The sequence below is a fragment of the Styela clava genome, chromosome 9 (genome assembly GCF_964204865.1).
Source record: "Styela clava chromosome 9, kaStyClav1.hap1.2, whole genome shotgun sequence".
NCBI lineage: Eukaryota > Metazoa > Chordata > Ascidiacea > Stolidobranchia > Styelidae > Styela > Styela clava.
The window spans coordinates 3,297,552-3,441,730 of record NC_135258.1 but is presented as its reverse complement, the minus strand read 5'-3'; the positions used below and the strand labels follow the sequence as shown (position 1 = coordinate 3,441,730).

The 144,179-nt window shown below is 36.8% G+C and overlaps 6 protein-coding genes and 1 non-coding gene across 7 annotated transcripts; 5 read left to right on the top strand and 2 right to left on the bottom strand.

Annotated features, from left to right (window-relative positions):
• Window positions 1–2,251: 2,251 nt before the first annotated feature.
• LOC120339338 (catechol O-methyltransferase-like) lies at window positions 2,252–7,162 on the top strand. Its single transcript, XM_039407441.2, has 5 exons — window positions 2,252–2,400; window positions 4,127–4,276; window positions 5,308–5,501; window positions 5,970–6,159; window positions 6,620–7,162. Exons 1-5 carry the CDS (start codon window positions 2,379–2,381, stop codon window positions 6,742–6,744), a joined length of 681 nt encoding a protein of 226 aa, XP_039263375.2. The 5' UTR covers window positions 2,252–2,378; the 3' UTR covers window positions 6,745–7,162.
• A 5,621-nt stretch (window positions 7,163–12,783) lies between these two features.
• On the top strand, window positions 12,784–30,749 carry LOC120339194 (uncharacterized). The gene is made up of 13 exons (XM_039407277.2): window positions 12,784–12,970; window positions 15,537–15,845; window positions 16,494–16,664; window positions 17,546–17,742; window positions 19,162–19,239; window positions 22,418–22,529; window positions 23,483–23,607; window positions 24,157–24,254; window positions 24,713–24,810; window positions 25,459–25,509; window positions 26,035–26,152; window positions 26,980–27,464; window positions 28,217–30,749. The coding sequence occupies exons 1-12, from the start codon at window positions 12,925–12,927 to the stop codon at window positions 27,449–27,451; spliced, it is 1,875 nt and encodes a 624-aa protein (XP_039263211.2). The 5' UTR covers window positions 12,784–12,924; the 3' UTR covers window positions 27,452–27,464; window positions 28,217–30,749.
• Window positions 21,644–21,716, top strand: LOC120340258 (small nucleolar RNA SNORD61). The gene has a single exon (XR_005569307.1). It is a non-coding gene; the product is annotated as a small nucleolar RNA SNORD61 (small nucleolar RNA).
• A 23,029-nt stretch (window positions 30,750–53,778) lies between the features above and the next one.
• Window positions 53,779–67,683, top strand: LOC120338894 (F-box-like/WD repeat-containing protein TBL1XR1). Its single transcript, XM_039406880.2, has 13 exons — window positions 53,779–54,103; window positions 56,710–56,855; window positions 57,642–58,017; window positions 59,187–59,349; window positions 60,174–60,336; window positions 61,494–61,557; window positions 62,439–62,597; window positions 63,199–63,320; window positions 63,834–63,908; window positions 64,437–64,564; window positions 65,228–65,393; window positions 65,911–66,012; window positions 67,204–67,683. The coding sequence occupies exons 1-13, from the start codon at window positions 54,037–54,039 to the stop codon at window positions 67,228–67,230; spliced, it is 1,758 nt and encodes a 585-aa protein (XP_039262814.2). The 5' UTR covers window positions 53,779–54,036; the 3' UTR covers window positions 67,231–67,683.
• An 8,605-nt stretch (window positions 67,684–76,288) lies between these two features.
• LOC120338987 (ras association domain-containing protein 5-like) lies at window positions 76,289–101,599 on the top strand. The gene is made up of 11 exons (XM_039407015.2): window positions 76,289–76,512; window positions 78,005–78,094; window positions 90,191–90,394; window positions 92,111–92,361; window positions 93,391–93,558; window positions 93,984–94,114; window positions 94,931–95,041; window positions 96,080–96,214; window positions 97,276–97,414; window positions 97,756–97,874; window positions 98,704–101,599. The coding sequence occupies exons 1-11, from the start codon at window positions 76,331–76,333 to the stop codon at window positions 98,857–98,859; spliced, it is 1,686 nt and encodes a 561-aa protein (XP_039262949.2). The 5' UTR covers window positions 76,289–76,330; the 3' UTR covers window positions 98,860–101,599.
• A 1,648-nt stretch (window positions 101,600–103,247) lies between these two features.
• LOC120339175 (leukotriene A-4 hydrolase-like) lies at window positions 103,248–128,819 on the bottom strand. Its single transcript, XM_078115994.1, has 17 exons — window positions 128,550–128,819; window positions 125,659–125,792; window positions 123,439–123,559; window positions 122,012–122,080; window positions 113,272–113,370; window positions 112,849–112,974; window positions 112,400–112,540; window positions 111,728–111,751; window positions 111,368–111,438; window positions 110,815–110,900; window positions 110,325–110,350; window positions 108,574–108,718; window positions 107,409–107,512; window positions 106,429–106,554; window positions 106,095–106,184; window positions 105,272–105,459; window positions 103,248–104,133 (listed from the first exon to the last, which is right to left on the bottom strand). Exons 1-17 carry the CDS (start codon window positions 128,700–128,702, stop codon window positions 104,019–104,021), a joined length of 1,818 nt encoding a protein of 605 aa, XP_077972120.1. The 5' UTR covers window positions 128,703–128,819; the 3' UTR covers window positions 103,248–104,018.
• Window positions 128,820–134,522: 5,703 nt separating this feature from the next.
• Window positions 134,523–143,122, bottom strand: LOC120338832 (syntaxin-binding protein 5-like). The gene has a single exon (XM_039406796.2). The coding sequence runs from the start codon at window positions 142,967–142,969 to the stop codon at window positions 139,409–139,411; it is 3,561 nt and encodes a 1,186-aa protein (XP_039262730.2). The 5' UTR covers window positions 142,970–143,122; the 3' UTR covers window positions 134,523–139,408.
• Between the last annotated feature and the right edge of the window lie 1,057 nt (window positions 143,123–144,179).

Genomic DNA, 144,179 nt, shown 5'->3' with positions numbered 1-144,179 from the left:
GTGGCATCTGCCGATTCCCATGCATACTTAGTTAAGGGTGCTATTTGTGCTGATGTTCATGCATTATTATGTAACGTATACCAAGTTGAGTTAAAATATATTAGGTAAAACCATAATAAACACATCAAAATTTTTCATTGAATTTTGTAATTTGGGCAATGTATTGAAAGCATTTTTTTCGATATTTTTGTAACAATCTGTGTATAACAATCCAGGCATGATTATTTTTTTTAACTACCCGTATGTAATTTATAACTTTTGTATGGTTGTGGGTGCGTGTGAGCGTGTGTGAAATATTTCCATTATTTTAGGTGAGTGAACACGTACCACTTCATCTTGGCAAAAACTTCGATCTTGTATACATTCTGTACGTTTTAAACCTTATCTAAAGTTTTGTTTGCTCTCCTGATTTCATAATCAGTTTTTATTTGTTTATTTTACCAATCATTTTATTGTTATGCTGATTAAGGAGTCGAAATAAACCTATACTTATAATACATACTTGCGTAATGAAAAATTAAGAAAACCATCCTACACGCAACAAAAGCGTGATTTGGAATGTACAACACATGATACGCGGAAATATGTTCACATTACATAAATCAGTCAGGCTTCTAAGATATAGCTTCAGGCATTAAAATAGACAGTATGTGTTCTTGCGATATTCATAGTTTAAATCTGAAGGGGAAGAGGAGAGTTTATTAGACAAATGAGATAAGGTTTTGTAGTTTCGTACCTAACCTACTTCTAGTAGTCGTGGCATACCAATTTTTTCACGTGTCAATCCTAATCCCCACCTGACTACGCCATCTAAAAATTACGTCACTAAGACGTCACAGTGACGTAATATAGCCCTTCAAACTATATGAACTGTCATCCGAGACGCACAGACGAGAACCGAAATCGAACAGCTATTTCTCTCGTTTTCTCGTCGCGACGATCCCGATAGGAGAGAGATCGATGACGTTAGTCAGTTTTTTATCGTCGGCGCCGATGCCATTTCAGGCAATCGTACGTGTATTTGGCAAGCTCTATGACGTGATTGTGACGTCTCAGTGACGTAATTTTTGGATGGAGTAGTCAGGTGGGGATTAGAATTGACATGTGCAAAAATCGTTATGCTACGCCCATTAGAAGTATGTTAGCTACGAAAGTACACGAGACCCCTCTACATCAGAGGTGGGCAATTACTTTTCCGAGTGGGTCATTTACAGACAATAAGCTTGATTACTGAGCCGGACGCTCTAAACTCAATATGAAAAACTATAAATAAAAATAGTTTATTTACAACATCTAGTTCAGGGTGGTCCACACCCAGGCCCGCGGGCCACATGTGGCCCGCCGCTTCATTATCTGTGACCCGCGTCACATTCGGTGAGGAATCAAAATATCGCATGTCGTGTTGTTTCGTAATAAAATTAATCAGAAAAAAATTTGGACATATTGTTACATCACTAATTTTCACTGAATTGACTAGTGTTATGGCTAGCCGAGGCAACTAGCGAAGTTGGATGATGTGCTTGGCAGTCAAATCTTTATCTGGCTTTCTATCTTTTTGGTCGGGAATATATGCTAACAATATAGGCATCATAGAAAACTAAAAATCGAATATGGATTCTATTAGCCTTGGATGGCTATGTCTGATAACTATGTGTTTGCACAATAAAAGTGTTTGTTTTGTATTGCACTGTTTACCTATTCTTGGCACCGTTGTGGCCCGCGAACAATGCAAAAATAAATTTGTGGCCCGCGGAGCCCACAACCTTGGACCACCCTGATCTTGTTCAACAGCTAGGCTAACATTTATATAACAAGAGAGCTATGCTCAAATATATGGACACGTAGCGCCACCCAGTGGCAATAATTTTGATGACGTCCTAGCAAAAAAAAAAGTAATAGCCTTCTGGAGAAAACTTTTATCTTTAACCACTGAAAATATCAAAGCAATTGGTCCAGTATTCGAAGAGAAAAGCGATTTTTTAAAAATGGAGACGGAGACAAATAACAACAATAACAACAAAATTTTGAAACGATCGTTATGGCCACTAAACGTGTCCAATAAGAAGTAGCACTGTGGAACAATCGGGCCGTAATTTTCCCACCCCCGACATTATGAGACATGATGGCATCGAAAAAGTTTGGGAACCCCTGCTTTAGACTAAGTGGCCGATGTATTTAGCGATGTGCGTAAGCTCACGTTTAACGCATTATACATGCCGTGCACAGTTGAATTTCCGTTAGGAAACTACAGTTACTGATGGTTATATTACATTGCCATATGCGTACTAAAATCATCATATTTAATAAGTCCAAAATAAATTTTCTTATTTAGCTTAAACATTATTTTGGAAATTTAATTTCTAATCGTGAATGCGAAGATGGAAAATCAAAGAGCCGAAAGTGAGTATCGTTATTTTGTTTTACTCCGTGATAAATGAATGACGGTGTAGATTTTACTCGTTAGCTCGACACAAGACGTTCGTCGAGAAGTTTAAATTATACACTTGACTGTTTTGATGATATGATCGAATTTTAAGCGACCAATATATGTGCTGGGGGCTTACTGGTTATTTCGTTGGACCACCTAGATGGTCTTAGTTGGGGTAGAGATTCTACAGTTGGTCTAACTTGGAGTGGAAATTCTTCAGTCCGTCTAACTTGGGGTGGAAATTCTTCAGTTGATCCATCATGTTCTCTTTGAGGCAATGGGGATGGATTCCGACCCAGTATGCCCACTCTGTGACTAACAAGGCCTGACCCAAAGGTTAGATAATGGGGTCGAATTTTAGGCAAGCGGTACGTGAAGCTAATTACTTATCGATCTTGATTACCCGCCAGATCGATTGGCACGCCGCCAGATCGATAAGTCGGCGGTCTCTCATCGCTATCTCGTTAAAATATTCGTTATATTTGATCTTCCCCGCCTCATTTCGGCAAATTCAAAATGGAAATCCCGCATCCTCTCCAGTATTACGAAGCATTCAAAATCATACTGAAAACTTTTCATTTATTTCATTGTTTATGTTCTACTTCTATCCACGTATTTTCAATGTGTGTTTTGAATAACACATACTTTCGCCTTACTATCCTTTTTTGTAGCTCCTTGTTGGCTAGTTATTTTTGAGGGCGGGGTGCAAGAATTGACAAATTCTAAAAAGGCGACACGGCTTAAAAAGTGTGAGAAATACTGGTTTAGATACTGTCACTGCGATCACCAACTTCCAATTGTAGTCACTTTTACAGTTAACTTACAGCAGTGTCAATCGTCGAAATAATTTGTCGAGGACTATGACGTGACAAACACGGATAATGATGCCATAGCGCGTGATTATGAGTAATAATAATTTCGTACAGCTATCACGTGATGGAGAAAACTTTCGTCCGATTTTGTCAGACAGTTTTACTTCGATTCGATAGGATAGGATTTGCATATTTATCCCGGGAGATAGCAAAACCGATAAGACGGCTTAATCATAAAGCGAAGTACGGCATCTCGTCCGGTTACCAATCCATGTCGGATATGAGACTAGTTAGCCAGTTATTTGTTTTCGGAAGCATGGACTTGATGGTGGCCGAAGCCGTAACCGACCAACAGTTACGTAAACCATCCCACGGCGGCACATAACCATTACGCGTACGAGATTTGAACCTGCGAACCCACCCAAAGGTAATCAGAGGTGCGGTGGCGAGCGTATTCCTAACGCTCAGCACGATGCGCTACACCGCCGAGCCGGTACGAACTTTCGCTGATATTTATGGATAGGCTACAAAATGTACATATTGACCCTTCGTTATATTCCTATTATTGTTGGAATGATTGATTGGATCTTTTGTACGAAGCCTCCCAAAGCGCAAAATAGGAAAATTAGTAATTATCCTGTTTGGGTTTACTGGTCGCTTAAGGCTTCCTCGACCATCAAGACCATGCATCTGAAACAAATAACCGGCTGACTAATCTCTTACCTAACGAGAGGCCGTGGTTCGCCATATGATTAAGCTGTCTTATAGGCTTTCTTTTCCCTCGGGATAAATATGTAAATTCTATCCTTCTCGAAGGCCTTACCGGTACCGATGAGTGCTCTTATTGTCCATTATATAACTATGATCTATTTTAATATTTTCTCAGGTCCGACTGCTCACTATCATGAAGGACCTGAAGACGTGGTGGAATATGTTAAAGAGAAAGCAAAATCTGGCAACTCTGACGACATACTGAGAGTCACTGATGAATACGGATGGAATGTGAGAGGAATAATGAACGTTGGTGACGTAAAAGGTATGGAACAATTTGATTGGTTCTTGGCCCAGGGGCGTGTCTATAGAGAAAGGCGTAGATGCAGCAGCCAGTTATTGGGATGGGTTTATTGGTTAGTTTGATGATTTGAATAAAAATAATACAGATCATTCCTAATTGGGGGCTCCCGAAGTATGCGAACCAAGATGGCGGACATCGGAATGTAATATGTGTACTAGGTTAGGGTTAGGCCATAATTTTAGGTATAAATACTACGGGAGGCTCTTGGCTAGTCTTCGAACTAATAATAGGACTAAAATAAGGAGAATTGGAAAGAAATTATCGCCTAACCCTAACCTGTTACCCAAGTTACGTTCCGATGTCCGCCATCTTGGTTCGCATACTTCGGGAGCACCTTTAATTGACCTATAATTTATTTATTTCGTGTATAACAACATCTGCGATTTGTTTATCCCCCAAAGTTCTTTTTGAATTTAAGTATAACAAGGGGAATCATTATCAGGAACTCGCCCGAGCAACAGAATAGTTTGACACGCCCTTGTGCTTAGCGTGTCGTTTGTAGCGGTACCTAGGCCGGCGTCGCAGCTTCGAATCTCGAGCGAGAAAATTTCTGGGATTTTTTGTACAAAACCCCGCGACACTAAAGCAAAAATGGGACCTCCAGAAGTATGCGCAGCAAGATGGCGCACAACCTGAACATAGTATGGGTGTACCGGTTAGGATTCAGGTTGTGCGACATCTTGGAGCACCCAAAAATGTGAGATCTGGGAGAAACATCCCCGCCCCGTTTTAAAATACCAAATTAATAATAACCCAATCTACTCACACCCTAAATGCATAATAACTAAATTTCCTATTTTGAACTTCAGCGGGGGGCCTTGCACAAAATATCCCAGAAACCTTTTACATTGAGGTAAATATTTTTTAAGACCTCCTAGTATGCGCACCAAAATGGCGCACAACCAGAACTCAGGTTGTGTAACAGGTTAGGATTCAGGTTATGCGACCTTTTGGTGCGCATACTTCAGGAGTACCATTTTTTTATTTTCCAGGGAAAATACTCGACGAAATATTCCAGAAAGCCGACCCAACAATCGTCCTAGAGTTAGGATCATTCATTGGATACAGCGCCGTAAGAATGGCAAGGTTATTGAAGCCAGGCGGGAAGATTTACTCGATCGAAATTAATCCTCTTCATGCTAAGTTGACAGAGGAAATGGTAGAATTCGCTAGACTTTCAGATAAGGTACAGTAAGCTAGATCAGGGCTACCCAAACTTTTCAAGCTCGCGACCCTTTCCAATATATACCGCAACACCTGCCTGTTGAGTCAGCATTGTTACCAAAGCGCAGCTTCTCTAATCCTATGTATTCTCTCGAGATCGTGAGGTTTATGTTTTGCACTGGTTTTAATAATTGTATTTCGAATCAAAAGCCAAAAAAATTATAGTTAGTAATTTATTTGTTTCGGGAACATGGACTTTGTGGGGGAGGAAGCCGTAACCGATCAGCGGTTACGTGAACCACCCTACGGCGGCGAGGAGCTCAGCAATCCTCTTGCACATAACTATCCCGCATGGGATTTGAACTTGCGAACCCACGCGGGGTAATCAGAGGTGCGGTGGCGAGCGTATTCCTAACGCTTAGCACGATGCGCCACACCGCCGAAAAGTAATATTCCACGAGATGACAATCACAAACAATGTTTACCACAGGTAACCGTTTTTGTCGGCCCAACAGAAGAAGTAATACCGACACTAAAATCGAAACACAACATCGAACATCTAGACTTCGTTTTTATTGACCATCATAAACCTTTGTACAAACGAGACTTGATTAAACTGGTTGAAACCGGATTGCTCCGGAAAGGATCGGTTGTTGTCGCCGACAATATGCTTTATCCAGGTAACATTTTTGTAGCTACATTCAGTGGTGGGATTCAGCCGGTTCGCACCGGTTCTATAGAACGGTTTCACCGAAATTTATGAGATCAGCGAACCGGTTAGCATTACTGAAAAAACATTACGTTTTGTAACAAAACCGGCTGAAAAATATGTGATGGAACCGGCTGACAAAAAATTTGAATCCCACCACTGGCTACATTGTAGCAGACAAGTATTGTTTTGCATTAAAGCTAACTATAATAGTACTCCCGTAGTATGTGCACCAGGTTAGGTTTAGGCCATAATTTTATCCCGATTTTCTTCATTTTAGTACTATTATGAGTTCGTCTGTGTTAGCTTGATTGACAACTTGAGGTAAAGTCGGCGAACAAAATTAGTTACCTCCATATTGGTACACACACTCATGAAGCGCCGTTATCTTCTTGCCCTTATATTTCACCGTTTTTCTTTTATTTTTGCAGGAAACCCAGAGTACATGAAATTTATTCAAAATCATCCAAAATTCGAAAGCCAATTTTTCGAATCTCAATTAGAATATTCGACTGAAGTAGCCGACGGGATGATGAAGTCCGTATACCTGGGATGAATTAGCACGTTGCCATGACAACAGAGAGCTATGCATGACTGATTTGGTCAACCCACCGAATACGCGATTATGTGCCTTTACGTCGTATTGTTGTTATTGTTATTTATGTTAGTACAAACAACCGCCTTCTACCTTGGCTACCAGACTAGCCGATTTCAACTTATAAAGATGGAAGGGGTTGCTTGAAAACTACTGCTTTTAATATTATTATTCATCTCTGATTACCGTCAAAAAACAGTGAAAACCCACGATATTTTGCCGCTCTTTTATATTTCATGGGCACACATTCATATGACATTCGGTTAAACCATTAGCTGGAATTTTGCTGGCCGTATTGGTCATTTAAAATTTGTGTCCATAAACCATTATTGCTCTTTTTTAATTCTATGTATAAACACGTTGGATTTAAATCTTTCAACTCTTCTGTCTGTGCCGTTTCAATTTGAGGGATCATGACATTTTCGAACATATGATGATTTCAGAATCGAATCGAATATTTTTTTCGAATCTCGAGTACTTGAAAGATTTGTAGTCGTCAGGGGGGGTAGTTTTAAGGGTCGGAACAATCTTTCCCCCCCACCCCTCCCTCTTTTTTAAAATGTAAAAAATAAAAGCATCTTTCTGTGTCATACATAGCGATTTTTCGTAGCTTGAAACGCTTTTCATATCTTCAACGGCCTCAAGACTCATGAAAACACACGTTTTCCGACGTTTGGATAAAAAATAATACAGCAAAATTTTAGACGAAATATCAAATTTCATAGAATTCACGCAAAATTTTGAAATAAATAAAATTAATAGCCTTCTAGCGAAAAAATTAATCTTTAACCACTGAAAATTTCAAAGCAGTTGGTCCAGTATTCGAAGAGAAAAGCGACTTTTTGAAAACGTGTCAAAGAACAACAACAACATAATATTGAAACGATCGTTATGTCCACTACGTGTCCAAAAACGAGGGATTCATCTTCACTTGTTGTAAAAGGTGACCGTACATTTGAACCCACGTACATTTGAACCCATACATTTGCACCCGTATATCCGCGAGTTCAATCAATATGAGGGTGCTGAAATCCATGGGTTAGGGTTAGTATGGGTTAGTATCCGTAAAGAAAAAAATTCTATAGGTGCAATAGTATGCAGGTGCAATTGTCGTGGGTTCAAATGTACGTGGGTTAAAATGTAATGGAACCGTTGTAAAAATGCTCAAAGTTTTTATCAAGGCTTAAAATAAAGCGCGAAACTGTTATTAATAAATGTTATTGTGCTGGCCAAGTCTATGGGTGATCGCTAGAAAAACAGAAATTCGTCAAACAGCTATTCATTTTTGCAAAGAATAACTTTGACGAAGTTTTTTAAAGGCATAATATATTATATATATATTCATAAAATGTCGTCCATGCACTTCGGGGCATTGTCTTAACTAACCTATAGGTTCAATCTCGTGTAGCGTTTTGAAGTCTAATTTGTGGGATATCGTTTCAATTCAAAATATACCTATTACGTATTTTATTCGTGATCTCATCTGACTTTCAGATTTTCTGTTTTTCTAGCGACCGTCTTGGTAGTTTTAATCACTTTCTACTGACACCGACATCTCTATTGCAGGGATAAAGGTCATTGGTTGATTGTAACCGTTATATACTTAGTAATCGCAATTTACTTTTAGTATTCATTTTAGTATTAAAAATAATATATTTATCTGTTGATTAAGATGTGTTTATTCTTCAATAGAGAGAAAGCAAAAGTTCCTAGTCGGATAAGCTGATTAGCCCTTGTGATCTTCATATTTTTATTAGGATAGAGCATGATTTATATATTTATCTTGGGGGAGAGGAAAGCCGGTAAGACATCTTAATCATATGGTGAACCACGGTCTCTCGTCCATCGGGTATTGGATTAGTTAGCCAGTTATTTGTTTTCAGATGCATGGACTTGATGGTGCAAGAAGCCGTAACAGACCAGCCATTACGTGAACCACCCTACGGCGACAAGGAGCCTAGCCATTCTTCCGCATATTGTTATCCCCGCATGGGATCTAACCTGCGAATCCACATAGGATAATCAGATTTGCGGTGGCGAGCGTATTTCTAACGCTTAACGCGATGCGCCACACCATCCTATACCAGGCATTGACTGGTAACCGGACGATAGACCGTGGTTCTCCATATGATTGAGCCGTCTTATCGACTTTTTTCTCCCGAGATAAATATATAAATCCTATTCTTACAACCCATTTCAACCCAAATTCTACCAGTTAATCCAGGACCATACCTCTATATGACATTCGGTAAAATCCTACATGCAAAAAGATATTCTTCATAGTCTCGTAACTTGTCTGCTTGAATGATCGCCAATTAAAATTGAATCCTAACGGGTAGAAAAAAGTCGACTGCGTCTATGGCAAAGAAAGGATAAATGCAAAAATTAACAAATAAACATGGGGAAGTCAAGTCAAGTTCAATTTAGTGAACAAAAACCATGCAAAAAATTAAGAAAAATTAATATTTACGTTACTGCGGAAGGGTAAGCCGCGGGGATCCGGAACTGTTATCGAGCAGGTTCTGACATTTAAATCAACAGATTGGGGAGAAGAGTTTCAACATTACTGATATTAATGGTAAATACCATATGAATTTTGCAAAGTAACCAACTAACATCGATCATAACTATCAATAGAGGTGCGCTAGACTAACACCCAATCCTTTCTCAATGCCTTTGCGCTAGTGGATACGTATGCGTATGATGTAAGGATGCTGTAGCAGGAATAAAATACCATAATATGCAATTCAAGAGTTCTGCTACACACTAACACAATCGTATTTCTGTAATGTTTCGTCTGACCAAAATCAGACTTCTTCATACAAGCAGATTACAACAATGACAAGAAAAGAACAATAATGCGGTTCAGATACGACAATAAATACACGCGCGCGATCAGTCTATTTAGTGGTCGGTCGGTAAATCCAATTTTCCTTAACAAATCAAACTGCAGTAACCATTTTTGCTGAAATGCGCGGTACATCCAAATTCGATGGAAAAACTCAAAAACATTTTGTTAATTAAAGTTTGAAATCCGTATTCGGCAGATGTCGCTAGTAAGTAATAATTTTATTAGCGATAAACCTTTTTCCACCATGTGAGAAAACGTTGAATAAAAATGGCGACTTTGCCTGTTCGCTGTCTCGCGATATTCGTTGTATGAAAGAGAGTTTTTGTATAGCTTTATTTCGAATTAAAATTAGTTTAATTAACTGTAGTTGAAGCTAAATTTGTTGTATATAAACTACTTTTGCAGATGAAATGGGTATTTTTGTATTAACGAGTAGGTTAATTGAAAATCTCCATTTTCGCCCGCAGAAATACTACTTTTCGCAAAATAGCTTACGGGTTGTCGCCGTTTCGCTGCTTGTTTCATATTTAAATATGCAATTGACTTCAATTTTAAAAGTGACTTGATTTTAAGCAAAATTATAAAATGGATATGTACGTCAACAGACATATTTTTGAATGCGTTAGCGACCGTCGCAAATTCATAAGACAAGATTTTTGTTTTGAATTGAGCTGTCTGCGCTCGAGTTTGGCGCGGTTTGTTGAATAAATTCTGAGTTGCATCGCAGTTGTGTTATCTTGTTCAGTGCGGATGGTTTGCGGACCTGGTGAATGCTGCAATAGGACAAACGTGTGTTGCGTTTTTCAGTGAAATTATATAACCATATTACTTCTGTACTTATACAATTGTGCCAATATACAATTGTACTGAAGTAGGATTTCACCTTTATGTCAGTATCTAGTAGCCTTATATTTTTATGTTTATCACAAGAATAAGGTAAGCTGATAAGACAGCTTAAGCTTATGGCGAACCACGGCCTTTCGTCTGATTTTCAGTCCATGTCTGCATGTCGGGTACTAGTATGGGATTAGTTATTTGTGTCAGAGAAATGGAATTGTCATTTTTCATGCATTGATCAAAATAATGGTTAATGGCATTATGGAACATAACTATAATCGATGATGACACCAAATACAGAAATAGGATTTTCAATGGAAATGTTACAATGTGGATCTGCTATATATATTATTAATTATGAAATTGTTTATCCGTCTATAATGATTTTTATTTTAATTATTGTCAAAAAGTAATACAGTATTGGAATACTTTATTCAAATAAGGTATAGCCAATAAGCTTACCGCAATAGCCCAATTTCAAAATACGATTCAACTAACTGCTCAATAACTCCAATAACCCAAACATAGCTTTTCATATTTATACGCTTACATTGCTGCATTGTCAAAATTTCTTGATGCAATCATTACAGCACAGTGCTCCGATTCCAAGAATAGCTCTTTATTAGAAGAATCCCTTCCTTTATGAGATAGTCTAGGCCAGGGTGGTCCAAGGTTGTCGGCCTCGCGGGCCACACTATTATTACTTATCGATCTTAAGATCGGTAAGTATATTGATAGGTATTTGTATGTCTGTGTGTGTGTGTGTGTGTCTGTTAGATGAACGCGATATCTCACGAACGCGTGGTTGAATCTGCTCCAAATTTTGCATGTGCATGCACCTTACCTCGGACCAGACGCCTATCGATTTTGGGTTAATTATGTCGTATAATTAGCGAGTTATTAACTAATTACCGATCTAAGATCGATAAGTCTTCGGTCTCCGACCGATATTCTCGTTTTCATATTGTTCGCGACCACAATAGTGTCAAGAATAGGTAAACAGTGCAATACAAAACAAACTCTTTTCATTATTTGTCATTTATCAAGCTAAAACATGCAAAAACCCCACTAAAACTTGCAAAAAAATTATTTTTATGACGAAACAACATCAAATGCGTGTTTTTCACTCTCCCGCCAATGCGACTCGGACCACAGTTAATGTAGCGGCAGGCCACATGTGGCCCGCGGGCATGAGTTTGGACTACCCTGGTCTAGGCCTTCATTCCGACAAAAATCGGCAAACAGGCATTGTGCAACAAACTAAAAGAAAGCGCGATCTAAAAACGTCACCATTGGATTCTTCAAAAAAAATAATCAGATTTGTCGAAGGAAACAAAGCAGCATTTGAGAGTTTTTAGCAAAATAAAACGCAATTGTGGTCATGTGGCTACCGACGCATAGCGCGGTTGATATAGATTATTATTGAGACAAGCATGGCGCAATCTGACTCATCTGCTGTCGTGCCATACGCCCTCGTTTCAGAGACAAATTGAGTTTTTGTTTTATTGAACCGAATATTGGGACATTTTGGAAAAAGAGAACTGTGCCTTACTGTATATCAAATAGCACTGTTTTTGTTCTTCGATCACAGCGAAAATGTACGATACAAAATCAAATATTAGATTCGATTACCTTGCATTCCATCTATCACAGAGTTGTCCACACAATCACTGGTCGGTAATTGTGTCTGCTTACTCCATCATTAAGTCATTTGAAACGAAGACTTAGCAACCTAATTTCATATCTGTCAAAGGCTGCTGATCAGACGGAAGGCCCTGGTTCGTATTAGGATTAAGCCGTCGAAACCTTGACTTATTTCAATCAGACCCAAATAAACAACAGCTCTAACTTTACAAATGGAAAATCAGTCAAATTACTTTTCATTACTTATCGATTTTAATCGCTAAGTATGTCGATAGGTATTTGTCTGTCTGTCTGTTAGATGCACGCGATATCTCACGAAACGGAGATTGAATCTGCTCCAGATTTTGCATGTGCATTCATCATATGTCGGACCAGAAGCCTATTGATTTTGGATGAACTATATCGTATAATTAGCGAGTTATTAATTAATTAGTGATGGGACACAAGGTGTCACTATGGAGTAAGAGCGCTGTTTTGGGGGATCCCCTAACTTTCGATCGATAAGTCTTCGGTCTCTGACCGATATTCTCGTTTTAATTTCACTGCATTTCCAAATTCCAACTTGTCAAATAAACGTTGTCCTAATTTATTTCATATCCTGTTATATTATTCTGGAATGTATTCAAATAATAAATTAATTTGTCCTCTCTGTATTTTATATTTGGAATAATTTCAGAATGTATTTGAAATACTAAGATAGAGTAGGAAAAGATTTTGGACGTATCACAATATTAAAAATAAAAATAAATTGTATTATTGATATTTGTTGGATATATTCCTTATTCTGGATTATCTAATTCTCGAAAAGAATGGAAAATGTAACAGAGGGTGGAGATGCAGCACAACCAGTCACAGGTAAAATAATTTTTTTATAAAGTTTTCTCATGACAAAGCTCTCATGTGGTGAGGATTCAGATAATAGAGCTGCAACCAGTTTAATTAAGCTGTATATATTTTACTTTTAAACAAATTTAATTGAAGCTAGTTTCAAGCTAAATGCTCAATTGTTCATAAACTTAGGACAGGGGTGGGCAACTTTAGCTCGCGGTCCAGATTTGGCCACTGAAGTGCTTCATCCAACTCACTTGTGCCTGCCTATAGTTTTCGTAGATATAAATTGTCGTTGAAAATATCAGCGTAAATCACGTCATAATTAGAGCTCGACCGATATATTGGCCAACCGATATATCAGGCCGATAGTGCATGTTTGCCGATATATCATATCGGCCATACTCGGCAAGTGTCGGGCTGCGTGCTGCAACGGCTCTCGCCCCTGCGTAACTGGTTTCCCGATATATTCTCACGCTTTCATTTTGCGTTATAAAGGTGTCTTATGATTGGCCATTTCATGCATGGTCATAACTGAAAAGTTATTATCTGGAGTAACAATGACAGTTTAACAAAGTGACGTTTTTGAGAGAATACACAATGAGAAAAAGACAAATTTAGTAACAACATTAATCGGTGGTTCTATAAACAGAATCGATTGGAAGCTGGTGAGCTAGTGATCATAGAAACATGGTACAGGTAGCTCAAAGCAATAATGTCAGTTCCGAATTTGTGACTAGGGCTGTCCAAAATCGAATAATTTTTTGATTCGAATCGAATATTTTCGCCGAATCGAACCGAATAATCGAATATTATTGCGCAATAGTAAATCTGTCTCTATTATACAAGAAACGCCTGTCCTTCGATGTTGTGGTAACGTATGTGCAGTTACATCAAAGGAGATCACACGCTTGTATGAACTGGTCAAAAAAATTGGAGAACTCCAAAATTTGGGTCTCGAAAACTGTTGAGTGTTAAGAGTAAAAATTGCACTATTCAAAAATTGTAATCTCAATTTTGATGGATTCAGTTTTAGTAGGACATATGAAGCCTGTAGATGCTATTTTAATCCTATTCACTAGTCTTTATGTTTTTTTTTGTGTAAATTTCAGCAAAATAATAACAACCATCAATATAGATAAAACTGTTGCTCAAGTTCAAAATTGCATCCAAAAATTCCAAGCTAGTTTGATGACAATATTATTTGAGGACTATAATATTGTTAGTGTACAGCCATCAAAATGCAAGAGTGCAATTATTTGTCTTGGTATATAGATGGATAATACAGTAATGCCATCATGAGAAATTACAAATTCCATTTAAAGAAGGTATTGCCATCATAAGGATCCCAAAACACCTGTTTCAGCTTTGAGTCGCCTGTACCATGTTCCTATGATAACTAACTCAACAGCTTCAAATCGATTCTATTTATAGAACTATCGTTTTCTAAATTGTCTCCTTTTTCTCCTTGTTCTCTCTCAAAAACGTCACGATAGACTATACCTTGTTATGATGACCACTCATGAAATGGCTAATCACGTGCCACCGGGCGGGCATTAGTAATGACATGTTTATCACAAATTGAAGGCGAGAGAAATATCGGGAAACCAATTAAGCAAGCCGGGAGCGAGAGTGGTCTGAGCTCGGAGCGCCGCCGCTTGCCCGATGAAAAACATCCCGTAAAGGTGGTTTCCGCTTTATGTACCGGTACCTAATTTTAGCGATGCGAAAATTAGCCGAAAAACGATTCGAATAATTTGCGATTCGATTCGATTTCGAATATTTGGTTCGCTTGGACAGCCCTATTTGTGACCTCCCCAAAATCAATTTTAAATTTCTGGGGTAAGAGTTTTGTCGATCTTGATGGTTGTATATCATTTTGCTGAAAATTACAAAATAAAAACTTAATCCATTATTATTGACTAAATAAGGTATTGAGAGTATCTGGAAACAAAGTTATTAAAAATTTCACATGTAACTGCACATATGCTATCACGATATCGAAGGATCATTATCACATTTCACTTTAAAATATATCAATTTATAATTTTCCAATACCCTTAACATATGCCCATAGTTATATTTAAAAACGTCTGATTAACAATCCTTTTTCTTGGAAATATCTATACTGATATTGAAGTAGCAGGAAAAGTTACAGAATAACATTTGTTCAAGCATTCACTGAAGTTAGTTAAATAAAAGTTTTACTGCCATGATAACAAATATCAAAATGAAACTACAGACTCACAAAGTGCATCATAAAAGCGTAGCTCAAAATATGATTTATAATAATATCGGCATTGCGATATCGGTTATCGGCCACCAGTTGGCCGATCGGTATCGGCGTCAAAAAGTGATATCGGTCGAGCTCTAGTCAAAATTACCCCGATCGTTACTTTGTGCTTCTTATTATTATATAAACGTTAGCCTAGCTGTTGTAAATAAACTGTTTTTATTCTAGTATTGAGTTTTGAATCTCCGGCCCAGTAACCAAGTCTATGGTCTGTAACTGGCCCACTCAGATAAATAATTACCCTTAGAACCTCCAAATATAGAATAGGCGGATTTGTAATTGTTTTTGTACACTATCTAGAGCCAGAGAGTCGCAAATCCCAGATACGATCCGCGGATGTCGATGAAACCAACGATCCTACAATTCCTAAAAAAGTTCGAAGACTCACTGATGAAGAGCTCGCCGACCAGATAATAGAAGATGATGCTGAACTAGAAGCCAATGAGAGAGCAGAGGAGGCGGAGTTGAAAGGCCCTTCAGCCAATGAGGTCTTTCAAGGGGCGGAGCAAACCTTGATTCCAATTAATGAAGTCGATTCTGATGTAGATTTAGGAGAAGATAATTTTGAGGGAATGGACGGAAAAGATGTCGAAGGAGAGGAGGATGAAGGTAAAATCATAAGAGGGGAAACTGATTCAATTGAACAATGTTTTTATTTTTTTTTTTCAAACTTTTGTTTGAACAAAAATATGGACAAGCAACCATGTATTAGGAAGTGACCAAATAGGTTACACATCCAATCGACACTATACACTATGATTTTATAAATTTATTTATTTTAGCTAGGCTTCAGACTACCAGGCATTCAGACATGTCCCTTTCCTACGATATATTTTTTTAGTTACCCAGTAAAGTCATACTTTCAGTTTTTGCACTGCAATTGTACCATTGCCATCTGTTTCTAGTAGTTTGTTAGTGGAACAATATAGTTCAGTAGCTCTTCGTATGTCAGTGTCTGCCCACGATTTAACTCGGAGAAGACTTTCCTTCACGTTTTAGTGAGCGTAATTATGCATTTCAATAGTCTCTGTAACTCAGCTTAGATAAAAGTTTCTTTTACTTTTGAGTGAGTGCCTGTAGCTTTGTTCAGAAATAAGTTTTTGTACATCTAAGTGAGTGTGCATATTTTTTGCTATTTAAATGGCCCGTAATGTTTCAAAATCTCCTGAAAATCTCATGAATTTTGGATTTTGGGCCAATTCCAATCACTGCCTTCCAAAATTTGTAGTTCAAATAAAAAATTGATATTTGTCTTAGAGCAATTAGACCTGGAAGGAGATTATGCCGGGGAGTCGGACCAGCCTGCCGTGGAGGAGTTTGAAGACGGAGATTTTGACGAGGAGGGGGAAGGAGATATTTATGATGAAGAAGACGAGCTTGGAACAACGGCAGAGGAGACTGAGGATAATATACAAGAGGAAGCTGATTGTAAGTTGGAGGCCAGGAGTTTGAACCTTTTCAACGTATTTTTACACTATTGCCCCACTGTTTATTACCAGCGTTACCCCCTGTTTGAGAAAAACCTAGATGTGTACAAATATGGAGGTAACTAATTTTGTTTGCCTACTTTACATCAATTTGTGTAAAGGGACGGAAGCCTATGTACAGGGGGTATATTCACTTGGTTAACACAGACAGTCTCTGAACTCGTAATGGAACTAAAATAGGAAAAAACGGAATAAAATTATGCCCTAACCCTAACCTGGTACCCACACTACAGGTATATCGAATTTTGAACTTATTTGATAAAAACATGTAAAACGATTAGAAATTTGTCAAATTGAACTAGTTTTTGACTCGGATCAGGACAGAAATAGGGCTTCCATATTTTATTCAGACTGTCAAAGGCTGTCTTAATTAAGGGCGTGCGGTATAGCATAGCGTCATTGTTTTCTCTTTTTACCAGAGCAATGGAAGAAAAAGTCCGCACAATTCAGGGGATGAATTTCAATTTCAAAGTTTTTAAGCTGCACCCCCCTTTTTAGAATTTGTCTCGCGCCCCCACTCAAAAATAACTAGCTAACAAAAAGCTACAAATAACAGATAGTAAGACAAAAGTATGTTTTATTCCACAATCACATCAGAAATAAAGGGATGGAACGTAAATTATGAAAGAAATGAAAATTTTAAAAACAAATAAGACTGACAAGATCAGATCTAACAATTAGTTTTAATTGGCCTCACGCCCCCTTAAAAATGGTCCACAACCCCCCCTTGTGGCGCATGCCCCACAGTTTGAGAAAAACTGGAATAAAGGATAAGAATCTTTCCACAAAACTTCAATAAATATTTTTTTATTCTCATTCAAGCTTCAACAGAACTGCACGATTTTGTCCAAGCAAATCTTGCCTACATAGAAGATTGTCAATCTGATATCGACACTTTAAATCACAAAGCAAACGAAGAAATCCTCCTCGTCGAGCTGAAATACAACAGATTACGCCTTCCAGTTTATAAAAGAAGGAACACATATATTGAAAGAGTCCCACATTTCTGGGCAACTGTCGTATCCTTTTTAAAAGTTGTTAAATTTGCATAATAGATGGAGCAGTGGAGTTATAGGACATTTTAACCCAACTCTTGGTTCCAAACTCTAATTAATTCGAGAAATTGCTCTGACGCCCGACATTTGGTTGACGAAAATTTTGACTCTCTGGCTCTTGATGCTAAAAATGAAATTTTAACAGCTATACTTTTGCACCAGGAACGTAGTCCTGAATTTTTAAGCAAGGGGCTTCTGAAATTACCAATTCTCAAGTAAGGCCGTAACAGCTAGACAGTTTTTAGAGTCTTGAGGACTTAAAAATTGATATGAGCCATGATGGACCATTGTTACTTATCGATTTTAATCGGTAAGTATGTTATAGGTATTTGTTTGTCTGTAAGATGCACGCGATATCTCACGAAAGCGAGATTGAATCTGCTCCAGATTTTGCATGTGCATTCATCATATGTCGTACCAGAAGCCCATTGATTTTGGTTGAATTATGTTGTATAATTAGCGAGTTATTAATTAATTAGTGATGGGACACAAGGTGTCACTATGGAGTAATAGTGCTGTTTTGGGGATCCCCTTACTTTTAGATCGATAAGTCTTCGGTCTCTGACGGATATTCTCGTTTCCTAATGCACAATCTAATTTGGATCACAATATTCGTTTAAACTTTTTATTTAAAATTACGTTAAAATATTTCCGTTTTAATGTATTTTAGAAACATAAGTATGACGAAATTAAATCCTTGGTTCCACTGAACCTACATGATGAATTGTTGCATGTTTCATTATCACCACGCTTGCAGGAATACTTATACTTGCTTTGCAAATTGTTCCTGCATCTACAGCAGGATGGGTGCACTTGAAAATTCGATGAACGTCGTTCTCATTTGGATTATATCGACTTGAAGATGAATCATAATTTTGAGTCACGCAACTCCCACCCCCTTGATATGCCCCTGTTTCGCACATGCAGACCTCCCCTCCCGTCTATTGAGAATACCTCCATTGGAAATATTTATTTCCATCGCTAGCCTGACATTTGATTACAACTAATTACTAATGTGATTGTGAAATCTTAACGAGATAGTGATCAGAGGCCGGCGACTTATCGATCTTCCTCATCACTAATTAATTAATAACTCGATAATTATACGACATAATTTATCCAAAATCAGTAGGCTTCTGTTCCGAGATACGATGAATGCACATATAAAATTTGGAGCAGATTCAACCTCGCTTTCGTGAGATATCGCGTAACATACAAAAGTGACTAACAAGCACACAAACGGACAAATACCTATCAACATACTTACCAATCGAGATCGATATGTAATCAGGAAATTGACTATATCGAGAATAACTGATTTTGAATTAGTATCGGTAGCTGTTTCACATACAATTTTTCCTTAGCATAACTTTTTTTCACCAGTTTTCACAGCACAGGCAGTTACGGCAAGTCCTAACCAAAGAAGACCTGAAGTGTCTGAAATACGTCACAAAACTACAGGTAAGATTATTTATGTATATAGGTTAGAGCTCGACCGATATATTCGCCAACCGATATATCGGGCCGATATTGCGTGTTTGCCGATATATCATATCGGCCCAACCGGCCGATATATCTGGCCGATATATATCAGCGTTAGTCGCTTTTCCACGTTCTAAAAAATGAGTATTTTTCCCCGGGAAATATCTGCGGCCGAGCGTTTCCTTTTTTTTTCGCTTCTCTCATTTTGCCTTTCAATGAACAGAGAGTTCTCTTCTATATTTCTCTTTTATCTCTTCGTGCGGCGCAAAATCCTCGCCTTCTAATATCTTGCGTCCCCACTAGGCTTGCACGTAATTGACAAAAATCGATTCCGTAATTACGGAAAAATTGATTACGTAATGACCCCGTAATTGCGATATTTTTTCACACGTTTAAACCTATCATAAAAACCATTTGAATCCACTTCCTTTCCGAAAGGGACATCGAAGTTTGGTTTTCATAGTACCGACAGTACCACATGCCGGCGACAGGTGTTAAAGACAAATACCAAGGAGTGAATTCAAATTAAATTTATTCTGATTTTTATCTTGTTTTATTGTGTTGGCTTTGATTTTCCTTTATCACCTTCGCAAATTAACCGTCCCAATTTATGCGATCAATTTTATCATTACCGACACTGGTATACGGATATTTATGAAACGATAGTTGCCTTTTATAAAATCGACTTCCATATTGAATAAAAATTTCGGGTTTCTAAGTTATTAATCAACGACAAGCGTATTCCTTCGTTTGATTATACCTGCGCTTGCCTCGCGACGGAGACTTGTTATTGCTCCCTGATGTACATTATCCGACTTTGCTACCTAGTTAGCATTTTATATCAAATCATTTTGCGGCCTAAATGTTATAACATTATTTGCGATAAATTTAGATCAAATGTTAATTATTTAGCCGGCGATAAATTATTACCCGTAACTCGTTGTAAATTAATGCTAATAAATTCTATCTTGTTTTTTAATGCGCTCTGATTTGTATTAAAAAAAGTGATTGAGTCGGGAAAAGAAAGTAGCCTAGCCTTCTCTCCTTTTGAGCGCTTATAGCGGCGGTAAAATTCGTTTCATGTCTGTTTCACGGAGAGAAAGAAAATACGCCTTCCGGAATTACAATCAACTATCACACATTCTTATTTATCATTATCAGCGCCGAATAAAAAAGATACCAAATCGTGAAGACAAAAATGTCTGTCTGTGTTAATTGCGTTACGGTGATAACGCTTATAATAATATCGTTTTTACCGTGAAACCAAACGCTCAGACGGGGTGGCAACGCGTCATGCCGGCTCAAAACGGCTGCGAATACCGGAACTCTAACTTCTTCTACTTGGTAAACTTTCATTTTTTATAATCGACGGAATTGACTGCTTGGAAGAAGCACGTTTCAAACGCGAAAGTGCTGGACCAATAATTACGACTTTACGTAATTTGTAACTTCCCTTCCGTAACTCGAAATAATTCCGTAAATTACGTGCAAGCCTACTCCCACCTACTACTGTATGGATCAAAATGGACTTCTATAAGCTTTTTACTGACTGCCTTTTTTCTTTTGTGCATTAATGTGTGTTCTTATTATTTGCTGTGAAACTTTTATTAATGATGCAAGCACTGTGTAGGACTGCTTTATTTTTCAACATAAACTTTTGATTGACTGAAACTGAATGTTTTTTTCTATTCGTATTTACTGCGGGTTCAGGTTGTAGATATCGGTATGTCGATATCGGTTATCGGTCACTAGTTGGCCGATATATCGTTATCGGTATCGGTGCCAAAAAGTGATATCGGTCGAGCTCTAATATAGGTATATGTTTCATCAGAAATAGCAGGCCCTTGAATCATGAATTTAAAATATAAAATAACAGTAAATTTTGAATTTATTCAAATATCTGATTTTTTGATGGAAATTTTCACAGAACAAGAAGTTCCATCTGTTCTGTTTTGAACACCCAAGTTCGGCTATGAATTATATCGAACTATTTTTTTTTGCTTCCAGGCAAAAATCGTCATTTTCAATTATCTGACCAATCCATCTCAAACTTTAATTGTGGAAAGCCTTCCATATGCTACTTTTATATGCGTTCAATGTTCTCTGGGATCTTCGCAGTCCTAATTTTTGGCTCTCTCGAAGTATGTGCACCAAGATGGCGCACAACTTGAACCCTATCCTGGTACAACTACTACGTTCATGTTGTGTGCCATCTTGGTGCACATACTTCTAGAGGTCCCAATTTTTATACCTTATTTTATGTGCCACTGATTTTCGATCAATTAGTTTCGATCAATAGACAAGCCAAGACAAATAGTGCGATACAATTTCTTGTTTTTCAAATTCTCTGGATTCATTATGCACACTCTGCGCAAATCTACAAGCAATGATGACTTTCTCCTTACTCATCTGATTATTTCTGATGAGTAATTCAACCTCTAAGAAGTCCTGAGCTTGTGTGATTACTAACGTCGTGATTGGTTATTCGACTACTTTGCAGATATTAGATGAAGGCTTTGGGCATTTCATTTTCTGAAATGATCGCAGTCTCTTACTCATCTGATATTATTGGATGAGTTCTTCAAGCCTCTAAAAAAGTCTGGAGTTTGCGCATTTGATTTTTGGCAAAGTTCTTAATGCTCTTAGTGAGTCTCTGTACAAGAGGTCAATATATGGTTAATGAAGCTTGTTTAGTTTTTGGCATGTTTTCTAGGGAGTTTAGTCTCTGATGTGATATGTTGCTTTTCTTGGAGCATGGTCCTGTACAATTTGTGGAGCTCCCAAGATGACGCACAACCTGAACACAGTATGTGTACCAGATTAGGATTCAGGTTGTGCGCCATCTTGTACATATATTTCAGGGCCGCCTGCCCAATTTATTATTTAGACTGCTACCAGTCACAATCATGGATGTTAAAAACTTCAACGTGGATATAATATTCCAAATCGATCATATTCAGTACTCCAAGTCCTAGATTTTGGAATATTATAGAATAGTAGTTTTACTTGAAACTTGAACATTTGACGGTCATTGATTTGACTCTAAGAATGCCACGTGTTTTTCTTGGCCAACAAAGTTCGATTAGATCATTATTATAAGTTCATGGAATCGCAGCTTTTCTCATGCAATCCTCAATCAGCCATTTCTCATTCTCAGGTTGAAGACTTTGAAGAAAACAGGTCAGGTTACAGCATCCAATTTTACTTCAGTGAGAATCCTTGGTTCGAGAACAGAGCTATAACTAAGGAATATCATCTACCATGGCATGGTGAGTGTTTTTTTAAAAGAGGAGTGGGGATACGATATTGCCACTCCAAAATACATGAGAGTTGTACATTGTTTCTCATCATCCTCTGATTATATTTTTAGCACGACTTTACTCTAAGCAAGTAACTACCTACTGAAAGGAGTCTTTTTGGTCTATTGTTCCAATATATCTTATTTCATGACATAGTAACGTTGGACCTAGCTACGTTGTCATTGCGTTTTGTCAAAACTCATTCTCACTCCAAATAAGTCCAAAACGAGAATATCGGTTGGAAACCGAAGACTTATCGATCGGTAGTTAGGGGATCCCCCTAAACAGAAACTGCAGTTTCGATTCATCCGCTCTTCTAACTTGCGCACTGCGCATCGCACACACACACTCGGCGGGTTTCAAAATTCTCTCGCTTTACAAAAATCTAGATCACTATATCAATAATTGATTGATAACTCGCTAATTATACGACATAATTCGCCCAAAATCAATAGGCTTCTGGTCCGAGATAAGATGAATGCACATGCAAAATCTGGAGCAGATTCAATCTCGCTTTCGTGAGATATCGCGTGCATCTAACAGACACACAGACAGACAGACAAATACCTATCAATATACTTACCGATCTTAAGATCGATAAGTAATGAGCAGCTTTTTACATCAGTTGCTGCTTTTATAGAGCCTTGTTTGGTACTCCTGAAGTATGTGCACCAAGATGTCGCACAACCTGAACCCTAACCTTGTACAGAACCTGAGTTCAGGTTGTGCGCCATCTTGGTGCGCATACTTCAGGAGGTCCCCTTGTTTTGATAATGCCACATAAAAAATAGCACAATTTTCGAAAAAAGGGAAATACCAATTATTTTTTTTCTATTGAAGGCACTTTGACGTACTCGCGTCTCAACAGTTATGCTAAAGTGTTTTTCTACTGAATGTAAGTTCCATTTTCCATGCTTTTCCAGGTTCTCCCTCTTGTTCCTGTACTCCAATTCAATGGAAGAAAGGAATGAATTTACCGATGAAATCTTCCAGCTTTTTCAGCTGGTTTACCAGCCAGGAAGATGCATCAGCTGATGATATTGCAGAGGTAAGAAAAATTTAAACATAGCATTTTTCAAGTGCTTTCGGTATATAAAAGGCAAAATTTACTCAGATCATATGAAATATACAGGGTGTCTGTCCATAAAGTTCTTTTATGATTTCAGTTTTGTTATGAAGTCAGTTCTCAATATATCTTAACCAGGTTTGTTGTTTTTAATCAGTAATTGTTCAAGTATTTTTACTTCATTTAATACATCTGTGAGGGCTAAAACAATATATGGTATCGATAAATTTCCTTTGCAATTTTGAAAAATATCAAGACTTTATGGACACCCTATATATAACCCAATGCGATTACATTGCCTTGGAAAAAGTTTATAAGGTTAAACTTGTGTTACACAATATGGTACACCTCAGTTGCCGTGTAGAGCTTTGGAATCGAGAGTTTTACAATTTTTATGTTGCCATCCAATCCACAGCCAGCATTAGTTTTAAAACAGCTCTCAGCCAGGTATAAATTCCCTTTTCTGCAGCCTTGGTTTTGACTGCCTTTAGTGATGGAGACCCAAACTCTGAAGATCTAATACTTTTTCAGATTATCAAAGACGATTTATGGCCGAACCCACTCCAATGTTTCTTGATGAGCAACAAGCAAGCAGATGAATCTGAGTCAGATGATCCTGACGACAGCGGGTGAGTATTTATTGCCACTAGGTGTCTATATACTACCAATGATTTTGTCACATTTTGGTCTTCAGTCACCTTCCACCCCTCAGGCTTTGAGCATTTTTAGGGGAATCTCCAAGTTCAGTTTTTAGGTCAATAATCTCAAAGTTATCATTGTTGACCTCTTGACCTTGAAGTAACATCTTGTCATTGTCAAGGTCATCTTCGCTTTCCCAGTAATATTCTTCTTTTTCGTCAGATTCCAAATAATCATCATCAAAGTTGATTACTTCGCCTTTTGGCCTTTTGTTTAACAAAAATGGTCATTTTTACTAAAATTTGGTAAAAACATGAATAAAATTTATTTTCAACTAGCACAGTGGCCAACGGGGTACCAACGTACAGAGATTTGGGTAAATTGAAAAGCGTGTATAATGAATGTCGTAAATAGAAACTCTAAAACCACCTTTGAATTCTCATTCAAGGAACTTAAACAAAGACGATTCCGTTGTTCTTCTTGATGATAGTCGTGATGATGATGTTGAATACATCAGCAGTGATGAAGAGGAAGTGGAATGGCAAGGTTAGTGGTCAAAGGTTAAATGTCAAAAATATAGGAAGTAGATCTCTTTTGAAATTTTGACAGTTGGTGTATCGTACTCCTAGTCCTAGTAACAATTTTGTGCCACACAATGCTATGTGTGGTGAGTTACAACTTACGAGGTTCAGATCCTGTTGTATAGAACTATGTGTCATAGGATTGGTGGACTGGTCATTACAGGAGGAACATTACGCCGCACAAGGGCATAACCAAAAATTTTCAATTGTCGAATTGGACGGACAACCCTGTCCATCTGGGTTTCACCCATTACCCTGCATGGATTCTCTGGTTTGAATCATGTGGCAGATAATTATGTTTGAGAGGATTGCTGGACATCTCACTACTGGTCGGTTGTGGTTTCCTTTACCATCAAGTCCATGTATCTGAAAAAATAACTGGCTGAATAATCTCTTACCTGACATTGTCTGGTAATCGAATGAAAGTCAGACCATCTTATCAACTTTACTTTCCTGTAGGATAGACAGAAAAAATCATTTTCTATGAAATTTCAATTTTCAGCGGTAAATAAATAACAGAGTAGTTTCGATAGGAAAATTGAATCTCAATTGCTTATAGTTATGGATCGCCATATAATTGAGCCAGCTCACTGACACTGTTTTCTTTTTACAGGAGACAAGGGACAGACGTCATCAACACATTACTTAGTACAAGATGATGAAGGTCAGTTGAAGTACTTGAACATTCTAAAGGGTTATGAGCAGCTTAAACACTGGTCCTAATTCTTGAACTGTTGCGCAGAAGTTTTTACTTTCATTTGCATTTCCTCAGTTCCGCTCTTAGTGGAAACAAATATATAGTTACATTCCTATTGGCTGTGTTGAGCTGTCAACGAAAATGGGCTCTGTTTTTGTCGAACTTATCGAAAACATCATGAAAGAGCCCTGAATTCAAACCAAATAACCTCCATCCACAGTCTTCAACAGATAAGACGCCACCGACCCCAAAAACTCATCACAAAGTGATTCGTAATGTTGCCCATGGCCCCTAGGAAAACGCTTTGTGGTCCCCTGTGGGGCCAGGGGATAAACCCTGGGTTAAATGGAACCACAGATCACAAAGTGGCCCCTAATGTTGTCATTGGCTCTCTGGGAACCTCTTCATAGTCCCCATACTGTACCCAGGGGATAAACCCTGAATTAAATGGTTAATAATCCCCAAATCTGACTGATGAAAATCTTTCTTTAGAAGAAGAGCAAGACGATGATGAATACGATGAATTTGACGAGGAGGACGAAGAATTAGATGTTACGGGGACATCTGGTGGTATGGGAAGCCAACCAAGAAATATGCAATTACAAGACAGGTATGTAGTCGCGGGCTTTCTCTAAATGAGTATTTGTCAAGCCAGGGCTACTGGTCCCATCAGAGTCCATTCATGGTTTTTTCATGCCTGCCCAACTGCTGGGTATACATACCCCAGTCACGCTGGAAAGCCTTCATTACAGGATACCCAGTGGTGGATTCAAATTTTTTGTCAGCCGGTTCCATCACAAAAGTCATATTTTTCGACCGTTTCTGTTATATGTTTTTTTCAGTAATGCTAACCAGTTCGCTGATCTCATAAAATTCTGTGAGACGGTTCTATAGAACCGGTGCGAACCGGCTGAATCCCACCACTGAGTATACCTCTCTAGAGCACGGGTGGGCAAGGATTTTTAACCAAGCGCCAAAAATTTTGCCCACTTAGACTAACGGGACATGTGTAAGTGCGAAGTAGAGAATTACATTTTTGAACACTATTTTGGTTTTATACAAAGCAAAAGTAGAAAACTATAAACCTCTGCGAAACTGAATTTAACCACAATCTCAACAAATTCCTTGAGCTATTTTAGCTAAAACATCAAAATTTGATTTCAATTTGGTTGTGGCAGCATCAGGAGATGGAATTACTCAATGGGCCCGATTTGGCCCGGGGGCCGTACCTTGCCCATGTCTGGTCTAAAGCCTTGTCAGCAAATGCATGTAGAATTCCATTCCCTAAAAAGTAAAATCACTTCTTGGGAGGGAGCTGAGACCAGCTGCACTAGATAATCGTGCCATTCTTGCAAAAGAAGCATAAATTCCTTTTTATGGTCACTGGTCTACATTCTTGCTTTCAGCAAAAAAAAATAAACCTTTGTTTTCAAACAGAAGGCCTAAAGGCGAAGTAATCAACATCGACGACGATTATTTGGAATCTGACGAAGAAGAAGAATATTACCAGGAAAACGATGATGACCTTGGGGTCACAGATGACCCTGACAATGACAAAAGGTTACTTCAAGGTCAAGAGGCCAACGATGATGACTTTGAGATTATTGACCCAGAAGCTGAACTTGGGGATTCCCCTAAAAATGCTGAAAAACCTGGGGGAGGGGAGGCCACTGGAGTCCAAAATGTTGATTCCAATCACGACACTGGTACCAATGAGGACAGTCGCCATAGCAACGGAGTTGTGGGGTCGTCGACAAAAGATGGGGGTGAAGACGAAATTGGTACTGTTGAGACACCTAGTGTCAATGAAAACTCTAAAATTGCAGCAACTAAAATGCAGGAACAGTCCAAGGTCGTTTCTACGACAACAGCAGCAGGGGATGCAGATGTTACAGCAGGGGCAACCTGAATTGTCTAGAAAGGTTGGTGTTCTCTCTAACATTATTTGAACTATTGCTAACCTAATGGTTAGACCAGACATGAGCAAACTACAGCCGCAGGCCAGATCCGGCCCGTTGGGTAATTCAATCTGGCCCGCCTAATGCTGCCACAATCTAACTAAAACCAAATTTTGATGTATTAGGTAAAAATAACTCAAGAATTTGTTAAGATTGCGATTCAATTTAGTTTTGACATGAGGCTTATTGTTTTACACTTCTGCTTTTGTAACACTGCAAATATTGTTCATAAAATGTAATTTTACGTCACACTTACATGGCCCACCAGTCTAGTTGGGCAAAATTTTTGGCCCCTGGTTCAAAAACCTTACCTACTTAGGTTAGAAGGTTGGATGAGACCATGTTGGCATTCCAGTTTTTAAATGAGTTTAGCCAGGGGATGGTTCTGTGGGTCAGAACCCCCATCTTTTGAAATGTAAAAAAAAATGGTACTCCTGAAGTATGCCCACCAAGATGTCGCACAACCTGAAACCTAACCTGGTACACAACCTGAGTTCAGGTTGTGCGCCATCTTGGCACGCATACTTCAGGAGATCCAAAAAATTTTTGTATCACACAGAGCAATTTTTTGAAGCTTGAAATGCTTTTTAGATTTCCTTCCTCTCTCTGAATTAAATTCTAACTTTCTTGTAATTTCCACCATTCTATACTGTACCCTAGATAAAATGAGGAAATCTGATTCTCTTTCATTTCTCAAAAATACATTTTTATTTCAGGTATTACTAAAGAAATAACAAGAAGAAGTCGTACCGCACAGAACAGTGGTTCCTCCCGAATACGAAACTGACTTTTAACAATTCACACTTTTTTGCTCGTTTTCTTACACTTGTGACTAGCGGGACTTCCCCCTCCCCGGTTCCAAGTCTTTAGATATCAGTGGAAGTTCACAAAGAATAGGCTACCTTGTTTGGAGTGAACACATGAAAATATAGAAAGTAAGGACAAACCATAGCAAAGCCACATAGTGTTTCTTATTATGCCTGATACAGCGGGCGTTTTAGTTGAAAATCTGCAACTCATTCTGGTAGGATGATATGGTTCAGATCAGGGGCATAGCCAGTTGGGGTTAAAGGTCGGAACACTACCACCCTTCAAAATATAATAAAAGCATTTTTCTGTAGCAATTTTTCTTAGCTTGAGATGCTTTTTAAACCATCAATACTCATGAAAACCCACATTCTCCGGCTGTTTCAGTATAACTTGATAATTTGAGATCCCCTGCCCCCTTGAAAACTCCTGGTTCAGAGCCCCGAGTTAAATGAAGAATGCATGGATTCCAAGGCCTAGAATGAGAAAGGAAAATCGGGGTGGGCGGGGCAATGAAAAATCGGGGCTCCCGAAGTATGCGAACCAAGATAGCGGACATCTGAATGTAATATGTGTACTAGGTTAGGGTTAGGCCATAATTTTAGGTATAAATACTACGGGAGACTCTTGGCTAGTCTTCGAACTGATAATAGGACTAAAATAAGGAAAATTGGAAAAAAATTATCGCCTAACCCTAACCTGTTACCCATGTTACGTTCCGATGTCCGCCATCTTGGTTCGCATACTTCGGGAGCGCCGAAAAATCTTATTACATTTCGAATGACATCATGACTGGTTGTACATGTGATTTAAAGTAGGATGTTGACTTATGATGTCGATCTGTCAGTTGAATGAAGAGTGCATTGATTTGGTTCTGTCATATAGGGTGTCCATAAAGTCTTAACATTTTTTAAATTTGCAAAGGAAATTTATCGATAACATATATTGTTTTGGCCCTCACAGATGTATTAAATGAAGTAAAAATACTTAAACAATTACTGATTAAAAAAACAAACCTGGTTAAGATACATTGAGAACTGACTTCATAACAAAATTGGAAGTGTAAAGGGACGTTATGGACACCCTGTATATTTTGAAGGTTTGAATCATAGGTTCATACGTGGAGTAAATAATCATTTATAAATCGTATAAAAAGACAACTCAAAAACTTACTTTCGTACTAGCATAGGCTATTCATACAGGTAAAAAATTGAATGAATTTGGGCGGGGGATAGTAGCATGAGATTTCAAAATTCAATGTGTCGCAATCTAAAAAAAGAAATGATCCTTGAAATCTCAAGTAAAAACTAGAGCAGTGTTTCTCAAACTTTTTTGAATTTGTCAATTCTAGTTCCCCACCTCAAAATAACTACCATAGCTACTAATAACAGGTAGTAAGGCGAAAGTATTTGTCAACACGTCCCCTCAAAAAAGTTGTCTACACTCCTCTTGTGGGGCGCGCCATACAATTTGAGAAACACTGATCTAGAGCTTAGCATCTGTGTTTAATTTACAATGTTTTTTCATTTGTATGTTACCTTTTCTATTACTTTGGGAGTCTGATATTTTTTTGTAAAAATGTTGACATTGAATGTTTATTCTTCCTCTGCAAAGCAAATGCTTATCGTGATGATTTTTCAAACGAAACAATTCTGAAAATTTCCTCAAATCAAGAATCAAATTTTATACTTACCACCACCCATTGGGATTGAGCGAGACTAATTACTTTCCTTGCCTATGCGCGAGTGAATCCATTTAATGCGAGGATGCTTTAGTACAAGGATGTGCAACAGGTGTCCTGTGGGCCACAATCTGGCCCACCAAGCCAATTTGTGTGGCCCTTGTCAATACTTGTCGCTAATGTATTTCGTTGCTGCAGTATTTTATAACATTTGTTTAAAACATAGTGTGACGTAATAATCCCCTATCGTGGTTGCACTTTGTTGCGTACATGGAAAAACATTTTTTGTCTGTGGCCCTGGGAGATGTCTAAAGCTGGTTATATGGCCCACTGACAAATATTGTTGCACTACTCTAATGTAGTAAGAATTAAAGATAAAACATCAATGAAATACATTTGTGTAAGTGGGCAGTAAGACTTGAATTAAATCAAATATCAAGCCTAAATATTTTTGAATTTATTTGAATATTCCTGGTTGTTGTTTAAACTAAAATTTGAAATCATGACAATGTGCAGGAAATAGACCGACAGTTATCAAGTTGGTTAAAGTCCCTGAGTCGTGAATCAAGTCGGTCTGTGATAAAGTCCCAGTATATTTTAAGGCCCAGGTTGAAAATTGCACTCTCGTGTCACAAGTCTAGTTATGTTTAAAAATGGTTTTGTGTGGTCGTATAATACTGAAATATAAAGACATGACCATTTTTGCTATGTCAGTCTTTGCAACTTTTTGAGCTTTTTTTGTATTAAAAGATTAATTAATAGTTGTGTATGTTGATCAAGGGTAGAGAGATTGCAGTTTTTTAGTTTGCCTCAAAGTAATGAGACATCACCCAAAAGTGGGAACAGTGCAAATTGAGAGTTGCGAATAGCACCGATCGGGATCTAAGATGAATAATCCTAGGAGGCAGAGAGTGATTCCATTTCGATTTTTTGTCATAGCAAAACAAAGAACCGATGCAGGGCTGAACGAACAAATTTATGAAAAATGAACAATATTTGAAAAAATTTAAGACCTGCTGATGTGCGTGGCAACACACCCCAGACAACGCAAGTGAATGAAGCAGCCGAGCACCATATTATGCCGGTGTAAATATGAAATTTCTTAGGTTGTTTTGAGGTCAGATGAGACGACACACTTGGTGTCAGCCCAGTGTAGAACGCAATCATAGCTTGGGTTGATGAAGCGATGTTTTGAGATGAAATGATGGTTCTGGTTTTGAGGTATTATATTGCCAATTGATATGTGTTTACAAATATCCCTATGCAGCAGAATAGCCATATAGTGTTGTTTAGAGATGAAATTGGAACATCATGCTAAGCGTTAAAAGCACTTGCTTCGTTCCTATAAATCGACTTTGCTCCCCCGCGTAAAAACAGTATAATGGCGTAAATTAATCCATAAAGTTTCTTATCCAGTCCAATTTTTCGGATACTAATGCTATCGCATTTTAAGAGAACGCAAATTAATTAGAACTTACGCGATCATACCTTGAACTCGCTTCGTATGAAATATATATGCAAACATTTTAAATATTTCAAATCATGCGCTCTTGTTCATGAATAATTAAGGTATGAGGGACATCGGAAATTTACCGCGAGGTCGAGTAGAGAATGTGAGAGAAAAAAGCTGTTTAATAGAGAAGAAATAAAAAAAAAAACATGTGACTGTTTTGTCATAATCGACAGAGAAACGAGAGAGGGTCGCTCGCAGTAACGTCGTGGCCTGATCGAAAGGCGCGGGCCTACACGTTCGAGATATATATTGTTCAATTACATTCGGGCAATGTTCAAATATAAGTAACGAGAGGGTATTACATTGAGCATATGCCGTTTTTTGTACATGAGGTGGACAAAATTGATCTTTAAATATTCAATGGATTTTGCGGTAAAACAACGGAATGCAGAAAATTTGGAAATGTGAAGTTTAAGCCTTGTAGGAGACACTCCAGGATTCAACTACAAAATGAAACTGGTCTAGTTGTTATTAAAAAAAGGAGCGACTTTTGTCCAACATTAACATTAACACTCAATACAACGTGACCTAATTTGTTTCAAAAATTTCGAAACAGATTGAATTTTTTTCAGGGTTCAATATTTCCTTAAAATTAAATTTATACACACGGCATCGAAAAACGGAAACAATGAAACGTTTATTATAAATGCAATATGTAGAATATCCAATCATATAATCCCTCCTGTCCCGAGATATATAATCATGCCTACTCCCTTTTAGCAAGAACAATTGATTCAAATCATGCTCTGTGTTTCTGCTCATCTTACCCGATTGGCAATAAAATGAAGTTTAGTCGAAAAGCGCTTTATCGGGATAAATCACATGACCAATCACGGCCTCTAGTCCGTTTTGGTACGTAACAGTTGATCATAATACAGTATACTCGTTTGAGACGCGTGGTGGAGGAAATCGTGCTATCTCTATTAGCGTCGTGTTTATTAAGCTGAAGCGGTCTAAATTGAAACTCAAAATATGTCACATTTTGTAACAAGTTTACTTAAAGCAAGGTCTCGAGCGAAGCGATAGTGCTTACTGTTTGTTTAACTTGACATCGCTAAAAAGTTATCGCCGCACTTCGGTGTTTCTAGACATCATTGTTTGTAAGTGAATCATAGCTACAGAATTATCGTAAACAACATATATTTTTGCTTAAAGCGGCCATGACACTTCGCCTAAAATAAAGCCCTTCTAAAAATAACGAAAATTAACGCAATGTAAAGCTGCACGTAAGATGAGTGAATCGCGTACATTATTATCGGTCACAAGCGGTTAGGGCTCAAATATATAGACGTGAAGGTCGCGTAGTACCGGTACGTCATTAGTGCATCGAGATTGCCAAAAAGATCGTGACAAAATAAGCATGACGAAATAAAAATAAGGTGCTTTTCATAAAAATAAAACAGCGAAATTTTGCGTAAAATATAGGACCATATAGGAAATCCGAAACAAAAAATAAAAGTAATAGCCTTCTAGCGAATTGTTTTATCTTTTAAGTACTGCAAATTTGGAATTGATTGGACCATAACATGTAAAGAAAAGCGATTTTTTCCATCAACAACAACCGGAGCGATCCGTGTCCGATAACCGTTGGACCTTGGTTGCAAAACAGCAATTCACGAACTACACATCATCCGATATGTATTAACAAACAATACCTAGAATCACGGGGTTTCGACAAACTGGTTATTCCATTGTTACATTTTGTTGACGCGTTACTTCTTCGGTGATGTAATAAGTAATCTATTTACTTATTATTCTTGCGTAACAGATGACAAATAGTGATCTTATAAAGCAAATAATGATATCATGATACACATCATTGTCAACCGAATAATAAAAATGGTTCAATTGTTCATTCGCGAAAGAATGAATAGCGCTGAAAAGGCGTTACACGGTCTCTAAAAGGTGATAACAAATGTCCCTGCTTAACTGAAATGGAACCTCGTGAAAGGTATAGCGGTTGTGTCTGGGAAAACAGTTTTTTCATGGTATGTTGTCAGTTCATGGCGTGGTGTATTGCAAAATCCCCGTATTCGGTGCGCTTTACCCGTTTTGAAGTAGTATTCATTTCACCGCCATGCGAGAGGACAAAGGGTGGAAGAGAAATGAGCTAATGAACCGGTAAAAACGCCCAAACCGTGTCTATGAGCATGACCATCAAACGCAAGCTTTTCGTTTATGTGAAATGGGCGTATAAGATAAAGTCGTTCGTGTTTATCTACTTACATATTCCGACCTGGCAAGCATGCGAGAGGCCATAACACGCCATTTAAGCAAGCAGTCCTACAGGCTTCATTACTTGCCAAGCAGGAGTACCACGCCCTTTTGGGTATTATTTACCTTAATTCGTCAAGGGTAGACTAGCCTAGCCCAGTTCAAAATTAGTTAATATTCCCAACCGAACGAATATTCGTTTGTGAAAAGATCTACATCGCATTGTTAGAACTCCTTTAATTGCGAGCGACCAGTTTTGAAAAACGAATCAAAACAAATTTAAAATCTCACGACAGGTTATGCAAATGCTAACGTTACGAAAACCAGAAACTCGGCTTCGTGAAGGACGCGTCATCCCTGGTTGAAATCGTGTTTTATTTCGCCATAAAGAACGTTTGTTGATCTCATAATACGACAATGGATGAAACCATCGCAATTTAACAAGGTGAAACAATTTAGTGAAAAATAAATGTCACCTAGTTTATTCTATATTTACGTTTTTAAAATATTAAAAAGCAACCCCTGTGAAATGCAAAATGGTTTCATCCAATTGTAAATATGTATGTGCGGTGGTAACGCATGTGAATGAAAAATGAAACATTGCGGTTCTGCGCGTGTGAATAAATAAAAAAAGGAGTGTGCGAGACGCCCGCGGTCGTGCGATGTAAATACGTTTTTTCTTTCCTTCTGTAAACCGAGGAGGTGGTTCTTATCGCTCACGAAAATGTAATAAAGAGAATAAGCATTTCTATCTTTATTATATCCCACGGCGGTGGAGTCTTTTTTGTTTCTTTTTATTCATTCAGCAATGCCTTTAGTTTTGCCTTATATCGGCTATGGTGCCTGGTTTGCCTCTATGCCTCCCATCATAATAAGCTGGAATGGCCTGTCAAGGCATCAATGTGGACATATTTGACTTTATTGGACCTGTTTTATGGTATACAACCTTGGCTGAAGATCAAAATACAAAAATAAAGCAACAAAAAGCCAGAATTCCAGCTGAATACTGTTTAAAAAGTGTTCCCTACTAAATTATCTGCAATCTTTGAGAAAGGATATCAAACAAAATTGAAGATTTCAAGATACTGGATCTAATAAAGGATGGTAGCTATGACTTTTATACATATGTGTGCAAGTTTATTTTTATGTCTTTTATATTCTTGTGCCTTTTTTGATGAAATTTATGCGATTTTTCTGATGTAGCCTTGTCCTAAATTGCTTTATTTACAGGGATGTTGTGAGATTTTAATCATGATTACTATTGAACTAGTAAAGCAATAAAGCATTACCTGGCAGAATCATCCCAGCCTAAGTAAAGGGTGCTGATTCTGTCAGTCAAACTTTGTTGCTTTTCAGTTTGAGTAAAACCTTGCTATATATGTATAATAATGTTGTGAGATACTTTTGTGTTAGCTGATGTGTAAATTGGCAGAATAAAATTAACATTCACCATGCCCAATTTCCAGAGCCCAGACCTATTACCGGTAATTTGTTGTACCTGCTCCATTGATCATATTTAATTTAATACATCTAATTGATCTGCTTTCTCTGACATTTTAATGTGAAATTGATGGAACATGCATTTGTAACTATTTGAATGGGAACACTGCAATGTAGAACTATACTTATATATTGAATGTCTTTATTAGTAAGCAATAAACAAAACAAATTGGATTAGTAAAGTGTTCATGTGATATTTTAAACATTTTGCTCACTGGCTTGTTAGGTAATTTGAAATAGCGGTAAAACAAGTAAACAACAAGTATTTGTCAACTTTTTATTTTTTAATTTGTAATGTATTAATATCAGATATCAATTACTTGTGGAACTAGCTACTTATTTTTTAATTTCGTGTTGTTGAGGATTGCGCAAGAATGCTGTAGCAAGAATAAAGTTGGCTATTCTAAATAAATCAAATACCTCGAAATATCTGTTCAAATTTACATAAATTGTCAAGCGAAACCTTTTTGTAAGTCTGTCTGTTCTAATTTGTGATTATAGGCTATATCTTATTTTTGCAACTCTTCGTTATTTGAGCCTTGTTTAATGTATTTACTGACGGACTGTTATAATTTATTAACCTAATTCAGTTGATTTATATCAAGTGTATTTTTATTTATACCTTGTAAATCATGAATTATTACCTTACTTCAAATTGAACTTCTGATTTTGCTTTAATTTAGATTAAAATTGATTTTCAAATTAAACGAAAACCCAATTTCTAGAATACCTGTAATGGACATTCATAGTAAATCCTCTTGTGATAATCGTAGTATTTCGGTATGTTTTTTGCAACTGGGAACACTATTCTGTGCATACTTAGCCTTGAGGTGTTTTTACATAATCTCAGACTTCCTGTGTTGTCTGGCTATGGCTATAAAAATAGTGTTCACCTGTAATATTAATTTTTTTACATGTTTATGAACTTCACTAAATTATAATACTATAATAATTGATGTTTACGGTATATGGTGAACATTCCATTTTCCGCTGTTGTGGATTGCACTTAAAATATAGTTTGAAAAATTGAAACGAATTCACATTTGCCACAAATGAGACCATTAGTAAAGTAGTTAGTTGTGTAGTTGTTATTTAGCTTGACCAATTAGCATACACTAAATGGGGATCTGTTAACCATGGCCTAATGTTATTAAAACTAGTGTTATGTATATAAATATCTTTCTTGAGTTCACAACTTCAGGGAATTGAACCTGGCCAATATATCATTTGAAATCAGCATTTGCCTGTATCGTTCATGTTAAAATCTATATGGTTTCAGTATGTTGTCCTTACTGTGGTCACCCCCTAGCTTTGCTCAGATATGAGTCTTCTTTACTTCTGAGTAAGTGCCCCTGGCCTTGTTTTAAGCAACTTCTATGTCATATATTCTATGTCAATATTTCACCAAAATTTGATTATCATTTTATAAAACAGTGCATATCTGGAATTTTTATTCATTTAAATTACTTGAAGATATTCAGTATAATTGCCAATGTAAAATGCTATTTCTGCTCCTGTTGCCAAAATCAAGAGCCAAAGCAACCCTATCCTGTGTGATTTATATAATGGATAACACAATAAATCATTGTGGAATAGGATTTTTGTCGATGTCAAATTGAGCTAAGTAAATAATCATCTATGATGAATGGCGCATTCATCAATTAGGGCTGGTCGAAAACAATATTATTTTAACCAAATGTTGAATTACCTGCAATAATGAATTAAAAAATGTGGTACATTATTAAATCTTCTGAAAATTGCTTTAAGTTTTTGTTCAGGTATTTTTGTGGCTATCTGAATATTTGATTTTCTAGAATTCACCTAACAATTTTGAACATCAAATGATTTATTCGGTGAAAAATTTTTCTATGTAATTCATTGGCAGTGCTAACCACTGACACAATAAAAATTTGTACATAATTGAATTATATTTGTCTGAACAAATCTGAATTCTAAAATCATATAGTCTGATATGGTTTAGAAACAGGCCCAAGGAATTTAAGAGTCTTGCTGCACAATAACACAAATATATTCCTGTAACGTTTCATCGGATTAAAGTCAGACAATATTCAACTATCAACAAGGTCAAACGAACCATTACAGAAATATATTTATGCTGTGCAGTGAGACTCTTGAATCACGAAATGATCTAAAATATCAATAATATTGAACAATAATTCACTTTTGTAGACGTCGATGGCTTGATGCCCATTTTTAGTCTGATTGTGAAGTGTACCTTTGAATGACAATTTTCAAACAAAATTACTAAATTGTTCCTGAAATTACCGGTAAGAACATTTTTCGCCTCTCTTTTCCCAACCATCAATTGATTATGGAAATTCCTACTTCAGAAGCACGGCTGTCGGTGCTGACATAAATTGTCTGGCGGAATTGAAATGTTTAATTATTGAGGTGTGGTTGCTGTCCAATCTTCTAATGTATATTTAGATCCCATAGCAAACATACCGGTATGTTTTTTAGTCATAACTTTCTCTCAGAAATCAATTTCTTTTATTTCTGAGTCGGTTTGCGTTAACTTTTCTTGAATGAATTTCCTCAAAAAAAAATGTAATGAATTCAGCCCGCATATAAATGAAAAAAGAGATTGTTGAAAATATTTTTTAAATACCGGTGTTCCTAAAATCTTGAATTACCCTACCCGTTGATGCTTCCCATAGAATAGTCATAATCATTTGTGTGTGATGTGTTATTTAGTGTATTATTTCCATATAGTTCGACCTTTTCGCCTTTTTTGTTCACTAGTATTGGTTTTTCGCATCGCCCTTCACTCTGAAATGCCTTTTTGGCGCTCCAGAAATATGTGTAGTTGTGTACCAATATGGTGGTAACTACTTTTGTTCACCTACTTTATGTCAAGTTGTGTAAAGGGACTGAAACCTATGGGCAGGGGGTATATTCACTTGGCTAACACAGACAGTCCCCGAACTCGTAATAGACTTAAAATAAGGAGAATCTGAATAAAATTACGGCCTAACCCTAACCTAGTACACATACTATGGGAGTACCCAATATACTACTGCTTACTGATTATAAAAACAGCTTTATTTGACGCACCGTCATTTGCGTCATAGTTACATGCGATTCCCTTGGCTCGGGTCTTGATATTTGACCAAGGTGTAAATGTTTTCAGAAACCCATGAATCAGCAAAAAGTATATATATTTCATCAGACTAGCATATGAAGAAAATGCAATTCAACTTTTCCCAAGATTTTTTATTCATAATCCATCTTCATCAAACTTCCTAGATGTCCTGCTTTTCAAATTTTGCCGAAATATATCTATACCCAGAACTTTGAGAATCAAATTTTTATTACCAATTCAAAATTGTTATGTAACCAAGTTTTTAGACACCCATTTACTTTATATCCTATATAAATAATCCATTGCCCATATTATTCAGTACTTAAACATTCAGTAAATTTTACAAAGCCTCACCCTACAGAAAAATGTCTTTTTCAAATAAAGTATTGAAACATGTTTTAATGATTTCAATGAACCCATCCCAGTATCTGGCAACCCACAAAATAGCTTCAGCAATTCAGCATAAAAAGCAATATAAAAGCCCTTGAGTAGCATGGGAATATTCCCCTTGCATTATTAAAGGTTGAAAAGAGTTTGACTGGTGGTTTTAATAATATAAATTCGAATACCAAGCTTGAAACATCAATGCGTGGTATATGGAGACTCGTTCATCTTTGTCTGATATTTTATCTCGATAAAAGCGCGCTTAAATTGTATGTGCGGGTGTGTGTGCGGTAAAATGCGCACGGAACCATGTTTGTCTAGGTTTGCCTTTTTTCTTTTTCGGTATTTACTGTGGTAAATTTACTCTATTGATTTTCATGCACGGCCGTGTGGGGTAATACCATAAATAGGCCTGTTTCATACCTGTTCGATGCTAATTTATCACCGATCCATGCTTGGATGAGCGTGTTTTTAATTTTATTTCACTATAAACCTTATTATAGAAATTCAATATCTTTAGCTTTCTGTCTGTTAATGTTCCCAATTTGAAATTTTATTAGTGTTCACTTTTAAATTTTAAAAACTTGATGGATTTTTGTTAGAATCAACAGTTCAAAGTGCTAGTTAAGCAAGGATTGCTATGTTGTACTTTAATAATTCTTAGATTTATGCATTTAATATAATTTGGGATGTATTTTGACTAATTTAATTTTTTTGGGGATATTGATGGAGTGATTATGTATGAATTTGTATATACTTCATCATATAGGGTGTCCATGAAGTCATAAGATTTTTTAAAATTGCAAAGGAAATTTATCGGTACCATATATTGTTTTGGGACCTCACAAATGTATTAAATGAGATAAAAATACTTTAACAAGGAGTAATTAAAAAACAAAAACCTGGTTGAGATACACTGACTTTATAACAAAATTGTGAAGGGACTTTATGGACACCCTGTATATCACATTTGTGCTTCATGTATTGCGCTATTTATATTATTGTGTTTTATTTGTATATATTTATTATTTCATGCATGTTGTCTTATTATAAGTCACAGTCAGTCCTATACACTGCTGTTTTCTTGTGAATGGTTCATGTCGCACAACTGTGTCTTAGGCCAGTAAGGTCCTGTATATGTATCCTTCCCATCTCTAAATAATAATGTTCATTTATTGTGCTGATGTTGTTATATTTTGAGGTCGATAAATTTACTCTTTTCATGGTTTTGGATTATCTTATTACAATATAATATTGACTTTTTTATTATTAATAGAATTTAGATCCAATCTTGGTATAATTTGTGTGTTCGTAGTTTGGTTTTTCATCTTAAGAATTGTATTACCGGTATATCATATTTTATATGCCGTATCTATGTTCACAAATACCTGCCTTTATCTGAGTTCATACTCTGAGCCCAGATTTCTATCTAAATAAAGCCATAGCTGGCTAGTACTGATCCTTTCCAGAGGCTATAGATTGGTATTGTAGATATCTGTCTTAGATTAGTACAAAAACTATCTAATATTATGATTGCACTATAGTCACCATCAAATGCATGTCTCATCTAGTCAATGATTTTATTATAAAAAAAATTTGCATGTTTGAGAGGATGCCTGTAAAAAAAGACTAATTCAGATACATATTTTGAAATTTGTTGGTTTTCTTAGTTTAATTATTTTAATAGTAATTATATAGCCTACTTCCTAAGACCAACATGCCTATATGAATCTAATATATGTAGTTCTTATAACTATAAACTTCTATTATAAGTATTTAAAGTATGTATGTGTAAAGAATATGCTTGTGAGGGGCCCATAAACTATCCGCACACTATTTTCTGTACCAGTAGATATATCGGAATATGCTGTGAACTTTGTATGGGTTTAGTAGTTCATGCATTTTAGTGTACGCCTTTAACTTTTTCAGAGATGAGTCTATATTAGACCTGTGCGTGTTGACCCCTTGCTTTAAGCAAAATCTTTTAAAAAATTACTACCTGAAAGTTGTTTGATAACAAGTTCAGTCTAACATTTTAGATCAATAACATTAAGGGTACATTTAAACCCATGTGTATATCCGCGGGTTCAATCTATATGCGGGTGCTAAAACCCATAGGTTAGGGTTAGTATGGGTTTAACTATCCGCAAAACAAAAAAATTCCATAGGTGCAATATATGCAGGTGCAATTGTCGTGGGTTCAAATGTACGGGAACCAACATTAAGAGATGAATCTCCATCACTTATGAGTGTGAGACCTTGATTCGTTGGAGACTTTAAAAAAAATTATTTCTCAATGTGGTTAGGTCAACAAAAACAGTCTAAAGTTTGAATATATGACTAAAATCTAAATTTAATGCTTAAAACTTTACTCAGAGATGAGTCTTCTTTGATTTTCAGTGTGATCTTACTTTATTTAAACTGAAATTTTGCTTAGATGAATCTTATTTACTTTCCAGTATGTCCTTATATTCAAACCAAGTTTTTTATTTCTCAATGTGATAAAGTACAAACTATCTTTGTATTTCATTCAGTGGAAAACCGCTGATTCACTTATCTTAGTCAGCCCAGGATACCGCAGTCATTTCCTTTTGAACTAAATCGTGTGCTGGCTATCAACAAGTGTAGCGTGCTTAGGTCATAAATGCTGTGTGATGAGATTATGAATTTCACGAAGATTTAATTTCAATTCAACAAATGTACAGTGTACATTCTAATTTGCTATTTACATAGAAGATCAGTACAGCAAATTATTGAAATACCTATTAGGGCTGCTAACCTGCTGTCAATGTGGCAGTCCTGGACTTTAAGAAGGCTATTCAGATTGTGATGGGGATCATGAATCTTCCTTATTCCTAACCTGCTGTCCATGTGACAGTCCAATAGACCAGTGGTCGTCAAACTTTTTGAAACGCGACCTCATTTTAAAAATTATGACGTTTGATAAGCTTGTGACCCCAAGGTTTGACAAGGAAAAAAAAATTCAAACAACTAAAAACTAATCACAGTAAAATCTCATTCCCCAAATTTTTTTCACACGCTCTAGATTTTGTGTTAGAATTTAATTATTGCCGTCAAATAATAGCCTTATTATAAAAGATATCACTGTAATTCAGAATATCCAAACTTGCTATGTGGTGCTAGTTAGCTCAGTGTAAAATGCACGCAATAGAATAATGAAAAATAAAACAAGAATACAACGCGGGACATTCGGCGACCCCCGAAATATTCAAGGCGACCCAACTTGGGGTCGCGACCCACACTTTGGTGACCACTGCAATAGACTAAGTATGAGGCCATTCAAATAGCAATGATGACCATGCATCCATTCCTACTTCTGACGGGCAGTCTATGTAGCAGATCATTACCTCTACATGGAGGCCGTCGTTCAAATAGTGATAAGGGACATTATATCTATCCCTATTACTAACCTGCTTTCTATATGACAGTCCGATAGCCCTCTATTGAGGAGACCATTCAAATAGCAATGAGGGCCATCCAAGCCCTATTCTTAACCTACTGTATATGTAGCAGATCATGAGCTTTACATGGAGGCTGTCGTTCAAATAACGATAAGGGGCTTTATATCTATCCATATTACTAACCTGCTGTCTATGTGACAGTCCGATAGCCCTCTATTGAGGAGACCATTCAAATAGCAATGAGGGCCATCCAAGCCCTATTCTTAACCTACTGTATATGTAGCAGATCATGAGCTTTACATGGAGGCTGTCGTTCAGATAGCAATAAGGGGCATTATATCTATCCATATTACTAACCTGCTGTCTATGTGACAGTCCAATAGCCCTTTAGGGAGACCACTATTCAAACCATGATAACTACCTAGTTAGCGTATGTATCACACTTTTCATTACCTTTTAGGACCTTTGATACAGTCATGGCAAATTGAAAAACAAAAATTTGAAAGTAAATATTCTATACCGTGAATTTGATTTTAGTTTAATGAATTTCGTGTTTTATGTTGGGTTGTAGTAAAACCTAAGTAAAGCAGCCATTCCTGTGCATTTTGTTTACATTCAAAAGCTTATAATGGCTATGTGGTAAAATTTCTAGGAAATCCAAACAATACTATATTGAGTCAGAACATTATCATGAAACATTCAAATTTGAAATGAATGGACTAAAATAGCCTAGAGGGCAATTGTCTGTTAAATTACTGTGAGTGTTCCCTTTGGCAAATTTAGAATCAACTTTGTTTGTTACATATAATACGGTTATGAAATATTGATCTTAGCAATGTGAACACGTTATTATATAATTCAGCGCAGGTGGAATAAATGATATATTTTTGGATACTGATATATATAACTAGTTTATATCAATTTAGATAAATTATTTGGAATGATATTAAATTAAGTTCGATTTTTGCATACTTGGAAGATTTCTGGCTTGCTGGCTGAAAAAGATATCCTATGGCCTAATGAAACTAGGTATTGAAGTTACAGTTTTATAAATGGAAAATTGATATACTATACATCTGAATGTATTAAATTAATTTGAATTTGATAATTTGAAATAATAGAAATTTATTTCGGTTATAGAAAATAAGCAACATTTTTTATTTCCAATGCCATCACCAGACTGCTCTGGAAATTCAATTTTTCAATCATTCCCAACTCCAACTAGATAATTACTAATTTATTATTTAGGTAATAATGTGCCCTCCCCCCCCCTCCTATGTGTGTGTTTTTCTCAAATATCACATTTTGTCATTAGTGGTGGGGTCTTGTACAAAAGTTCCCATACTCGATATTAGTTTATTATTCAATCTATAGCTTACCATTAGTCAGTGATATGCAGAATTCACACTTGTATTTTCGAAGCTTTGAGTAGTTCATAATGTTTGCGTAACTATGTATCAAGCTCATGTAATTTCCCTCCTAACACAATAAAATTTCTACCGACAGAGGTAATATTCCCCAGTCTGGTTGAATTTTGCACTTGTTACCCCGGATCCCGCAAAGCTGTATTGATTTATCTTCATGAATGTGACTCAATTTAGGTTACATTCGATATTCTACAGTTCAAGAATTCATCATTGAAATAACATAGCATAGGTCACTTGTGATTTTGCCTATGATATGAGTCTTACTTAATTCTGAGTGCATGGAACTTCAGCAAATTTTCATAAAAAATTACAATCGAGGAGTTCCCAATCAAACTAAAAAATTTGAATTCAGCTAAATTTATTCAGATTACTGTATATAGAATATACATAGAGTGTAAATAAAGTCTCTTACAATTTCAATGTTGTCACAAAGTCAGTTCTCAATACATCTTAACCAGGTTTGTTGTTTTTTAATCAGAATTTGTTCAAGTATTTTTACTTCATTTAATACATGTATGAGGGCCAAAACAATATATGGTATCGATAAATTCCCCCTTTGGAATTTGCATTATTTTGAAGCTTTGTGGACTTCCTATACTTTTAATAATATTCAGAATAATTAAGACAAATGAATTTTTAGAATGACAAGACAAAATATAGTCTGATACCCTGCTGACTGACATTCTTTTTTTCTACAATAACACTAAACTAACAGTTTGATAACTGGCCAATCAAAGTTGCAGGGATGGTTAGGTGCGAGAGGATTGCTGGACTCCTCACTGTAACCAATTAAATCACTAACCGTATATCCTCTCATCAAAGCCGACCCCATGAAATCAACCCTAAAAAGCGAATTTATAAAAATTTGCATATAAGCTTACCGTACAAATTGTAACCTGCCATATCATAGCATATAATCCAAATTTTTAGTGTGATCAGAGTTATGCACATAATATGAGCCAACCCTTCAGTTTGACAACTTTTTTGAGCCTCAAACTGTGTTTATATGCTCGGCCTAGGATATATGGTATTAATCTTTATCTTTAAAATAATGTGTTTAAAGCAAGGTCGTGATTACTCACTCTGGAGTAAATAGAATCCATCGTTGAGCAAAGTGATTGGCTACAACTTCCATGCTGAAAGATACCGAAACTATTAAGTTATTCATGGTATTACTATTTGCATGTTATTCCCATCCATCATTAAAGAAATTTATTTTCATTTGGGAACACTATTTTACAAATATAATGGGGAACACGGATTTTAGTTGCACTTAACTCAACAACATGTTACCCTTGGGCTGAAATGGGATTGTGAAATATTTAATTATAATTATTTCAAGGATTAAATCGAAAATTGATTATACTCTTTAATCAGAGTTACCATGGTTATCAATAACAACTATTTGCTGAATTATACCTGATTTAGGCACGGCCGATAATTATTTTATTGGAGGGTTATAGATGCCCAGAGGCATTGCGAAAGTTGTTTGACATTTAAAGAAAAACAAATCTGTTTTTGAATGATTTTTAATTCAAATATGTAATCTGATTGGACGATTGTCTTTATGCATGAATAAGCATGATCATTAGATGGGATTGAAAAGTTCTGAAAGGCAACAGTGTCTAAAACTTTATGAAAAAAATTTTAAAAATGGAATATTAGCTTTAAACATTCTTTCATTACTGTGGAAATGGTCTAATTTATGAAATTGCAAATCGAAGTGAATTTATAAGCCAATTATGCAGAATATTTATAAGCCTGGATTATTTTCATATTTATCCGAGAGGTAGAGGCTTGCTGTTAATCATATTATGGTGAAACACCGTCTTGTCTGGTTACCAGGTCATGTCTGATATGGGATTAGTTAGCCAGTTGGGGCTCCCGAAGTATGCGAACCAAGATGGCGGACATAGGAATGTAATATGTGTACTAGGTTCGGGTTAGGCCATAATTTTAGGTATAAATACTACGGGAGGTTCTTGGCTAGTCTTCGAACTGATAATAGGACTAAAATAAGAAAAATTGGAAAAAAATTATGGCCTAACCCTAACCTGTTACCCATGTTACGTTCTGATGTCCGCCATCTTGGTTCGCATACTTCGGGAGCACCAGCCAGTTATTTGTTTCAGATACACAGACTTGATTGTGGTGTAAGCCGTTGCGCACCGGCAGGCATGTGAACCACCCTACATCGAGCCATGTAATACTGTTGCAGATAATTGACCCCTTCAAGATTCAGATTTGTAAAAATCAACGAGGTGATGGGTGATGGCGCAAGTGTGTACCGTACTTTCAAACGGATTCTAGAATGTATATTGTTTGGTATTGAAAGTATGTTGTAGGCTTAAGAGAAGATCTTTTAAATTATTTACAACGCTGCTCATTGCCAAGTCCCAATCCCTCCATAAGATAGGCTTAACCTTTCGCGGTCATGCTTGATTTCATTACAGAGCTCAAAGTAAACTTAGAAACATTTATGAGATGAAAAACCTTTTTCATTTATTGAAAAAAAACATCAACATTTTGGATTGAAATATCAACACCCATATGAATCTAGGAGGGAAATTTGAATTAAAATATATGCAATAGCCTATCTACTTTTTCGGTCTTCAAGTGTTGAAAAATTTAAATTCTATTGGTCTGTTAGAGTTTGGGGAGGCGGATGTCTTTTCTGACGTCAACAACAATGTAATAAAACGACCCATATCTACACTCGAAGGGAAATTTGAAATAAAATATATGTAATAGCCTTCTATCTGCTTATTCAATCTTCAGGTGCTGAAAATTTTAAATTCTATTGGTCTGTTAATTTGGGGAAGTGTCTCACAACAAAACGATACATATCTATAAACAGGGCACGTCTAACTTTGAAAAAAAACATGCAATAGACTTCTATTTGCTTCTTCAATATTTTTTTTTTCTGTTAGAGTTGGGGGGGAGTGTCTTTTCTAAGACAACAACAATTCAACAAAACAATCCATATCTACGTTCAGTGTCAAGTTTTTTCGAGTTGGGGAATTTTACAAAGCAGAACTTCATTAGGGGAACATTTTTGTGGCTTTGCTTTGTTGATTTTTGGGCTACTTCACAGTCATCATGAATTCTTTGTGTAACATTCGTTGAAGCATAAAATAAGGAATTTTCACATGCTTCACTGGTTTTTAACTCGTCAGCATATTGTCAATACAAGGTAGTTTTTATGCAGCTTGTTCCTAGTATGAAAATGTAATAGCTTCATGAAATCTACCTCAGAGATCCAAAATGAAATGATTTATTTTTCCGAATATTTTGAAATAATATTTTATTATACGGAATATAAAATATATTTTTATTGCGAGTGATCATTCTCCACATGAAATTTGTAAAATCATTTTAAATTGAGAGAAATTGAAATTGATAGAAATTTTATTTTGATCAAGTTTTTCACTTTCCTTCGCTCACATATTTCTGTTTTTTAGTTAATCTGTCATTCGCTGGTTTTACTTGCACTCTGAGTTTCGCGCAGTTTCCCAGTTGTGAATTAGACTCAAATTTGGACTCACAGCATAAGTTCGATAAGATAAGTTTTTTGTTTACTCCATAATCAGCATAAACGGCGATAAAAAGCTTGATAAAACAAATAAATAAAAACTGGATATAGGTACAGAATATAAGATGGAACGTTTTGCCAAAAAGAAGTGCTATGTGTAAACCATAGGGAAATAATGAACTTAGAAAAAAAGAGAGAAGCTTCAGATAAATTATATGGTAACCAGTTTTCCAGTTATGAGGTTTTCTCACACAGACTCATTATAGACCACAGTTCAGCTCATTATACTATGATAGGTAACTTCTTTAATTGATTACTCCTTATAGCTTAAAATCCTTAAAACTCCCAAAACAAACCTTTTATTTCGTTCTTAAATTGGTCATTAAATTCCAAATGATTCGCTAAACCTTATGTCATCTTTTGTGTAGAGTTCAATTTGACTTAAAAACATACGCAATACACCTGGATATTTTTCTGTCATTCTTTCTTTGTATCATGTATTATATCTACCAAAATTTATGTACACTCATTTTTCGGTACTCTAGAAGTATGTGCAGCGAGATGGCGGACACCGGAATGTAGTATGTGTACTAGGTTAGAGATAGGCCATAATTTCAGGTACAAATACTATGGGAGTCACTTGGCTAGTCCCCGAAATCGTAATAGACCTAAAAAAGGAAAAATGGGAATAAATTTATGGCCTAACCCCAACCTGTTACACATACTACATTTCGGTGTTCACTGCGAGAAATTTAAAGATAGTTTCACTATAACATGTGTCACTAAAATCTCATTATAATTACTGCCACGCATTTAGCCATAATATTGTGCATGAGCGGAGTCATTATCAAAAAGTAGGTGGGGATTATGAACATGAGGTTCCCGGCCCGGGAATATTCTTTCGCTTAAATTTTGGCCTCCGGACAATCAACTTTGGGAACTACTGTTCTAGAGGTAACATAACTTTTGCACAAAGCGTCCTAGAGCAGGTCTACTCAACTGGCGGTCCGGATCCGGACCTTTCGAGTATTGGATTTGGACCGCACCTAATTATTTATTTTGGATCATTAGCCCCACTTTTTGAATTTCCTATTATAAAATGACTTTCATAGTTTTGAATATATACGAAAAAAACTATAACACCATATTAAACAATTTTAATTGGCTACTAATCATTAGTCGGTCGAAGAAGTGCTCGTTTAAGGATGCCGAAATATAATTTCTGGAAAGACCGGACCCAAATAATTTTGAAGTTTTGTTTGCGGACCTTCGATAAAAATAGTTGTGTAGCCCTGTCCTAGAGTATTAAAATTTTCAGGTATGCTCATACACAATCAGAAGTGGTATTATTTTTTTCATTTTCATAGAAGTAATTTAGAAATATTTGGATTCTGTTTACCTTGGTCCATTCGGTATAATGGCTTTCAGGCGGATCTTGAAGAAATTGGCTATTCAATGTAGCCTTGCTGAATAAATTTCCGGTAGTGTATCCAAATTAAGAAAGGGAGTCATGCAATAACACAAGGATATTTGAATATGGTTTCTCTTTAATTAGAAGGATTCGGCATGAGAAAATTGGATGAATTTTCATTATGTTTATTAGGCTAGGGTATAAATATGGGAATTTTAAACAGTAAGTAAGTTTATTTCGAATCCATAATCCGCATAAAAGCAGTAACGACCTGATTTCACCCTGCTGTTAATAAGGGATTGGGTTACTTTAACAAGTGAGTGAAAAAGTCTGAGAGTCATTTGAGTTAGGAAGAATTAAAGTTTCAAACCAGTCCCTTGTACCAAAAGATTGACCTTTGTGGTATGATTGGTTACCATTCCAAGTCGGGTATGGGATTAATTTTACTGTATTGTTTGTTTTCGGAAGCCTGGACTTGGTGGTGGAGGAAGCCGTAACCGACCAGCGGTTACGTGAATCACCCAACGACGGCGAGGAGTCCAGCAATCCTCTCGCACATAACCATCCCTGCATGGGATTCGAACCTGCGAGCCCACGCAGAGTAATTAGAGGTGCGGTGGCGAGCGTATTCCTAACGCTTAGCCCGTTGAGCCACACCGCCGAGCCAATATAATAAGTAGTCATTCTACTTTTAGTCAGGGGGTTAGACTTTGCATTGACCAAACTTCTATCTTCACCTCAGAATTGGTTTTCAACTTGAGCAGAGAGAGAGAGAGAGATTTTATTATCACATACAATGTCAACTCTATGATAAATTTGAAGCAATACAGAAAATATATAATTTATCAATAATTGGTTGATCATTATTTGTGATGGTCAGTGCAAAGGAACAGTTAGGGCACAGAGGCTTCTGGCCTATGCTGTATACAAGTAATCATTCAGCAATGAAATGTGGATAAAATATAGCTGTATAAAAAATTATTATCAGCTGTATTTTTGTATTGAGCGGAAGTTAGTAACAATAGAGTTTAAGTAGACTAATATTAATTTCTTCTGTAGCTCTTGGCATTTCAGTAGTCACTGTGTAACTTTGTAGGCTTGCCATACGTCCCGATTTTGACAAGCTGTCCTTTCTGGAAGACTTGAATTTGTATAGCAGACTTATATCAGTAATCTTTGTAGTTTTAGATAAACTATTTGCTTTTCAACTTGAGCAGACTTGGGTACAAAATTATTATTGGCAGTATTTTCGTATCGAGGTAAAAAGTTAGTAACTGTAAGGTATTATTGGCTTTTAATATAGTTTCTGTAGCTTTTGACATTTCAGTTATTGCATTGTAACTCGGCCCAAGAGATTTGTGACCTTCACTTATGAGTGCATGACCTTGGTTTGAGCAAATTGAATTGAAAACATCAAGCTGCTAACGGCTTGCTGATAAAAGTATAAGTTTATTTTGATTCCATAACCAGCATAAAAGAAAATAAAAAAATTTTTTTTTTGCTTGGTTTGTGAGGTCCTTGATTTGATTAAACTTCTATAAAAGCTTACTATGGGTACTCTTTTCACCTTTAGATTAATTATTTTCGTCTTCAATTTTTACTAGAAATTCTTTATTTTAACAGTATTTTGTTATCTAAATGGAGTCTAGCAACCCCTTATGTCAACAAAATTCCATGAAATCGTCTATCTGTCCTTAAAGGGTTAATTTTCTACGGTTTGAGACGTTGTTTCGTCATTCGACGACCGAGAAAAAATATTCGATATTGAAAACATCGCTCATTGTTTTATAATAAAGAGAGAGGAAGATAGAAATAAGTCGTTGGTTACGACATAATGAGGTCTCGTATCGGAAAAGGGAGGAGTGACGCAGTAAGGGAAAATGAAGATAGAAAGAGGTGGACGAGTAGTAAAAGAGAGAGAGATAAAATGAGCGATAGAGGAAACAACAACACGATAGGAGAACGCGTTATTTGTCATCCGCAAAAAAGGGGGAGTTCATAATGGTTCAGTCCAAATTGTAAAAGAAATCTATTTTCATTCTTGGTTTGTTTATCAATGCGGTTTCAAAAACATCCCCTCTTGTCAGAATAATGGTTTCACCCGGTACGTGGCTCAGTTTTTTTGGCGGTAAAGGTCACAAGAGCTCTGTGAAGTCATAATGGCTTCTAGTTTCATTATGAAATCATTATTCGCTGACTTGCCAAAAACTGAGGACATTGCCAATGTTGTTGAATCCTCTCTGCCACCATGATCGATGAAATTTTTATGCATTTTGATGTAATAATCTTGCCTACAATATTAACATGATAAATTTAATTAAACTTGAGTTTGCGAAATTTGCTGTCGAAAACAAAATACATATGTAGACACTTGCCAAGAATTTTTATAATTTTGTCACCATTTTGAAAGCATTGTATCATTTAACCATCGTGTCATCAATCATTTTGATATCTTAGATTCAAATAAATTTGAGTTCATACATTGGAGACACAGCGATCTATTCTAAGTGCAGTTAATAAACTAATTAATCTAAAGACATAGACAATACTATTAAAGCATTTCTGCTGCCATATTCAATGAATTTATACCCGAATAAATAATTAAATAATTTTGCCAATTTTACTGTAATATTTTAATTAAATTTCAGTCCATATTGAGAAATAGCAGCACAATGGTCTGGTCTCCCAATCGCAGTTAAAATACAGATACATATTATGAATTACTGCCAAAGACTTTATGAATGTAATTCGTTCACCATTTTGATGGATTTGTGTCATATGATTGGTCATTTTTACTATAGGGTTATCGGCCATTTTAATATGTTGGGTTTAATACACACAATTTTAAAAAATGTGAGATGCATTGGTCTTTTATTTGCGGTTCATAATCAAAATACATATGCAAACACTGCCAAGAATATTTGGATGTAAATCTTTCTCCAATTTGATGGATTTGTATTAGATTATTGGCAATTTTTACTTCAGTGTTATCAGCAATTTTATTTTTCTAGGTCTAATTAAATTTGAGGTCACACAATTTTCAAAAACGGGGACAGAGTGACCTACTATTTGCAGTTCATAAACAAAATACACATGAAACCATTGCCAAGTCATTTCTGACGTAGTTCTTTCCATTTTGATGGATTTGTATTAGATTATTGGCCATTTTTACTACAGTGTTATCGGCCATTTTAATATCTGAATTTTAATTAAATTCGAGTTCACATAATTTTGAAAATGGTGAGACAGTGATCATTTATTTGTAGTTCAAAAATAATACACATATGGGAACACTGCCAAGAATTTATTGGAGCATAATTTTTTTACCATTTGATGAATTTGTATTAGGTTATTGGCAATTTTTACTATAGTGTTATCGGCCATTTTAATATCTGAATTTTAATTTATTTTGAATTTAACAATTTTGAAAATTGGACACAGTGATCAATTATTACTTATCGATTTTAATCGGTAAGTATGTTGATAGGTATTTGTCTGTGTTTGTCTGTCTGTCTGTTAGATGCACGCGATATCTCACGAAAGCGAGGTTGAATCTGCTCCAGATTTTGCATGTGCATTCATCATATGTTGGACCAGAAGTCAGTGATTTTGGATGTATCATGTGGTTTAATTAGCGTGTTATTAATATATTAGTGTCACTATGGGGTACCGTAAGAGTGCTGTTTTGGGGATCCCCTAACTTTCGATCGATAAGTCTTTGGTCTCTGAACAATATTCTCGTTTGTAGTTCAAAAATAATATACATATGAAAACACTGTCAAGAATTTTTTGAAAGTAGTTCTATTATCATTTTGATGGATACCGGTTCAGATCTGATATTCTTTCCAATTGTTTGCTATAAATCAACCATTTTCGTTACCATATTTTGTTGGTAGTACCTTACATTTTAATAATTAGTAAGTGGAAATTAACAATATTTTATAATGATCAGCTGACAGAAAATTTAAACATATATTTTTAATTAAAGATGATAATTCTCAAATGTTATTTATTTTGATATTATGACAATGAATGAAATATTTATACTAAATTTTTTGTTAGCAATTTTTCTATCTTTACTTCAAACAGGTTTTCAGATAAATATTCTGTGAAATGCAAAGAATCAGAATCTTCAAGGTTTTGAATAGCCTACCCACTTTACTATGCCCTTCAATCAATTAAATTTCATGTTGAGGAAATTTTACTATTATTTTGAAATAAATTGACCATTATTTGGAATAATTTTTTTGAAAGGAGTCACTAATTTTGAAAGAACTAAAATCTTCGGGAGATTATCATTGCCAACTCAGTTTATTATGTCCTTGTTATGTGTGCCTCATATACGTCACACACAGTAAGATTTCAAATTTGAACATTACGAAGTTGCAAATATGAATGAAATAATTGGGTATGCTTGGAATGATTTTCATGTTTTTTTGCACATTTTCACTTTAAAGGCTTTAGATACGGTAATTTATTACTAATATATAATCAAGTTTGGAATTACCGGAATTTTTTTCCTATTTGGCTTTGCCCACCTACCAGGTAGTTTACTACACCCTTGCTAGTATTGTAGTACGTCCTTAGTCACACTATAGAATTTCAAATTTGGTCTGTAGGGCGTTGCCTGATCCGGGAACAAATATTTGAACATTCCTTAGCAAAGTAGTTCAATATTGTTTCCTGCTTGTCAAAGAGTATTGTACCATGTTTGTTCCATGCTAATTTGAAGTAAAATATGACCATAAATCTTGGCTGGGGAAAACACAGCTCAATTGTAATTGTATTAAATTTAGGAACAAATAAAAGTAATATCTTTCTAGCAGAAAATACTAACTTCAACCACTGAAAATTTCAAAGCAATTGTTCCGGTAAATGAAAGAAGCGATTTTTTTTCAAAATGACAAATACCAACAAGAACAACAACATAATACCCAAATGACCTATAGGTCCACTTTGTGTCCAATAAACCGAAAAAACATCGCCTGGCACATACCGTCCCAAATTCTAACCGACTTTACCTGCATGTTGAAAATTTTGTAATTACTTACCAGATTATGGAAGTTTTCATTATACAGGTAGGTTGAGGGCCACCCAAAACTGTGATGTATGTTGCTCACGATGTCCTTGTCATACCAAATTTACTTATATTAACCACCTCCACTCACCTCTTCCCATTTCTTTATAGAGGTAGGATGAGAACTTTGAATTCTTTCAAAAAAATTTATATAAATTAAAATAATTATAAAATTTTGTCGGATTCTATATAATTCTAACCAACATTCTCTTCAAACAGATTTTTATATTACTAAACTAGCCTGGAACAGAAATTTCAACTCAAAGAATCACTACTAGGATATACAGTGTCAAATCATTGGAAATATTCTTCAGTTTTATCAAAAAGAAAATTGGATATATTTTGATTCAGAAGGAAAAAGCATGGATTACTAACTAACTTTTGGATATATACTATACAACGTCACAAATGATTGAAAAATCCTAATTTTTTTCATATAGACGTTGGAAAATCGCAATTTCTTCCATGTTAAATATGAGCATCACGTCGGATGAAGTAAACTTCCTGGTCTATAGGTACCTGGAGGAGTCAGGTGACGATTCTTTTTGATTCTTTTTTTCTACATTGTAAAAGCGAAAATACTTTTAGCAATGCTCATTTTCTCAGAAGGGCTGTTTGGTCTCGACCAGTGGTTCTTAAATATTTGCGCCCCCTTTCAGAATTTGTCAAGTCTCGAGCCACACCTCAGAAATAACTAGCTAACAATAAGCTACAAATAATAGATAATAAGGTGAAACTAATTCAAAAAACTTGTTGAAAATACCTGGATGAAAAGGATACATTTTACATACGTTTTAGCAGGGTTATTGGTGTTTTTAGACGGTTTTTTACTGTTTTTAAGCGTTGTAGCAGGGTTATTGGTGTTTTTAGACGGTTTTTCAATGATGTTAAGCGTTTTAGCAGGGTTATTGGTGTTTTTAGACGGTTTTCCACTGTTTTTAAGCGTTTTAGCAGGGTTATTGGTGTTTTTAGACTGTTTCTCACTGTTTTTAGGCGTTTTAGCAGGTTTATTTGTGTTTTTAGACGGTTTTTCACTGTTTTTAAAATAAAGATACAACAGCTCTCTGCAATCTCAAAACAATTAAGAAATGTAAATATCCAAAATATGGCGAGCAAGATCAAATCTGACAAATATACCTTTTTTTATAATCAGCTTCATGTTCCCCTCAAGAAATAATTTTCTACGCCCCTCTTATGGGAAGCACACCACTGGTCTGGACGAATTTGCATTCTAAACAAGACTCTTGAGCCATTTAAAATGCACTCTGGTATTGATTTAGTGAAAATATTTATTCTGTTCTCGGAAACAAAGTTGAAGGAAGTTCTGGCTCTAGTTGTGAAGTCAGAGAAAATTGAGATAATAGGATTTAATTAAAAACAAAAAAACATTGAAACTAAAAACTTAGAAATTTACTTAAAATATAATGATTTGATTCAAAAATCCAAATACGACAATTATGTTTGGCAGTGGAATTTATTTGGCACAAAAAGAGCCTGTAAAAACAAAATATTTTGATCACAAAAATTATTCGAGGCGTTTTTTATTGTCTGATGAGAATACCAACTTTTGATAGCATGAACCTTTTGAGCATTTGCAAGCATTATATAATTTTTTAAAAAGGAAAATAAATAGGCTAATAGGCTTAGATTTACAGTCGAAGATTTCCAATTATCACTATTAAAAATCAGAAATGCTGACTCCTGAGAAATTTCCACTTCCGTATACATTTCTGATCTGTGGAATTGGGCCGGGTTCCAATATCAGTAGATACATGCCAAAAGACGACTACATTCGCATAGATAATTAGAGTTTGATATCGCCCGGGTTGTCTCAATAGTAAGCTTCATAGATCATGGTAATTGGTAAATCTAAGCTAACCTAACACATATGAAAATTTTCACAGTAGATCTTGTACTTTTTATAATTTTCAGGAAGAGATATGGAGGAGTCTTTATTCATACTCTTGACATGATAATTTTTCAAATGAAATTATTCAATTTTGAATCAATTTGAATATTCAGTTAGTTTTAAACATTTCTGTCGTGCAGCCAAGGTTTTTATACTGCTGTCAATCTAGCAACAATGTTGGTAGTAGAGCAGTGGTTCTCGACCTTTTATGGCTCGTGGCTCCCTTGTTTTATCATTCCATTGGTATTTATAGTGTTATTTGTTAAAATGTTAAACAATTCATGCACAATAAAGTGTGCACAATATTTTTATCAAGCAATGAAACTAGGTTTGTAAAGAAAAATATAAAAAAAATTTTGTGTGTACCCCCTGCTCTGTGGCGCCCTTGGTGGTTGGGAACCGCTGCTTTAGGGCTTGTTTCGGAGAAAAAATATTTTAACCACTTACAAAACTACAGGACTGGTAGATTCCTAGTTTGCCAAAAGTCAGTGCACACTGATTGCTGAAATAATACAGGGTGTCCATAAAGTCCCTTTACAATATCAATTTTGTTATGAAGTCAGTTCTCAATATATCTTAACCAGGTTTGTTGATTTTTAATCAGTATTTTCTCTTCATTTAATACATCTGCGAGGGCCAAAACAATATATTGTATCGAATAATTCCCTTCTCAATATTTATAAAATTAAAGGTGGACACCCTATATTTTTGTGTCTGGATTTTTGAATGTATTCTAAAATGGGTCATTAATGTCCAGCAGGAAGCGTATAGGAGTCCATGTGTATACAATGAGTTTCACATAAAAATACGGGAAAATTTGATAAATAGTCTTTTGATTGGTCCTGTTTTCTATAAAACCATGGTAGGAGAAGCTTACCAAAATCGCTTTTCATACTTTCATGGGAAGTTATAGTTTCTGGAGGTGGGGAAGGATTATTTGTTTCAGAGGGAAAATTTAGGGCTGTAGAAGTGTGTGTGCCATATTGAGGTAACTAATATTGTTCGCCTACTTCAAGTTGTGTAAAGGGACTGGAACCTATAGGCAGGGGGTATATTCACTTGGCTAACACTGACAGTCCCCGAACTCATACTAGAATTAAAAGAAGGAAAATCGGAATGAAATTATGCCCTAACCCGGTACACACACTACGGGAGTACCAAAAAAGGAATGTAACAAAAAGGGTTTGGAACGCTGACCAAAACATTTATTCCCATTTCACTTTTTCCAGGTTTTCACCACAGTGCGTTTGTATTCGGTCTGGAGTCCCATATCAGTCAATCAAACATCAATGGCGGCCTCGTGCCATCAGCTGCTCTCATATCCATCATACAGAAAGGCCTACAATATGTTGAAGCAGAGATCAGCATTAATGAGGTACATAGTTTTTTTGTGTGACATTTCAAATTTATGTGATGAAAAAGGCTGTAGACAAGACTAATCTGAAAGGCAGGGACATACTCAGGGGCAGTGTTCCCTCTAAGATGTGCGCGTGTGCTGCGCCCACGCATAGATTTACTGCACACAGACGTATTTCGATGTAATGTAACAATGTGCTCGGTTGGCAGGTTGAGAAAGTTTGTTGTTGGCCCACTTATTACCCGGTTAGAAAGCCAAAATTTCTTCATTGGTTTTTGCACAAATATTAGTCATTTCCAAAAAAGTGCGCACACACCAAAATTTCTGCGCACACATACTACAAAAAATTAGAGGGAACATTGCTCAGGGGGCTCTGAGCCCTCCCTTTTGAAATGTAAAAAAGGTCATTTTTATGTATCATACAATCTTCATTTGCTGACACGTAAATCCATAGTTGGGGGCTCTTGGCATTTCAGTTAGTTGCTTGCAACTAAGAGATGAGCCTTCTTCACTTCCGAGTGAGTACGCGAACTTCGGTATTTCCATGGTAACTTTTCTTAGACCTTCTTGAGGTAGTAATGTCTTGAAAAGGATATTACCAAAACAATATGATAGTCCACCAGTATTGCTGATGTATATTTCCAATTAATTTTTTCAACTCCTGCTTTTTGTGGGATGGGATGTTAGGACTTTAAACTCTCAATATTTTTGCGGGATGTAATGATACAAATTTTTTTTATTTTCCCCATTTTTTTTCGAGATGGAATGTTATTATACATTTTTGAACCCCTACTATTTTTTCAGGATGGGATGATATTTGAAGGAAGATTCAGTGAAAGCCTATCATTAGTTGACGCAGTTATGCCTGATGTTGTTCTGGCAAGACAACAACAATTGAAAGAAAAAATGGCCGCTCAGAAACTACAACAAGAGCAGGAAAAAGCTCGAGCTCAGCAACAGAAAAACGCTGAAGAAACGAAAAACACTAACAATGTTGATATGGCGTTACAAGACGGTGGTGATGCGTCTGTTTCCACGACGACGAACATTCCTTTACAGTCGTCAGTTAATAATACTGATGCCATTATGACATCAACAGTAGTTACCGCGGCAACCTCAACAACCTCAATTAAACAAGAGCCTCAAGTTAACGGAGAGTCCAACAGCACAAATGGTCTAGGTAATTCACTACATATTTTATTTTCAACCAGCCGTGGTTAAATTTGAGTAATGTTTCACTGTTCCAAATAGATTCTGAAATAAGAGTTATGAATATGGAATAGTGAATATATCCTGAATAAGGGCATTTCCAATTGGAGAAAAACTAAATTCATAGTGTCGCAACATAGGCACGACATGACGTTTTTCCTCGTTGCTCACAACATATCAGAAGTCAGACAGGGCCCCGAATCCTTCCCAATGCATTTCTTGTGGAAATGGCGGATAATCAAAACGATGTTCAATTATATAGACATGAAAGTCCTGTATCTGATCTTTAGTGGTATGTTGCCTAGCTTTCCCAAGACATTAATAGACCTATGGATTATTTCTGTAAAAATGTTTTTGTTTTTTTTGGAACAAAAATTTTGTCTCCTGGTAGGCTATATCGATTATGTACAATTCTTATTCACTCATCTCTGAACAGAAGCAGAGAGCACCCACTGATATTTATGTATCCACCTTATATTATGTACCCAATTTATATTTTATGTATTTGGATATGAGGTTATTTGAACGTTTTGTTAAAATGGTATTTATATAGTTGTTGGGACAGCACTCTTCCCTTCAACTTTCCACTATCTCGCAAAAATTAAAAAAGGAAAAAGTGTATCCTAGGAAAGCTATTGCTTTCATATTTTTTCAAATTTCTTCGGGGTACCACAAGATTTGTTGTTTTTCGGTAAAATTTGTGCCACTTGATGCCCTGTGATTGTGTTATAAATTAACAGCGTTTTGTATGCTCTTCGTACTTTTTTTTTTTTTTTTCATACGGCTCCTCTCTTGTCTTCCGCTCTGAACAAGGCCCTGATATCTAGCGATAGGCGATACTGTTTGCATGGAAATCTTATACGAATACTCTTCATACACTCTGTTAAGGCTTCAGTACCCTGCTTTGAGTGAATAGAGCAATCAATATACCATTATATAGCATTACCATGTTTACAGCTAATAAGCAGATTTTTTGGCCTAATTTCTGTGGTCAGCTTATTTTTTGATGGGCCGGCTTATTATTAGCTTTGGACCAGAAATTGGGGTTATAACGTGCCATAACTGTCAGTTTTCTTGAATCGGTATTCGCTGGAAAATACTGCTAAATGTTTCAAAATTAACATTTGTTCATATCTACAGCAATAAATGAAGTTAACTCAATTCATAACACGGAACCGATGGAAGTCGAAACCAATTTTAATGACATAAAAATATCGGTGAATAAAGCCACGGTCTTACGAGGGCACGATTCTGAAGTTTTTATTTGTGCATGGAATCCAACTTGTGATCTTCTGGCTTCAGGGTATGTACAGACATTATTCAAGTGATGTAATTGTGGAAATTTCAAAAAAATTCAATCTGAAAAGCTGAAGTATAATTATAAGTTTCAAGCAATACTCACCAAAATCTGAGTTAAAAATCAAAAACATTCATTTTCCTCATTTTTTCAAAATAGCATTTTCAAGTTTTGCCCTTTTGAGTTAACACTCTTGATTTATCAGATTTGTATCATTTTTCACTCGGAATAAAGCTCTTTAAAAGCAGTACCTGTTATATGCTAATATTTCGAAGAGCTAGAATCTTCACAGTTTGATGTAGCCCACACAATTTATTGTCACTTTGTTGAAGTTGTGGGGTTCAACAGAGAGAGAGAGAGATTTATTATTTCATCGACAGGAAAAATGGGAATTACAATAATAATAAGACTGCGGTATAGACTGGGGGGAGCCATACGACCATACAGGGTCATCAGAGTCAGCTCCGCCCAAAATGAATGACAGTTTATTCTTATTTCAGTTTGTGTGTACTATGAATAGGCTGTTCAACCAAGGGTGTATGACAAAAGAGCCTTTTACTTTTGACATGCCTGAAATTATGTTTATTCAAGGCTTTTTTCACATCTTTCGCTCTAAGGCCCTATACCACTTTTATGTAACAATGTGCAAAAAGGTCTTATTAGGGACAGGAATCTATCCGATTCGACATTAACTACCCAATTTATTACACCCTCCCTGCCTGAGGTGGGGAAAATGGGATTTGAGAGCGAGATGTGTTATCTGCGGTTCCAACACAGTTAATCTAATGCCACTATTTCATTGCTGAATTTATAGGAAAATTCCATTCCAGGTCAGGAGACTCAACAGCAAGAATTTGGAATTTAAAAGAAGATATAGTAACGTCTAGCTCAACTGCGTCATCGAGTGCTCAACAGTTGGTTCTCAGACATTGTATAAAAGAAGGAAATCAAGAAGTTCCCAGTAATAAAGATGTCACTTCACTAGATTGGAATGTAAGATTATCTCTCCTTATCTTATTGGACACGAAGTGGACATAACGATCGTTTCAAAATTTTGTTGTTATTGTTATTTGTCTCCGTCTCCATTTTTAAAAAATCGCTTTTTTCTACGAATACTGGACCAATTGCTTTGAAATTTTCAGTGGTTAAAGATGAAATTTTTTCTCCAGAAGGCTATTACTTTTTTTTCGCTATGGCGTCATCAAAATTATTGCCATTGGGTGGCGCCACGTGTCCATATATTTGAGCATAGCTCTCTTGTTTTAATAACAACAACCTTGTGTGATCAGTGACTGCTGGTGAAAACCTTGCATGGACTAGGCTTTGAGATTCAGGGAAATTTATGATTAACTTCTCTAAGTTGAACAATTTTTCGACTCCGACTCAAGATTTCGAACAGCTTTGATCTTTTAGCATATTTTAATAACAAGCTCACTACATCATTACTGTCAGTGGCTGCTCCTACAGAGACATGCCTGGACCAGGGGATAAATTTTCTATCGATGTTGATATTCAACTCCAAAGTCTGAATAAAATGTCCACTCAAGCTTCCAGGTTGATGAAAATTTGGACTCGAACTACTGCAGAATCAAATTTCAATAGCTAATACTCGAGTGTATGCAAACCTTTTTAATAATAGACTCTATTTTTATTTGCAAGTGAAATTCGTCCAATAGGAACCCCTCGACTTAGCCCTTTAATTATGTTTTAATATGTGAGTTAAATGATGGGTCACAGTGCCCATAAGATTGTATTATCAATAATGCTAGAATGTTGATCGGCACATGGCTTGTTCACGTCTGAACTTGGCCTTGCACAATCATCTACCGATAAGTAAAAGTCTGTCATTCTTGGAAATACTAGGAAGTATTTCAACAGTGAATTCTCTTTAGTGCAATGGAACATGACTAGAATCCTTGACTCAGGCCTTTGATCATGTTTTATTGTGTGAGAGGAATAGGGAGTCACAGTGGCCATAATTAGATGGTCATTTTATGAGAAGTTAGCTTGCAGTGAATGGGGGCGTATTTTTGATTTCCTATGGGGCTCTTATTTGAAATTTTTACTCCAAACAAGGCCTGTACGGAGTTACTCTTTTTGAAGGTACTGTAATCTTTTTAACGGTACGACCTTTCCACCCTTTTTTTCAGTGCAATGGAACATTACTAGCTACTGGATCATATGATGGTTATGCAAGAATATGGGCTACAGATGGTAAGTGGTTTCCTAGGAAATACCAGATAAATCATTTCTATTACTCGCACTTAAGAACAGATCTGTCTAGGGATGACACAGGCAAACTACGACCTGCGGGCCAGATTCGTCCCGTTGGGTAATTCAGTCTGGCCCGCCTGATGCTGCCTCAACCAAACTAAAACCAAATTTTGATGTTTTAGATAAAAAAATGTCTCAAGGAATTTGTCGAGATTGCGATTAATTTTAGTTTTGGCACGAGGCTCATTGTTTTCCACTTTTGCTTTTCTAACACTGTAAATATTGTTTATAAAACATAACTTTTTAGGTCACACTTACATGGCCCGACAGTTAAGGTGGGCTAAATTTTTAACTGCAAGTCCATAAATCTTGTCAACCCCTGGTCTAGGTATTCAAACCAATGGATGTGAGAATAATCCATTTTTGATAATTATTGTAGCAGTAGTAGTAGCAGTACTCCAGATTGAAAAATAATTTTGACTGTTACTCCTGACTTCAGTGACTTTGTGAAAAATTCACAGCACACTCTAAACTCTAGAATGGAAAAATTTTGGCCTTAACTCCAGACTTAGTGTTGTAAAAATCTCGAAATATTGATCCCCTTTGTTGTGTGCCATGCCAACCCTCCATAGAATACAGAATTGCGACTCTGATCACAGTGAAAACATGCACTCCCTCTCGTCAGCTCTGTTCTGCCTTGGTGACCAGACAAGAGGATATTTCTTTGACCTTTTACCACTATAAAATTCGTCCTATATTTCACCATCGCAAATTTTTTGATACATTGATTGTATTTTTCACTGACTTACATGTTTAAAATCACCGTATATTTATAAAGATGCGAAAATTGTACATTTTCCCAAAACTATCTTTTTTTTCAGGTCATTTAGCAAACCTCCTAGGACAACATAAAGGACCTATATTTGCATTAAAATGGAATAAAATGGGAAATTATATTCTAAGTGCAGGGGTGGATAAAACTACAATTATTTGGGACGCACAATCAGGAGAATCAAAACAACAATTTCCGTTCCATCAAGGTGAGTTCAATGTCTTGCTATTTTTATTGCGAACAACCGCCGCCTTGCCAAATCATGTTTTCTGCAATGAATTAGGCAAAGTCATTACCAGGGATGGTGCAAACTAATCAAATATTTTGATACATTTGAATTTTTTATTGTATTTGATAAGAATTGGTGCGGTGAGGGTCGCCGTACAAGAGGGGCGTAGACAATTTTTTGAGGGGCCTGAAGCTAATTTAAAATACACAGAGAAACAATAAAATTTATATTTATGTCATTTTAGATATGGTAGTGATTTATGTAATTTTCCACATGAACTTGCCCCCACTTTAGAGTGTATTCGATAACTTTGCTCGAAGAATTTCTAAGTGACTTTGCCTTTAGAAAATATTCTAAAATAGACAATGTGTTATATGGGCTAACACAAAAAGGGATGAGGTTCTGGCAATAATGACGAAAACCGATAAAATAATCTTTGAAATGAAATTTTTCAAGATTGAGAATTGTAGATATTGACTATAACTAATTTTGAATCAATTCGGATTTGGTATTAGCGATAAAAATAGACTAAATGTAAATTAAAATTTAAAATATTATATCTACTATTTTTTCGTTACAGCACCAGCACTTGACGTTGACTGGCAGAATAATAATTGTTTCGCATCCTGTTCTACGGACATGAGCATCCATGTTTGTAGGCTCGGTTGCGATAAACCTGTGAAGACATTTAAAGGACACTCAGTAAGTTCTATTTTTTAGAGCAAGCATGTTCACTTTTAAAATCTCAAGGGCCATTGTGAAGTTGTATTTTATTTGAGTTTAAATGTTGAGGCAAGACCCGTTTGAAAAATTTTTTTTTTAAGTTTGAAACTGTTTGTAAAAACATTAAAAATCTGGACTACTGACTCCAGAGAATTTATAAGGATTCTTCACAGCTCTGCAAATATGTCATGCAAAAAAACCTATTATTGGATAATTGAAATTTTTTTCGCAACTTCTGCAAAACGACTCAATATAAAGAAATTCTGAGACATGGCGTTGTAATAGCCATGAAAACGTCCAATAAGACTGAATTTAGACTGTTAAATTTACAAGACATGTTCATCATCCCCTCCATTTATATCTCTCATCATTCTTGTAATCGTTATTCAAACACCATTTTATTCCGTTTAGGGAGTCAGGGGTTAATAGCCAATTCATCCATCGGAATTCATAATAAAAATACACGCATATAAAAATTTGTTCTGTTTTCAGAATGAAGTTAATGCAATCAAATGGGATCCATCAGGAAAGTTATTAGCATCTTGTTCAGACGATATGACGTTAAAGGTTTGAAAATGTTCACTTTTATCGGTTATAAGTTAGCTACTCAATTCAGATTTGAATTAACTCAAAGTGGATGATGTGCCTAAGTAGTGGCAGAGAGCAAAAATGTAAACAATCACCTTGGTAATCTCGATCCTCTAGGGCAGCAGTGTGCAACAGGTGGCCCACTGGGCACAACACTGCCCACCAATCCATTTAGTGGGGCCCTTTTCGACACTCCACATCAAGCATAAAATCCAAATTTTATAGTTTATGTTCAAAAAGACGCTCACATTGGTACCAAGTATAATTCGATACCCAATATTGACTGGTAACCGGATCAGATCGGTAACCAGATGTGGTACGCCATAGGACCAGTCTATCCTTACCTTTTCTTTCTCTGGGATAAATCTGGAAATTTTTATTTTTTTCGTATTTAATACTCCAAAAAACTGTCTGGCGTTATGTAAATTTTACACAAAATATTTATTCTGAAAACACCTTATGAGCCTTTGATTCAGTCTCATTTCTCACATTTTCAATGTTTTTCAGGTTTGGTCAATGAAAAGTGATAATTTTGTTCACGACCTCCGGGCACATAACAAAGAAATTTATACGATAAAATGGAGTCCAGCGGGACCGGGATCGCAAAATCCAAATCAAAATTTATTACTTGCCAGGTGAGTCTATCGTTATTGAGAGAATTCATTCAGAACAAAATTTGGTGCTCAGGAAGTATGTGTACCAATATGGAGGTGACTAATTTTGTTCGCCTACTTTACATCAAGTTGTGTAAAGGGACAGAAACCTATGGGCAGGGGGTATATTCACTTGGCTAACACAGACAGTCCCCTGAACTCGTAATAGAACTAAAATGAGTAAAATCGGAATAAAATTATGGCCCAACCCTAACCTGGTACACATACTACAAGAGTACCTATTCCCTCCCCCAAAAAATGAAAAGTCTTTTTGATAAATCCCCCTACCTATTTTAAAATTGTTGAATTGATGATTTTTTTTAAGTATAAAAAAAAATTAAATTTTTTGGGGGTAATTTTCATGGTAAATCCCCCTCCCTCACTACTTTGTGGACTAGAAATCTCCTCCCTTCAAAAAGTAAATTTTGGGTCAATCCCCCCCTCCAAAATACTCCAGTTCTCATTTTCAGTGCATATTTCAACTCCACTGTAAGGTTTTATAGCAAAATCAACCTCCATATTTTCAAAATCAGTTAATTAGTTACTTAGGAACATTTTTTTCTGGGTAGCAGAAGTCTCCCCCTTCCTGAAATATTTTTGGGAAATCCCCCTCCTCATTTCTAAAAAATACTCCATCATTTTCAGTGCATCTTTTGACTCCACTGTGAGGTTGTGGGAATCGGAACGAGGTGTTTGTCTGCATACGTTAACGAGGCATCAAGAACCTGTGTATTCTGTAGCGTTCAGTCCAGACGGACGGTTGCTAGCGAGCGGTTCATTTGATAAATGTGTTCACATATGGAACACACAGGTAAGGCGTAGTTTTATGTGAAAACTATTTGATGAAGTAACAGTAGTTTGTTGTTAATGTTTTTGAAAAAATTCACTTTAACAATTTGTCCAATGAGTGCGACATACTTCGGAGTCTAAGTTTAAGTCGTATTTCCTGACTTCTAATGATTATAAGCAGAATCCGACACAAACTCAAAAAATATAAAGTTATTTCAGCATTCTCAACAAACAATTGACTTAGAATTTGTTTTTTCTCAAGTATTCTGATACAGGGTGGGGGTGCCAACTTAGTTTAACTGAGAGAAAAAGTCAAAATTTATCGAACCACTGCGGTTTTGCAGATTTCACTCATCGAAATTATCTAATGTTATTAATGGGGTACATGAAGCCAATAAAATATTAAAAAAGGTGTACCGAATAGTAAATGGCTTGAGAACCCTGCTTCAAGGCACTGCAGGATCAATAATATGAGCATATTTTGTCTTGAACACTATTCGCTTTTCATTTTTATTCAACATGTATGTTCTTTCCTCCAGAGTGGTCAACTGGTGCGCAGTTACGAGGGCACGGGAGGAATATTTGAAGTTTGTTGGAATGCAGCAGGAACTAAAGTTGGGGCGAGTGCATCGGATGGAACGGTAAGTGATAACGACTAATATTTTGAAGAGGGTAATCCAAAATATCGAATCTGGAGGATTTTATAATTGGCTTTTCCATCTGTGCCTCTCAGGCGTCAATTTTGGTATTTTCATTGCTTTATCCATCAATCAGAGACCACTAGCTTTTTTCTCGCATCATGTGAACCAGTGACAAAAAAAAATAATTGATAAGATCTTAAATTGATAATATATTCCAGGGGTGTGTAACCTTTGATACAGGAGGGCCAGATAAAAATAACGGGTGAAATCGTGGGCCGTACCTCCATTTGGGCTTACTGGTAGTTACAGATTACTCATCTCATGACATGCGTTGTTCGCTTCGCACAAGATAGCTGTTAGGGCATTGTAACGTCATAAGCATAGATAATAAATTGGACTCGGACGCAAAGGTATTGAAATTACTCGTGCATACCAGATTAACGAAATTGTAAACTCGTTTTGCGGGACGCACACCATTCTAAATTGGCTATTCCCCGCTGGTTGGCCTGTTGGTCGCAGGTTGCACAACCCTGATATATTCAATACCTCAGACTTTTGATTTGCGAATAATTTCGAACAGGTAATTCACAGGGTGTTCATTTAATTTCTGAGAAAAACTGAAAACAGAATCAACCAAATAATTATTTATCACTTTTCTGCTCATTTCAAACTGGTTGAATTTGTTGAGATTTAAAGAAAAAAGTAGGAAACGAAATAAATCATTGTTCATCTTTTATTATTTTCCATTTTTGTTCTCTCCACGGGATAAAAATTCTAATGGCAGGATTTGAATTCCATATTTATCCAGAAACTCCCTGACAATGATATTTCGAATTCTCAATGTCAGGGATAATTTGGTACAGTAATAACACACATAGATATCCCTCAAGGGATCCAAACCCCCACTATCAAAAGTTGTAATAGCAAGCATATTCCTATAAGCATATTGGGGGAGTTTACTTTGATGATCTGGTCGCATCACTCCCTCCTGTCTATACCAAAACTCGTTTCGGGGGCTGCACACCAATTCAAAATGCAGGCCGCATGTTGCACACCCCTGCCCTAAGGTATTCACTCGTGTGATGTCAAACAAATCCCAAACACGCGGCACAATCTCCAATATTTCCAACAGAGTTAACTTAGTCTCAGTCCATGACTATCTGACACTCATTCAAACTCTTTTTTTTCCAGGTTTGTGTTCTTGATCTCAGGAAGTGAGTGTGACGAAAGTTTTGATTGGAATATATGAATAATCTACGCAATACGGGGAGAAACGTGCCCACTAGAGGCGCCAAAGTAATCGTGCCGGGTGACACGAAGATGCACTACGAACAATGAACTGAAAAACGCTTTTAAGAGCGAAAGAAACGCATGATCGCACATGTCTTGCACACCACACAGAGTTTAGAAAATGTTTCACAAGAATGTCAGCGCTGTTTATGCTTCAGTAAAAAGTTGACTCTGATCACCACACCAGAAACAGTTCTAGTTTTGATATAACGTTGGTAACCTAAGCCGTGTGAATCCCGTAAGATGCAATTTTTTTTGATTTAGCGCTGTTTACACTTCAGTGAAAAAAAGTTGACTCCAACCACCACACCACATACAGGTTTACAGAACCGGTATCTTAATAGTTTAGGCTTTTATGGATATCACCCTGAATAAAAATAGCCTGGAAAAATAAATAGAAAACAGCCCATTCTAATTTTGGTGTACATAACGTTGGTAACTTAAGTCGCTAGAATGCCGTAAGATGGATTTTTTTTATTGAGCGCTGTTTACGCTTCAGTAAAAAAAAAAAAGTTTTTCCTGGCTAAATATATATGGAATAGTTCAGCAATTAATTAGAAAACAATTAATTCCACTTTCAATGTGTATTGTTAGGGACCACAGCTTACTCGATGCTTGGTTAAAAAGACCAGACTATGTGGGGTTTTGTTTATTGCCTTCTCAAAATTTTAGTGAAAAACTAACTTTTTGAGTCCTTAATAACATACATTTTGATTCTGACTATTGGACCATACAGTAGGTGTTGATAAATTGTCCAAGTTTACTTAGAAATTACAAATTAAAACTGACTTTGAGGTTTTGAGATCAAAGAATTTTATCAAAATTTCAGATTTTGACTGTTTGTAAAAATCCTTGAATGTGATTTATCTGGCAATCAGATGTTTGATTTTGTGATGATTTAGGCTCAAATACCCAGGGACGTAGCCAGAAATATTCCAAGAGGGGGATTCTGAAATTTCCATTTGCCAAGTTAGATCAGGAAAGCTAACGGGTCCGACCAAACGCCGGAAAAAGTGTGTTTTCATGAATCTTAAGGTTCTAAAAAGCGTTTCCAGCTGCGAGAAATTATTTGTGAGAGAAAACAATAATTGCGCTGCTAAAACACTAAACGTTGCTATTCTGTGAGCATGCCATTTTCCTCTACTGAAGTAAGATTGCCGCACAGCTAAATAATAATCATACTACCAGCTGACAAATTTTTCCACTCTGACCACAGCCCTAAAAAACGTAATCTATCAAGGATTTTTTACTCCCATCACTAGCAGTCAAAATTTTTCGAATCTGACCACAATTTGACAAAAATATTAGACTCCAACCACAAATTGAGAAATATTCGACTCCGACACAATCTGATAAATATTAGACTCCAATCACAACTTGACTCCGGAGTCGAGAAATTGCTATGTATGATACAGAAAGATGCTTTAATTTTTTTACATTTCGAAAAGGGGGGTTTCGACCCCCAAAACCACACTGACTACACCCCTGCAGATACCACACTGAAGTTCAGGCTTCGCTTTTTGACTTACAAATATTTCCTGAAAATTCAGTAATTCTGTCCGAAGTCGCCTACGTTTCAAAGCAACTGGGCTATGAAATCATGCTTGTGATAACATACAACATACAGCGGCCTTTTTCATATTATAAAAGCCTGTCGCAAATGTAGTCTGAGAAGTGCTTAATGTCGATCGAGTAATTTTACCGGTTCTCGGTAGAATCGAATATTTTTGAAGTAGTGACATCAAAATGCGAATTTTTGTATGAATGAATTCTTGTTAGTTTTTTAGGAAATTCTACCTTTTTGTCTTTTTTTTTCTCTTTAGTGTTTCGCGTTTTTGCTTGGTTTTTACTCAAAATAGAAAACTTGGAAGTTTTCAGAATTTCCTAAAACGGGAGGGGGAAGTACCACAACAATTTAAACTCGTTTGTATGTTTTTTAATTAAGCAATGTCCAGGGATGACCAATTTGAAATAAAACCTCCCGGAACTACATAATACCCCTCGCTTGTTACTGGGACTTGTGTTTCTACCATAATTACTCTTTCCATTTTTAGTTAACATGTGGCAAACATGTACCAGGTTATAGAGCGCACTGTTTACAAGGCGCAACCAATATTGGTAACCGGTACTGGTTTTTGGGTGTAGGCAATAAAATCCAACTTATCCATATATTAGATGCGTCGTCTTATAAGGTGAACAATAAATTTTTGTGAAAAAAATTAATTTAAAAGGCGCCTTAGGTTCTGTAAAATACTGTATCATAAAAATCCGACACGCCCAGTGTTTCCATATTTAAATAGGAGCTCCAACTTTGAGCAAACTTACAAAAAAAGACCTATAGCAGCTTATATATTATAGGACATTACCCCCTCCCCAATCGTAATATTTAAATGGGGATTACCCTAATTTGCATATCTCTTATTATGGTAACATTACAGACTAGTGATTTGATAATTGTTTTTTTATATAAAAAAGGTGATTATATCTGATAATTAGTGACATAAGGTCTCATCAAAGGGGAATCCCCAGAAGAATAATCAATTTGGAATTTGCATTTTACCCCTACTTTCCTTACACTTTACAGACTAGCAACTTAATAAATTGTTTTTTATTAAAAAAAGGTGAATTTATCTGGAAATTAGTGACGCAAGGGATGTCTATTAATAAAGACTCATCAAAGAGGAGTAGTCTCAATTTTTTTGCTGTTTTGACAAAACTTTAGCATGAAATACTTTATTTTAAACTGTTGGCCCAGAATTATGAGGAAACACATACACCATTTTGTCTGAAAGTTCTGAATTTCTTGTAGTGCATTCTTACGCAGCTTAGTTGAAAATATGGTGCTCTAAAAGTGTTTGTACCAATATGGAGGTAACTAATTTTGTTTGCCCACTTTACATCAAGTTGTGTAATAGGACTGAAACCTATGGGCAGGGGATATATTCACTTGGATAACACAGACAGTCCTTGTAATAGAACTAAAAAAATAAGGAAAATCGGAATAAAATGGCCTAACCTTAACCTGGTACATACACTACCGGAGTACCGAAAAAAGTTCCACTTGATCGACTTCATATTTTGGGCCAATCAAATTTCAGACTTGTATAGACTATTCAATATTTGGCCCCCAAATAGTGTGACCCAAATAGTGTGATGTTTTTAATTGTAATAGGTGTAAGAATATATCATGTTTTTTGGTTTCCCTGGTAAGATTATATTTAATAATAAACTGTTTTAAATAAATAAGGTTGTTTACTAGGTAAAATGGATAAAAATGAAATTACTCCTTTTACTCAAATTTGTTGGAAATTCCCTCTTTTTCACTCCCTAACTCCCTGAAAAAATATCATTTTTCGCATCTAGTGAAGTCATATTTTTTTTTTGATGAATGCAAATTTAGGTAATTTTCAAAGTGAGAGTGAATAAATTGATAGTCTGTAACAGGTGATAGGATTTGCCGGGAATCCCCCTTTTACCCCCTCCCCCAACTAACTTTGGACATCCCTGGTCATGGAGTCGTTTTTTACAAGTTTCACAGAATTAATTTTGCAAAATTAAATAAAAGTTATTTCTTTGTTCTGCTTTTTCTGATTCTTCGAATAAATAAAATTGGCAGATCTTTTTTTTGTGCCAAAAGTATGCTTTTGTGCATGTTTTTCCAAGGACAAAGGGTCAGATGAGATGCCATATTGCATTGGTTTCCAAATTTTTATGTCTCGTGGCTCCCTCCCCGGAGTCTCTTTTACCATTCCTGTGGTATGTATAGTTGTAAAGTGATGTGTATGCACGCACAACTATATTGCTATTGCAGACTTTATTAAAATTCCAGAAATAAAACTTAAACAGTTATTTCACACAGTAACAGCTAACGAATGAATGTATATACGTACCCCGTACACGTGATAAGTACACGAACTTAAAAGTCTTCTTCTGACATGAACGCCCCCCCTCCATCTGCTGGGTCCACGGGCCCCAGGGTGTGAACCGCTGGACTACCGTTTTTTAGGAACGCTTCTTCAATCTTAACCCCGCCCTACGCGAGCAGTCGCTATTATATAGGAAGCTAGTGAGGCTATATGCACTATCTCCCTCATCCTACCTATCCTCGACTCCCTGCCGTATCTCCCAAGGCCCCCGTATCCCAACCCATTCCCCCTCCTTCGACACAACGCCCTAATGTCCCACCGTCCTTCACCCCAATCTCCCTCCTACACTCGACCCGCCCCTGCTCCTCTTAGCCCACTGGTTTTCAACCAAGGGCCATGGCCCACTGCTGGGCCACGGGAACATTTTCAGGTAGGCCACTTACCTATTGAAAATTGCTAGAGTTGTTGATAAATTCAGTTAAATTTGATGGTAGTAGCAATGGGTGATGCAGTTTTTTGTTGCAGGGTGGTAATTTTCACCTAATTATTATTAAAGTGTCTATTTTCGCAGAAAGAGTTCTATGTTTTTCTTGAAGTTTTTCCCTCGCATGAGAAAGTTAGTAGGCGACAGAATTTTTGTGCAACGAAAATGGGCCACGAAAGAAAAAAAGTTGAGAAGCGCTGTTTTAGCCTCTCTGGTTACCTCCGTCCGTCTCGAATCTATCTGCGCCTCACCAAAGTCTGGATCAATGGATCCTTCCTTCGTCGTTTGCGGTTTTGCAAACTTTCAGGATTTTTACGGTTCAACTATGTCAATCAGACTATGCACCGTCTTATTGACAATCATTTGCCAAGATAATTAATGTAGGCTTGGAAACCATACGATAATCGAACACCACAATTGGTAGCTCCAAAATTTGCTACTTTTATCTTGCTGGGGCCAAGGGCCGGCAACCAACTTGCCTAATGTAAAACAGGTTCATGGACGCCATCTTGTGCCATCTTGGGAAAACGCGAAACAATGGAGTCTTATGGGAAATTTTCGTCGTGTTGTTGTACCGAATCCAATAAGTCAGCTGTTATAAGGGCTAGAATGAAGCCGAAGGGTGGATTTTGAACTTTAAGCTATATGCTACTTAAATATATAACGCAATTAAAAATAAAAAACTATCTAATGCGTTAAATTTGGCCACAAACACAACGTAGAACCATTTTTGGTCATCTTTTTGGAAACTTTTAGAGTGATACGCCCATTTGACGGAGTATAATGCCACCGCAACAATCCTACAATGTCATTTGGTCTTCTAGCGCAGCTCGGAGCTGAGCAGGCGGGAATTATGGAGCTTGACAGGCGAGAAAATGTTGACCCGAAAATGGAAACGGCCATTGAAGCGAATTTGAGTCCCGAGGTAATTTCGACGAATAAATACAACTGTCCATCTGTGACATCACAAAGAACACTATTGTCAAATGGTCAATTATGACGATGAGAATGGCCAACTTACTTCGGAAGCAACTCGAAACCGGCATACTTGTATTTAAAGACAATTTAATGTACTATAAATGCAATTTAGCAAACATGAAAGTATATCATCATGTTCGCCTAAGCTTCTACTTCAAAATGCGACCTTCAAAATCTTTCTATCTAAAATATTAATGAAAATATTAGGTATGTTTCAATAATTGTGTGAGAACTTCCCATAAGGCGCCGTGTTATATGGCCGAGAACAATAGGCACAAGATGGCGTCCATTGTCAGAGCGTTGCCTCGCTTGTATTATATATACGCTTTGGCTGGGGCTAAGCTTACTGTGACGTATCTACTACTGGACAATATGAAGCACTCGCGGTACCCTAATGCCAGATATACAATCAAGATGAGCGTGGTGATCAATGGAAAAATAAATAAATAAATTGGTACATATAATATGAAATGAATGCAGGTCTCTGTATCAGTTTAGCAGCAGTTACGCCGGTTAATGGACTGATAATCCATTTGTAAATTTTTATCTATAAATATACCAAGTAATACCGTGTTTCCCCTAAAATAAGACTGGTCTTATTTCAATTTTCACCCGAAAAACAACACTAGGGCTTATTTTCGGGGGATGTCCTATATTTTCATTTATCAAAAACAAAATTGTAAAGTAGAGAATTACAAGATTTTCAAACACACCAAATTTGAAAAGCGATACTCATGGGCCATGACACGTTTTTAGTCAAAATAACTGCAAAACATGGATTATCAATCATTTAAAACATCTAGGATGTACTTCTTGTTATCGACTGAGTAAAAAAAAAAAAGTTCGCGCTATTTACTAGGTCTTATTTTAAGGGGAGGGCTTATATCAAAATCAATTTTAAAATTCGGGCTAGGTCTTATTTTCGGGGAAACACGGTGTTTCGTTTCTTATTTGCTATCTGCTCAGAATAGAAACTCGTATACAACCGAAATCCGTTTATTGAGAACAGCGGCACAACTTAAACAATACAACAAAACAGCGATTATAAACAAACGTCTACAGGTTAACACAACTGTATATTGACTGGTGAGCCAGGCGAATAGATGAGATGCATTGCGCCGCAACAATTAAGAGTTGTCGCGCTACTCATCATTTGAGTAATCCCATTACGTCACATCTTTCCGTCAAACAAGAAATAGCATATTAATACAAATAGCATCAATAAATATGCAATAACATAAAACATTATTAATCAATACCCATATCTATCAGGTCTTTTAACAGTACGTGTAGATCTGCGGAGAGGGGGGGGGGGGGTGATCTATGTTCTATTTGATCAGATACACTAGGATTAACTAAAACACTGCTATCGGGAATATTATCATTAACAATTGGGTCATGTTGTGTTTTCATATCACCATTATTATAGGAAGATGTGCCGAGGTTGGAGATCGAAGATAGAAAGGTTGATGTTGTAAAGAAGTGGATCGAGGGTAAAAACTTAGAGATGTATGTAACAGTGATCTTTTATAAGAAATTCTTCTGCTAGTACTTTTAGTTAAAAGAGTTAATGGCTCTGAGTAAACTTTCATGAAAACATGAAAATCTCATTCAACGTAAGGTCACGCATGAAGTAGGATGACGTCACGGAGTACAAGTTGCCAGAAAAGTTTGTTACAGCTGTATATTATCGTTTATGATTCATGCATAGTTTGTTGCATTTGTTAGAGTTGGAGAGTTTATCGTTATCCTGCATTAGAAAAAGGTGACTAGACGACTTAGTCAAATCGACGACCACTCGTCCGGTTACCAGTACCGCCTGTATCGGCGCTTAGGGCATTCCAGACGCATTCAGTTACCGTACAGCCGTATGGCAGTACCGGTATGGTGCCGGTACCGTACCGGATAGGATAGGATTTACATATTTATCCCGGGGGAGAGAAAAGCCGATAAGACGGCTTATCCATATGGCGAACCACGGCCTCTCGTCCGGTTACCATTCCAAGTCGGGTATGGGATTAGTTTTTACTGTATTGTTTGTTTTCGGAAGCATGGACTTGGTGGTGGAGGAAGCCGTAACCGACCAGCGGTTACGTGAACCACCCAACGACGGCGAGGAGTCCAGCAATCCTCTCGCACATAACCATCCCTACATGGGATTCGAACCTGCGAACCCACGCAGAGTAATTAGAGGTGCGGTGGCGAGCGTATTCCTAACGCTTAGCCCGTTGAGCCACACCGCCGCGCCACGATACGAGTACGCCACCGGTACGAGTTCACAGACACGGAGACAGGATCAGAAGTTTCGGAACCATTAGGCCGTTCTTGTACTCCCAGACAGCAGGTACCGGTACCATAGCAAAAAAAGTAATGCTGAATATCATATCATATAAATTGAACTAATCGAAAACGACAAAAGAACCCGATACCCCAATTCATGATTTGTCAGTTTGTGCATAGACTGCTATGGAACATTCAATCTATTTACCGAACTTGTTTTTTAGTAACAATTTTTTGTCACTGCCACTTTGGCGCGACGGTGTGGCTCAACGGGCTAAGCGTTAGGTATACGCTCGCCACCGCACCTCTAATTACTCTGCGTGGGTTCGCAGGTTCGAATCCCATGCAGGGATGGTTATGTGCGAGAGGATTGCTGGACTCCTCGCCGTCGTTGGGTGGTTCACGTAACCACGGTCGGTTACGGCTTCCTCCACCACCAAGTCCATGCTTCCGAAAAAACAAACAATATAACTAATCCCATACCCGACTTGGAATGGTAACCGGACGAGAGGCCGTGGTTCGCCATATGGATAAGCCGTCTTATCGGCTTTCCTCTCCCCCAGGATAAATATGTAAATCCTATTCTATCCACTGGTATTTTTGCAATGAAATTGAATTAGCCTACAGCATCACTATTTTACGTCAGCGAGTGTTTTTTATTCCATAGTTTTGTAGGAAAAACACTGTTGTGTTACACATACACGTCTCACATTTTGAAATTTATTTCAAAGTATTGCCCGATTTTATATCGTGTTTTTGTTTTATAGTGTTTTGACTGTTTTTGGTGGACGGGCACGTACTTGTACGTTTTACCTTTTTTTTATAAGTTGAGTTATGTCAGTACAGCACACTATCCAAATTCCAAGAATTTTGCTCCATTTGGCTCAATAAAACAAACACTCCATGTGTCTCACAAACGAGGGGCGTCTGGGACCATGTCAGATGCTTCATATCGCTCCATGCTTGTCTCAATAATAATCTAAATTAATCGCGGCTGCCTCATGACCAAAATTGCCGTTTTTTGCTAAAAACTCTCGAATGCTACGGTAAAATTTTTCTTCCTTTGGTAAATCGGTATATTTTTTCCCAAGGAATCCAATGATGATGTTACTAGATTGCGCTTTTTTGTAGTATTTTGCACAGTTTCATTATACTGTCTCATTACAGATATTGAGGGACAACAATGCCCAGACGTCTCCCGAAGGAGGGGTGTCTGATCATCTGTAAAATGAGTTTCTCTGAAACGGGACAATGTCACCCGATTTGTATAGTGTGTCATACTGCCCTCTGGATAAATATGTAAATCCCATCTTATATGTTTGTATGTAAATGTATTTTTGAAATGGTCTTACATGTATCACAACATTCACTGCCAATTTAATTACAAATTAGGTTTTAAATTAATTGGTAATGTGTTAATATGAGTAATAAACCATTCTCAACGATTGAAAAGAAACAATTACGGCGACGGACAGAAGAAATTGTTAAAAATGCTTCTGGTGCAAAGAAAGTAAACGAAAAACCAGTGGGGCGTGCAGTGCCTCAGCCAAGGCAAAGCAATGTCGTGTCGCCATATAGTGCATCAAAGAATGGGGATGTAAAGTAAGTATAATTTTGCTTAAAGATTGAAGATTATGTATAACAGTATTGCACAGTTCTCCGGGTCCAGGGTGTCTCAACATCCAGTTCAATGAAAAGAACACTCAAATTGTCTCTGAAACGAAGGCATCTGGCACGACAGCAGATGCGTCAGATAGCACCATGCTTGTCTCAATAATAATCCTAAATTAATTGCATCATGCCGTCGTCGACATGACAAAGACTGCATTTTTTGCTAAAAACTCTCGAATGCTATGGTAAATTGTATTTTCCTTCATCAAATTCGATTATTATTTTCTGTGGATCCAATGGTAACATTTTTAGGTTGCACTTTATTTTAGTTTGTTGCTCGATGCCGGTCGTCAATTTTTGCAGGAATGGAGGCTCAGACTGTCTTGTAAAATAAAGATTGCAATCACTGTTATAATTGATGTCTTTCAATATGGGAATATTCTTGGAATCAGACACCTGTGCCTCACCGTATATAATAGTTTGATCTACTTTAGTACCCTGTATTAGTACCCTGTATGCAGTATAGCATCTCTTCTTTGATGCAAGCAAGTCCTGATATATTATTATATGAAAACATACAGTACTCTTTGCTGAGCTGAATCAGATTATTTTTTCCTAGATAAATCCATTGGCGACTTTATGAAATTGCACTTTGTTTTCGTTTAACATACAGCCCCATTTTGTTGTTTTTGTATTAATATTTGTTGTCACTGTTGTGAACTGCTTGTCTGAGGGAGTCTGAATTTAGTCGGACGAAACGTTACAGAAATACATTTGCGTTAGTGTACAGCAGGACTCTCGAATTGCATAGTATGGTCTTGTTTATTCCTGCCACAGCATCCGCTAGTGCACACGGATCCACTAGCGCAAAAGCATTGAGGAAGAATTGGGAGTTAGTTTCCTCTAGTGCAGGGGTTCCCAAACCAGGGGTCGCGACCCCAAATTGGGTCGGAGTGGTAAGTAGATAGGGTCGCAAACAGGTTATGGGGTAGGTGGGGTCGCTGAGGTATGGTAGAGGATGGATGTACAAACCATCTAGGATTTGACAAACCATGTTAAATTTAGCAGTTTGTATCATGGCTTACTGTAAAACAGGCCCATAGGCATCGCTCTATGCTTATTGTGCTTATTGTGACATCACTGTTTTGTTGTAGCTTATTTTACTTAATACCACCACATGACCAAACTCAAAAGTCCAGTAAAAGAAGCTCTAAAGTTTCATGAAAAATATATACATTGACTTGGGGTCGCACTGGACACTTGAAAGTTGTGTTTGGGGTCGTCCTGAATAAAGCTTGGGAACCCCTGCTCTAGTGATAACTAAGAATGTTTGCATCGATCAGTATTTTTGTGTTCAATTTTTATTTAGAATCAAAAATCACTTTAATCCAGAGTTAAAAATCAAAATTTTTCGTGAACCAGTTACTCTATGTGCCAGGGAAAACAGCATTTGTGAAATAATTAATTTTCCAATAATTTTTAGGTCTCCTCCCTCCAGACCAACATCTGCAGCAAATTCGAAACCTCCAACACCATGGCAACGACCTAAAGTTACCCCTGCATCTTCAAACAAGTGAGTAGCATAGCAAATAAATTTAAATCTGTCCTTATTTGCCTTAGCTTGTGTGCTTGATCCTCATTCCCTCCAAAATCTTATTGTTTGTAGATTCAGTTGATTAGCACTTAGTAGTTCCCTCTCCTTAAATCAGTGATTCCCGAGGTTGATAGACCGAGCTAAAATTGGAACCGAAGGGGTATCCGTGGGCAGGAGAGAGGAGTGCCCGCAAGGGGGTATAATTAAGATATTCTTATAATTAAAATTGTTACGAATATACTTATGTTTAACTTTGATAATGACGTAACAATTGTCGGTATTTAGAACAAAAAAAAGCAGTTTAACTCAAGTTCTGCGGGCCATATTAAATTATTACGCGGGCCGTAATGCGCCCACTGGCCATGGTTTGGGAACCACCGCCTTAAATGAAATGTATTCTGCTTGTTGCAGAAATCTCTACACCAAAATATTCTTTAAAAACTTCTGTTATGTTAAATTGCCTTTCATCAAGCTTATTTACTGATAGTTGAAAGTAGAAATGCTTCGAGTTTCATGCCAAGACACTATTGTCAAAGTTAATAAGTCTAGTGCCAGTCAGCATTATAATACGCCATGGCAATTCTAGATAGTTGAACTATGTATGCCTGAGTAAATCTGACCCTGGTCTGACGAATCATTACAGAAATATATTTGTGTTAGTGTGCAGCAGGACTCTTGAATCACTTAGGATTGCTAAAATAATATTGTGAATTATTCGGTTTAGCCTATTCCTGTTGTTTCATATCTGTAAATATAATTTCAGAGTGTATGGGGAACAATAAATTATTTTGTTTTGGTTATCTCTAATGTTCGTTATTCTATAATCCAGCCGTTCTCAATCGGGGGATAATGGGCTCCAAAGGGGCCACAGAGCAGGCGCTAGGCGCGAAACTGTTTTAACTTTTCACTTCACAAAAAAACTCCCTGTTCTTCCTAGTTTCATTGCTCAATAAGGAAATTTCACAGGATGTTTTCACTTTGTTGAGCCATGAATTTTTTGAACATAACAGGATTTGTGATCTACCAGTCAAAATAACTATAAATACTGTTGGAATGATAAACAGGGGCCATGAGTGCTAAAAGCCTTCGGAAGGCATAAAAATTGGGCACCACTGTCATAATTGAAGATTAGAATGTACTTGTACTTTTTATTTTCAACAATATGTGGCATTTCACTATACTCTAATATTCAATTGAACATCAAGCTATGAGTCATTCGAAACATTTAGTCATTTCTAAGGTTGTGCTTTGTACTTTATTGAATGGAAAATTACTCATCAGAAAGTGTGGAGTTGCCTTTTTGTAATAAAAAAATCATTCAAACCATGTATAATATGAGTATATGTTCATATAGGATTTACATATTTATTTTGGAGGATAGGAAAGATGTTTATACAACTTGATTATAATTATGGCAAAGCTCGGCCTCTCGTTCAGTTACCTGTCCATGTTGGGTATGGGATTTGGTAGCCAGTTATTGTTTTCAGATGCATGGATGCATATTGTTAAGTTTGGCAATTTGGTGCTCCCGAAGTATGCGAACCAAGATGGCGGACATCGGAACGTAACATGGGTAACGGGTTAGGGTTAGGCGATAATTTTTTTCCAATTTTCCTTATTTTAGTCCTATTATCAGTTCGAAGACTAGCCAAGAGCCTCCCGTAGTATTTATACCTAAAATTATGACCTAACTCTAACCTAGTACACATATTACATTCCGATGTCCGCCATCTTGATTCGCATACTTCGGGAGCCCCGGCAATTTTATTTGAAATCTTGCACATTATTTTCTTTGAAGGCTTCCATATTTAACATACAAACATATATAATATCTTCTTGTTCATAATTGTACTTGTTTGGATGTTGAACCGGTTTGCATAGCCTATCTCATCTCTTATAGACAGACTGTATTTAACATATTATATGCAAAATATGTGTCCATATGAAACAACTTCAAAATTCAGTAATTCTTTAATTTATTTCCTTTTGAGTATACTGAATTCAGTACTCCCGTAGTGTGTGTACCAGGTTAGGGTTAGGCCATAATTTGATTCCTCAGTTCTATTACGAATTGGGGGACTGTCTGTGTTAGTCAAGTGAATACATCTTTCATAGACAAGGATTCTATTGATCTGGAACCCAAAATAAGTACGACTGGAAATATTTCTGCATTGTGAGCAGAAGTAGCTGGTTTTCCTATGGCCTCCAGGTTAATTTCACAATTACTGACGTCACAGTGTGTAAAGCAATCACCCTTCAAGCTTCGTTTAGCTTTGAATTCTTTCCCGCACTCATCACGAAAAACGTTCTTACATTAGCTCATTTTCAAATTTAGGCTAAAATAACCACCATCACGACAAAACCCAAGGATCGCCACACTAACAATACTTCATGCTCATCTGTGCCTTGCTTCTTTGTGTTCCAAATAAGATTGTGTTGCTTTTATGATGCCACAATAAAGCTCTCGCAATAAAACAAACAACAAAGCTTCCTTGATGAAGTCCAAATAAGACAAAATAAGGACACGCAAGCCAAAAATAAGGACAAAATCTAAAAATAAGTCAAAAATAATGACAAATCTTAGAAATAAGGACGGTATGGAATCCCTGCTCATAGACATACTGTATTTAACATATATACAACATATTATGTTTATTTCAAGCAGCTGTTGAACTTCATAAATTTCTTCGTAGCGAGATTAATTGTTTTGTGTTTTCAATGGCAAAGGATCCTTGAATTTTATTGGCATTTATTTCGCAAAAAAAGTTAAATTTCACTCATATCAAGCAACTTAAAAATCAATAATCCATTAATTTATTTTATTTTAAGGACACTAGATTCAATATTCAATCAGATTTTTATGACATAACCATGATATTCTGGCATTTAGATGCCATAAATTTCACTTCGAATATTGTGAATTAATTCATTTTATAGAAATTTTGATACTCATTGTAATATTACATACAGATAGTGAAATTTATTACTAATTCTGTGATACTTGCACAAAATGCAAAATTTGTCTGTAAAATGGCACTGTGTTTCTCCATGTGCTATACAAATTTTTTTCACTTTTCCAGATTTTAATACTCCATGCTCCCAACTGTCTGCAATTTGTAATTAAACATCCCTTACAGCACACTGACATTTGTGTCATTTTTGGCATCAGATATCGTGTCACTGTAATTTATATGTCGCATGAAACTATTGATCAGTCTATTCATAGCTTCTTCTTAGGGTTTGGCAGTTTTACTTTCAAAACTTTCTTTAGATAGTGTGTTGTATAGATAGATAGTGAAGTACTACATAAGGATTTACCAATAATGAATATCGGGTTTCTAGGTGTAGTATGACTTTAATAATGTAGTGCTAAAAATTTTTGCAGTGGAAATATTTCTTGACTCATGCTTGTAAAATTTGGAATATTTTTTTGAAGTACAGATATGCAGACTAAAAATGGGCTCGATTAAAACATAGCTTTTTCTTAGGGTTTGATTATGTAAATCTCAAAACTTTAAACAAGGTGTTATATAGATAAGTATTGCTGAGTATACAGATTTCCCCAATATGAAAAGGCATAGTGGAGTTTTAATAATTATTTCGCACCAGACATGTCTGAAGCATAGCATATTTAGATACATTTTGAATTATCAGGCAGTTATATTAGCATAGTATTAGGGTTCGGCAGTTTTACTTTCAAAACTTTCTTTAGCCCTTCTTAGAAAGGGCATAGCGGAGTTTTATTAATTATTTCGCGCCAGACATCTCTGAAGCATAGCCTATTTAGATGCATTTTGAATTACCAGGCAGTTATATTAGCATAGTATTAGGGTTCGGCTATTGTATGACTATTGTACTCTCAAAGTGTCATTAGATAAAGTGTTGTATAGACGAGTGTTGCTGTGCATAGGAATTTGTTTTAATAAGAATTATTGCTGATGCTGTAAAAGTTGAAATTGTAGTATGTATACCAGTGGTTCTCAACCTTTTATGACTCGTGGCCCCCTTTCGGATGCTTTTAGCACTCATGGCCCCCACTTTAATATTCCAGAGGTATTAATAGGGTTATTTTCATTGATAGATTCCAAATCCCATTATGTTAAAACAATTTGCACAAAAGAGAGCGAAAACACCCTGCGAAATAACCTTGTTGAGCAGCAAACTAGGAAAAACTGTGAGATTTCTTTTAAAGTGAAAAGTAAATTCAGATTTCAGCCCATCCTTGTGGCCCCCCTCCAACTCCTCTGTGGCCCCCTTAGGGGGCCGAGGGCCCCCGGTTGAGAACCGCTGATGTATACCAAGATGGCGTACACTGGAACGTAGTATATGTACCAGGTTAATAAAAATTGAGTTTTGATTTGAAGTATTAATATAGAAAATGATTTCATTGGTTCTATAATTTTCTCCAAAACATATAGTATATTCAGATACATTTGGAATTAGCTATATTTGAATAAACCTGTACTTTGTAATAAATTCTTGATATCAGGAATAATTTAGTTTAAGAATATTTTAATTTTTGAAATTGGTAATTACCGGTAAGGCTTTCAAAACTCACAATTAAGTATCTTTATACAAATGGTTGTTAGAATTGTTGTTATTATGCACAGGGATTTGACAATGATGAACATTGGCTATGAAGATATAGTATAACCTAAATTATTTAGGGTCTACCCCCAGAGATCTCCAAGCAACTGTTGAATTTCATCTATTTTTTGGAATTGTAGACTGTAGTAAGAGTAATTGTTTTGTGTGTTTCATTGTAAAAGATCCTTGAATTTTATTAGGCTGGATTTATTTTACCCAGTTTTGGAATAATTTACACAACGTGTTCTGAAGTTTAGAAATTTTAATTCAATCGACATTTTGTGTGAATACTTGTAACACGAAGTGACTGATTGTCTGCTACAGGTATTTCATTTCAAATAGATGTACTTGGCGCAATGCAGTGTATCTGCAGCTGATAGGGTTTCATTCACTCAGATTAATTTATTCTTAGGCTCTTAACAATTTTACTCAAAAATTTCTCAAACTTAAATTTTTCTCAGTGAAACAGTTGAATGTGATAGATAGAATAGGATTTACATATTTATCCCGGGATAGAAAAGACGGTTTAATCATATCGTCAATCACGTCCTCTTGTCGGTTACCAGTCCATGTCGGGTATGGGATTAGTTAGCCAGTTATTTGTTTTCGAAGTTATCTATAAACAGGGATGGCCATTTCCGAATACTAAACTATTCCGAATACATTCTTAAATAATGTTTTCGAATCTGGAATTCCGAATACATTCTAAAATCGAAAATAACACATTTTTGTTTTAGTTGATTAAAACCCAGTAAATTAGGAAATAAGCTTCAATAGAAATATCAGAATGAAGCCACAAACCAACAGTATATGTACACAAAGTAATTGATAGTTTATAGCTATCAATAAAAAAAAATAGCAACTTGTGACACAGTCAGTTTATTAACATTATTCACTTTGTACAAATGACCATATGAAATAATAGCCAAGGAGTTGTCTGACGCTTTCTATCATTGGTACCATGATATTACGATAATAGTCAAGTCTATTGACAAAAATACTACTTGTATTCAGATAATTGTGTATATTTTCTGAGAGTAATAAAATTTATTGGCAATACAGGCAACAACAATCGGAAATCCATTATGCCTTTAAAAATTCTAATATTTAGGCCTGAGGTATTTTACTACCTACCAGTATATTGTTATTATGTGTAACATAATGTTGTGTTTGAAATTAGAAATAAATTAGTAGAGAATAGATGACCACCACTGCCAGCGCGCAGCCAGGATTTTCGAAATCAGAAATTCCCATTGCCGCCTGTAACACCCACCGCGATTTCGCGCTCGTTAAAGGAGCCGCCTTTTCAGCGTATAATGATCATTCTGTTACGTAAAATATTCCATCCATGACAACGACGAGATCTAAAATATCTTTATATATTAATTTAATATGTCCAACGTAACTCGCGGTTGCTTCTTCTTACGCCAAAAAAAAAAAAAATTACTATTTGGTCCAAGGCGATCTGTGACCTAAAATTACGAGATAAACTGCCTGATGTATTTAATTTTAATACGTAATTTTGCAATCTTGCCAACTCGTTATCGCCGTTAGAAAAATCTCAAATAATTATATAAAATCCTGTTAAGTGTAGAGTATAATTCATTTCATACAATGAGTATACATATAAAGTTTAGCACTAAATTAAAAATACATATTCTTCTCCGCGATTATGCCACCTCGACTTTTAAAACAAATAATATAACAACGAATATATATTTTTCTGTTGTGCAAAGTGATGAATTGGTGACCGACACGGGCATATTTAAAATGTCTTGTTTTATTAATTTAATTGTCTTCAATTTAACCTGCGGTTGCGTCGACAAAATAAAATCCTCACCACTCTTATATACCATTGCAATCCGCGGTCATAAAAATAAAAACGTGAGGTAAACTGTCCGATTAAATATTGTTTTGATCCGTATTTTGCGAATTCGGCAAATATTTAGATGTACTTGGTAACAGTGACTCCGCTCGATCGAAATGCTGCCACTCTGATTATTTTTAGATAAAACTGTTCGAGAAATCCATAAATATGCTGTAATATCTCAGAGTAAAATTTATTTCATCACAATAAAATTGATTGAATATACTTTAGATTAATTATATTACATACATCCTCACAACCCGGGAAAAAGTCGCGTTTCAAACCTTGTATCGTGTTAACATGAAAATATTCGACGGCAATTTAAAGTAATGGATAATCAGGCAAATCCCGCCCTCAATTAGTCACGATATGTTTCTAAACGCCGACCAAACATGTGTGCCAGAGGCACACGAAATTTTGCGATTTTCACCGCCTAGAAAAGAGATTTTTAAATTTTCGCGGCCTCAATAAAACTTATATTGTTTACGGTTTTATTTTCAGTATTCTAAATTGCCGCTTTTCAATCAAAAAGTTGCGTTGTCTTTAGAAACTCGCCGCCGATGAACGTATTTACCAGATTCACAATTCCGTGCGCGTACAAAAATAAAATAAATGTTATCGTTATCTTGGAACAAATTTGTGGAAAATTTCCGTTTTAGAGTAAATAACACAATCGTAAAGGCGTTTACGGGCCTAAATAACACGTTACGCTGATGAGTGATGAAAACAATCACGCGCAAGTTTCTATCGAGAATGTTTTCATTCAACGGAAACGTCTTGAAAGCGGCGTCGAAAATGTGTGACGTCACACAAATATCCGATATTCTTATGAACGTGAATTCCGATATTCGAATGACGAGATTTTCGAATACATTCGAATACTTCATTCGAATTGGCCATCCCTGTCTATAAATTTTGTCTGGATCTTCTTTACCAACATTACTAGCTAGCTGTTTTAAATACCAATAGGTCATCCCAAGAGAATTACGGTACTATAAATAAACAGATAATGTCTTTATTAACGTCATACCTAGTGTGCAAATGGAATGAAAATCTAGGGGATTCAGAGTATCGTGTTCCTCATTCCTTATAATATATTAGAAAAAAGGATGATTTAACGAGCATTTTGTTACCAATGGGTGTTTGTTGCCCTTTACTAAGGATTAATTCATTAAATAATCATAACTCTCTCACATGATTATTAACGCCTATTGAATGTTTAATAATTAAATAACAAATCAGTCTTTAATTAATTAATCATGTTTGTGAAGCTTTATTATAAAAACAATGATTTTCCAGTTATCTGTTGCCAAAATTTTTCAAAGTTTTCAAATTTGAAACTAAGGGGAGTTCTGCAATTCTCTTGCATATAATTATCCCCCAAAGGTTTTTACTTGAGAGTCCATGCAGGTCCAGCATATGCGCTACTTCACAGCCTGTGAATGCTATGATATTGCATGAAGGTTGAGGCAATCTTTGATATTATTGAAAAACTTTTGAACCACATTGTGATGAGTCCTGTCCTCTAGCAAGTAATTATTCTCCCTAAAGTTTCTACTCACTTACCAACCTTTTTCACACAGGTCTAGTCTAGGTTCTCGCTCACGACCAGTAAATGCAATCATCTCGCATACAGATATCCCTCACAAAGTTACATCTTGCTAATCTCAAGGAGGTCGAGGCATTATTCATGGTTAAAAAAACATTTTTTTTATTGTTGAGCCATTTTTTGGTGAGACCATAATATGAGGTCGCCCTAAGAGCTGCATATTAATGGTACATCTCTAATAGATTTGATAAATACTGAATTTGTAACCCTAATCAGACCTCAGACTGCATTTGGGTAGGTAACATCCCGCTATAGCCGCCCTGATTTTCTTCTTATTTGTTTTAGACTTAATTTTATTATTATTTTTAAATCAATATAATGTGAATGCCGCCAAAGAAAGTAAGATTTGAATCTATTGAACTGAGGACTTTGAAACCAAGGTAATGAATGGCTTGAAGATTGGAGAGTTTAACTCACTATGTTGGGTAGCAGTTAAATATATTGAGTTTCGATTGATTACACCAGTGGTTCCCAAAGTTGATTGATCAGTGGCCTAAATTAGAAGTGTAAGGATATTCGCGGGTCACAAGACTGGTATATTTGAATTGTGACGAATATACGAGGTGCGGCTAAAATTAAACGGGACTGACGTCACAGATTGCGCAACACGATTAACCATCGGTAATCAACACTTTTGCAGTGTGGCGTAATATATGTTCTTTGTTTAACAGCTGTTTTGACACAATATCGCAATTATTTTTGCTTTTCAGGATCCATAAGTGAATGTGATAAATTTCTTGTTGAAAAAAAAATGCTGTGCGAGGTCTGATTGAGTTTTTTTGGCGATAGGGGGTTCAATTGCAGAATGACGATTGAGCAAAGAATTAACATTAAATTTTGTGTCAAACTTGGAAAAATGCATGTCAACTCGGCATGCATTCAATCGTTGAGCTTTCTGCTCCTCAGTCAACTCAAGAGCCTTTGGCATCATTTTGGCACACACCTTTCGCATTCCCAAAGTGTCAACCAAAATGGTGCGGACCGTTTCTTTGTCCATCCCAATTTCGTTGGCAATGACGCGAATTGTTAAGCGACGGTCACTGCGAACCAACTGCCAAACCTTTTCGATGTTGGTATCAGTAGTGGAAGTGCAAGGCCTCCCTGACCTCGGATCATCCTCCACATCCTCCCTGCCTTCCACAAATCCCTTGTGCCATTCAAAAATTCTTGTTCTGGACATGGAAGAATCTCCATAAACATCACGCAACATCTGCTAAGTCTCAGTCGCCGTTTTTCCAAGCTTGACACAAAATTTAATGTTAATTCTTTGCTCAGTCGTCATTCTTTAATTGAACCCCCTATCGCCAAAAAACTCCATCAGACCTCGCACAGCATTTTTTTTCAACAAGAAATTTATCACATTCACTCATGGATCCTGAAAAGCAAAAATAATTGCGATGTTGTGTCAAAACAGCTGTTAAACAAAGAACACATATTACGCCACACTGCAAAAGTGTTGATTACCGATGGTTAATCGTGTTGCGCAATCTGTGACGTCAGTCCCGTTTCTTTTTAGCCTTACCTCGTACACATGCCTACACTGATAATAATGATGTAACAATTGGTAGTACCTAGAACGCAAAAAAGGAAAAAACATGAAGTTTAAACTGTAAACCGTTACGAGCCGTAATTGGCTTGCGAGCCGCGGTTTAGGAACCACTGGATTACAAACTCTCACCTAGTGTGTAATCAATTGAGTGGGCAGGATAGTTCTGGTATGATTAGCTTCTCACATATTGATAGATATCTGCATGTACTTGGTCTTTTTAGAGCGGAAGATACGTTTAAGCACTTTATAAAAAGTAGAAGCCAGAGATTCCCAAACTAGGGGCTACAATGATATGTCCTAATTGGATTTTATATTTGCAAAAAAACTCCCTTTGGTTCATTGCTTTGGGGGAATTTAGTTACCTCGATTGGGAATGAATTGTTTAAACCTAATGTGATCGCAATCTAACAATAAAAACAAGAGAGCTATGCTCAAATATATGGACACGTAGCGCCACCCAAAGGCAATAATTTTAATGACGTCATAGCGAAAGAAAAAGTAATAGCTTTCTGGAGAAAAATTTTATCTTTAACCACTGAAAATTTCAAAGCAATTGGTCCAGTATTAGAAGAGAAAAGCGATTTTTTAATGATAATGACGAAAGAAAATAACAATAACAACAAAATTTTGAAACGATCATTATGGCCACTAAACATGTCCAATAACACTATAAATACTACTGCAATACTAAAAGCCTTCAGAAGGGGGCCACAAGTCAACCTCTTGTCTAAACCTCACAAAAAAGGCTCCAAAAATGCTTTAAAAGTTGGGTGTAATATGATATATTGTTTTTATTACGTTAGCATTGTTTAGAATTATACTGAGTAAAGGATTTTCAAGTTATTGTATAACTCAAAACTATAATGTAAATGTAAATACCAAACTTCAATGAATATCTCAACTATTGTTATTGATAAGTAAAAATAACATGATCTCTTTCAACGAAATAGTAAGTATATTTGTGAGCTTTCGTTAGATCATGGTTAGCGAATAATGATTCGCTATTTGATTAAGTTATATCTTGTATTGTTTGAAGAAGTTAGACCATGATCTATCGAAAGCTCACAAATATACTTACTATTTCGTTGAAGGGATCATGTTATTTTTACTTATGACTTTAATACTATCTCGTTCAAGCATCCTTGTGGTGAGTACCACATACGGATCCGAAGTAGAAAGTAATCAAGGAGAAAGGACCTGCAGTTCAATACACAATATCCAAGTTCCCTTAGTATTGTTATTAAAATATTGTTATCAGGAGTGCACTTTAGGAGGTATTGGTGAAAATAGTGTTCCCATAAGCAATTTTGCTAAATCTAAACTTGATATTGCTGTTAATTCATCATATAAGTGAACACTAATTGAAAAGACAAATAAGCAATACTGATATTGAAAGTTATGAAATAAAAACAGTGTTCCTGTAGTATGCAAAACTATAAAAATAAACATTTAGTTTTGTAAAAGTGAACACTAATTTCAAAGTCATTACTATCTTTAAATGTTATAGCATACAATGAGAGTTCCCCCATAGGTTTGTCATAATTTATACTCAAGACTTATTATATTAAAAATAGCTTAAGTGAACACTGTTCTGAATGTCAATAGTATTATGGTATTTGTGTTTGACAGAAGATTAATTTGAAATATCAGGAAACAAAAATATTAACAAGTGTTCATGCTGAGTTTAATGATAATGTAATATTACTATGTTATGAATAGCCCTATTGAGTCATTTTTGGCATTGAAACCGTACTCACTTCTGCTTAGTGCTACGCTCTGGTATGCCCTATTTGGTGGTATTCCAGGTATATGTGTTCCTTAAATTTTTTGTACCGTTCTCTTTAATTCATATTAGTTATTGGAGTTTTTCTTAATGGATTTAATTTTTATATAAAATATAGTTTGGCAAGATTTCATAGAGTTTATATCCAAATATCCACATATATCATTATTCTGACCTTTAATTAATTGCAACTAAAAATTTGATGATGAATATAATTATGATTTAGACCAGTGGTGTGAAACATTTTTTGTCAGTGGTCCATATCACCAACTTCAGACATCTAGCTGGGCCACATAAAAAATTTAGTATGATACAGAAAGATGCATTTATTTTTTTTACATTTCAAAGGGGGGGGGGGGGGGGGTAACCCGTAATCCCCCTTGGCTACGCCCATGGTCAGGAGCTGCAATTTTAAAGGATCAATATCTTCCTGGTTCTGCACTGCATACTCGATCATATTACACCGTATAAGGTGGTGGACATAAAAAAATTTATGTTTCTATAAAGGGCGTTCCAGGAATTTTCAAGAGGGGGGGGGGGGGGGGGGTCTGAAATTTTCAATTCTCAAGTTAGACCGTAACAGCTAGCAGATTTGAGCCGAAAGGGGGGGGGGGGCCCTGGTTCCTATTAATTAATGCACATAAAATTTCATATTTCCTATTAAAAACTCATTTTTACAGAGAGGCAAATAAATATCGGAGGCCGACAAGTGCTTCAGCAGCCCGCCGAGTCAATAACTCTGGGCCTGCGAATTCCGGAACGAAACCGAACAATTCCAACGTGAGCAATACTCCAGGACTTAAACCTTCGGCCATTAATGCAAAGAATAGGGCGAGGGCTGCATCCTCAGTTGCTAATAACAACAGTTCTACGCCACATCCACAGTGAGTTATATTCATGTATTTTTATGTTCTATTTTTATACGTTTTTCATTATGAACAAGGTTTCGAATTCACAAGAACATTCTATTCTCGATTTACAAACTATGACAGTGTTATTTACACTTTTATAACCATTTTGCATGGACGAATCTTTTTGTAACTCCCAGAAAATAGAGTAAAACTTATAAAACAGGAAAATATCTAGAAAATAACTAATAAAATTGACAATGCCTTCAATGAGACCGCGCAAAAGAACACAGCTTGGCTCTATTCTGTTGATAGTGGGTTGCTGTACTGGTTTCAAATTTTGGATAAATATTTTGTTTTAACATGAGTTAGTTTCGAAAATGTTTTACCAGCCCGATTATGCCCTTTCACGCCCACTTGTTTTAATATAAGTTAGTGTCAAAAAACATTTAACTGGGACCCCCATTGTGCCATTTTGTGGCTCGCAATGAAACTCAAACTAATCGAATATTAGAATTAGAAAAAGTTAATTCGTGAATATAATTTGAACACTGTTAAACCAGATCACTCTTGTGTATCTTAGTTTTATTTTAGCATGGAAGTAGGTAATTACAATTTTGCATCACCATTTCGCTTTTACTAATCTTACTTATCTATCGTATATCCTCACATGTAAGTCGAGTTTGAATCTAAAAATAAAGTTGATTGCACTTAAACGAAATGATATTTAAAAATTTATACCGCAAAATGCTCCTCTTTCTCTATACCTCCTACACGGCTCTGTGCTTTATGTTCCAAAGCTTTCGTCGTCCCATCTTATCTATTATTCCGGCCTTTCCATTCTCTTCTTACTACTCTATTGTAAAAATTATGTTGTTTCTATGCTTGTCTCAACTTCTTCTGCCGGCACCTTTTCTCTATTTTCTCTGCTTTTCATTCTTTGTTCTTATTCTTTCTTTTCTTTTCAGTTTCTTTTCTACGATGCTGCGTTCTTTACGTAGGTAGGAATTTTTAATAGAAATTATAAATGTAAAGTAGTCGGAAAAGGAAATTTTTGAGGGGGGTGTCAATTGTGCGGAAAAGTCTGCACTCTTAATATTTATAGCAATCATGTATGACTAAATATCACTAAAAAACAGTGCCTAATGTAAAATGAAAATTCATTGATATTTTCACGAAAATATTTCCTGTTCCATTGCAAAACGCTGTACCAGAGGGCACCATAAAAAAAATGGGGCTCCCGAAGTATGCGAACCAAGATGGCGGACATTGGAATGTAATATGTGTACTAGGTTAGGGTTAGGCCATAATTTTAGCTATAAATACTACGGGAGGCTCTTGGCTAGTCTTCGAACTGATAATAGGACTAAAATAAGGAAAATTGGGAAAAATTTATCGCCTAACCCTAACCTGTTACCCATGTTACGTTCCGATGTCCGCCATCTTGGTTCGCATACTTCGGGAGCACCAAAAAAATTTATACAATGTTCTGAATATACTGTGAATATTCTGCGATGTCCGAAAAATGGCTTCTCCTGTAGTGTCCCGGGTTAGGCCATAATTTTATTCCGATTTTCCTTATTTTAGTTCTATTCGGAGTTCGTGGACTATCTGTGTTAGCCAAGTGAATATACCCTCTGTTCATAGGTTTCAGTCCTCTTACACAACTTGATGTAAAGTAGGCGAACAAAAATAGTTATCTCCATATTTGTACAAACACGTCATAAAATGCAATGTTCAATATTTCTACAGGACGAAAGATATTCCAAAAGAAAACCCTCGTGCACGTTCTACTTCAACTCCTTCTACAAAAGAAGCGAAAGACGCCCCAGCTAAGAAGCCAGTCATGCATGAAAAGCCAAAGGTCAACAGCAATTCAGCTGTTTCGTATAAATCTGGTGAAAACGTTGTTTTGCCGAAATTAGAAAAAAGTGACGCTACTTTGGAAACGAAAAAAATTGCTGACACAGCGAAATCACCCAATGAAGATGAAAAACTGTTAGGTAAGTGTTGATTTCATTGAATTGTTAGTGTAGATACAGGCTAAGGCTCTTACCTGAATGTAAATACCAACGCAAATATACTAGATAAACTAAATTGATTTACACCCAACAAAGGAATTTGCTAAAATCAAAAAACACAATATTACCATGCATAAACTTTGGGTGCTCCCGAAGTATGCGAACCAAGATGGCGGACATCGGAACGTAACATGGGTAACAGGTTAGGGTTAGGCGATAATTTTTTTCCAATTTTCCTTATTTTAGTCCTATTATCAGTTCGAAGACTAGCCAAGAGCCTCCCGTAGTATTTATACCTAAAATTATGGCCTAACCCTAACCTAGTACACATGTTACATTCCGATGTCCGCCATCTTGGTTCGCATACTTCGGGAGCCCCTTGTTCTGCATGCTTGAAATTGACTGGTGGAGCAACCAACCAATGATTATTTAAACCAGGGTTGTGCGACCTTTATTACATCAGGGCCCGGGTACAGTGCAGGCACAAAATATAGTATTTTTTTGGGGCTCCCGAAGTATGCGAACCAAGATGGCGGACATCGGAATGTAATATGTGTACTAGGTTAGGGTTGGGCCATAATTTCAGGTATAAATACTACGGGAGGCTCTTGGCTAGTCTTCGAACTGATAATAGGACTAAAATAAGGAAAATTGGAAAAAAATTATCGCCTAACCCTAACCTGTTACCCATGTTACGTTCCGATGTCCGCCATCTTGGTTCGCATACTTCGGGAGCACCATTTTTTTGTTATTGATCTTGTGGTATTGTTAGGAATCCTTTTGGAAATGATGAGTTATGACGCATAAATTTCTGAAAAAAAAATGATTAAACAAAATTATAAACTCGTTTCTCGACATTCAAAATCCGCACTTCTCCGCACGCCACACAATTTTTCCTTTCAGGTCGCAGGTTGCACACTCCTGCAGAAACAAACATATTCCCGATACTTTTCATGATGCATCAACCATCAGGTGACTGTTCACAACTAACTATTTTTTTTCCTTATTCAGCTCCTCCTAGGAGATCTCGAGCTCACGTAATGCCGGTATCGAAGACGGTAAAACCGCTAAAGAAAGGGCACGATTTCGTTCCGCATGAGTTAACAGACTGGGTAAATTGGTGCGATGCCTGCGGAAGTATCATTTTATCGTTATTTGGGAAATGTGTGAAATGCAAAAGTAAGTGATGTGTAAAATTTTGCGCACATATAAAAATTTGTGGTTGCTTGCTCTGGGCTGTAATGGTCTAGTTCAGTGGTTCTCTTACTTTTTAGAATTTGTTTCGAAGTCTCGTGCCATACCTCAAAAATAACTAGCTAACAATTGGGAATGTTTTATTCAGAAAACACATTGAAAATACGTGGAGGGAACGTAAATATCCAAAATAAAGAAATGTAAATATATAAAAGAAGGCAGGCAAGATCAGATCTAACAAATAATTTTAATTAATTCCACGACCCGTCAAAAAATTCCCCCCTTTTGTGGGGTGAGCCCCACCGCTTGACAACCACTGCTCTAAAATATGTTTCGATTTACCAGGGTTCAGTTTCTTGAAGGTTATAATGATTCGTGCAATGGCTTCTTATTTGTGCCTTTGTTCACAGAATGCATGATGGTCTGCCATGGTAAGTGTGCATCAACAGTCTCACTGACGTGTGAAGCTGATGAAATAAGAGCTGCATCTCAGGTCGATCCAACCTGGTACAAAACTATTGTGGAAGAGACGAAAGATGAGGTTGGTTGATTGCAAACAAATTTTCATATCTGTGTCCTAAATAAGCCAATTTTATATGTAGGGCGAGAAATTTACCGGTTTGTTGGTTGGGGTTCCGTATGGCAAGAAAATTTTTTAGAATGACGTGGTTCTCCATAGCGAATTTTGTATTTGAATACAATGGAAATGGAATTGAAACTTTCGTAAAAATTCAGAATAGTTTAATTTGACACATCTGAATTTCAGATATAAAAAAGGATGCATTTATCTTGTGACGCTCCAGAACAAGAGTGTGCAACAGGCGGGCCACAACCCTTCCCGACAAGCCATTTAGTGTGACCCTTGTCAAAACTCAAACTTTTTTTCATCAAGCATGGAAATTCCTATTCCCAAGTTTGTTTGAAATGCCACTCACATGGAATACATAATGTTTGGTGCTCCAGAAGTATGCGCACCAAGATGTCGCACAACCTGAATCCTAACCGGTACACACATACTGTGTTCAGGTTGTGCGCCATCTTGGTGCGCATACTTTTGGAGGTCCTAATGTTTTTTGCTCCTGTTGCCGATTGAATCTTCCGTCAATTCTGTGCATATAATACTCTAAGCTAGGCGATAGCCGCATTCCATTCTCTTGACTTTTCTGCTTAATTTTTTGTGTGGCTCATCTAGATGTCTGAAGTTTATTATTATGGCCTACTGACAAAAAATATTGCTCCCCTGTTGTGGGATATCTAAAATCACTCAAATCTGGTTTATTACATCTATTCTGCATTTGTTCTCTTGCCTTGTTGTTTAAACACAATCCAAAAAATAAACTTGATATTGTTTTTTTAGTCGACATTAAAAGAATACAACACGATTCATCGAGTTATGCCGATTGGAGAAATAAAAGAAAGAATTGAGAAGTTTAATAAGACAGTCAAAAGTACCCAACAAATGACGCTGGTAAGTGCAGACTATTTCTCAAATCATGGATGTGCGACCCGTGGGCCACATTTGGCCCACTCAAAAAAATTATGTGGCCCGCAGAGAAGGGCCAATTTGAGTGGTTTGTGAAACAAGTTTTTAATTTAGTTTAATCTGGTACGTGCAAGTAATTTCAATCCTTCTGCTCTGCAAAACCTATACACGGAGTCCTCGACTTACGACGCAGTTTCGTTCCTGAGACTCGGTGTAAGCCCAATTTTAGTGTAAGTCGGAACATTATACTGTACAGTACATTAATTGGTGCTCCCGAAGTATGCGAACCAAGATGGCGGACATCGGAACGTAACATGGGTAACAGGTTAGGGTTAGGCGATAATTTTTTTCCAATTTTCCTTATTTTAGTTCTATTATTAGTTCGAAGACTAGCCAAGAGCCTCCCGTAGTATTTATACCTAAAATTATGGCCTAACCTTAACCTAGTACACATATTACATTCCGATGTCCGCCATCTTGGTTCGCATACTTCGGGAGCCCCCATTAATTACTCTATACATATCGTACTGTATTGTAAAGTATCGTACAATGTAAATGACGAAAACCAATGAGCCCAAAGCACTGATTTTCGTGATCACACTGTTCCAGTTTAAGGGCTTAGATATTACAGTACAGTATTATCTTTAATATTTTCATGAAAAGCGTTCGTAACCTCGAAACAGCGTTATAAAGTGTGCGTTCGTAACCTCGAAACAGCGTAAGTTGCGACCGACGTAACCCGAGGACTCCCTGTACCAGAAGTTTTGTGCCTGCAACTTTAATTTTTCAAAGTTATTATTATAATTAAAGAAAAACTGTGCACATCTGTTCAAATCTGAGCTTATTTCTGTGCACATGAACGAGGTTGAATGTCCAATATAGCCAGCCGCTATGCAGTTCTGAACATAAGCAGGTTAGATATGAATTTTTAGGAAATGGATTTATATTTTACGTCTCAATCACAATTTCATGTCGCATAGTAAACCGCTGCGCTGATGAATTTATTTTATTTTTTAATAACAGCAAGAAGACGGTGAAACGTTCAGAGGCTTCATTCGAGTCACAATGAACTTGACTCGACCTGTGAGTGTCGGCGGGGAGGAGAAAGAGAAAGACAAGAAAAAACTACAAAGATCAGCCTCATTTTATGTCAATAAGGTTAGATTGTTGATTTCATGACAGTTTGGGTATTGATAGTAAGAAATACGCTATTAGGTGTTTGAATTGATCTGAAATGTATTATTTTTGATATTTTAAAATGATCAAATGGTTGTTAGATTAGGCTTTAAAAATGAAGTTTCTCACAGAAAATGCTAACTCAATAATTATCTATCAATACCTATCCAAAGTTGAGAGCGATATTAACACCTCAAATCTGTGATTTGGACAGCACAGGGTACAAGCGTCCCATATGTGAGCACGAGCATCTGGACTGTCTTTTAACTCTAGGCTAACTTTTAATCAAGCAACTCCTAACACATGAGAGGCTGCAATTTTTTGATAGAACCAGAATGGGTCCTATCTATTCAATTTATTACACCCCATGAGGTGAACTTGGGCTGGGTATTTGAACCTGGAATCCTTGCGTGTTTCACTGGTCCACCACAAAGCGTGGTACTCCCGAAGTATGTGAACCAAGATGGCGGACATCGGAAGGTAGTATGTGTACCAGGTTAGGGTTGGGACATAATTTCCGGTACAAATACTTGCCACTTGGCTAGTCTCCAAACTCGTAATAAGATCCAAGCTTTTATAAATTCCAATTTGTAATCTCATTCCATGAGTGCAGAAAACCTCTGGAAGGGGGCTACAAGCCATAGGAGGTGGGAAACCACTACCCTAATCACTAGACCAGGGGTAGGCAAGGTTTTCGGACCAGGGCCCAAAAATTTGGCCCACCCAGACTGGGGGGCCATGTAAGTGTGATGTAAAAAATTACATTTTATGAACAATATTTTCAGTGTTACAAAAAGCAAAAGTGGAAAACAATAAGACTGCTGCTAAAATAAAATTTAATCGCAATCTTAACAAATTCCTGGAGCTATTTTAGCTGAAACATCAAAATTTGATTTCAATTTAGTTGTGGCAGCATCAGCCAGACCAGATTGAATTACCCAACAATCTGGATTTTGCCTGCGCCCATGTCTGCACTAAACCGTCGCACACACAGACTTCTATATATACCGTGTTCTAAATTTCAATCTCAAACTTCATTCCAGGGGGCTGTAAAAGCATTATATCTCAGTTCTAATACGACGGCAGAGGAAGTCGTTTCTGCTTTGCTTAATAAATACGGAATCAAAGACAACCCATTGAAGTTTGCTTTATTTGAAAAACAAGTCAGAGAAGAAGGACATAGTAAGTTTTAGTTTAATGTTTTATAATTAAAATGCAATTAAATATTGTAATGCAAAAAAAAACATTTTTCAGTAGCATGCATAGCAATTTATCGTAGCTCGAAACCCATGTTTTCCGGCCTCTGGCTGGACTTGTTAGCTGTTACGGTCTAACTTAACAATTAGAAATTTTGGAACCTTAAAGAAGACTTATACCTGAGCAACGTTACAGGCGTCGGCTGGTATGGAGACTATAAAGATTTTTATTAAAATGCTGGATAGTGTTTCTATTCCACCCTAATGTTTACTTATTCACTTCACATTGTCGGAATCCAAATTCCCAATTCAAATTTTTTTTTTCAGTTATTCTGCGTAAGATGATGACTCGCGAGCGGCCACTATTTCTTCGTTTGTTATGGGGGGATGGCAGCACACAACAACACGCATTCATCTTACAAGAAAACGAATCAAGAGAGATCCAGGTACGTGTCATATTTGCTCTTAAAAAGGCACTTTACAAACAGCCCCTCATTTGTAAATCGCATTTTCAGTATTCAATCGTAAATTTATGATTATTTAAGAAAAATTTTGTTTTTCTCTGAACAACGCTTCTCACAAAAACACACTCTCACACTTTTTTAAAATGTGTATCGTACATTTGCTCAGAAAATCCTGCTACCGATTGGTAAGATCCTGCCCGATTTGTATTCATTTGCACAGTATTTGATCCTTTTGAAAAATTTTCCGCTTTTCTCTCAGGGCTTTGTACAGTCGATCTAATACTCTTTCAAGGTTCCCGTACATTTGAACCCACGATAATTGCACCTGCATGCTATTGCACCTATGGAAATTTATTTGTTTTTCGGATATTTGAACCCATACTAACCCTAACCCATGGGTTTTAGCACCCGCATATAGATTGAACCCGCGGATATACACATGGGTTCAAATGTGTGGTCACCCTTTTTCAAATGTATATTGCATCTACGTATTTAGGTTAGGTGTTCAATTCATTGAAGTAACTCTGGCTATTTATGGATTATACAGTTAACCAGCCCGAAAGTTCAATGAATTCACGCATTTTTGTCAGTGAATTCTGGCCCAAGTCACGGTTAACTAGTTTTGTGTTTTCGTAATTTTATTTGGTGTGTTCTGATTGGCGGGCACATGATATTATTCATGTTTTAAACTTTTCAAAGGTATTGCTCGCTCTCTGGAATTCTTCATTTTAATTAGTGTAGGTTATGGAGTTTTTTTAAAATAAACTATCTTATGCAATATTTATCATTATTTTCCTCTTATCCATTCCAGTGGGAATCTTTCTCTTTACCGGAACTTCTCACATTTTTAAAAATCTTGGAAAAAGAGCAGAACGATCACATCACTTGCATCAAAGTTAAATTTGACAGCAGAAGACAAGACATTGTTAGAGCTATGGACTATCAAAAGAAAAAGGGTGGTAAATGACATCACAATGACTAAAATACTATGATGTCATAAACATTTTTATGATATTGTAAGAAGAGAAAACTTGCGCTCCGCCCTGCTGCTGTCCATTTATATGGTAATATCACAATTTTCTGTGATGTCATAATCAAATAGACATCTGTATTATGATGTCACAAATATTTCTACAAAACATCTGTGATGTCAAAATGGCCTTCTTAGTATGGTGATAGAGAATTTTTTCCTTTTCTTCAAATATTTTTTCAGAAGCTTTATGTAACTATGGAAATGCTAATGATGTCATAAACAAGTTATGATGTCATACATACTTTAATTACCAAAGCATCCTTTCTGTCCCAAACTGCAATTTTAAGAAAAACTATTGTAGAATTTTCAAAACTGTAAGTAATATGATATTTTAAACATTGAACACCACATGGTGTCATAATAGTATAGAATATATTGAAGTATGATGTCATATTGGCATCATTGTGATGTCAGAGTCAAGTTCTCCAATGTGTTTTTATTTAACTTGTTTTATTTTAAATGCTGCCTTTAACTGCTTGCTTTTTTATATGTTATTTTTTATCGGGCGATCACTGACTCATGGCCAGTGCTGGTCATATATGTGCGAACCGCTTATTAAAATTGCAAATTCAAGTTCGATTATGGATTCTTGATCTTAGAAATAATTATGTTTGAAAAATCGTCATTCGGAGCAATGAAAGTCACGTACAATTACGGTAAAATTAAAACTTATCTAATGACTGTTTATTAAAATTTTCTCCGTTTCCAAATTCGAAGCTATTGAGTATGCATTGCATTATCTTAAATGATTTATATAAAATTTGGTCAGTTAGATTCGATAGAGCAATCTGAATATTCAAATAGAAAGTAGTTGGAAGAAAGCACTCTAGGACAGGGGTATGCAACCTGCGGCCAGTAATAAATATATACTTCATGTGTTAACGTTAGTAGACCCTGAGTATCTGCTTGCACGGTGCCTTATTCTGAATAGTACGATTGAGAAATTATTATTAAAACTTAAATCATGCTAACTTGCACAATATAAATGTGGCTTTTCGCCAACGAGGCAATCGCTATCCTGACAGTTATTGAATCAAATGCGGCCCTCAAGGAAAACTTGTGCAACCCGCGAAGAAGTGCCACTTTGAATGGTGTGTGGCCCTCAAAATAAATTTTTAATTTATGGTGCAAATTGAACAACGCTTCTATCCGTAACCCAATTTTTTGTGTCTGCAACTACTAGAAAGCCTATGTTAAATAAAGGTGCGGTCTGCTTCACAATCCTGCTCTAGAAGACCAAATTATCCACTCCTATCCCTTAGTAAACCATCCCATCAAATGAATCCATTTTTTTTCCTTTTGCTCTATTTTCCTAACCGTGGCAATTTTAAATTCGCAATATTATAGCTTTATAATCGTTATTAAGGCACTGCAATATGTTTGAAATAAGCACATTAGAAAAATGTGTTCACTTTTTTGTAATAAAAACTTCATGCTTTATCGTTAGACCCTAATTTTCTGCTTGCACAGTGCCTTATTCTAAGTAGAAAGATTGAAAAACATCATGATATAAAGTTGAATCATGCTAACTTGCACAATATGAATATGGCTTTGTCAATAAGGCAAAATCGATTACTTATTATTAAGTTGATATTTGTGTTTTATTTTCGATCAATATGTGATGCAGAACCTGGGCTACTACTCATTATAGCTTTCTCAATTATGCTACAGTATGTACAGTACGATTCGCTTGCACAGTGGTGAGGAGAATAGAGTTAGTCAGTACATGCTACCTCCATCAACCATATAGACCTATTTTATCATTCTTGGAATTCCCTCTAAAACGCCCATTTATGTGTCACATAATTGTGCATCTTGAATTTCGTTGATTGTTAGTTTAATAATATTTTTAAATTTTTGATCTGATTGCGCTCTTTTTAGTTTTATTTTCTTTATTATTTTGTACCATTTTGAAGGTGTGTGTCCTTATTACATAAAGGTATGGCGGAAACACTTGAAGGGAGATTCGGCAATGCACCTCTAATGATAAAGGCATCATCGAATATGTCACTTTAGCATGTCAGGACACCTTTTCGTGCCTGCGCCATGGAGGCAAACAACCACTTTTTAGACTCTCACGACTCTAAAAACCTATGTAATTTGACCACTCACACTAGTTCCTAAATTTCAGAGCTCCTGCACCCCTTTTGAAAATTCTTGGCCGTGCCACTGAGCCTATTATTTTTTGCTGTTGAAAGTTTTTTCTCAGGTTCGGATAAGTTGAAAAGTGGGGGCAACCTTAACCAAGATCGAAAAATAACAGAAAATTAATGTTGTATCTAAATCCGTGGCTCTCAAATATTCATGATCCATGTCTAAGACTTTCAACATCTACGGCCCCCTGGTCTCCTATAAAAATACTTACTTTTGCTTTCAATGCATCAGTTATTTTTATAGGCAACGTTCAGAGAACAAAGAAGTCGTTTTTTTCCAAATTAATGTAGTCTTTGCGAGAGTGATAGCAAGCGAAGGCCTATGTCCGTGACCCCATAGAACTTCTCTGTGACCCCATCTTTAGAAACCCTCGTCTAACTGGGTGGCTATGATTTGATATCGTCTGATACTTAACGATTCTCATGTGTTTGTTGTCTATGTTTTCACTGTACATTTAGTTTTATTATCTACGCAGTAGCAGCATTTTTTATTTCAATGAATAAACGGTTTTTCAATTTCATGTTTGTGAAATGATTTCTGAGGTCTGAAATCAGTGGGGCATATTTGTGGGTGAGTCTGTTTTCAAGAGAATGTACTCAAAAAAAAGTCAATGCACTTATTTGGAAAAGGAGGAGGCTGATTAAATTTTTAATTGGCTTTTCTTCTAATTATGAAAAAAATGTAGGATCATGCTGCGGTAAGATGTATTATAATTTTAATTTTTATAAAATTGCTCAGAGGAAGGTCATATATGCACTTATTCTGAAGTAAAAAAGACTCGCCTCCGACGAAGTTAAGACTATTGAAGTTGCACACACTCAAGTCTGATCTCTGAGAAAAGCTACGGACATTTACTCAGAAGTAAAGGAGTTTCATCTCTGAGCAATGTTACGAGGACTTACTCAGAAGTAAAGAAGACTCATCTGAGCAAAGTTATGGCACTCACTCAGAAGTGAGGGAGACTCATTTCTGAGCAAAGTTTGTGCACTCACGTGCAAGCAATCACACACAAGTGAAGCAGGCTAAAACAGGTAAATTAAATACAGATTTAATTAATTATAGTGGCAATGTAGTCCGTAAGGTTCGTTGTCAAGGCATTCCGTCCGGTTACAATACCATGTCGAGAATGGGAATAGTTTAGATGCAGAGGGATACGTCTCGCATAATTAATTAACGAGCAGGGTAATCAGTGGTTTCTATGACTAGTGTGGCCTTCACAGATTTTAGTAAAGCATTAGACTCTGGCAGCATTTTTAGTCAACGCTTTTGAATTGAGTCTGAACAATAAGACAATAAGTTTTGGGATAGGATTTACATATTTATCCCGGGTGAGAGGTCAATCATGGCAAACCACGGCCTCTTGTCCAGTTACCAGTCCGAGTCGGGTATGGGATTAGTTAGCCAGCTATTTGTTATCAGATGCATGGGCGTATTATTACATCGATCTTAGCGTGTCGGCATGCTCCCAACATATTATATCAACTTATAGACTGATCACTCCAGAAATTATTGAACTCCGTAAATAATTTTCAGTAAAATATTTATGATCTGTTGTGGCTGTATTGATGACTGTTTACATTAAAGTCAATTCATCATTTGAACTGTTCTGGCGTTATATTAGGTGCTGTGATTCAAAAAGCAAGGTGCCACTGACTGTCGAATATTCGCTTTTTGTTTATTGCGAGTTCACTTTCTAGTTTTTTTGATTTATGTCACAAGTTGATATTGATTGCGCGATGAATCTCCTACAAGTGAAAATCCAAAATGGCCTTTTCTGTTTTGAGACAAATGAGTGTGTCCACAGTGAAATGAAAATCCTTGTACGCAGTATTAACGAGATTTGACGTCACGATAATGCACAGCCACATTTACCGTATATGAGAAAACCAGCCCATTAATTCTACTGTATTTTTCAACATACAAAATTACCCCAGAAGTCGAAACTTATTTTTACTTGTCCCAACAATAAAATTGAAACATTAGTTCCAAGGAACCCGCAAACTTACGTACTCTTTCTTTGTCTCTGTGGCGTTTTCACAGTGCTTTCTAAACTGAACTTGAATTTGATAAAGTTCCCTTTGCCCTGTTGCTTTGAAAAAATTCCCAAATTTCAATTGCGAGATTTCAGCCCCATTCAAGACACAAAACAACATCAGTGCAGACGACAATTATTGAAGTCACTTTCTCTAATTATTTCTATACCCGTTTCGAAAAAATTGTCACATATTTTTGAACATAATGTAGATTTTCATAATTGTTCAGGACAGAAAAGAAAATGATCATATGACGAATTTCCATAACATTAGGATTTGAAAGATTAGGCTGAATAAGCCAGGGTTGGTGATAATCAGCATTCATAAAAATCAAAATTTTATCCAACAACGAATAGAGAGATTTCTTTATTTATCAAAACAAAGGTTGGCAATAAATATATAATCAAGATAGCATGAGCCTTGAAACAAAATCATTTGTTAAAAACAGTGTCGGGAATTATCATGGAGCCATGGATTTTTTAAAGATCCCAAGCCCTAATCAATCCCCCTCAAAAAGATTTCAATACCTCCATGCTTCAAAGTGTTCCACACAACAAGGGTTGACAGGTAATGAACCTTACCTAATATATATACTGAGACAATCTTTCAAAAAATTAGCAAATCGTATCTTTCGGTTTTAACCAGTTGATAACTGAAATTGATTTTTAGATATGTGAACTACGTTACCATGAAAAAAAACTATTATTCTGGCTAGTTACGGTTCAATGATTCCAACTGAACAAGGCATATGGTACTGGTAAGTAATAAGTGGAAAGCAACAGTTACTTAGCAAAACTTCAATCAAAAAATTCTCACACAATGTTTAATCATCATAATCAATATTACCTAATTATATATAAAATGAACAGTGAACACTAATTAAATCTGAGTGGAATATTTTTATAATTATATTTTCAAGTCTTTTTCAACCAGCATACTTGTGGTGCTATGCATATAGCATTTATTCTGCTTGAACCTCTCGATCGCTCGTTCACGACTTTGATCCCAACCACCAAGATCCCTGTAAATATAACAGTTCAGTGTCAGCATAACATATAATTTCTACTTATACTTTTTAGAAGCCTCTCCACAGGCTTGCTTCGTTACATTCAGAGTGCGCAATTTCATCTACTCTGTCAGTTTGTTTGGAGGAAGGTTGATACAAGGCCAAAATCGTCAATTTATCAGTGAAATGCTCACAAATAGAGATAAATAGTGTTAATAAAGATGCGTTTGTGTCTCGTAAAAATGCCACGGAATCGCTTTTCACAAAAATATTTCGGAGAGGGGATCTGGCTATGTCTATGCACACAGTGGCAACGGTCTGTGTCTAACACAAAGATTATTTCAATCAGCAATGCCTAATTCGAGCTAAAGTTAACCAGACCTCAACTCCAAGGGTGTAGTAATACATTGTGCGGATGATGTCAGACCAGAAGGATTACTATCCTTCTGAAAATAGGAGTTCCTCACATGTCAGTGCATGTGAGACTGTGAATGTGGGACCTGGTAAACTATTCTCATACCTGACATGGGCTTGATAACCAAACAAAGGGATTTGATTTGGTGCTTTTTCGCTTATTCCTCTGACTGACTCGTGATGCACATGCCTTGGCATGCACAAAATAAGGTGTAAAAGAGAAATGTGATATTCTCTCCGGGTAACAAACAATGCCATACTATATTTTGCAGCTAATAAGACAATTTTCTGGACCTCATTTTTTGGACTGATTATCTGGGTTCGGTTTGTTGGGCAGCCGGATCATTTTCTTCTTTTTGGACAACTTATTATAATCTACGGACCAGGAAATATTGGAAAAAGGGACAAAACATGCTTTACCTGTGAGTTTTTTCATGAATTAGTATTCTCACACTGTAGATCTATAATACCCTTACTGAGATCATTATATTTGATGTTGCTGCATTTATTGTTTATCACGAGCAAAAGCAATTACCGAAAAATATGGTATATCTTATAACCGACTTGTTATTGGATACCAGTCTTTAAAGTAGAAGAGGTTCTGTTGCCATTAATAGGGAAAATAATAATAGAAATAGGGAAAATAAAACTTTTATTTTTAGTTTTCAAATATTCTAGGCAGGTTGGATTGAAGAATTTTACAGTTTTAAAGTCTTTAAAACAAGAGAGATGACATTACCTGTACAAAGGCCTTGTAAACTTCATTCTCCCTTGTTCAGTTACCATGTCGAGAGCTGGAGAAACTGCTGACTCACACTTTGCACGAATGCCGAGTCGTAACCATCTGAATTTGATCTCACTGTTGCCAGATTCTGAGAACTTGTACAATTTATCCATTCCTGATATATGATCTGGTGTAAGTGGGTCCTGGAATAAAAATTTTGTGAAAATGATTTATTTGGTTTTCATGTTAGCTTGGGAAAGAGATGGGGTGTGTGTGATGCCAAGACCTGGCATTTTCGAATACCTTGTGATTTCAGAATTGAATCGAATAATTTTTTTCAAATCGAATCTCGAATACTTGAAAATATATAATTGTAAGCGACTTTATTATAGTAATTGGTCCTCTCAACAAATGAATTACTGAAGACGTAGAATAAATCACTCAGATAGATTACTGAGCGCTCACACAGAATAACAAATACGTTTTATCAATAACTCACTACAGAAAATAGTCATATGTTAGAATTTCGTTGAAAAAATATGACTCCAATGAAAAAAAAAATTGGAGAATTCACCTCGACCATTAGCGGAAAGATAAAAACAAAATTGCGGCGATTCAAAATTTAGCTCTGAAGCGATTCGAAAAATTTACTATTCGATTTGAAATGCCCAGCCCTAGTGATGATCTCTTTCCACTAAGCCATTTTGTAAATGACTCCAGGGCCCAACTTCAAAGCTCCGATTGCGAAGCAACTTGTTTGCTACGTTGCATTATTTAGATTTTTTTATATTTGACAGAGTGAATCATGCTTCATTGTTAAATTTCCTATATCACCTACCTTCAATATAAGTTGCCCCAAGAAATCAATGATCTGCCAGGTCTTGAAATCCTTGATGTCAGAAGACTGGAATCCAGAGAGATCTGTGGCCTGGAATAAAAAAAATTCTGAAATTTCCAGACTATACCAGCTAGAAAAATTGCTTTTTTACATTTCAAAAGAGGGGGGGGGATGTTAGACCCCAAAACTCCCCCTGGATACGCCCCCGAGGCCCCCTCACAATGAAATTTAGTGGCAAACCTGATTCAAACCCTGTTCCCACCATCTCATCCTGTAATATACAAGAAAAATCTGCTTGCCCAGAGACCTACTCAGAGAAGACATTTCAGCTTACCTTAGCCCACTTATCAGCCAGCTCATTGCAAGCACAACCCAAACTCTTGTCGTAATCAGGAATAACAGGTGGCATTCCTGGTTTGTTGAACCAGGCGTCCCAGTCTACGCTGTCCAGGATAGCTTTCTAGAAAAAGTTAAAAAGGGATTAATTCGTTTAAAAACAAGCAAATAAGGGTTACGAATATTTTGGAAACAAATAACCTAAATAATCTGGCAAGATATACTCATGGTGTGCGCTTGGCTGTGTTGTGCGTTGCAAGCGTTAGGAATATGGTCTCCACGCACCTCTGATTACTATGCGATGGTTTAAATACCAAATTGGAATAATTATGTGCGATAGAATTGCTAGAATCCTCGCCAACGCAGGGTAGTTCACATAATCGCTGGTGAGTTATGGCTTCCTCCATCATCAAGTCCATGCTTCTGAAAAAAACTTCGGTAATCCCATACCAGACATAAAATGGTAACCGGACGAGATCTTCAAAGATAAATATGTGAGTCCTACTATTTTCTATTCAGGAATGAATACAGAGAGTTAAGAAATGAAGATGGATATAGAATCCTAATTTCTATTTGAATGGCTTCCGCAAAAGGGCATATTGCAATGCCATTTAACAGCAAGTTTGATTTTAAAGGAGAGCTACACAAGATGTAAACTGTCAATCAAGTGCAATCAATGTTTCTCGGTTTGTTGAACAAGCATTTGACATTGCAACACACATAAAGATTTAATATGGCCCGCCAAACTTAAGTGAAATAGTAACACTTCATGTTTGTACTTTTTTGCGTTCTAGATACCGCTAATTGTTACATCATTATCACACCACGCGTATATTCGCAACAATCCGATTATGCATATATATATGTATACTTAAGATACCAGTACTGGTATCGGCCCCTTGAGAGCCGGAAGGGGAAATGCCCTCTTTCCAATTCCAAATAGTACCATATGAACTCTCTGTTTTATACACACTTTACCTTGTCTTTGAAATGCTCGTATAGGAAATCCTTCCATTCTTCTGTTGTCAGTGATTTGTACTTGAACTTGTTGATGTAGGCGAGAAGGAACGGCTCAAATTGTTCTGAAATTAAATAAAAAATGTTTACGATGAGAAAACGAGTTTAAGCATCGAAGATAGATGATGCTGGGCAGCGCTGTTCGATAACCATCACTGGTTTATCAAGTCTCCCCTTTGTACTGAAATGCATTTTTGCTTATCGATTTCAATCGGTAAGTATGTTGATAGGTATTTGTCTGTTTGTCTGTCTGTCTGTTAGATGCACGCAATATCTCACGGAAGCGAGATATGCATGTGCATTCATCATATGTCGGACCAGGAGCCCACTGATTTTGGATGAATTATGTCTGAATATTTAGCGAGTTATAAATTAATTAGTTATTGGACACACAAGGTGTCACTATGGAGTAAGAGCGCTGTTTTGGGGGATCGACTGGACACAAGATGTCACTATGTAGTAAGAGCGCTGTTTTGGGGGATTACCGATAAGTCTTCAGTCTCTGACCGATATTCTCGTTTTATCTTTCTTAATTATATTTGTACAGTATGTAATTTCAGGATGTGAAAAAATAAACTACTGTCTGACCGACTGAATATTGATATATTTTAGGGTTTTCACTCACATTGTAGAAAAGAGGGAAACCGACATTTCAACTACACAGCCCAAACCAGGGCAATTACTATTCTGAGTGGTCCAAATACAGATAATAGACTTGGTTACTGGGCCGGAGGATCAAAATTAAATATGAAAAAATATGAATAAAAACATTCAGAACAGCTAGGCAATATACAAATCTAATATGCAAATTTGGATATTAGGGAAATTAGGGGCAGAGCTTGCCAACCGGGAGTCACAGAGGAGTTCAGGGGGTCACAATGTTAGGCTCAAAATTGATTTTACTTTTCCTATTACAAGAAAACTTCCAGTTATTCTTTGTCTCATTGCTTGATAAGTTTATTTCACAGGGTGTTTTCACTTTGTTGGGCATGGATTGTTTGAACATAATTGGATTTGGAATCTACCAATCAAAATAACACTGTAAAGATCACTGGAATGACAAACAGGGAGACATGAGTGCTGGAAGATCCCGGAAAAGGCAGAAAAATTGATTCATAATCCCAACCTGGGCCTCCAAGCAATGTTTCCAGATAGAACAGCAAGGTGTGTCCTTTCTCATAAGGTACTGAAGAGAAGGAATCGTCTGGATCAACATCTTTGAGTGTCGTCACAAGATTTGTGAGATGATTGTCGTGCCCGAAGACCTCAATCTGTTATAAAAATATTCTTAATGGATCTAGTATTGAGGTAAGATCGGGCCCATTCTAGCCCGGCCCGACCCAGGCCTGTGGGTATTCAACCCGACCCGAGTCCGACTAATTAACTGGATTTGCAGGCCCGAGCCCGAAGCAAACCCGAAATTTCATTATTCATTTAGGAGTTCATTGAATTATCATTGCAAGAATTTAGTACAGTATGTGTCGTGTTGATGAGGCAACTTCTGTTTTTTTGCAGACCACAGTCTCTCGTGGCCAAAAAGCCTCATTTTAAAAAAAAAGGAGCGATAGAGCAGCCTGACCTGACCCGAACGTAATGATTGACATTTCAGGACCGACCCGAACTGGATTTCGGGTCGGGCTCGGGCATCAGATTTTATCTCTAATCCAGTATATACAGGAATTTTTAAAGAGAGGGTTAGATGGTAAAAACTAGCGCAGGGGTGAGCAATTACTTACCCCGAGTGGGCCGAATGCAAATAATAGACTTGGTTACTGGGCCGGAGGATCAAAACTCAATATGATTAAAAAACGGTTATTTGTAAATATCTAGAAACAACGATTAATAGGACTTTGTTACAGAGAATGGCAAATTACGGCAGCTGCGTAGAAAAAGTTGATAGAAAAAGAAACTCAACAGCTAAGCTAACGTTAATATTAAAGACAGCACAATGTAACAATTGGGGTTGAGATGGTTGTCATGGCCAAAGACTTCTGATATAAAAATAATCTTAATGGATCCAGTATATGCAGTGGTGTAACCAGGAATTTTCAAAGGGGGAATTCTGGAGTTTCCTATTGCCAAGTTAGACTATGACAGCTAGTGGGTATGGCCGAAGGCTTCAAAAAGTGGAAAGAGTCTTGGGGTTTCTGACCTTTAACCTCCTCTGGGTATGCCCCTAAGTATACACATAACGCCAAGATTGTGTAGAAAGAGTAGAAGATGATTCGATGTGATTGAAGAGTCTTGCTGCACACTAATGAAAATGTATTTATGCCACATTTTCTCTGGTCAAAGTTAGACTTCCTAAGACAATCCTAATCCAATAATATAAGGTTGAGCCTAAATACAACCATTATATGTGATTTTATAGTTGGCTAAAATATGCTTGCCTGAGGAGGTCTTACAGAAAACATTGAAACATTATAGTTGCGTTTGTGTCGAGTAAAATTCTCGAATCACATTGAGTAAACAAGAGAGCGTTACTAAAATATATAGACGCAAAGCGGTACAAGGATGCAATCTGTCACAGTATCCTACAGGTACGGTATCGCAGCTGAGTAGCAGGTTTGAAGTCGCACAAAATTGGAACTGCTACAAGGAGCGCAATTTTTAATTTTGATGACGTCATTGCATAAAAAACAAAAAATCCTATAGAGGCCTCAGAAATTTTTGAGATAAATAAAAGTACAAAGGTGAAAAATACAATGTTTAACCACTAAAAAATTTTTAGTCAAGTAATTGAAGAGAAAAGCGTTTTTTTTTTAAACAATAAGAAAAATACCAACAAGAATAACAACATAATAATGAAACGATTCAAATGTACCCTTCCAGTTGTTGTTAGAAGATTAAAGTTTAAAATAAATAAAAGAAACTCACTGAACCATGAAGATCTTTCAAACCATCTGAAAATAAGGACATTAATAGAATATTAGTATGTGGAACTGGCCATTCCAATACTGATTACAGTTCATTAGTTTGTAGGCTCGAATCACGTCGGGAATAATTTTGTGCAAGAGGATTACTGGACTTCTTTCAGGATAGGATATGATAAAAAGTCGCCATAATGGCTTAATTATATGGCGAACCACGGCCTCTCGTCTGTTTACCATTCCATGTCGGGTATGGGATTAGTTAGCCAGCTATTTATATGCGTGAACTTGATGGCGGAGGAAGTCGTAACCGACCAGCGGTTATGTGAACCACCTAGTGGTAGCGAAGAGTCTAGCAATCCTCTCGCACATAACTATCTTCGCATGAAATTCGAACCTGCGAGCCCATGCAGAGTAATCAGAGGTGCGGTGGCACGCGTATTCCTAATGCTTAGCACGATGAGCCACATCGCCAAGCCAAACAACTTGATACTCACTGATAGCTTGGAATTGTCTTGTTTTTTCATCGTTCAGTCTTCCAACAATCTTTCTTTCCAAGAAGACTGTATGACCTTCATTCAACCTTGAAATATAGAGAGATTGGTTTAAAAACCTCATCCCAGGTGGCATGCCAGAAACCCCGATTAGGCAGAAGGCATTTTACCTAGGCCAGGGGTCTCAGACTCAGGTTTTCCACAATAAAAACTTAGTTTAAAAAATTCATTTTGTTCAATCAAGCAAGCATTCAGCCGATGGACAGTGATGTCTCCCAACATGAAAAACATGGTCTCAATGTATCAAATATAAATCCAAGCGTTAGTGACTGTGACGCCAAAAAACCGAGAACTTATATTAAATGTATTAATAATTACTCATGCGAATTGAGCTAAGTAACATGCGGGTCTCACTAATATTAAACTATCGCCAGAAACTATCGTCCTGAGTGCCGCCATTGGCCCGCGAGTTTTAGAGCCGACCTAGACTAGTAGTATATTGTGTGAACTATGCCATACAAAATAGGTTACCTACACAAAAGCTTAAGATACTCACCAGAAGTGTTCCCATGTTTTATTAGTCACCAAATTCCCAGTCCAACTGTGGGCAATCTCATGTGCAATCACCTAAAGATATATATAGTGAACAAATATATAGTGAACACTGGATTATAATAGGATGGATTTTTTTTATATGTATCCCTGGGAAGAGAAAGGTGATAAGACGACTGTAATTGATTTCAGGTTATTTAGAAAAATTTAGAGTGAACGTTGAATTAGAGTAGCATAGGAATTTTTTCATAGTTATTCAAGGAGAGAGAAAATTTGATGAGACACCTATTTTTTATCTAACAGTTTTTATACTTTCGGGCCATCCAGCGTACTTTGGATGAATATAAAACATAAAAGTACTTACATTTGCTAATGACTTGTCGCCAGCCTGAAACAAGGAAAAATTATTTTAATAGTATTTTTACAGAAATACTATATCGGGGCTCCCGAGGTATGCGAACCAAGATGGCGGACATCGGAATGTAATATGTGTACTAGGTTAGGGTTAGGCCATAATTTTAGGTATAAATACTACGGGAGGCTCTTGGCTAGTCTTCGAACTGATAATAGGACTAAAATAAGGAAAATTGGAAAAAAATTATCGCCTAACCCTAACCTGTTACCCATGTTACGTTCCGATGTCCGCCATCTTGGTTCGCATACTTCGGGAGTACCACTATATCACTCCATCTGGGATCCACTAGGATCACTCCAATCACGACTCTTGACAAAGAGACAATATTTTTAAAAATGTGTTATCTAACAGAAGGGCCTTTTTTCATGGAAGAACATCATACATTTCATATATTAATCCAAGATTAAGTACCAGAGGTAGAAGCATCTTTCGTTATTCCAAGCAATTGTTCTATAAAAAGACCTTCGATAACTTTCATATTTGAGGTACTTCGTTAGTGGAGGTTCTATTATATATTTATTCAAGTCAATGATGATCACAGAAGCGATGCAAAACAGCCTTCTCAATCTTTAGGACACTAACTCAGTTTGGCAGAAATAATTAGGGAAAAGTCCGACTCACCAAGAGTGTAGGAGTCACGAAAGTGAGGCAAGGGTTCTCCATTCCCCCAAATGGAAAAGATGGCGGAAGCACAAGAAGGTCGTATCGTCCCCAAACGTACGGCCCAACGAGGGATTCACCAGCTGATATGAAGTCTTCTGTCTGAAGCAAAAAGGAATGAGAGGATGTTTAGGGCACTGGGATAAACTATATTGACAACATACATCAACGATCCTGAGTTTAAAACTCGTGAAATATTAAAAAAAAATCGCAATGTATTCTATCTTCAAGTTCTGAAAATATGAATATGTTTGTTACAGTAGTTCAGGGAAATAGCGAACTTTTATAAACTGAATAACAATCAAAATGTATGACTCATATGCGCACATTGAAAATTTGTAGCAGGGTATCGGCTGCAGAGAAAAGTGATCTTTCATAAAAACAAGAACAAAAAGAGCATAGAAACTTACCTGAGAGAATTCCTCAGCAGCTTTCTCCACAAATTTTGCTTCGGACCAGACCCGGGACCTCGGCCCAATATCCCTGCTTTCAAGCTGCCCTACCACGAGCGCTATGAGGTAGGATGAGGTGGGTACCTGGGAATGGAGAATCATCGTAAATAAGAATAAGAAGTAGAAATGTATAAATTTGATATAAAATCATTTATTATCAGATTGGATGAGGTATAAGCAAATTTTCCTTCAGACTCGGTTATCAATTTTGGGTTGGCAATTGGAGTTTCAAGTTGTCAAACATCTTCAGAACTGTGATTTGAGTGGCATAACATACAATATACGTTGTGTACCAAATAGACTAAATAAACTGCTTGATTTTTTTTCCAATAGTATATGTTGTTTATTGAAGGTAACATAGTTCACCTAATGGTAACATACCTTTTGTTCGAAAGTATACGCCGTTCTTCCATCACCGAGTGATTGCTTTCCTGTTCCCACTGCACTCATCAAAGCAACAAGTGGATCCTTCACAGTGACCTGAGGATTCAAAATTTCACAATTTTAAAAAGGGGTTGAGGCAGTGGTTCACCGTGCCTCTGCTCAGTCATTGGTGTGCGACGACGTAATTTCATTTTTTAATAGACACTTGAAAGTTTGTATATAAAGAGCGAATACTTAAAGAGCTCAATAGTGATACAAAAAAGGTTGGGAGCCACTGGGTTAGGGAATGAACTGAATATCATTTAGAGCAGTGGTCCTCAAACTTTCGAAGGCGTGCCCTTTTTTTAGAATTTGTCAAGTCACGCCCCCCCCCCCCTCAAAAATAACTAGCTAATAATAAGCTACTGATAACAGATAGCAAGGCGAAAGTATGTTTAAAAAACTTGTTGAAAATATGTGGATGAAACTTAAATACCCAAAATAAGGCTGGCAAGATCAAATCAAGTAACTATTTTCATTTTTAATTAGCTTCATCCCCTTCAAAAAATTTTCCACTGTTTGAGTACCATTAATTTAGAACAACCCGATAGAGAGAGAGAGAGAGAGAGATTTATTTCGTCAACCAGAAAAAACGGTCATAATAATAAATAAATAATGGCTATAAAAAAATACGCTTTTTTCGGTATAGACTGGAAGGAGCGATTAGACCATGCGGTTATCGAAGTCAGCCCCCTCCAAGTTTACGCTGATAAATTCACAGTAAAATATGATTATTAGAAATGGTTGAAGTTCTCGACACAAAATTTGAAAAAACAAACAAAAAAAGTAAATAAAAGTAAATAATTTTTATGTGAAATCAATTTTTAAATGATGAGATTTGTGAAATGGTAGGTGCCCAGCAGTGTTCACTATTAGCGCACTTTTTTGCGAAAATTGCGAAGCACTTTCTCAACTTTTTTTAGGGACTGCGAAATAGCACTTTTTTCCGATTTTGAAGAGAAATAGCACTTTTTTCCGATTTTGAATGGAATAAAAATTCAAAGTTAACAAATATTTTCGAGTATTAAGTTGACAAATAAGTAACATACTAGTACTTTTGTAACTCAATTCTGCATATCATAAGGATATTTACCAGAATTCTAACCTATGAGATGCAGACATAGGAGATAAAGCTTATGCATTAACGGCAAAATTCTTGTTTATAAAATGATTATTATACAAGCACACCGATTCCGCTTCTCCCACATAAACGCTCCCGGCGTCTTTGAAACCAGATGTTGGAATACTACGCAGTGCGTTTCTTTGAAGAGAGTTGTCATGTGACTATCAATGATATCGATGAATTCAAAATGACTATAACAGTGTTAGTAAAGTGTTATAGTCACTTTGGATGAATTGTGACCAAAGTGCACGATTTTCAAATCAGACGAAACTTTTAGCTGCATGTCACAGATTTGCAAAATCACCAAATTCACAAAATACCATTAAGTGCCATTTTATTGTAATCACAATGTTGAAAGCACGTGGCATTTTCCGGAATTTTGCGATATTTACACAACTATTTCTCATTGATATGCGAGTACGGGTGGGCAAAATTCAATATTTTTTTTAATCGAATATTTTTAAGGAGTACCGAATAACAAATATTTTTGGAACGTCGGTAAAAAATCGGCAACAAAGCCTTTTTACTGGTTAATTCCGTTGTAATCGCTAATTGTTCTTGTCACCGATCGTTTTGGCGGCGACATCCGGGTTTTGGTAATCTATATTCCCGCCCTCTCTTTTATACAAATATGAATTCTTGCGGGTCGGCGGACATCGAAGTTTTATATTTCGGGTTTACCCGTTGGTTCACATCGGCAACAGCTGTTGAAGACATTGAGGAATCAAATTAACATTTGCGTTGGCTTTAATACCTACCAATATTTGTGTATTTTCCGTCCCAATTTTATGCGAATGGTAATATTATTGTCGATACCTTGATGCAGATATTTATTAAGACGATAATTAACTTTCTCATGTTTTTCTATGGTGATAAAGTTCGCAAATCCGAAATTGTGCCAATCCTAAATGTTGATTTAAAATAGTGATTGAATAATTCGGCAATAAAGGCATTTCTGCGTGGTCATAATACGAGATGACGTTAATGAACAGCACTTCTTTTACAGGATATTTTACGTATGCGACTTAATGCTAAATGATTGGGCTCGAGTGCTTTTTTTTTCGAGTGCTCGAGTGCCTAATAGAGGTCAGGCGCTAATTGTAACTAATTCCCTCAAGTTTCAACGTGTTTTCAACAAAACAATACCCCGGCGATAATTATAGCTAAAATGTTACCGAGCAATTCACAATTTTATTTATAGAATTTGCAAATTCACCAGTTTCTTGACGATTTTGATAATGTCACGTCCTGATTATTAGTGCAAAAAATACGCCCCATCTTCCGCGGCGGTTTGACGGGTTCTTTGTTCCATTCTTCAGAAAGTTCTGACACGGGGGATATAGAATACTGAATCCGGAGGGTTGAATCCCTGTCGACTTACTGACGATTTTCCGTTTTGGAATGGGTGAAACATTCTCTATTTTAAATTAAATGACGTTTCGCGGGCTAGAGTTCTCCCCGAATATGATGTGTACCAGACGTTAGTCAGACGATAGAGAAAACATTAGATTAATAATGACGCCCCGTTTTCGAAAATACAAAGTTATATCGCAAAAAATGCGTTTTGATACATTTGGAATGAAACATTATTTACGGTTAATTCAGATCATATTTTACTCTTCATGACACCCGGTATCCGAAAATACAGTTGTATCGCGAAAAATGTGTTTTGTTACATTTAAAATAAAACATTTTTGCGATAAATTTAGATTATATTTTACTTTTCACGACATCCGTTTCCGAATATACAAGGTTATATCGCGAAAATGTGTTTTGTAACATTTAAAATAAAACATTTTTGCGATTAATTTAGATCATATTCTACTTTTCAGGACACTCGTTTTCGAAAATACAAGGTTATATCGCAAAATGTGTTTTGTTACATTTAAAATAAAACATTTTTGCGGTTAATTTAGATCAAATTTTACCTTTCACGGCAACCCGTTTCCGAAAATACAAAGTTATATCACAAAAAATGCGTTTTGTTACATTTATTTTGCATTCACAATAAAATACATATTTTCCCTAATTAAAGTCGTCGATGAATCTGTTCCTGTCGTTCAAGCTCGACACACGTTTGGACGACCAAAAAACCGGTCGGCGATAAATTAAAAAGTTGCCACACATTATTTGTATAACGATAATAACTGAAAATTAAGATTTGGCAATAGAAGTGAATTTGTCTCAAGATGGTATTTTACGATTCTTGACCACAGAAAATGAACAACGCTTGGTTATGATTGATATCCGTTTAATTTATTTTACACTATTAATAAACGCGCCACACCAAGTGCGGCCATATAAATTGCAGTCGCATCGGTATGGACTGTATCTTTTTGGCGCTCTCACAATAATAATAATTTTCAACAAAACAATACCCCGACGGTCCTTAAAGTAGGGATGGGACAAGATTCGGATCCGGACTCGGATTCGAGTCGAATCCATGCATTTTTGCGACTCGGATTCGATTTCGAGTCCACGCCATTTTTACCGAGTCCCTATTCAATTTTGTTTTACATAATTGACGCCTCCATTATGCGATTTTACCGTTATAAAAGTCAGTATAAGCAATATTTTTACAAAATAATGTGATTCGTCACGTGAGAGATCTCTAAAAACATACGCACATATTGTATCACAGGGGCTTATTTCAGTCATTTCGTCGCTAGTGACCATATCCCAATAAAAACATCAAGGCTACTTTTGGTGCGCGAACCAATAAATTACTCTTCGTAAACAAAACAGATAGGAGAGCATCCCCAAGGAAAAATTTATTAACACGTTTTAATTACAGTTTATTGCATGCAATTTGCCTGTTGAAAAATAAGAAAGCAAGAAAAATTTGCTAAAAGCAACGAAATTATGTGTGCTACTTGCGAAATAACAGTTTTATAGCTAATAGCATCTGAAATCATGCAAGCGTATTGTAGTCAAAATTGAGTTTCTTTAGATTGACATGCAAGAATGTTAAAATTTCGACGTTTTTTGGTTTCAGACGGTTACGTAACGGCGACGTTACAACGCCAGCTGTGCTAAAAAGACGCTCAGAATTGACGGAAGTAGGCGGGCATGAAAGCAAGCTTACGGCTAGAGCGAACATCGCCTGGCATTCATTACTGTATTGTGGCCAAAAAACAAGTGGAGACTTGTGCCTTTTAAGAGTAGGTGCAGCAAGATATTGCCTGATAGCAGTTACAATATCAGCATCCATATCCACCTGTTCCCTGACAAGACCCGCGTTCTCAGGTGCACCGAAGACCACACTATCTTCGGCCTCTTCTGATGATGATGATTGATATAATTCAGTCCCTTCGTAGAGTTCAACACTATCCGTGGCAAACTTCTTCACTTCAGTAACAAGCAGCCGTTCGATTTCTTGCCGATTGATAGTTGAGCACCATGACAACTTTAATCTTGGATCAAGTATTGTAGCCAATAAACAACGGTTATATGAGGCCTGGTTCTGAAAGTATGCGTCTCGGGGCTGAGGTCCATTTCCAGGAACGCTAAATCTCCGTTCTATACCACTTTTGAGGCTATTCAGAAAATTGTCGAGTCCATAAATATCGCTGTCACCAATGAATGCTTCCAATCTTTTCAACAAATTCTCTTTTACTGGTAGAATGCTTGCTATTGTCGCCTCCTCAGTACAAACTTCCTTGGTCGCTATGTCAAATAACTTCAAAACTCGAATTAAAGATGAAGCCATTCTCCACTGGTTAGGTGACAGAGTATTACCAATTCCCCTGAAGGACATATCATTAATAACTTCTCTCTGTTCCACCATTCGCTCCAGCGCGTAGTATGTAGAGTTCCATCTGGTACTCACGTCTTGTTGCAATTTATGTTCTGATGCATTCAGCCTTTTCTGACATTCCCTGAGAGCACGAGCGTCGCGAGATGAGCGGTTATAGTGGGCAATAATAGAACGGGCATCAGCCACGATATCTTTCACATCAATGTTTGATCTGATAGCGTCGTGAACGATCAAGTTCAAAGTGTGTGCCATACATCGGATATTAAAAATCTCCCCGTCCTTTAATGCCTTTATCACATTCGAGGCATTGTCGGATGTTATTGTAGCAAACGATACGCCCCACTCACTTTCTTGTCTTCGTATTTCTGACAGCAGCAATTCTGCGGTTTGCGAGCCCACGAGCTCAGAACAGGAAAGAACGGGCGTAACACGGTGTAAATCACCCTTGTCCCAGATAAGAAAATTGGAGGTTATACTCATGAACGAATCATTTTGAAGACTTGTCCATTCATCTGTTGTAGCACATATGGGTCCAACGGCACTTTTCAACAATTCCTTGATCTTATTTGTCACTTTATCATATATTCCTGGAACAACGGTGTTGGAAAAATATTTTCGAGACGGAATAGTGTATCTAGCATTCAGTTCTTTCACAAGCCGCAAAAACCCCACATTTTCCACCATCGAATACGGCATAAAATCTAGAGCAATCATCTCGCCAATTTTGGATGTTAAGCATCAAGAAACGGGGTGTGAATTGTCATACAATTTACGTTTTGACAAGGCTTCGACAATGGTGGGTTGGCGACTGCTGCATTCTGCAGCAGCAGTACTTTCGACGTTGACTCTCTTAGATCCATCTGGTTTTTCGAAAACCTGATGGCAAGTTGACAAGTGCTTAAGCATTGAACTCGTTGTATAAGAAGATTTGCATTTCCCACGACTAATTTTAGTTGCGCAAATGCCACATTCGGCCTTCGAACAGTCATCTTCACAAATTTTAAAATACTGCCACGCAAGTGACTTTGCTTTCGGTGATGACATCGCAATAGACAACCAGCAGAAGCGGAAACCTTCTTGAAGTAAAGTTGCCAAAAGCAGTCTAATTCCACCCGTAAATCTTATCAAAAACAATCAACCTTGAGTAGCTTATTATACAATCATCCAAAAGATTCACGCAATTAGTCGGTAACTGAGCTGTACGCGAAGCATGGCAAGAAAACAGTACCGGTACGTCACCGATCGCGCATTGTTGCGTCACAATTGAAACCGTGTTTTTTGCCGTTTTCATTGTGACGTCACGGACTCGGCGGATTCGACTCGAGTCCATGACCTATTACTCGGATTCGCCGAATCTCTGTAATGCCGGACTCGTCCCATCCCTACCTTAAAGCTGAATTCGTTACCGAGTAATTCACAATTTTATTCACGGAATTTGCAATTTCAAGATCTCACTTGACGATTTTGATGATGTCATGCATGCCCTAATTATTACTGCTTAAATGCCTCAAAATACAACAAAAGTAATCATTTTCGACAATAACAAGCGCAACAATTCGTAAACGAGCCATTATAACGAAATTCGCGATTGATTTTACCTCTCTCTTGTTTACAATTTTAACATCCCGCCGGCCATGTATGGTCGAATAAAATGTTCACATATTCGAAACATGACTTGGCCAAGGATGAAAGGGAGAGAAGAGCTAAACTAAAAGAGCTAATAGAAAGTACATACGCGAAGGTATGATATTAATATCGAGAATATTTGTGAGCATATCACAGGACGGAAATATTTTGCACCCCGCTGTTTGTTGGCAGAACAACGATACGCTAAAGTTAATTGATCGAATACAGGAAAGTATTTATTTATCATCTCACTTGCGAACATCGAGGTTTTGGCGGAATTGTACGATCATGTTGTCTTTCTTAAATAATAACTTTTTCAATAAATGTTCATTTTACTTTTGCATCTTTATTGTATGTCGGGTTTTCATTTATTTTAAATTCGAAACTGTCCGAAATACTCCAACAGGTGTATAAGTACAATAATAATAGTACTTACCAGGGAAGTTTAATACACACGATGTGTTAAGGGCATCGTAACTCCCGTTTTTTTATTTGATTGTTTTACATTCTGCTTAAAAAACAACGTCGTTTTGCAGTCATCTAACGTAACTCTCGCGACCAAATCTTTTTCGTTTTGTATGGCATCGTCTTGGCGCAATTTATTGCCGACTGAATTTTAATTGTGTTTTAGAATACCGTAAGTTATTTTCTGTTTGTTGGTTTCTAAACTTTACAAACTTGGGTAGCAATTACTATTAATGTGAGATTTGTGCACGGTTGAATATCGCGACTGGATGTCCGATATCTGAGAATGCGTACTTCTCTTTCAACATTAATTTTCAGGATATCAGCGTTCATGTGGTCGATTAAAAATTATTTATTGCCAATATATGATGTTTTTTGCCCGAAATCGCACGCAAACCAAGGCATGTCGACGTTTAAGAATTACTGGTCTTTGGGTAAGCTCTGAAAGAGTATAATATAAATGTAAATGAGAAACTAGGTCACGCTAGCTCACGAAACGAGAGGATTTTCAAGTGATCTTGTGTAATATTTCGAAGAAAAAAGTTTGAAAGGAAAGTAGGTCAACCTATCTCCTAAAAGGGGAGTATCCTGCGTAATATTTCCGAGGGAACGTAGGTTAACCTATATTGATTATTTTAACAGGTTTATTTATTTTGCACAGGTTTTGTACAAATGATCCACCCTGTAACTAATAGGGTTTCCAGCCTGCATGTATCAATCGTTGTCTGTTAGATGGAAGGAGTAACAAATGTGAAAGCCTTTGCTGTTCACGCAAGTAAGCAACTGACACCGTGATACATTGCATGAAAGTTTTGTCCGCGGCAGGTGTTAGCAGATGTCCTTTCGTTGCCGATGAATTCGCTTGTTTTAATTAAACATGAATTCGCTTAAAGGGAACTCGGTTAACGGAAAGGCTTCTCTTTAATTCATAATATTAACCGGAGGAGCGCTTTTTCGAGTATCTATGCTGTTTTAAATGGGTTATATGAAAGGCTAGGGCACCTAACTTGTTAAAATCGGCAAAAGCACTTTCGCACTTTTTTTTTCGACTGCGAAGCACTTTCGCACTCAGAATTCGCTTAGAGTTAACACTGGTGCCCAGAATAAAACATTGCTGATGGTTGATACTGTAAATCAGTGTTCCCTCTAAAAAAATGTTCCACTGAGCAAATGTTTGTTTTACTGAGCATCAATATTTTGAGACTGAGCAGAGTCCTAAATGATTTACAAACTATGTGAAATATTGCAATAGAATAACATATTATCAGAATCCGCTGGCATTGTAGGCTCGGCTAAAAGTTGCCCTTTTTTCAGAGAATTAAGGTACTTAACAGACACATATGTGACATCACAATGAACAGTGGCAAGCAAACTACATATGAAAAATGGAACGGGCATTCTAGTTAGGCGTTAGAAAATATGAGTCAGAGCAACGATTTGTAAGCCTGCGAGATTTAAAATTTAACCGTGAAATGGTCTGGTAGCACTGTGCAATGGTGCAGTTGCGCATCTTAGAGGGAACATCCTAAGCTTCCCCGATTTAAGGATTATCAAGATGAAAAAAGGTTCGCTCGAACAAGTATAGACAGATAGAAAATGGTTTCCTAGACTGCATGGCTCTTAAAACCTTGTAAGTTGCGTAAGTGCTGAATGGATGTCGTGGCAAAAACATGCAATGTCCTAGCAAAATAAACCATATAAAACACACATTTATAATAAAATCATACCTTAGCATAGTATGGAGCCTTCACAGATGGACTGTCTTGACAGGGAACGATGGAACGAGCATGGATTGCCTGAAATATAAACAGAAAATTACTCTCTAAAAGATCTAGAGAAGCCGTTTTGTCGGTGGGCCATATAACCTTGTTCAGACATCTAGAAAAATGTACACAACTAATTGAAAATTCTCACAACGAAAACAGCTTAGCCCTACAGCAGTGGTTCTCAACCGAAGGCCGGTGGCCCCCTAAGGGGGCTACGAAGCAATTCAAGGGGGGCCACAATACAAGGCTGATAAAATTGATCATAAAGCGACTTACTTCGTTTGCATACTTTCCCTTTAAAATAAAATTTCCCGTTCAGCGTTCGCCGTTCAGCGTCCCCCCCCCCCCAAGAGCCCGGGTTAGATTGACAAAGAAACAACGTTGGCCAAGTTGTGGTTTCTGTCGGAAGAAAAGCCCGCTCTTGAATGCAGCTATGGAGTGGCATATCACATTCTTACCCACTACTTAGCAAGAAAGCTGCTTCACTGCTAGTTCAATTTTCCGCAACTTATCTGTGCGAATATGGTTCTTCTGATCTTGTTACCATCAAAACAAAATCTATAAAACCGTCTTGGTGTTGACAGTGACATTCGTCTATCTTTATCAAAGACGGTTTCTAATATAAGGAACCTCGTCTGGCAGTCCCAAGCGCAAGACTCTCATTAATTGTATACTAAAAAGCTTTTACTTTATTGTCTGTGGTTTGATTTTGAATTCCATAAAAGGTCATTAAAACATAATACAATCCAACACGTTTAGATTTTTGAGATGGCGAACAGAGGGGCCACAAGTTCAGAAAGGCGCTGGAAGGCGCCACGAGCCATAAAAGGTTGAGAACCACTGCCCTACAGTAACAAAAACAACTGGCAAAGCGGCGAAAAATTTCACACAGTGACAAAAGAAAAATTTTTTTCTTTTTTAACAAACAGTCGCCTTAGGCTTTATGCTTCATGGGGTATAATCTAAGTGTTGAGAAGGCCTACACTGTTGCACACCCCTGAGTCAACCATCACAATTTCTTTTTACATCACCAAAACAACGGATCATTTATATAATCAAGTATTCTAACGAGAATATCGGTCAGAGACCGTAGACTTATCGATCAAAAGTTAGGGGATCCCCAAAAACAGCGCTCTTACTCCATAGTGACACCTTGTGTCCCATCACTAATTAATTAATAACTCGCTAATTATACGACATAATTCGCCCAAAATCATTACGCTTATGGTCCGAGATATGATGAATGCACAAGCAAAATCTGAAGCAGATTAGATCTCGCTTTCGTGAGATATCGCGTGCATCTAACAGACATACAGACAAATACTTATCAACATACTTACCGACTAAAATCGATAAGTAATAAAATCGATAAGTAATGATCTCCATACCTGACATTGACTGAACAAGTAAGGTTGTTTCTTTCCTGCTGTTTGCTCTGGTTTCAGCCATTGCAAGGCACCGGCATTGGGTGAAGTTGAATAGTTGATCTGTATGTCCAAAGTTGTTCCTCTGAAAATAATAATTATTATATTTTAAGATGAAATGGAAAGAGTTTTTCTGAGGTCCAAATCCTGTGGGGTTAATTGATTGAGAGTTAAGACATTTATCAAAAATCAGCATTCTAAAAACATTTATTAAAAATCAGCATATTTGTGAGGCGAGCAAACAATAAAACGCTGAGAAAAGCAAGTGGTTTAATAATTAACCCAAGACACAGAACACCCGTTGTTTACTATGCACATGATACTTTGAAACCCTGCGTACCGTTTGTCACAAATTATTTATGTTTCAGAAATAACTACTATTCAAACACGATATATTTATACTGACATCTCTATCACAAGAATGTGATAATGATCTAAGATGGGGCTTCCCAAACTTTCTATGTTATGGAGCCTGTGAAGAGATTGACTATTATTTATGGATTCCAACAAAAAACTTACATAAAAATAAAAAACACTTTGTTACTTATTGATTAATGTTTCTGAGTAAATTAAAATTACTTTATTCAGTAACTCGATTGTATTTGCTGCTTTGTATTAAAAAAAAAAAATTATATTGTGGCAACAAGGCGTTAATTGAAATATGAAATTATTTATTGGAACATATAGATCATGGGTGGGCACACCGCGGCTTGCCAGACTTTTTGTGTGGCTCTTCTCGCTAACATAAATTATTATTATTGAATTTTAACTAAGAGAAAAACTTTAATGTAAACTCTTTCAATTTATTAAAAGTCATAAAGTTTTCGTCAATGATTAGGATAAATTATGTTTTAGTATGAAAATCACTGTAGCGTTGAATTTCAGTCAGTCAAGTCAGCAAATCTTTCGTCACAATGGTCAATGTTTATTGATGCGTCGGCGGTATTGCAGCTTGATTGCGGTTAGTTAGTCTGAGTTACTGTGCGATATGTCCTCAATTGAAAAACGAAAGTACGAAGATGAAAACAGAGTTGTCAAGTCAGAATATGAAGAACCTTTGTGCTTATTCTGCCATAAGCTACTAAGTCAGAATAAAGTCAGCAATGTTAAACGGCACCATGAACCGAATCATGAAAACTTCTCACGAGACTACTCTCGCAAATCAGCTATAAGGAAACACAAATTAAATGAGCTCAAATTGTGCATATATTTAGGCATAGCTGCCTTGTTTATCTATTTATTGTTATTAGACTCTTGTGTGAATTTCTTCTCTGTTCATGGTATTTCGATAATATTAATAAATTCACAAATTCTGCGGCTCTTTTGAAGTTCTGACTTGCAGCATGCGGCCCTTATACTAAAAATATGTGCCCACCCCTGTTATAGATAATGTCATATTTGAATTACTGACTTATAGTCACATTTAGATGCTACCGCTGTTAAATGTCATTAAAGCCATTATTGATATTTTGGACAGTTACAAAATTAGTCAAGTCCGTATTTTAATAAGTAAACGAATAGCACACCTAGGTTTCTCTTAAGGAGCCCTGGGGCTCTCTGTATGGGGAACTTTATGAACCTATGGTTTAGCTAGACAAGGACATTGAAGCTAAAATGTTGAATGAAGAATTGCAAGAGATCTTTTATTTCACCTCTAAGTGAATTCCTATGGCCTTGCCTTGGGTATTTATTTATAAAATATAGGAAAATACACCAAGGGGCTGTTCTACCACAGCAACAGCAAAACAATTCATAGTACTTTTATATGCTCAATTATATTCCAGTCGCTTCCAGTAAAATAACTTGAATAATACCAAAAACTTAGCAAAACAGCCCATAGCAGTGGTTCTCAAACAATGGGACACGCCCCAATTTTTTCAGGGGGCGTGAAGCTAATTAAAATTAAAAATATTTGTTGGATTTGATCCGCTTTGTTTTGGACATTTTCATTCATTTCATTATTTACGTTCCATCCATGTAGAACTAGCCAAGTGAGTTCGAGAACTAGCCAAGTGACTCCCGTAATATTTGTACCTGAAATTATGGCCTAACCTGGTACACATACTACATTCTGGTGTTCACTATCCTGGTTCACATAGCACGGGACCCAATTATGTTTAAAAATTCCTACCAAAAATGACTGAAAACATAAATCACTATTGAGAAAAACAAAACAAAACCTACTTTTTCAACTCCGCCGGCAAACTTATATCCAACGCAGACCCGAATGCTTTATGTGGTTCCCTCAGAGAATATTTCAAACCGGAACCTTCCTTTGTACTGATTGATGAAATGGACAAGTTCTTTGTGTCCAAGCTCTGAAAACAGACAAATGTTCGACTATTTGACAAGATAGTAGCATGCAAGCAAGGGATTAAAACTGAGAGATTTGCTATTCCAAATATATTATAAATTAACTTTTTTAAATTGGTCCAGACGAAAAAAATGGGTTCGAAAGTCAAAATTTTTCTCTGCCTGGGAGAGTCCATGATAATGCTGCCCCTAAATTCGCCGCAATAGCTCGTTGCTTGGGGCAACTGCCTCTATGAACCCCCTCTAGACATGCCCCTGCATGGAACTCGATGTTCTAAACTTAGAAATGCATAATATTTAAGATGAACAATTTGCTAGTTGGTTTCATAATTTATTACAGTTCTAAGAAAACTTAGGACATGCTGTGCATTCAGACTATACAGCCAATTAGGTATTAGAAAGGAATTTATTAGGATAGGATAGGATTTACATATTTATCCCGGGGGAAGAGGAAAGCCAATAAGACGGCTTATCCATATGGCGAACCACGGCCTATCGTCCAGTTACCAGTCCGGGTTGGGTATGGAATTAGTTAGCCAGTTATTTGTTTTCGGAAGCATGGACTTGATGGTGGAGGAAGCCGTAACCGACCAGCGGCGAGGAACGGTCCAGCAATCCTCTTGCACATGATCATCCCCGCATGGGATTCAAACCTGCGAACTCACGAAGGGTAATCAGAGATGCGGTGGCGAGCGTATTCCTAACGCTTAGCACGATGCGCCATACCGCCGAGCCAATCATATATTACATAAATCGATATGTTATACATTTTTGGGTCAATATGTAGGAATATCAAAGGCAACCATTGCGGCTCACAGGTCGTATCCGGTCCACTTGTACCTGCTAAAATTACGACTTTACTTTTATGGATATGAACTTTCATTGAAAATATCGATGAGAATAACTCCATGATGACCTCAATTGTTACATTGTGCTTCTTATTATTATACAAACGTTAGCCTAACTGTTATAAATAAACTGTTTTTATTCACAGTTTTTTATATTGAGCTTTGGCCCAGTAACCAAGTCTCTTATCTGTAATTGCCCACCTCTGACTTCTTCCAAATATACTATTTTTTATACACTATCTAGAGCCAGAGAGTCGCAAATTCCTGACCGTTAATCAAGTCTATTATCGGTAGGGTTATCATATTTTTTTGACTTCAAAAGCAGGACACCTCCAAAGATACACCCCTTAGCTGTGATCCTGAAACTTTACAGTTTCCGATTTAACTACATAGGCCTACATTTAAAGTCATCCCTGCTGTCTTCATTGACCATATTGTCATCGAGAGTTCATGCGCATATTCTGTCTAAATATCGGGTTCTGTTCGAAAAATAGAAAGAAATAGACGCTAACGATACAAATGATCCGAACTTAAAAAATTTTTTGTACAGCAAAAGGAATAAAAATAATGAAATAGTCTACCGTTTTCAAGCATTGAGAATTTACTTATTCGCTAAGCATGCTTTTCTGTAGATAACACTTTCAAAAAGACATTGCTCAATGTTACATTCACGTGAACGTTCGAACAGGACCAATAAGAATTTATTTTACATGTGATACGTTCGCTAACAATGTTAGCGGAAAACAACGAAACAAACAAAATAACGCATTCACCTTCAGTAAGTAGGCTAGCGTTGCGCTACACAGCAACAACAGTAACAAGAACATGATCATGTATTATGCTGGTTGGCTGAACGCAAAACGGGACATTCAGCTGACTTGTCTGGACGGCGGGACAAGACGCTAAAAAGCGGGACTGTCCCGCCTAAAGCGGGAGGTATGGTAAGCCTAATTATCTGTAACTGGCCCACTCAGAAAAGTAATTGTCCAACCCTGCTGAAGGGGTAAAGAAGCAGTCGCCGTCACATTTCTGATTAGCCTGCACTAGTTCACAAGTTTTAATTTCCTAGTGGTTAAATGAGTATTAATATCAATAATATATATCAAGCGATAATATAATCAAGCGACCCCTTAAATACAGTCGTCGCTGGCGTTAGTGAGTTTATTATAGTCGGTGCAGATGTCATTTCGGGCAATCGCAGCTATACTATGACAAGCTACATGACATAATTGTGACTTTGTAGTGACATTACTTTTGGATGACATAGTCGGGTCGGGGTTAGGAACAACAGGGTCTCATGTAGTTTCGTACCTAACATACTTCTGGTGGGCGTAGCATGACAATTTTTTCACGTATCAATCCTAACCCCCACCTGACTACACCATCCAAAAATGATGTCATTACGACGTCAAAGTGACGTAATAGAGCCCTTCAAACTATGCGAACTGCCATCCAAGACGCGCAAATGAGCACCCGAAATCAAACAGTATTTATCTCGTTTTCTCGTCGCAATGCTTCCAATAGGAGAGAGATCGATAACGTCAGTCATTTCTTTATCGTCGGCGGCAATGCCATTTCGGTCAATCATGCGTATATTTGGCAAGCTCTATGGCTTGATTGTGACGTCGTAGTGACGTATATTTCGGATGGCGTAGTCGGGTGAGGGTTAGGATTGCCATGTCAAAAAATTGTTATGCTACGCCTACTAGAAGTACGTTAGATACGAAACTACATGAGACCCAGGAAATCATATGCAAAAATGGCCAAATTTTGCCAAGCCCACTGGAAGTACTTGCAGTACTAAACTACACTAAACATGACAAGTTAGGCGAAGCAAAGAACCAAATTTTAAAAAAAACAGATTAGAAAAACTGTGGCTTATAAATAAAAGTAAGTTCTACAGAAAACACTAACCAATGTTTTAGCATTGTCGACATTCACTTCAACCTGGAGGACGACATTTCCAGAAATGGTATGAGAATCAAAATCGACTGTCCAATCAAGTGTAATCTTCTTTATCTCCACAACACGAGGGTCAGAGAATGAAGTGGGGTCGTAATCGCCCATAACGAATTAACTATGAAAATCGAAGTTCGGTTTTAAGCGTACTGAAAACTACAAACTTTCGAACGATCGCGCAACGGTAAACCAGAAAACCCAACTGTAAATTTACCGCAAGTTTACAATTTGCAGAACTAACTTTTGTGAAATTCTAGTGCCATCTCGCGGAATAAATGCTGTTCTTAACGTGCGTGTTGGATGGCAAACATACAGTATATCATAAAGTTATAACGCCGTGTCCTATATCCAAACCGGCTCTGGAAATGGCAAAACACGGTTCACTGGGCCAGTTATTTGTTTCAAAGGCATGGACTTGCATGACTGAGAAAGCCCTAACCGGAAGAGGTGGAGAGAAGATAATCCAGTGCGAGGCTCCGACCATGGGCGCCGATTGGATAGAGGGCATTATAATAACTTGCATTTATCACTTAAATAACAACGTACAAGTATCTCAATTCAACAGCAGTCGTTAATAATTGTCATTTAATAAATCAAAGGGTGTATTTTTAAAAATTGCCAAGGGGTCATTTTGCATAAATACCACAGTCGAGAACCGCGATAAGCCAGCAATAAATCTCTCGCGCATAATTGTTCCCCACGGGATTCGAACATGCGAAATCGCGTGAAGTAATTAAAGGCTTATAATCGATACCAAGCGTGTTCTTAACGACTTAGACGTGTCTGTAGCGTAGTATGCACTGCTATTCAGATATGTTAGCCCTGACATGGGAAAACTACGGCCCGCGGTTGGGTAATTCAATCTGGCCCGCCTGATGAGCGGAGCCACGAGTTAACCATTGAAGAACAAGGATAGGAAGGGGGAGATCAAAGTGTCTATAAACCAAGTGGAGACCGTGAGTGCAATGATGCATATCGGACGTCATTTTGTGTCCAGCGAATCGGGTGAACGCGCATCGTCGGTTTGTTTTAGCTTCGTCAGAAGGTCTCGTTTGTCAATTTGTTTGAAGATTTTTTACTGTTTTGCATTTTATTCGGATAATTTAATTATTTTTCTTTTGCTACTTGTCTCGTGGAATCATACTGGTATCGTGCGGTTTCGTGAAAGTTGCGATAGTTATCTTATCAACCCGTGTGAGTTATGCAACTTTGAAACCTCATATCTCACGAACCTTATTGGACACGTAGTGGACATAACGATCGTTTCAATATTATGTTGTTGTTGTTCTTTGACACGTTTTTAAAAAGTCGCTTTTCTCTTCGAATACTGGACCAATTGCTTTGAAATTTTCAGTGGTTAAAGATTAATTTTTTTGCCAGAAGGCTATTACTTTTATTTATTTCAAAATTTTGCGTGAATTCTATGAAATTTGATATTTCGTTTAAAATTTTGCTGTATTATTTTTTATCCATGAGAACACGGATTTTAGTCAGTGTCATGACTGGCTGTACGTTTTGATTCTGCAAAATTCTTGCTACTGGAAATTCAGAACTTTTTTGAGAGTACCGGTAGCGTCAAAGGTACCGGTAAGGACTGATTCGCTCTGGTCTATCGTGTCCATATATTTGTGCGTAGCTCTCTTGTATTATATGCAGATAAGTTTTATATTGTTTGAAAGACAATCTAGGGAGATATTTATAATTATGAGATGGAGATGAAATGTCGCGATTATCATACAAAAATCGGCAAAATTGAAAAGCGTGAACTTTTTTTGAAAAGCTTTTGAATTAAATGACAAAAACTTCGATTTGTTTGTTTTAACCTTATATGACATCGACACATTTACAGAGGTTAAGAACAGCTTTCAACATTAGATATAATTTGTCGTGCACCAGTAAAGTTGAAATAAAGTTATTTCATTCAATGTTCCCCGATTCGTGACATGTCCACTGCGCCAACTTGAGTTAAACAGCAACGTTCCCTAATTACTTCGTTACGCAATTACGTCGCAACGCTCCTTATGAAAAACACATATCGCTTTCCTTCGCAAGTGTGAAACGTCATTAACCTAATGCATACGTATAAATCAGGTACTGTTTGAATTGGTATCATGATACCTGTTCACACCCTGCCGAAGTTTAAAGCCTGCGATCTCATCATGGCTAGCACATTGTGCGGCCCAATGAATTTCATCGAAGCATGTACATCATAAGGTACAAAATTTAAAAATCAGCCGCCGCGACTGGTGTTGCAGCTCTTATCAACTTATTACAGTATTGGCAGGATATTTCGATTCTTTTCGGAAAATGTAAAATATTTACTAGGTGATCTAGCGACGCCATCATGTCTTCTACGTTCTCGTTGATAAAACTTAATTGTGATTTTATCGATATCCATCCATCAGTGAAAAATTAGCCTTGATGTTTCCGGGGAAACCCTATAAAGACACAGGGTTCAAATTGTTTGTTTGTTTCTATGGAAAGTGTCAATCCCGATGAATGCACATAATCGTTACTAACTCTTTTTAGGTCTTACACACCTGATAAATATTTGAAAATTGATAGTTTTACCCAATGTTTATGCCACCCGTCCAAAAAAGCAATCGTATTTTTGCGCGAAGTATAAACTATATTTCGCGCAAATATTAATGCCTTTCATAATATATGTTTGCCTGTTACTTTTCTGACAGATAAAGTTGCTTAAAATTTAATTTCCCATCTTGCCACAATATCGCTTTTAAAATCTTGAAACGTTTTCTCAATTTAAGGTTAAATATTCACGCAAAAGAGGAGACAAATAAAATTATTGAATAACGGTATGCTAGTAGACGTGCGGCAAGAGCTCAAGTCAAATAGATAATATATTATTTTATACACTCCAGATTATTAGATGTTCTTGTAAACTTGATATACGCCGTTATCCTTCATTCCATGCATGTAGTTTATTTTTTCAATATTATTTTGGCAATGTAAACCTTGTTGAAAATTTGCGATACGCATATTTTAATATCATGACATGTACCGCAAAAATAGTGCAAGTTTCTGTGGTATAATTTGTATTGTAGTTCTGTCAGTTTGTTAAAATAGATTCTGTGCTAGTAGCGATACTTACATCAGGAATTTTACATTAATTTAATAATAAAATGTGTATCTTTTTGTTTAATATTTTGGTCTTATTGGGTTGTTGATTTATCGAGTGAGGTTGGATGACCCTAACCTTAACTTCGTATATGCTGATCATACCGCCGAGCCGAGTTATCCGAGAAACATCTGCGGATAAATAATTTTCAGAAGAATGTTCATTCGTTTTGCCGCTGCGAAAGTTTGGTCCGAATTATTGAGCATCGTTTTTTTAATCAGCTGTTTAACGATCGCAGGTTTAAATCACTTAGTTATGATTATACAGCGATAGAACTCTGGACACAAAATGGCTGGTGTGACGTCACACGAGCGCTTATAACGTTACCAATGCATGTCCTCACTTGGTTTATAGTCACTTTGGGGTAGATGAAAGTCGGCTTAATAATCGGTGACCGTATATTTGAACCCATGTGTATATCCGCTGGTTCCAATCTATATGCGGGTGCTAAAACCCATGGGTTAGGGTTAGTATGGGTTCAAATATCCATAAAACAAAAAAAATTCCATAGGTGCCATAGTATGCAGGTGCAATTGTCGTGGGTTCAAATGTAATGGAACCAGGCGCGCAGCCAGGATTTTCAAAGGGGGGGTTTATAATCATAAATTCCCATTGCGGTCTGTAACAGTCTTCGCATTACGCGCTCGTTAAAGGGACATCTTTTCAGCGTATAATGATTAATCTTGTCGCGTGAAATATTCAATCTCTGACAACTACAAAATTTTAAAATGTCTTTATATATTAGTTTAATTGTGTCCAACGTAACTCGCGGTTGCTTCTTCTTACGTCAAAATTAAAACATTAGTTCTCTGAAATGCCACGGCGATCGGTGGACATAAAAATATGAGATAAACGGTGTATTTAATTTTAATACGTATTTTTGGAATCTTGCCAACTCGTTATCTCTGTTAGAAAAATCTCAATAACTGATATAAAATCCCGAAAAGTACAATTTTATTTCGTACAATGAAAATGCATATGAAGTATATCGTTAAATCAAAAATACATATTCATCGCCGCGATTACGCCACTTGTTAAGAGCCGACGTTTACAACGAAAAATGATTTTTCTGTTGTGCAAAGTAATCAATTCGTGACCGATAAGGGCATATTTAAAATGTCTTGCTTTATTAATTTAATTGTCTTCAATTTAACCAGCGTTTGCGTCGACAAAACAAAACAATTTTTTCAATTCACAATTTTAAAATACCTCGGCCATTTGCGGTACGGTATGTTCCTAAACGACGACCAAACATAATGTGCGCTGTAGGCACACGAAATTTTGCGACTAGAAAAGCGTTTTTAGACTGTCGCGGGACTCTACAAAACTTATATTGTTTACGGTTTTATTTTCAGTATTTTATAATGCCGCTTTTCAATCAAATTTAGATCGCGGTTTTACTCCTTCTTTTGTCTTTAGAACCTCGCCACCGATGAACGTATAATAACTCACGAATTCACAATTCCGTGCAAAGTACAAAAATAAAATAATTATCATGTTTATCGTGGCACAAATTTATGATTTAGAAAGAATAAAAACCGACGTAAGGGCGTTTACGGCCCAAATAACACGCTGATGAAAACATGGGCGATTTTAGCAGAAGGCAATTGCACGCTTTTTCAGTTTTCGCATTTCCGTGCGGGTACAAAAATAAAATAATTATCATTGTTCCCGCGGCACAAATTTGTGATTTAAAGAGAATAAACACCAATGTAAAGGGCGTTCACGGCATAAATAACATGCCGCGTTGATGAAAACGAAATTTTAGCAGAAGGCAATTGTACGTGTTATCGGCAACTTTTTCACTTTTCAGAAAATTCAAAAGGGGGGGTTCGACTCCGAAAACCCCCCCTGGCTGCGCCACCACTGAATGGAACCTAATAATTATATGGAAAACCACGGCCTTTCGTTCGCTTATCAGTCCATGTTGGGTATGGATTAGTTAACCAGTTATTATTCATTTCAGATGCATGAACTTGATGGTCGAGGAAGCCTCAGGCGATCAACGGTTAATAAATGAACCACCCTACGGCGGCGAGAAGTCTAGCAATCCTCTCGCACATAATTATCTCTCAAGGGATTCCAACCCGCAAAGTGTAATCAGAGGTGCGATTGCAAGCGTATTCCCAAATCCATACCACCTTACGCAAAATAGAGAAGGCTTCATTAGAAAAGTCGGCGCTTCAGTAGAGGTATGTGCAGATAACTAATTTTGTTCGCCTATTTTACATCAAGTTGTGTAACGGGACTGAAACCATGCGATATATTAGGATAGGATTTACATATTTATCCCGGGGGAGAGGAAAGCCGATAAGACGGCTTATCCATATGTCGAACCACGGCCTCTCGTCCGGTTGCCATTCCAAGTCGGGTATGGGATTAGTTTTACTGTATTGTTTGTTTTCGGAAGCATGGACTTGGTGGTGGAGGAAGCCGTAACCGACCAGCGGTTACGTGAACCACCGACGGCGAGGAGTCCAGCAATCCTCTCGCACATAACCATCCCTGCATGGGATTCGAACCTGCGAACCCACGCAGAGTAATTAGAGGTGCGGTGGCGAGCGTATTCCTAACGCTTAGCCCGTTGAGCCACACCGCCGCGGCGAAATAGATTAAATTAGCTAACATAGACAGTCCCCGAACTCGTAATCGAACTACAATAAGGAATTGGAATAGAACTATGGCCTAACCCTAACCAAGTACACACATTACCGAAGTACCGAAAAGTCTCCCTAAATACCCTACCTTGATATATTCGTAAATCAAAGGCAGATTTTTCGATACAGCAATAAACAATTATTCAATTTATTGAAATGATTAAACATAATAATATGATGAACAATAATGACAATCCCAGACAGAATTTATTCATGCTTGGATGAACATAAATATCATGCTTGACTGAACAAACTTCTGCCTGGGACATATTGAAGAAATGACAGAGCACAATGAACTTATCACACAATGCACCACTATAATATATAGATCATGAAAGGAAAGTATATCCTGTTATGGCAATAACCAAATTTCTCATTTGTTTTATCTGATTCTATTATCTTGGGATAGGATTTATATTTTTACCCCGTGGAGAGGAAAGCCGACGCGGCTTAATCATATGGCGACCACGGCCTCTCGTCCGATTACCGGTCAATGTCTGGTATGGGATTAGTTGGGCAGGTATTTGTTTTCAGATTTGACATGAAGTACCTATCTTGATTATTTAAAATCCCAATATAATGTAGCGGTCAGGTGTTTTACTTGTGAAGGATACATGCCGCACATGGCATGGTCTGAAATTTATATTTGGCCAAGCTCGATCGCAATGACTAGCGGGTCTGAAGGCCAGAAAACAGGTTTTCAAAGGTTTAAAAAGAGTTTCAAGATAAAATATGATACATAAGAATGCTTTTTTTACATTTTAACCTCTGTCCCCCCTGACTAAAAATATTCCATCTCAGTTATAACATTTAACTATTATGCAGATGCTGTAAAACTTGGGAACAAACAAAAATCTGACCTCCAGAAGTATGCGCACCAAGATGGCGCACAACCTGAACATAGTATGTGTGTACCGGTTAGAATTCAGTTTGTGTGACATCTTGGTGCGCATACTTCTGGAGCACCCAAAAATCATTAGCAACCAGGGGAGATGATTCAGTTTTCCATTTAATTTAAACTGGCCATATGATTATTACAGAAAAATGTCAAAAATAAGCATTAATCTTGACCCGGGGTATGCAACATTTTTTGCCGGTGGGCCATATACCCAACTTTAGACATCTAGTCGGGCCACAAAAAAAAAATCAGCAGAAAAGGCAATAGAAGAGAAGAATAGTATTTTTAGCCTTCCAGTAGTGAATGCGCCGAAACATAAAACTGTCTTAATGATGCGACAGGAGCAAATAGCATGTATTTTTACCCATATGAACGCCTATTTAAATATGAACTGTCGGATTAGGATTTTATGCTTGATAGGGAAAAATTTGAGTGTTGACGGGCCATGTCGTGGCCCCCGGGCTGCCTGTTGCACACCCCCCAATACTGACTTTTGTTAAAGCTAGTTACCCCCTAGTTATGGATGCTCAACATTACAGTTATATCTTGTCTACAAATTGAAAAAAAAAAAATAACTGTTACGTCATGATAGCGACTATAGTAATATAAAAACTCTTAATGTGTAACATTGATATATAGCAGAATATAGTAAAAATATAAATTTAAAACAACAACGACACAACAACAACATAGATGGGATATAGTAAGTAATAAAATAAAGACAGAGGAGGCATTATTAGCTAATAGTGGGGATTATAAAGGCCAGTGGCCCAGACGTATGCAAAACAAATCTGAAAGTAATGAAATATACACAGGCGATGGACGAGCACAGGGGTTCTTTAACTTTTGGTGTTATGGAGCCGGTGGGAAAGGTATATTATTTAAGAAGCCCCGCAATTAAATTCATAGAAATTGTTCTTCGAACATTGTTGTCTACTGGAAGTTATAGATAATAGTTGAATTACCGCCTTGAGGAGGCCTATTACTTCCTTGGACAGCAAAAGTCAGTATTTTAATAAGTAAACAAATAGTAGATCAATGAGCCTCTAGGTTTCTCTCATGGAGTCCTGGAAAATTTGTTTACAATAAAATACAATATATTCAACACTAATAAATTCGTGATATCAGGAAAATTCTAAATCATAAATTCCAAAATAAATCGTATATGGTTAGTTGTGTTTCAATAACTGCAATAAAAGGCAAAATAATCCACATAGATACAGAAAAAGTATTGCAACAGCCCTTTGGTGTTTTATATCATGTTAAAGCACATATAATATTATTGCAAATCGTCCCGTTATATAACGATGGCCCTAATGGCTCAGTACTGGGATCTTCAAACTGGGGATCTACGGGGCATTTTTTTTAGTAATTTGTGATAATGAAAAAACATGTACTGTATTTGCTCGTTTTGTAGCCCGGGCCCATATTTTTTTCAACCAACCCTTATTCAAGCACGGGCGCTTGTTATTTTCGATCATTACAATAATTAATATATATTTATTTCCAGTTCTCAAGTATGATTTAAACGAGAATAACGAAAATTTAGACTTTTTCTACGCACCGCAGGTACAAATCTGCCAAAAAAAAAAAAGTTTTGCGACGCCCTATCAATATTGAAACAACGCACTTGGGCTTGCGACGCCCAGTTTGAGAACCATGGTGTTACGTAATCAATGCATTCTGTTATGTACTTGGACGCCTAAGGCGTGAGTGTTATCTACCGGTGCTCAAAATTCAACAGCGTTGTGACAAAAGCGCTTCTTATTTCCTATTGTTCTCTACCACTGAAAAATCAGCTTTTACATCGGGCGGGTATTCAAGCACCGGCCCTTATTTATTTTTATGTTCTGTTCACATGGTCGGCTGGCTATTCAAACGGGCCCTTAATCAAGATCGGGCAGTAAAACGAGCATAAATGATATTTTTATTTTAATCATGGAGCGCCTATTCAAACATGAATTGTCGAATCAGGACAATATAATTTTATTGCAAGTCATCCATGGAGCGCCTATTCAAACATGAATTGTCAAATCAGGAGAATATAATTTTATTGCAAGTCGTCCTGTTATGAAAAGATGCCTTAATGCAGGGCACCTCAAACTAGGGGTCCCGGGGTAATTAATTTTATTTCTTGAACTGAAGTACCTATTTGAATTCTCAATTCATTAAAACAAAATTAACTGGCCTCTGGCTGTTCCCCCCAGCCACTGGAAATCACAATGAGTTACACATGATACACAAGACATAACGAAGTTAGAATCTATAAATCGCTAGCAATACCAATATAGTAAAAGAGAAAAAAAAAAACGTTTAGCGAAAAATGGAACGATAAATTTTATTTCAAATAGCAGCATATACTGATATATCTAGGAAGGGCCATCGGGGAAGTCCCCTCCTCAGTATTTAAAACTAAAGCATACATTTTTACATATTAAAGAGGGCCTTGAACATCAGATGCTAGTTTAAATAATATAAATCTGAGTGGGCATCCTCCTCACCAAAATTATAGCAACCACTAATATATTCAACGGGGGCATCCCCCCCCCAAAGGGTCAAAAACGATGGCATATACCTTGAGAGGGATTTTGCAAAACAAAAATACAGGTCCACTTTGTGTCCAATGATAACAAAAATATATTCAATATAATCAGCATATTGCTACTTGTCAGCGACAGCTCATGATTTGAAATGAAATATTACAAAAAATATAGTTTCCCACTTTTTTGGATATTTTATCAGATGTACTATTATTTATATAGACATAACACTGAGAGTCCATAACTAACATAATAAAGTAATGTCTTATTTGGAAAAAAAAATTTTCTGAAGGGATGTCTAAAAAATATTTAAATACATTCAGAATTGCTTTTCAGTTGGAATCCTTGATTTTAAAAAAGATTACAGCAAATTTTGGTTTAACGTTAAAAGGATTTTGGTACTAGTTAACTAGGAACTGAAGCACTTCTATTTAATACTGTCCTGGAAAAGTTTGGTTAAGGGACTTGATTAACACCAATTTTAAATCATAAACCGATCCTAACTACTTGACCATTTGCCCCAAAAATACCTCGATGTAGGGGGTTAATTATTACCCTCAAAGAGGTATAGACTGATCCCACTTGCCCCAAAAATTATTATGCTGGGTGGCAAAACAAAACTAGGTGTAGGAATACCAAGCAAAATAACTCAAGTCGAGTTCACCCTTGCCTATATACACACACATTTGGCGTGAAAGTGTACGAGTACATACTGCAGGGGTGCTTGGATAGAGCCATGTTCAGAATAAATTTTACTATTCACTGTTACACATTTCATTGGTCCAGAATAATTAAAAAACAACAAGAAAAAAAATATAGTGCAAAATGGGTATCTCTTCGCCACTCTTGTCAAAGTTGTGACTAGCACTGGTTCTCAACCAGTGGGCCATGAATGGCCCAGTGCTGGGCCACGGAAAGATTTTAAGGTGGGCAACAAAACAATTGCTAGTTTTATTTGTATCACTATCCAAAATTTTGATTGTAGTACCAATGATTGACGATGCTGTTTTTCGCTATACTGAATGGTAATTTTCATTCTAGTTATTAAAGGAAGTGTTCATTTTCGCAGAAACGTTTTGATTTTTCTCGTAGTTTTTCCTTGCAATGGAAAGCTAATAGGCCACGATAATTTCGAATGCAATGAATATGGGCCAGGGAAGAAACGAGGTTGAGAACCACTAGACTGGCAGAATTTGTTGGTGTGATGGCCGACTGGATAGATCCTATTTATATTAGCATTGCGGGGTAAAGATCTCGAGTTTAGACCTGATGCCCACACCTTACCCAATGTGTCCAATAATTATAGGTAAAAAATACAGGAACAGAAAGATTCCAGATTCCACACCTGGTTCGAGTATATAAAGTAGGATTTGTATTAATTTTCAGAGCATTGTTTAATAACGAAATACCTGGCTGGGTTGGTAGCAAGTACAAGTGAACAATTCACAGGTGCGATGGTTTGGCGGTCAAAATGCTGGACTTAAAATTGTATAAAAATTTAGACCAACAATATTATTCTTCTCCGGCTCACAACAGCAGAAACCTGACCATTTTGATAAAAATTAAGAGTGATTAATTTCTCATAATTGATACCATTTTTTGTTTTTATATTTCATCATAAGAGAATGTGCATTGTCTGAAAATTTTTGCGCGCTTTCTTGCATCCGTTGCGTTTTTTCATCTAATTCACCAAGTTTTTCACCTCTCTCTAGCGCCGCCAACCTCAATTTTTGCATTTCAGTTAATCCGTGTTGTGCTTGACCTCTTAACCCCTCCAAACTCATCGAGCCGGAACCAGGAATGTGTTTTGCGACTCCGCGAGAAGCTTTCCCACTCTTTGCTTCTCCGAATAATTCCTCTCGATCCAATTCCGACACGCCACCCCCGAATAAACTTTTGAAAAACCCTGGATTTGGTCGCTCAGGCGCGTCACACGGAATAAACAAGTAACCAACTATCTCTTGCATGCTTTCATATAATTCCACAGAGCACGTTAGTCTTTGCACCTCAGACGGCGTCGGCATGTAAATCGCTTGAGCGTCGGGCGTGAAACACAATGTTTGCGAGATTCGAACATCATTTGGGTTCAGGTAATCTATACTCAATAAAACCGATAAACTCGGCAAACTGAGAACTAATATATACCCCATCGAAGTATGACATAGAAGACAAGTGCCTGCTTGTACGACTGCGACTTCCGAGCTTAGAATACATCCAGCTTCGTTCGGAACGTTGTACACATGAAGCAATGATTGTGCCGGCAACGCGATGACTTTGACTTGCTTTTCTGATGTCACAATCATAAAATGCTTGTCGCCGTTTAACGAGCTTTGACTTTGGTGGTGATGAGGGCGTCTGCTGACATCCGGTGATCGTTTGGAGTTACTTGGGCTCTCTGTTGAGTTTTGCTTTTCTAATTTTTTAATATCTTTCCAATTTTTAGATGCTGAGGGAATGACCACCCCCATCGAATTCAAAAACGAACAATTCACTACAGATCCTTTCATTTGTATAATCGTTCCAGTCGGAAGTGCCATCAGTGGAACATCAATTCTATGTTCTGGCTGGTTCAACTCCATCGCACAAACACAGCCTCCTGCCGTTCCGACCCATAATGAAGGAAAAACTGTTGAGTCATCTTTTCTTGGGTATGAATCGACAAAAATTAAGGAAGTCACCATATCCCTCGATTCTGGTCGATCTAGCTCGTTTATACTTGATGTGCGACTGAAAGGGCTGTCATCCGTGGCCATACTTGTTTGACTATCAAGACTTTTCTCAAAGCTAAAAGAACTTTTTTTATTGGTAAAGCGACTGGGTGGTTTTTTGGGCCGGGGGGGAGGGCCGCTACTACTACTGGTCATACTTGAAGTCGATTCCTTGTGGGGGGTTCGATTTCCAGATAATGCGTTTCCGTCAGTTACATCCACTGATGGTGATTTTAACGGAGCCTCGGAAACGCACATTTGGACGATGTCGCCGAGAGATGTCGGTGGCTTTATACGATTCGGGCTTTTCGGTTGTCTTTTCCTATCCGAAGACAGATCACAGCTTGCCATGGTTAATAAAACTTTCTTTTGTACAGTGTCGACTAAATATAATCCGTTCATTGTCCCGACAGCAAAAACTCCATAAGCAGAACTAAAGGATAATTCCGTAATCGGTGAATGCGGCTCAATATCTGCACCTGTTATTTGACATATCAGTTCTGCTTGGAACCCTGGACTCTGCTTAATATTTCCAGAACGCAGTTTTAAAATTGGTGCGTACGTTGACATCTGATGTTGTATCGCGCTCACGCGCACGTCGTCAGAAAGACTTTTACTTAGTAATCGATGTTCAGCAGTCGTTTGCGGAAACAAAGACTCTGAACCTTGTCGTAATAATGGCTTTGAATCGTTAATTCCTGGAGATTGTAAAGAATCCGCCATCGGGGAATCGTCAAATTGGTAAGATTCACAAACTGGCTGCAATTCAAGTGAAGTTATTTCTTTCGTAATTTCGTTACGATTCAATTCACAGAAAAGAACAGCTCCGCCCACATTTGAAATCAGTAAACATCGACTTTCTGGGCAAACTTGGATGTGTGATATCGCAAAATTATCACTATCATGCGGATCTGGCGGCTCAGAAACGGACGTCCCTGTAACTTCATGATTCCGTTTGCTTGAACGTTTGAAATACTTGTACGTTCGCAACTTATATAACTCTCGTAAAGAGGCAGCGGAGGCATCCCAGAATCGCACCGAACCATCTGCATGTCCAGTAACCATAATTTCAGGCGAACCGGTACAGCTATCGACGCTCCATTCTCCGCCGTCCATTGGCCACTCCATTTTAGATGTTGAAGATCGTTTTGGTTTCGAAGCTGCGACTTGATACAGTCCCGGCGTGAGATCCGAACTTTTGTCAAGAACATAATGTAAACATGTTACAGGTGAATCATGGATGTCCACAGGATGTGGGAATTCTATTGAAGGGTAACCAGGGGATACTAAATCCACAACAACCAATTCTTTGTCTAATAAAACAGCGAGAGCTACAGGGTCTTGGAAATCACATCTCCAAGGCGTTTTCGATATAACAATAAAATCAACAACATTATAGTCCATTTCAAGCACTGTCATTGACTTCCCACGCATGACGGTCACACTTGGTCGCACATTATCCATATCTTGCGGCAGCCCGCCTGTGAAAATCACAAAAGGGTCACTGCTTCGACACGATTTCCATTCTAACTTTTCAATCGGCCAATAATTATCAAACTTCGAACTATCACTGCTCTTCGCATGCGGATATTGAACTTGCTGTGGTTTCACGTTTCTGTAATTCCATAACGACAAGCTTCCGTTGGCATGGCAACACATGAATTGTTTTCCTTCATGATGCCAAGTAATGCTTTGAACTGGACTATCAGAATAGTAACGGTATTCAATCAGTTTCATTTTCAAGTCCCACAACACAATTAGACCAGTCTCAAACGCGATTAAAAGTCTGTTTTCGTCACAAGGATTTTCACTTATGCCAACGATATGTCCTGGATGCGTTTTCTGTGACAATTCAATCGCCTTGTTCCAGTTTATGACGTACCCAGATAGCATGAAAGTCTCGACGCAACATAAATGTACGTTCCCGCGATCTGTGCCTATGTACAGCCATTTACTTTGGTATGGTAAATGGCAATGTGTTATCCTTTCTCTATTAAATTTCAGAGTGTGAAGAATTCCAGGTTTTTTCTGTCTCAAATTCCACATGTTCAATGAATTGTCAGCACACACTGAAATTAGTCCCCCCTCGTTAATTAAAAATAATAGCTGCACGACAGCTGTTTCTACATCATGGGTGACATGTACATCAACCCCAGGTTGTCCTAGCAACCTGATGGACCCTGTTCTGTTGCCGACGGCAATGAGTCTCTGCATGGGGTCGTAAGCAAGCGCTGTAGGACGATGTGGAAATCCATGTCGAACAATTTTACACAACTGGAAACATTCGGATGTCAAATTCTCCGCTATGTCCGTTTCACTTTTGCTGTTTGTCGCATTCGAACTTCCTGCTGAGGGGGAATTCCCACTTTTACTTGATGCTGGCGTGTTGTAGAGTGCATCCAGCACTCTTTGTTTCAGATTTCCTCTTTTCATTTGTATTTTGGGATTTAAATTTCATTAACAAGTCCATTTATTTCCTGTTTCCTGAGGTTAAAGTTGAATCCAAAGATGTTTGACATTCATGAAATGGCTTTCATTATTTATTTAACTTATTAAATAAACTAATTAATTACACTAGGATTTTATTTCTCTGTAAAAAATTGAAAAATTACAATTGAGATATCTCAACTATAGTAGCAGTTTTAATATGTTATATCACCACAGCTTCCTATTTCCAGTAAAACTATTTTCTTTCTCAATTTTTTTTTTCTCTAAATGTTGTATGAGATTCCTTGACTATATCTACCGGTATGCAAGTTGCAATGCTGCCATACTTATGACCCACCTATTCCAGTCTACTTACTGGACCAGAATTCCGCAACCAGTGGGAGTTTGTCAGTGGGGAATAAATGAACTGAATAAATGAAAGATGTCCACGATGCTCACTAGTGCTGGGCATTTTCGAATACCTGATGATTTCAGAATCGAATCAAATAATTTTTTCGAATCGAATCTCGAATACTTGGAAGGTATGAAATTGTATGTAACTTTCTTATTATTTTAGGTCCTCCAGACACATAAACTACTGAAAACATAGAATACATCACTGACAATAAAAAAAAACACGTTTTCATCAATCATCAAAACAGAAAAGAGTCATATGTCAGAATTGTGTTAAAAAAATATGGCTTCAATGAAAAAAAATTTGAGAAATTTACCTCGGCCATTGGCGGAAAGAGTAACACAAGAAGGCGGCGATTCGAAAATTTGCTCTTAACCGATTCGAATAATTTACTATTCGATTCGAAATGCCAAGCCCTAGTGCTCACAAGTACACAGGATTTTAAAGAAACTTCTCATAAACGTGTTGTTGTATAGTGGCATATAAATTTTGAGACGCAACACTATGGTCAGTTAATCAAAGCAGGGCATCGCAACTTTTTCACATAAACAAAAGCTCCAAACTGACTAGGGTTTTTCACAGCGTTTGCACGTTTTTTTGTGGTTTTAGACTGTTTTCACACGTTTTTGGTGGTTTTGACAGCTTTTCAAGTTTTTTGGCAGTTTTTGACATTATTTTTCTTAAAAGCCTGAAAAATTGAGAACCTCTGCACTAAACCATCACGCATAGAATATCTTAGAAGCAACACATATTTTATTATAATCAAATTTCTTGCACAAACCTACTGATGGCTAGAGTGTG

What these genes read in the sequence shown, in the direction of transcription:
- LOC120339338 (XM_039407441.2), top strand. Translation starts at nt 2,379, where the DNA reads ATGGAAAATCAAAGAGCCGAAA. An exon ending in GGAAAATCAAAGAGCCGAAA is followed by an intron (nt 2,401 to 4,126) that starts GTGAGTATCGTT and finishes ATATTTTCTCAG; the next exon opens with GTCCGACTGCTCACTATCAT. An exon ending in CGACAATATGCTTTATCCAG is followed by an intron (nt 6,160 to 6,619) that starts GTAACATTTTTG and finishes TTATTTTTGCAG; the next exon opens with GAAACCCAGAGTACATGAAA.
- LOC120339194 (XM_039407277.2), top strand. Translation starts at nt 12,925, where the DNA reads ATGGAAAATGTAACAGAGGGTGGAGATGCAGCACAACCAGTCACAG. An exon ending in TATACAAGAGGAAGCTGATT is followed by an intron (nt 16,665 to 17,545) that starts GTAAGTTGGAGG and finishes TTCTCATTCAAG; the next exon opens with CTTCAACAGAACTGCACGAT. An exon ending in AATACGTCACAAAACTACAG is followed by an intron (nt 19,240 to 22,417) that starts GTAAGATTATTT and finishes TCTCATTCTCAG; the next exon opens with GTTGAAGACTTTGAAGAAAA.
- LOC120338894 (XM_039406880.2), top strand. Translation starts at nt 54,037, where the DNA reads ATGTTAAATATGAGCATCACGTCGGATGAAGTAAACTTCCTGGTCTAT. An exon ending in TAGGTACCTGGAGGAGTCAG is followed by an intron (nt 54,104 to 56,709) that starts GTGACGATTCTT and finishes CACTTTTTCCAG; the next exon opens with GTTTTCACCACAGTGCGTTT. An exon ending in TTCACATATGGAACACACAG is followed by an intron (nt 65,394 to 65,910) that starts GTAAGGCGTAGT and finishes TCTTTCCTCCAG; the next exon opens with AGTGGTCAACTGGTGCGCAG.
- LOC120338987 (XM_039407015.2), top strand. Translation starts at nt 76,331, where the DNA reads ATGAGTAATAAACCATTCTCAACGATTGAAAAGAAACAATTACGGCGA. An exon ending in TCAAAGAATGGGGATGTAAA is followed by an intron (nt 76,513 to 78,004) that starts GTAAGTATAATT and finishes AATAATTTTTAG; the next exon opens with GTCTCCTCCCTCCAGACCAA. An exon ending in GAAATGTGTGAAATGCAAAA is followed by an intron (nt 93,559 to 93,983) that starts GTAAGTGATGTG and finishes CTTTGTTCACAG; the next exon opens with AATGCATGATGGTCTGCCAT.
- LOC120339175 (XM_078115994.1), bottom strand. Translation starts at nt 128,702, where the DNA reads ATGGGCGATTACGACCCCACTTCATTCTCTGACCCTCGTGTTGTGGAG. An exon ending in TCGTGACTCCTACACTCTTG is followed by an intron (nt 111,752 to 112,399) that starts GTGAGTCGGACT and finishes TCCTTGTTTCAG; the next exon opens with GCTGGCGACAAGTCATTAGC. An exon ending in TGGGGCAACTTATATTGAAG is followed by an intron (nt 105,460 to 106,094) that starts GTAGGTGATATA and finishes TTTTTATTCCAG; the next exon opens with GACCCACTTACACCAGATCA.
- LOC120338832 (XM_039406796.2), bottom strand. Translation starts at nt 142,969, where the DNA reads ATGAAAAGAGGAAATCTGAAACAAAGAGTGCTGGATGCACTCTACAAC.